General features: G+C 39.8%; 1 protein-coding gene across 3 annotated transcripts; it reads right to left on the bottom strand.

Annotated features, from left to right (window-relative positions):
* Positions 1–24,073: 24,073 nt before the first annotated feature.
* SLC15A2 (solute carrier family 15 member 2) lies at positions 24,074–110,442 on the bottom strand (the record flags this gene model as incomplete). 3 transcript variants are annotated; one of them, XM_083349856.1, is made up of 22 exons in its annotated part: positions 24,074–24,271; positions 35,850–35,954; positions 39,511–39,657; positions 43,061–43,157; positions 45,377–45,487; positions 52,094–52,140; positions 56,230–56,394; positions 57,916–58,041; positions 58,319–58,400; positions 59,522–59,610; positions 61,528–61,560; positions 62,926–62,970; positions 66,792–66,881; positions 70,145–70,231; positions 74,455–74,537; positions 79,119–79,196; positions 82,576–82,666; positions 101,044–101,143; positions 102,222–102,314; positions 102,675–102,816; positions 104,930–105,017; positions 110,338–110,442. In XM_083349856.1, the coding sequence occupies 22 exons, from the start codon at positions 110,440–110,442 to the stop codon at positions 24,095–24,097; spliced, it is 2,181 nt and encodes a 726-aa protein (XP_083205982.1). In that variant the 3' UTR covers positions 24,074–24,094. The 3 variants fall into 3 exon arrangements, 2 of the variants coding, with proteins under 2 accessions (XP_083205982.1, XP_083205983.1); XM_083349857.1 differs by lacking the exon at positions 104,930–105,017 and having other exon boundaries at positions 110,338–110,437; XR_014490877.1 differs by lacking the exons at positions 24,074–24,271; positions 35,850–35,954 and adding an exon at positions 40,499–40,617 and having other exon boundaries at positions 39,520–39,657.
* Between the last annotated feature and the right edge of the window lie 30,728 nt (positions 110,443–141,170).

Below are 141,170 nucleotides of genomic sequence, written 5' to 3'. Positions count from 1 at the left end.
GCTCTTAAATATGGGTGCCTGCTTGCTTCAACTGGAGAACTGGGATGTCTTTCATATCTGAGATTATATACTCATTTATCCTGCACAAGAAAACACAGCACCTACACCCACAGTGAGGTAACATAACAAGACTTGGTGTCAGGGTCTAAAAGAGTAGGAGAGATTAAAAAAAATTATAACTGAATCTTGAAGCCACACCTACAGAGGAATAAACATTTCATAAGAAGAGGAGTAGGGAAGATGGGACTTCTCTGAGAAAAGCAGCTACAAGGTGGGAAATTCCTTGGGGTGCAGGTTGCAGAAGCACAAGAACAGGTTCCTTTTAAATTATGCCCATCAGTTTCAGGGCTTAATTGTTAAGAAATTGTTGTGCAGAGGGCTCCTTGTGCTACCAAGGAGTTGAACAGACAAGGAAGGGTACTGAGAGCAGTAAGAGTCACACAGTAACCACAAGAGTACACTGAGTTGTGAAAGCAAAAAGTACTTTACTTTTGAGGTGGTGTAAAGAACAAAAATGCACGGTCAAAAATAAACAATCCAGGTCATACACAAAAATAACAGTCCAAGGAGTAATCCAAAATACAAAGTCTTCTTACCAGTTCAGAGGTCAATACACAGTTGTACAGGTTTATCACAGTAGTAAACCAACAGTACAGCAAAACAGAGCAAAAACAGTAATAGTAGAGAGCAGTGAATTCAGAGAGAGAGAGAAGCTACGTTCCAAGCTCCCTTTTATGGCCATGAGAACACTTACACACCCATTGAACAATGAACATCTTAAAGTCACAACATCATGGTTAATATATTTTCAACCCAACATTGTAGGCTATCACCATATGCCTAACATTAATGGACTTTAGATTGACCAAGCAACTTACCCATTTAAAAGGGGGGGAATGTAACTGGCTGCAGTGTCTGAGATTCTGGTTTTCCCCACAGTCTGAATAGGATTGCAAAGCTGGTGCTGAGCCAGGGATCCTGAAGCATGGGTGCAGTCTCTCTTTCCCATGTGCCATGATTATTTATTCCATTTTCCTCCCCCCAAAAAACACTTATGCCAGGGCTCTTGTGCTGGCTTTAACCTGCCTCAGCAATGACATGGAAAGTCCATCCTGGGGGGCAGAGAGGTCAAACAGTTAAAGTGATAGCCTCAGGCACATAATCAGACCCCTATCATTTTTTACAGTGTCATAACTTGACTTCTTTTACACACATGCACAGAAAGAGAGGGAGGGAGGGAGGGAGGGAGAGAGAGAGAGAGAGAGAGAGAAAGAGAGAGAGAGAGAGAGAGAGAGAGAGAGAGAGAGGGAGAGAGAGAGAGAGAGAGAGAGAGAGAATATATATTTGTGTGAGGACATGTCCTCAGCAAATGGAAAGTAAGATGTCTCCATGATGTAGTAAGCAAACAATGTGGGTGAGCCTTTCCTGGCCAATTCAAAGTGCTTTTAGACTGCCTTCTTAAATAAGAGAAGATTCATACTTTTATTTCTGAGAAGAAAATTAAGAGAAAAAGGAACTAGCTTTGTTTCAAGTAAAGCCTTGTTGTCTTTGTATTATCTGGCATTAAATTTTACCTCCTCAATTCTAATTCAATTAGATCTTGACAGCTAGCAGATGATACAATTTCTATTTAATTAGCACTACACCTCACAAGGTCCAGCGTTCATCAATATTTCTCTCACACAGATGCAACATCTTTCAATGTTCCTTGATTATTCTTTCTATACTTGGATGTACAAAACATCTTGCTAATGCCACATCTATTCATCAGTGAGGAAAACAAACACGAATGAATTAGGCTAGCGGAGCTGAAATGAAATGAAACATACTGCCATACTGTAATGCAAAACAAAAACACTGCTGGTATAGGGCAGGGAAAAGACTAAAACTGAAGATTGAATAGGTCAGGAAAAAAGGTTAAAATGCAGCTGTGAGGTCAATCCTCACAGCTGCCAGTGTATATCATCCTTCTGTTCTACTGCCCTTTGTGAAGCTGTTGGATCAGCTCCCTAGATATATCATACAGTCTTTCATACAACCTCACTGGCCACTGTGTGCTAGGTTGAGATCAATGTTCTGGAACACTGCTGGGATTTTGTTGATACTTGGAACAAGAGACTGTTGCTGCCTGTATCATTTGGGTTCACAATATAACCATGGGCCACATAGATTCTATGGTGGGAGAAGATCACTTGTAAATCATACAAATATTATATTTTAGGCTTAGACTGATGCTGCTTTTAAAAAATCCATTGTAAAAACTCAAGACTGGAAGATATGGAGAGACCTAGCCCATAGAATTGCCAAGAGTCAGGCATGACTGAATGGATAACATCATCATCATCATCATCATCATCAATCATTATCTCATCTGCAATTTTGAAGGAAACCAGGATATTCTATTTATTTTTCATGTGTACCTTAGTCCACTTATTTTCCCCCATGTCACTTGGTCTGAATTAAAGCTTATCTTAACTCTTCATTCTTCCAAGATGTAATGCCTATCTCTACCTTAATCTTTAAATGATGCTCACTCTGGTACATGAGATACCCAGGATGAACAGTTGACTGTTTACTCTCTCCATAAACAAAGACACAGGAAGGGCAATCAAGGCAGTATCACCAGAGTCTTGAGAGATCCTTTACCTTCAGAGCAGATGCCTCTACTCTGCTCATGTCTCCTGTCTCTTATTAAGCAGATATATCTTCCCAACTGAAAGTTTCCTACAAGAATGGAACAAATATAATTTTATGGACCTCAGGATTTGCAATAGTCAAAAAGCATTTGGAGAGGGACAGCATAAGAGGAAATAGTGACAGAAGGACAGGATAGGGTTTTGTATCATGTGAATCACAAGTAATGAAGACATGACATCATTGACTTAAAATGCAAGTGGTCTCAGGCAGATATGTGACTTATAGTGGAAGACCTATTGGGGACTCAGAGAGTTACCTAGCTCAAAGGCCTGGTTTTCAGTCTGTTGAAAATGGAGAGAGTAAGACATATGGGTTTTATAATGGAGCCTCTGGGGCTGGTGAGAGGGAGAAAGTGTGGACAGTTGACTTGGGATTGCCCAAATGAGAGGATGGTCGGTAACAAGTCCTGCCTGGTTGGGGTGGCTGTTGCCTTCTTCATAGAAGATAGTCTTCTATTTGAAGAGATGTGAAAGGATTGTTCTCCCTTGAAAGCTGCCTTCTTTGAAGGGCTGTCCAGTCCAAAAAGATTTAAAAGTTAAAGCATGAGATGAAGAGACAGCACTGAAAAGCCTTGAACTTGTCCACCATCAATTTACAGTGGACAGGCATGCAGGCCCTAGTCTTCCCTAAATATTGCTGCTATTTAATTTGCAATACAGTATGAATACAGAGATATTGAAAGAAACAGAAATGTGTCTCACTGCTAACTCTGAAAACTACAACTTTGGTTGATTGTGATTAAACAGGGAGGGGAAATGGTTTGGAGTAGAAGCCAAGGGCAGAAATTATTTTTTAGTTAATATACATTGATAGATGTAGGAGAAGAGCAAACTGAGCTATAAGGCAGGGTTAAATGTGTCACCGGCTTGGAGTCATTTCATTGCCAGAAGAAACCTAAATCAAAAAGACCCCCAAATTCCACTGACTGTTATCTAGCATCAAATTAGCTTCGACCATTACTTGACTAGAATCTTGTAGTACAGGTAGCAATAATAATTTCTTTTTTCTGTGCTTTGAACTTGATGAAATGTTCCCAGATGTTGTACCTGACAACAGAAGAGTTATGCTTCTTGCCTTCCTGACCACTGGCTCAAAAACCAGATGTGAAACAAGTGGTCTTTTTGGTGAGATCATGCCTTGTTGGCAACTTCAGACATAACTTACTAGCAATTATGCCAATAATCCTGCTTCCATTTTGAAATAACCAGAAAAGTTCCCAGCCAAGTTTTTTATTCTTGCTCGGCAAATATCTGCAGTGGTTGTATGCTCCATGTGTGGCTTCTTGCAAGTGTAAAGCTGTGCTTCTAGTTGCACCAAGCTCTTCTCAATAAAACCAGTGAGGCTGCAACAATTACAAGCATCCATGAAGTATGCCAGTGTCCTTTGGCCTGGAGCTAGAGATTGGCTGCCCTTACACCAGTTCTTCTTAACAAATGGAGCATGCTGTCAATTTTGTAATTGAAGATTGACCTCTAGAGACGTGGGAGGATGCAGCTATTCCCCTTTCCTCAAACTAGGAGTAGCCCGGGCTGATCAAAGGGAGGGCAGGTGGCTCCCTTCCCTTATGCTCTCAAATGACATCTTGCACAAGCACCGTTTGTAGCCTAGTCATTAAAATTCATTGGACTTCAAAAATCAATTACACTGGGACATTTCATAGATTATAAACATGAATGATGATATCTTCATAATTAATGATTATAACTGAGCAGCTTTCGTTGTTTCCTGTCTTGTGGTCAGCCTGTTCTTAATCTACATTGGTTGCTGATCAGAAACACAAAACAGGGTAGCCATTCTTCCTGCATCTGCCTAGAAATTGCCATTTGAAATTCCTGTCAAAATTTATTTGCCTCACTTTACATCGGTCTCCGGCCACAGGTGGCAAAATGCATCTGCCAAAGAATACCAAAAAGGAACAGTGAACAGGGGAATTCAGTGCATGCTGGTATTTCCAAACTTTCTGGTTGACCTCTGGTTGACCTCTAGCAGTAAGGTTTGCAGGGCGATGGAAAGCAATGAAACATAGATTTATGGTACCTTCCTGCAAAAGCACATTTTGTAGGAAAAAGAGGTGCACATTTTGAGAAGGGGAGGCAAGAGCACAGTGAGGAGAGGCATGGTGCAACATGAGAAGAGATTCATCAAACACATGGACTTGCTCAAATTTTCTGGAGGGTCCCCATTCTGGAAGAATTAAAAATGTACATAACCTCTGTGTCAGACTGGCCCCAACTTGCTCCCCAGGAAAGGATGACCCTGGACTCCATAGGTGTTAAAGAAAAGGTACTTTTACTAGAGATGTTGAGTGCAGCATGAGCAAGGCAAGCTCTGAAGAAAAGCCACACGAAAATCATATATTGAAAGCAATCCCCAGTGTCCAAAACCCTCCCCCCTGGGAGAGGAGTCCAATCAGGTCCTGTTCCATTGTATTGGCAATGTGGTGCCTCTGGTGCCATAGCAATTTCCTTTCCCAGGGCCGGTGTCCTTGAAAAGGAGGAAGATGACTCAGTTTAGCACCTCTGATTCTTGTCAGGGTCCATACTCCCCAATTTCCCACAAGATTCCTTCACACCTCTGGCACTCTTCCTCTCCCAAGTGCCCCTCCCCTCTGGTTATGGCAGTTGCTAGCCAGCTTCAAAGAAGTTGAAGATAGGCAGTTGACACTCAGTTAAGCCAATGTTAGGGTCTATGTTGCAGTTTTTTTATATATATTTCCAGCTTCAACGTGGCAGAAAATTATACCAATGTATTGGGGTGGGGCCCCCAAAGCTCCTAAAGCCCCAGGCTTCCCACTCTGAGAATAGTGGGGGGCTGCTGAAAAAACAACAACAGAAGAGGCAAAAGGTGGAGACCAAGTGTATAATCACTGGTATGTAATGGTCATAACCAGCAAAATCTGTCCTTTGTGTTACAATAAAAAGGTCAAACTATCGAACAGTATGAGTTATGGCACAGTGCTTTGCTGGTGTTCTACATTTATCTCTGTGCTTTGGTTGCTATTCATTTTCAGAACTGTCCTTCCTTCTATGCAATCAATAGGCTACATTTTTATTCTTAGCAGGACTGGAAAAACAGGAAGCTGGCATGTTGAATGCCACCTAGAAAAGTTGGATTCGTTTTTTTCAAAGGGGGAAAGGAGTGGAAAATACACACAGTCATACCCAGGAGATCTTAGTGACCATGATATGAGTAGTCCTTGACTTATGATCACAATTCAGCCCAACATTTCCATTGCTAAATGAGACAGTTGTTAAATGACTTTTGTCCCCATTTTATGATCTTTCCTGCCACAGTTCTTAAGTGAATCACTGCAGTTGTTCAGTTAGTAACATAGTTGTTAAGTGAATCTGGCTTCCCCATTGACTTTGCTTGCCAGAAGGTCGCAAAAGGGGATCACATGACCCCGGGACACCACAATTGTTATAAATACAGGCCAGTTGATAAGTGTCCATATTCTGACCATGGGGCTGCTGCAGCAGATGTAAGTGTGAAAAAGGGTCATAAGGCACTTTTTTCAGCGTCATTGTAACTTCTCATGGTCACTAAATGAATGGATGTAAGTCGAAGGCTATTTGTTGTTCTCAGTACCAGGCCAAACAAAGAAAAGACTAGCTCATTGCATAATGAAGAGGTCAGCTTGAATCCAGGGGTATCACTATTTAAAAGGATCGAGTACCACTTAATGAGAATGATCTCTGCCAGTCAGAAGATACTGTTGACCCAAATGGATACATAATCTGATATAATAGAAAACAAGTCTGAGCCAAGCAGATCTTTCTTACTATCTCTAATAGGTTTGTGTATTTGGATTAGATTATGAATTTGTTACTATATTTTTATCCTTTCAGTATAGTAAATTATAGTCCAAATTAAGCAAGGGACCCTGATCTGATTTGGGGGCTGAATCTATCTCCCATCCCCAGCCTTGATAATCTGATTGACCAAGCGATTAAAGGACAGGGTGCAAACCCACTCAGGTCAAAGTCATCCCCATTTCCTGACATCATGTGTTTCTATTACAAGAAAAGGGGGAGACAGTCTCTGTCTATGGTAGGCAAAATGAAGGGGCTGATCCTGTCCTCAACCAGCATTGTCAAATCAGTGCTTTTTATAAGAAAAAATATGGACTTTGCTTTCCATATTGCCTAGAATTCTGTGATTACAATTGCCTTGCCCTAATGGACAAATGCAAAGTTTGCAAGACAATGCTGTGATTTGGAGGGGTTCCCCAATGGTTATTGGGGTGGGGGGACCGAGAGTGCATTTTCCAAGCAAATAAGTAAGAAACACTAACACATTCTGGTTTTCTTTTTGTGTTATTTTTTTTCCTATTCAGAACCCATTGAGAATTATTTGAGAATAAATGAATGCTTGGATTATATTTACTATGCCCTGGAAGAAAGAGAGAGATGCTTGATAAAGGGTGAACTAAGGGAACAATTGCACTTGTGAAAGTAATGCTACTTTTGCTTACTGTGTAGAGAAGAGTGAGTGTCATCCAGCTGAACTAAAAATACGGTAGTGCATTTTCTTGTTTGTCTCCATCTATGAAATTGGGTGCTGAAGTTGAAGAAGACTCTCCTAGGTGAAAATTTCCACCCCTGGCCGCAAGATCCCATCACATCCAAACAATCTCTTTGTTATGTGGCCATTTTTGGAATTTCATTTTTATTCAAAGAAGAAATAGGAGTATCTCTGGCTTTTCCTGAAGGCTGTCTAAGGCTATGCATATCAATATATCCTCTACCAAACCATTTATATATCAACTGTTTTGTGAAGTTGATGCTGACTGATTCAAGTCATCCAGTGTGTATCCAGGGTGGAATTATTCAACAGCTTAACCATTACACTAAATTGAAGTTTGCTGGTGCCTTCCTTGTTTCCCAATATTATTATTCTAATACTGTATGTTGTATATAATATAAAGCTGGCAAATGCCACAGCCCAACCAAACCAAACAACACACACACACATATGGATACATGCAAAACACAACCACAGAAAGACAATTTGGTAATAGTCAAATAAAAGAATTTTACTCAAGTCATTATGGGACCAGACTAAGTTTTTGTACCTGGATTGGAGAAAAACATTGAACCTAAGAAGACTTTAAGTAGGGATGAGTAAAACCCTCCCCAGTCACAGCAGAGACCTTGAATTTAATTTACTTTGTCCAGGGGGCTTATTCCATCTGCGCTTGTGTATATACAAGACATGACTGCCCATGTTCAAATAACTCGTTAAGTGAGATCACTACTAATTGCAGCTCTCGCTGTCAAGAAGATTGAAACTGCAAACCCAGGAAGAAGAAAAGGTGAACCTGTTCATTTGCTTCCTTAAATGTTTTCCAACTGCCACATCAATAATGCACAGAAGAACGAAAACCTGAAGTAGTATGCTCGGCACACAAGGCAAAATGCCACTCGGTTGCTCCTCGGCCTTTGTCAGTGGCACATTCATTATCACAAAGAGGTGAAGGGAAAGGAAGAAACATCTCAGATGGAAGACAAAATAAATCCATGTTCAGATAAACCATGCTGTACCAAATGCTGGGATTAAAATGCAGGGGAGATGTTCTCTAAAAGCAAAGGATAAAACAGAGCCTTGTCATAGTCCTTGCATGGCCCATCCCACCTCCCTTGCTGCTTAATCCTGTGCTAATGGAACTTTGTCTTCATAAACAAAGGGCAATTGACCATGTTTAAACCCTTAATCTGATGGTCCCAGACAGGGAAATGCCACTGTGTCCTGATCCTGTTCTGCTACCAGGCATAATTTGTGCCCTAAGAAATCCCATGCATAGTCAAGATGTCAGTTCCTATTAGGCTATTATTAACTCCTGCCTGGAGGTAATCAAGACTGTCATAGGAGAAATGGCTAGTCCTCTCTCCCTGAATGGTATTCACCATTATTAACGTAAATGTGAAGTGTAATCATGCATGTAATGAACATTTAGTTTAATTCTAAGATGCCGAAGGGAAACTCTTCTTCAAGTGAGGGGGGAAGAGAAAAAAAAATAAAAATCAGGAAAAGCAGAAGATACATACGAGTTGCAGCCTGAAAAATTTCTATTACCTTAATTTTAAGCAAATATACTGATCTCTTTGGAATAGTCTAAACATCCTACCTTTGTCCAAACTGGCTCATCGAATCAATCTATCAGGGGAGCCTAATTTAATCTGTCTGTTTGATTAAAAGGGTGTCTACACAAGGAAGTGTGGCTGTACAGATGTACTCAGCTTATTCTGCTTAAAGCACCATGAACTCAGGGGAGCCATATTGGGAAACCATGATGGAAAAGATGGACATGACAGCTGTTGACAGCTTTATCTAGGAGAGTGCAAGAAGAAAACAGAACAATAGACAAGAGAGAAATTATGAGGTAAATTTGGGGCAAATGTTACCACTCAAGCGAGACAAATCTTGAACGCTAACTTATATTCTGCATGAATAATCAGCCAGCCAGAGCATGACTTTAAATAATCTGGGTAGTAAGGATCTACCCAAGCTGTAGGGAACTGACAACATAGTACATTTAACAGCACCACATTAGAAAGATTCTTGCTGGCTATAATAATCATACAGTAAGAAAGAACAATCTGGAAAAATTGAGATATTAGAGATGGCATATACATAATATTAGAACATAATACGAATGTGCTCAAAGGCAGCATGAGAATTTCCTGCAGTTTGCATTTTTATCTGAATTAAATTATCCACACTTTCTGGACAATTAGACTCTAATGCAGTAGTCCTTCGGGTTTTTTTATTTGTTCAGGTTTTGCAGTGGAACCTGGCTCAGAAATATACTTCATATTATACATTATTATATTTTTATATGCCTATTTGGGCCATTGGGAGAGTAAGATAATAATATGTACTCTTAAAAATCACAAAATGATTCAAAAATAGATGGAACAAATGTATGAAAAAAAACATACATTGAATAGTTACCATCTGGAAATAAATTATTTCTCTATCCATATTTCTGACAAATACTTTTTTTTCAGAGAAATTATTTTTATATGAAAGTAGCCAAGGGGAGTTTATAGATCTACAGATAACAATTCAATTCAATTCAATTTATTAAATTTTTATACTGCCCTTCTCCCAAAGGACTCAGGGCGGTGTACAGGGCAATAAATATCGAAATACAAAATACAAAAGTTAAAAAAGAATTAAATAATTATGCCCAATATAATACAATAATTAAAACTATGCTAAAACCCAAACCCAAATCCCAAACCCATCAGACCAGGCCGGATTGTTCAAATAAATAGGTTTTTAGATCGCGTCAGAAGGAGCGAAGGTCGGGGCCATCCGGGGCTCAACTGGCAAGCGGTTCCATAGGTCTGGCGCGCCCACAGAGAATGCCCTGTGTGCTGGTCTGTGTGCCTCCATCTCGCTCTCTCTCTTTCTGTCCATGTGTGTGTGTGTGTGTGCGTGTGTGTCTGTGTGTGTGCGTGTGTGTCTGTGTGTATTAAATGTAGTGCTCATAGTCCATAAAAAAAGAAGGAGGACCGATTTGCTGTCATACTCAGCCCTTTTAGTCTTATAGGGGTCTCTAGGCATTCTGATGCATGAAGTGTTTCATTCTGAAAAGTTCCCAATTCATCTAAAGACAGAGGGAATGCTGCTATGCTACATGGCAACGGGGAGTGAATAGGAGTGAATAAACGCCAGATCTTTAGAAACTGGAAACAATCAACTCCCAGATGAAATTAAAACCAGTACTTTGACTTGCTATAATAAGGATACACAGAGAGTGCAAATTTACCCAGCCAGTGCAGATCTGGGTTATGGGGAGTGGTGGGTGGGGGAACCACAGCTGTCAAATATTTCAGTACTAGACAACTTAAAAAGATCCAAGAGTCACTTTGAGGTCAAGAAATGCTCTGGCTTTCCTTCTTATCTATCAAAAGGGAGGCAAGGAGAACTTTAATTGCATGATGTGACTTGACACTTTCCAGCGAGGTTCCTGTGAATTAGAGAAAGATGTACTCTAATGTACCGGTATCTAGAAAAAAAAATACAGTGCAGTTGATTATGGGAAGCTATAGCAGGTCCTGTTGCTTGTCCAAATAGCCAAGAATTGCGTACTTGTCATTAATGATCATGATCTCAAGAAAAGAGCTATTGTCTGAGATTCTTCTTTTTTTTCTTGCTGGAAAGAACAAGGGATTAGCCCAGGACTTCCTCCATGCAGAAAGTGTGCTCCACCACTGAAGTATTTTATATCACGAGAAAAAAAATATCGAGGTAGATATAAATCTACGGAACAGGAAGACATGTTGATCTAATATTAAGATGGTGCAGATATAAATTTATAGAGTGGTTCAGGGGCCAGAGGTAGCTACAATAGTCTAGTGCTAATGACTTGGATTTGGATTGTAAGTGGAAATTGTTTCCTGGTTGCTTCTGTTTTGGAATGCATCTTTTGTCAAAGCATGTTTTGGAATTCCATGGATGGCACACTCTGCACATTTTTTAATGTGCTAAAGCACACTCATATTTTCTCTTAATTAATATGCCATGGTGAATTTGACATTTGGCACGTATTTACGGGAGCGGGGGGGAGGCAGGGAGTGTCAGTCTAATCCTACAATAGTCAAAGCATTCTTAGTATTTTTCAGGTTTTTGGTTTTGCATCTAAAAGTTGAGCTGTTTCATTTATATATAAGCAGCAAGAACTGCAGCCAGGATAACAGTTATCTGTTTTGTTTTGTTTTGTTTTGTTTTTTTAAAAAAGCTAATTCTGTACCTTTAGATGACATCATCTAGGAAAGGCTCCTCATTTTCTGTGTATGTAAAGAGGTGAAATACTTCATAAAATAAAAAGGGTGCTGTCCATCTTGACCTAGCAAATCTGGGAGGTGGTAAACCCTTTCAGTGTAAAATGCTGTCACCTCTGTTATTGATGATCGCAGTAAATCTGTACTATATCCACTCATGTAAGAAAAATTCTTTTGGCATTAAAAAAGTGGAGTCCAAGGACAATGTAACTGTCCTTGGACTCTGCTTTTTAAATGCCAAAAGACCTTTTTTGCATGAGTGGATATTGTAGCTGACATGAGTTGCAACTTATTAGTGAAAGGCAGGGTGGCTGAAGAGGACCTGCTCTCTGAAACATTCCCTTCTACCACCCCATTTCCTCACCAAGAAGGGCCTCGAAATCAGGCATTGGAAGTAAGATGGTTGTAGATGAAATGTGCGGTGGAGGTACAAGGTGATCTGCTACCACTTTATCCATAAAGGATGTGACTGAAAACTTCTCAAAGGAAAGTAACGGATTCTGGCATATCTCTGCTGGCCTCTTAGAATGAGGACTGAAATGAAGGTACTTCTAGATAGTAGTCCCTTTCCAAACCAGAAGGATCGTCATTTTGAGGACTATCTCAGTGAGGCTTTTGGTGGAAAGAGAAGGGGTGACAGTCAAATGAGATGGACAGTCACATAGTAGGAAGCAGGGGCAAAACTCTTATTTCAGGCTTCCCAAACCTGATCCCCATCAGAAGTATTGGTCACAACTTCCAAAATCACCACTAAGCTGATTGTAAGGACATTTCTACATCCCTTCCATCTACATTTCCGATCTCTTCCATCTTCTAGTCCTTTTTCCTAGAACAAGCATGTCAAACTCCCGGCCTGCGGGCTGGATGCGTCATGCCAAAACCGTGCCCACCCCATTGCCGGCAATGGGGAAAAGGTCACGATACATTGCGTGACATCATGTGACATCGTGAGTTCAACATGCCTGTCCTAGAAGAAAAAGAAGCACAATTTGTAATTGAAAGAGTCTGGGAAAACCACCATGACTTGGGTTCATATAGTATGCTAAGCTCAAACTAAACAAATTACATGATGGCTTAGCATGATATGTGAATCCTATCAATCTGTGGTTTTACAAAATTTCTAATCTTATCTATTATAATTTAAAAGCCATGGTGGCACAGTGGTTACAATGTAGTACCACACGCTAATTCACTGCCCACCCCAGGAGTCAATTTTGAACGGATCAAGGTTGACTCAGCTTTCCATCCTTCTGAAGTCAGTAAAATGAGGACCCAGATTGTTGGAGGCAATATGCTGTCTCTGTAAACTGCTTAGAGAGGGCTGTAAAGCACTGTGAAGCGGTATATAAGTCTAAGTGCTATTGCTAATGGTAGTACCGTACTATTGATGTCTCAGACACATTATAGAAACCTTGACTTTTAAACAGGAAGTATTTTGTAATGTTTGAATCTGGCCAGAATCTGATTTTTGGTTCTTATTTTTATAGGTCTGTTACTAATTCCTCTTCTATGACAGGGTACAAAAATTGAGGCAAAGGATATCTGGCAATGTGAACTGAAAATAAAGACTCATGTCACTCATGGTTTTTTTTATGATCTTGGAACAAGATTCCTTTAATTAAAGCTCTGAATGAATGACAATCTGTGCTAACCTTATTATTTATATTTTTTGGCTTTGATTATTATGTATATGTTTTGTGTGCATAGGCAAAGAAATTGTATTTGGAAAATACAGTCTGTGGTTTTAAATAATATCTCATTGTTCCAGAAACATTGCTGTCTGTGGATAAAGTTGTTAAATCCTTGGCAATTTCATTGCTAAATAAAACTTCCCAATCATTTTTATCCACTTGATGCCATATATGTGTCAGTGCCAAGTATCCGAATTGAAGGCTTATAAAAATTTAAAATTACAGTAATTTAAAATCATGACTGCTAGTGCTTACCCATGCTGGAATTCATCTGTTTCTTTAGGCAGAGAAGTTTGGAAGAGTAAGAGGCCTAATTGTCTATTTGTGGTTCAATTTCAAAACAGCTCAGAAATCAGCAGATGCCTGCAATTCAGCTGTGACAGAACTAATTTGTATTTATCATAAAGCAGAATGTAGGAGAAACAAATCTATTCCTTGGAGAATGTGCCTGATACTTAATGGCTATCATGTGCATTAAAAATTGAAAGGGACAACAATTCTGTCTTTTTAGACTAACTTATACAGGCCGTGCTCAGGATAGTAATGAAATAGAATCCAAGGAACCAAATATCCAACCTTATTTGAATGTCCTCTTTCAGACTTTTGCCCACATGACTTAGACTCACTCAAAACACAGGATAGTTATAATTCATTAGAGTATTATAGTTATCAACAATTAAGATTGTTATCATGTATCTTGCTTTTTTTATACGCAATCATCCCTATGGCAGAATGCTTCTATCGGCTACAGCAGCGTTTCTGAACCTGGGCCACTTTAAGACATGTGGACTTCAACTCCCAGAATCCCCCAGCCAGCTATTGAAGTCCATACATCTTACAGTGGTCCAGGTTAAGAAACACTGTGCTACAAGATCATTCTGTTTTGCATGCCCAGAGAAAAACCAGCTGATAATTTTTATCCTAGTACTCATGGTTCAAACCAAAACTTTGCACTTTCTACTGTGAACAGAACTTTCCTTAACGTGTCTCAATAGCATTAGACATTTGATTAAGGGCTTGACTGAATGGCTGGATTCATGTATGACCCTAAGTCAAGCCTTGGCTTTATTGTTCTATCTATTTCTATTTCTATTTTTGGGACTTATATGCCGCCCTATCTCCCGAAGGACTCAGGGCTGCTAACAACAATAAAAATACAATAATACAAAAGTTAAAAAAGTATTAAATTAGCAGCCCCAATAATAAGTTAAAAACATTTTAAAAATCCCTGTCAGTCCAGGTCAGCCTGATGGAAAAGGAATGTTTTAAGGCCGCAGTGAAAGGACCGGAGATCCGGGACCATACGGAGCTCAAGGGGAAGTTGGTTCCACAGGGCTGGCGCTCCCACAGAGAAGGCCCTCCCCCTGGGGGTCGCCAGCCGACATTGTCTAGCCGACGGCACCCTGAGGAGGCCCTCCCTGTGTGAGCGCACTGGGCGATGGGAAGTCGTTCCCGGCAGTAGACGGTACTGCAAATATCCCGGGCCTAGGCCATGTAGGGCTTTAAAGGTAAGTACCAACACCTTAAATCTCACCCAGAGGGCAACCGGTAACCAATGCAGCTCATGCAGGAGGGGTGTAATATGGGAGTATCGGGATGCTCCCATCACTACCCGCGCAGCTGCATTCTGCACCAGCTGGAGCCTCCGGGTGGTCTTCAAGGGCAGCCCCATGTAGAGAGCATTGCAGTAATCTATACGGGAGGTAACGAGTGTGTGAGTGACCGTACATAGGGCATCTCGGTCCAGATAGGGGTGCAACTGGCGTACCAGGTGAACCTGGGCAAATGCCCCCCTGGCCACAACTCCTATATGATCTTCAAAACTGAGTCGTGTATCCAGGAGGACGCCTAAGTTGCGCGCCCTATCAACGGGAGGTAACACCTCTCCTCCCATAACCAAAGATGGAACCTCTTGGACTAAGCGAGATGCCAGTACGTAAAGCCACTCAGTCTTGGCCGGGTTTATTTATTTATTTATTTATTGCATTTATATACCACCCTTTCCCTGAAGACTCAGGGCGGTTTACAGGGAGTTAAAAATCAACCATACAAAAGTTAAAACCCAATTTAAAAAATATTAAATCAACCCTGTACTATTAAAAACCCTAATTAAAATGAATGTCTCCTCAGCCTGGGCCCGAGAGCTCAAAGAGCCAGGTCTTCAGGCCCCGGCGGAATGATCGGAGGTCGGGAGCAGTCCTCAGCTCCACCGGCAGCTGGTTCCAGAGGGCAGGTGCCCCCACTGAGAAGGCCCTATCCCTGGGTGTCACCCGCCAGCAATCTCTTACCGGCGGGACCCTGAGCAGACCCTCCCTGTGGGAGTGCAATGGGCGAAGGGCGTTTGATGCCGGCAGCAGGTGTTCCCTCAAATACCCCGGACCCAGGCCATGTAGGGCTTTATAGGTGATAACCAGCACCTTGAATTTCACCCGGAGGGCAACCGGAAGCCAATGCAGCTCGCGGAGTAGAGGTGTTACATGGGAGTATCGGGAGACCCCCATTACAACTCGCGCGGCCGCATTCTGCACCAGTTGAAGCCTCCGAGTGGTCTTCAAGGGCAGCCCCATGTAGAGAGCATTACAGTAGTCCAAACGGGAGGTCACAAGCGCATGAGTAACTGTGCGTAGGGCGTCTCGGTCCAGATAGGGACGCAACTGGCGCACCAGGCGAACCTGTGCAAAAGCCCCCCTGGTCACGGCTCCTATGTGATCTTCAAAATTGATCTGTGAATCCAGGAGGACGCCCAAGTTGCGAGCCCTATCAACGGGGGGTAACACCTCACCCCCCATTGTTAGGGGTGGAATAACTTGGTTAACCCGAGATGCTGATATGCACAGCCACTCAGTCTTGGCGGGATTGAGACGAAGCCTGTTTCTCCCCATCCAGACCTGAACCGCCTCCAGGCACCGGGACATCACGGAGAGGGCATCACTGGGTTGGTTCAGGGTGGAAAGAAAAAGTTGGGTATCATCAGCGTACTGGTGATACCCCACCCCGAAGCCACGAATGATCTCGCCCAGCGGCTTCATATAGATGTTGAACAGGAGAGGCGAGAGAACCGACCCCTGAGGGACTCCACAAATGAGAGGCCTCGGGGCGGATCTCTGCCCTCCCGTCAACACCGACTGCGAGCGGCCCTGGAGGTAGGAGGAGAACCACCATAGAACGGTGCCTCCCACTCCCAACCCCCTGAGACGCCGCAGCAAGATACCATGGTCGATGGTATCGAAAGCCGCTGAGAGATCTAATAGGACCAGGACAGAGGAGCAACCCCTGTCCCTTGCCCTCCAGAGATCATTCACCAGCGCGACCAATGCCGTCTCCGTGCTGTGTCCGGGCCTGAAACCCGATTGGTACGGGTCCAGATAATCAGTTTCCTCCAGGAACAGAGGGAGCTGATGCGCCACCACACTCTCAACAACCTTCGCCAAAAAGCGAAGGTTGGAGACTGGACGGTAGTTGTCTAAAGCAGCCGGGTCCAAAGCAGGCTTCTTGAGAAGGGGTCTCACCACCGCCTCCTTCAAGGCGGCAGGGAAGACACCCTCCTTCAAAGAAGCAGTTATTACTGCATGGAACCAGCCTCGTGTTCCCTCCCGAGCCGCATAAGCTAGCCAGGAGGGGCACGGATCCAACAAACAGGTGGTGGTGCTCAGTCTCCCCATGATCCTGTCCACATCATCAGGGGAAACAGGGTCGAACTCAATCCAGATAACGTGCTCAAGACCGCCTGATTCCTCCACATCAGACTCTGCCCAGGGTTGAGCTGGAGCCTGTTCTTCCCCATCCAGATCCATACCGCTTCCAGGCAATGGGACATTATGTCGAGGACATCGCTGGGTTGGTTCGGGGTAGAGATGAAAAGCTGGGTATCATCAGCATAATGATGGTACCTCACCCCGAAACCACGGATGATCTCACCCAGTGGCTTCATGTAGATGTTGAACAGGAGGGGCGAGAGGACCGACCCCTGAGGCACCCCACAACTAAGGGACCTCGGGGTTGACCTCTGCCCTCCTGCCAACACCGTCTGCAAATGGCCCGAGAGGTAGGAGGAGAACCACCATAAAACGGTGCCTCCCACTCCCAACTCCTCAAGACGTCGCAGCAAGATACCATGGTCAATGGTATCAAAAGCTGCTGAGAGATCTAATAGGACCAAGACAGAGGAATAACCCCTATCTTGGGCCCGCCAGAGATCATCCACCAGTGCGACCAATGCCGTCTCCGTGCTGTGTCCGGGCCTGAAACCTGATTGGTACGGGTCCAGATTCTCAGTTTCCTCCAGGTCCAAAGGGAGCTGCCGAGCCACCACACTCTCAACAACCTTCACAAGAAAGCGAAGGTTGGAGACAGGATGAAAATTATTTAAAATAGCTGGATCCAAGGCAGGTTTCTTGAGGAGGGGCCTCACCACCGCCTCCTTCAAGGCACCAGGGAAGCACCCCTCACTCAAGGAAGCATTAATAATTGCCAGGAGCCGGCCTCGTGTAACCTCCCGAGCCGCATAAACCAGCCAGGAGGGACATGGGTCCAACAAACACGTGGCGGCACTTAATTTCTCCATGATCCTTTCCACTTCATCCGGAGTCACAGGATCAAAGTCCTCCCAAATGTTATCGGCCAAACCCATCGTCAGACACTGCCCAATCGGAGTCCAGACCAGCCCGAATCTGAGCAATTTTATCCACCAGATACTGACTAAACTCCTTGGCCCGCAAGGGGTCCTCCCCCATCCCCTGTTAATTGTTCAGACAGAAAAAACTTCCTACACATTAAAATAGAATTAATCCAACTAAAGTTGCATTTTCATTTTCCAGCATTCTATGATAATAAACTTGGCAGCTGATGGGAACTGAATAATTTCCTTCTGTTGTCTCCGTTAATATGCTGTTAGCATATGCTCAGTTTATATTCATAGCAAAATTTTGTTGGATGATTCGTTAATTTTCTCAAAACCTCCATTAAAATAGATGAATAACTGGACATTGCCATTGAAATTTGTAACTTGTACAAATTTTTGTATAAACCCATCTAGGGAACCTAATAATGTTGCAATTTATACAATATACCTTTAACTAAATATAATGGTTGGTGGGGTGGGTTTTTTCCCCCTGCATTTGATTTTGAATCCTGGCAACTGCTTGGACAAGATTTCAAAAGTGGCTTGCCCTTACCTGCTTCTGAAGCTGAGGGGGGGGGAGGGAGGGAGAGAGAATGACCCAAAGTCACCCAGCTGCTTTGTGCCTAAGGTGGGACTGGAAATAGCAATAGCTTTTGGCTTATATATCACTTCACAGTGCTTTACAGCCCTCTCTAAGCGAATTACAGAGTCGGCATATTTTACCAACCTTGTTTTACCGACCTCGGAAGGATGGAAAGCTGGTCAGGATAGAACTCCAGGCTGTGGGCAGAGTTTTGCCTACAATATTGCATTTTCACCACCGCACCACCAGGGCTTCTGTTCTCCAGCCTGGTGCCTTAAACCATTCCCCCCACATTGGCTCACTGTGTTGTATTCATGATCAATTGTGGAGGACCTATGCCACAAGAGGCAGGGAATAGGAGAGGAATAGAAAGGCTAGGGGCATAGGGTGTCTAATGATGCCAAATGATAAAATGCATGGCTTCCAGTTGTCTTCCGGGTGAGATTCAAGGTGTTGGTAATGACCTACAAAGCCCTACATGGCATGGGTCCGGAATACCTTGGGGAGCACCTGCGGCCGGCGTCAACTTCCCTCCGCCCAGTACGCTCCCACAGAGAGGGCCTCCTCAGGGTGCCACCAGTCAAAGAATGCCGACTGGTGGCCCCCAGGGGGAGGGCGTTCTCTGTGGGCGCGCCGGATTTATGGAACCATCTTCCGGTCGAGCTCCGTATGGCGCCCGACCTCTGCTCCTTCCGGCGCGATCTCAAAACCTACCTTTTCGAACAAGCTGGCCTGGCCTGATGGGATGGGGTTGGGTTTTATTAATGTGTTTTAACCTACTTTTAATGTGTTTTAACTTATTCGTGTGCATTTTGTTTAATCGTTTTTAATTTTTGTATCTTGTTTTTGATATGTATTGCCCTGTTCACCGCCTTGAGTCCTTCGGGAGAAGGGCGGTATACAAATTATAATAAATAAATAAATAAATAAATAAATAAATAAATAAATGGAAAACTCTGTCTTATTGTACTAGCATTGTAATATTGTTATGCACATTTTATCACTCCCCCCATGTCTGCCTTTATAGACACCTATGGTCAGGAACCAAAAATTATTTCCAATGTTTTAAAACTATGGTTTTGAAATTGTAGATATTACTAATGTTAAAAAGACTTAGTATTGACCCAATGACTAGCGAGGTCTGTGCTAACTCCGTCTGTAATCTCAGAACATTCTTTAAAACCCTAATGGAAAAAAAATCAACTGACATGGTCAAAAGACATCAGAATAATAGTTTAATCCTCCATCATGCTTCAGTTGCTATTTTACGATTTGCTTAATCTGAGAGTCTTTTCATAGTTAAACATAAATGAAGATACTTCTCATTTTCTCCATATCCTTTAAATATTCAAAATATACTTCCAATAGTTTTTACATAAGCTTCTTTGAATTCCTGTAGAGAAGTAACACTTCAGAGACTTTATGATGAAGAAGGCTGGCACTAAAAACTTGAAGACCAAGTTCTTTTAAACAAAACATTTTCTGGCCTTGTCATCTGTTTAGCACTTTGTGTCATGGTCTGACTTTTCCACTCATTTCAATTTTTAAATAAACTGTGTTATTGTAAATACCCCTGTTTTGCCCATCCATTCTCCCTTTAAATCCACAGCAGAAATACAGAGCCTGTTACGTTTACTGGTTAAGGCAACAGGCTAGAAGCCAGGAGACTGTGAATTCTGGTTCTTTAGGCAGGAAAGCCAGCTGGGTGTCCTCGGGCCGGTCACTCTGTCTCAGCAAAACTCACCTCAGAGGTTGTTGTCATGGGGAAAATAGGAGGAGGAAGGAGTGTTAGGTATGTTCACTGTCTTGAGTTATTTACAAAAATAAAATAATAAAATAATAAACCCTAAACTAAATAAATAAAATACTTGGGGCAGGGAGATCATATAAGAAGCACTTCATCTACCACAGGGCTAGAATTTTGTACCTTTCCAGATAGTGGAAAACTACAACTCCCAGAAGCCCCAACCACATTAAGAATTCCCCTTCAGGGACATTTAGAGGATTTCAGGTTTTTTCAGCTTTGATCTAGATTCTACTTTGGAGGTCAAACTATTCAGAATGAACTAATGCAGAATACAGTTCCCACTCGTTGATTTTCCACAAGCCCTGTTCTCTTCTGTCTTGTTCTCTACCTCATTTTCATGAGATTTCTCATTAGACAATCAGTCATTCCTGATGTAGACCAAGGCAAGTATATTTAAACCACAAAGATGCAAAAAAAAGGCCTTTTACTCATCAATGATATATATTATAGTTGAAGTGATAACTACAGGATTACCATTGTACACGCAGAAAACTTTGGCAATTATACCGAAGCACCACTAAAAGCTGTACTTGTAAGTTTTGCACGGACAAAGATATATTCCTAATTAACTCTAAGAGCAAAAAGAATCCATTTATACTCTTATCTGCTCTCTTCTCAGCCTGAAGAATTGAAAATCTTTTGAACTCTTATGCACCAACTCATAACATTGCCCTGGTTGAACAAAAATTTATAGATCTGGTTAAAATGTATTCAGTTGAAAGACGGTGAGCTTTAATAGGAAGGCTTCAATATTAATCCTGAGGGAGTTGGAGCTGAAAACCCTGAAGCAAGGACCTCAAATAATGACTTGTGAACTGTAGAAAGAGTGTTGTTTTAATGAGGCTTATTAAATTACTCAGTTAAAAAAAATCAGGAAGAAAATTGGCTAATAAAGTTCCTCACTTTTACTGTCTGTATGCTAATGTTCAGAGGATGGGAAATAAACTAAATGAATTTGAACTTGATATAGGATGAAAAGTATGACACATAGATACAGATATGACAGAAATTTAGTGAATATCTTCCAACATACTACATCTGAAGGAGACAGTTTTTGTGTTGAAAAGGAACACAAGCAAAAGAGAAAAAATATATGTTATGTCAGAAGTATCTGCACCTCCTTAGAAAACCAACTGAACGAAGTTGGCAGAGAACATGTGGTTAAAATAGTTAGAGATTTGAGGGAAGTTTTTTGAGCCTGGGAATCTGGAGGGACATTTGCCAAACAGTGTAGGACCAGAAGAGATGGACAACCCACTTGTAAGCCAGCAGTAGCCCCTCCTCAAATTAAAAGAGTGAGAAAGACGACCAAAGGCATCAAGGATAGCTAGGCTTTATGTACTTGCTGGTAAAAGCAAGGCTTAAATATCCACGCATCTTCTTTCCAAGAGTACTGATGGCATCATAACAGAGCAAATGTAAAAGCAAATACAGGTAGTCTTCAACTTACAACAGTTCATTTAGTGACCATTCAAAGTTACAACAGCACCAAAAAGTGATTTGCAGCATCACCATGGTCACATGATCAAAATTTGGATGCTTGGCCACTGACTCATAGGCATGATGGTTGCAGTGTCCCAGAGTCATGTGATCACCTTTTACGACCATCTGACAGGCAATGTCATTGCGGAAGCCAGATTCACTTAACAACCGCATTACTAACTTAACAACTGCTATGATTCACTTAACAACCACATCAAGAAAGGTCGCAAAGTGTTCCAAAAATCACTTAACAACTGCTTCATTTAGCAACAGAAATTTTGGGCTCAGTTGTGATTATAAGATGAGGACTACCCGAATTTCACTTTTTCACATGGGCTGTCAGGTGAAGCCCGAAATATCCAGTGTTGTTACTGCCTAGTTACTACAGTTCTTTCCTTTTCCTACAGTGTCACAGGATCGTGTTTCCTTAGATTTTGTTCAAGGGTTGACTACTATTTTGGTTGTTATGCATCTTTTGGTGAAAATGGCTAACTTTCCTACCACTGCATTGTTTTAGCATATGCTTTCCAGTATAGCGTAGGTGTGCACCTTCAAGTCACTGTTAACTGGTTTTGGGGGTTCCTTCCCTGTAGCTGCTGACATTAGCCTGGTAGCTTTTCATATAAAACTGCCATCCTCAATGAAAATCTTTCCAATGTTTCACCGGTCTGTGTCCATTGTGCTCCATAAACTCTCCCAATTTGAAGGGAACATGTTTGGATGCTAGACATAGAAGGGGAAGACAAATTCCCTGGAAAGTCTACCTTGACAAGCCTTAGGAAGCTGCTACTGATATTCATGCAATTGATATCTATGGAATTAGAGACTGCTGAGGGGAGAGAGAACTTAGTCCCTTTGATACCTAGATCCTTATTGTACTCCCATGACATAAGATTAGAAGGGACCCCATTTTCTACAATCCTTCCCCTCCTGGCTATGAGGAATGGGGAGCTGATTTAGATTGCCTGACTCCTTATTCTGGGATGGGACCTCTGTGGTTATGGAGGAAGAGGAGGAGGAGGAGGAGGGCAGAGAGGGAATAGGGAGTAATTTCCTGAATCCCGGAATGAGAAAGAACCTTTGCAAACAATGCAAAACAATAATAGACAGATATTCTGTTCACACAGTATGTAATAAACATCTAGGCAGCCCTCATTCAATCAAAAGAGAAAGAAAGAGGATTAAAGGCATCAGGAAAATGGAATAAGTGATAGATCCCCAGGGAATTGTACATTTAGTAGCCTAGAGAGGATGTTAGAAAAGTTAAAGCTTAAAATGATTTGTAAGTGGCAAAGGATGCTAAGAACAGCAAAAAGGACTCCATGTTCAAAATAAAAGAATGAGAAATGGGGAAGCTGACAAAAAGAAGAAATGTTGAATATGCATCACTGTCCAAATGGATGGCCTGTATTCTTATATGAAAGCCATCTATATTATTGGTATTTAACTTTCACATGGGTTCTGCTATCATAGAACTGTGTTTAAAGATCTCTCCAACCATCTAATTTTATTCTACTTTTGTTCTGTTTAATTCCTATCCTTTCTGATATAGAAGTACCGGTACTCTGTTTCAGGGACTGAATGAATCTCATCCAACAATCTCTGTGACAGCAAGTTTGATATGAGGTGACATAGATGAACATCAATTATCTCACATGAAGTTAGCATGATATTTCATATTTCTGTATAGGAAATCTATCATACTTTAAGGATTTACACATTTATGTTACAATAAAAATACAAAATCAAAGCATTATTTCAAGTGAGTAATGAAAATATTTTAAAGTGGATTAACGTTTATAAAGATTGTCCCAACTTACAATTTTACACTGGATTTAAAGGGATTTACAATGTAGTAATATACACATTTAATTGTAAATAAGTTTTATTTATTTTGAAGAATCACTTGTGGGATAGATAGATAGATAGATAGATAGATAGATAGATAGATAGATAGATAGATAGATAGATGATAGATAGATAGATAGATAGATAGATAGATAGATAGATAGATAGATAATAGGTAGGTAGGTAGATAGATAGAAAGATGATAGGTAGGTAGGTATATAGATAGTTAGGTAGATAGATAGATAGATAGATAGATAGATAGATAGATAGATAGATAGATAGATAATAGTATGATAAACAGAGAGCCAGACATAATCGTGCTTTAAAAAGAAAACTTATAAAATTATTTTTAGTGCCTGATGGAGGCAAACTAGCTAAAACTACTTTATAATTACTTTTTAATAAGGCACCATTCCAGGAATTTGCATACATATATTCAGCTGACATACAAGAGGAACAATAACTTAGTTTGCTTATTCCCTCTGAGCATATCTGATGAGATCATAGCATGAGAAAGAAATCTGTCAAATCACTATCTTATTAAAAAAAAGCCTCTCCGATTTTGCAGTCCCTTTATAGCTCTGTTTTCCTGGTAACAAGGCCAATCATGTTTTTATTGCTTGATGTTTCATGTTCATTCTCTTTATCAGCAAGTTCTTCTGGGTCTGTGCTAATGTAGAAATATCCCATGATGGAGAAAATAACAAAGACGATAAAAAGGAGCATGGCAAAAAGGATAAATTCAGCCCACTGGAGAAAGAAAAGATTAAACAAAACATTACTTCTGTTATTTATTTGCTTGCAACATTTCTGTCCTGCATTTATTCTGATAATACAGTGCAAACATATTTCACTTCTGACACATTTGCCTGAACATGTAAGTTGTATACAAGGGGGAAGCCTGCCTACAAATTACCTGGGAGATTTAATTAGCCTCTGGGTTGTGGGGAAACATACATGTATCTCCGGAATGATTACTAAAATTCTGAACATATAGAGCAATACCTGTAGTATATTGTCAGTAAATGATACTGTAATGTTAAATTTTGCACCGTAAAACAGTCAAAGGTAATTTATCTGGGGTTGCTGGTCAGAGTCCTCCTTTAACTTCAGACACTTTATATAGCCAGGCCTGTTTAGCTTCAGAATTATAACTCCATTGTGGGTTTTCACTGTCTCTCATCCCAACTTTTCTCACAGGGTTGTTATTGTGGGGAAAATAAGAAGAGGAAGGTATGTTGGATATGTCTGCCTCCTTCAGTTTTTTTTTAATCCCATTTATATCCCGCCCTTCTCCGAAGACTCAGGGCGGCTTACAATCTAAAGCACAAATCAATGTGCTTAGCAATAGCCTTCATTCTATGTATATGCCTGCTTATTAGGGCTTTCGCCCCCCCCCCCAGCGGCATTATTACAAAGTCAGCTTATTGCCCCCAACAATCTGGGTCCTCATTTTACCTACCTCGGAAGGATGGAAGGCTGAGTCAACCTTGAGCCTGGTGGGACTCGAACCTGCACTAATTGCAGGCAGCTGGTGTTACTTAAGGAGGCATTAGCCCACTGCTCCACCAAGGCTTATTTGTAAAAATAATAAAGGCAGGCTACAAACAAATAAACCAACTAAGTAAATAATACAGATTATTTTCTGGATCAAAAGAATACTAAGAATATCCTTTGATGCAGAACATTTAATGTAATGAAATGTCTTGGCAGGATAATCTATTGAGCAAATTCCCTTTTCCTTATACTGTAAAACAACAGCTTATTAACTGGTTTAGTTTTAGTAAACACTTTGTAGAACAAGTTGATGTGGTGAGGATATGTTTATTTGACTCTGGTGATACTAGAGTTATGAGATAATTCATTAACGTGGAGCATAGCAGCATGGAAAATCTGACCAGAAGAACATTTCTAAGTGAGCACCTGTCCAGCCTAGACGAGTTCAAATCACCAGGACCAGATGGATTACACCCCAAGGTTCTCAAGGAACTGGCAGACGTGATCTCAGAACCACTGAACTATATTTTTCAATGATCCTGGAGCACTGGGGAACTACCAGAGAACTGGAAGAGAGCTGATGTAGTTCCCATATTCAAAAAAAGGGGAAACAATAGATCCAGGAAACTACAGACTTATCAGCCTGACCTCAATACCTGGGAAGATTCTGGAAAAGATAATCAAACAACAAATCAGCAAACACCTTGATGTGAACAAAGTTATCACTAAAAGCCAACATGGGTTTGTCAAAAACAGATCATGCCAGACAAACCTTATTGCATTCTTTGACCAAGTGACAAAACTAGTGGACCAGAGGAATGCTGTAGATATAATTTACTTGGACTTCAGTAAGGCATTTGATAAAGTAGATCACAACCTACTACTTGATAAGATAGAAAAATGTGGGTTAGATAGCATCACCACCAGATGGATTCATAGCTGGCTGACAGGCCGTACTCAGCGTGTGGTCCTCAATGGAACTGCATCTACATGGAAGGAAGTGTGTAGTGGGGTACCCCAGGGCTCTGTTCTGGGCCCAGTGCTCTTCAACATCTTCATCAACGATTTGGATGAGGGGATAGATGGGGAACTAATCAAATTTGCAGACGACACCAAGCTGGCAGGAGTAGCCAATACTCCAGAAGATAGGCTTAAGATACAGGAGGATCTGGACAGACTCGAACACTGGGCACTATCTAACAAAATGAAATTCAATTGTGAAAAAAGTAAACTTCTACATTTAGGCAGGAAAAATCAAATGCACAGGTATAGTATAGGTGGTACCTTGCTCGATAGTAGTAACTGTGAAAGAGATCTTGGAGTCCTAGTGGACAATCACCTAAATATGAGCCAGCAGTGTGGTGCAGCTGCCAAAAAAGCCAACACAGTGCTAGGCTGCATTAACAGAGGGATAGAATCAAGATCACGTGAATTACTAATACCACTTTACAATGCCTTGGTAAGGCCACACCTGGAATACTGTATCCAGTTTTGGTCACCACGATGTAAAAAAGATGTCGAGACTCTAGAAATAGTACATAGAAGAGCAACAAAGATGATTGGGGGACTGGAGGCTAAAACATATAGGGAACAGTTGCTGGAATTGGGTATGTGTAGTTTAATGAAGAGATGACATGATTGGGGTGACATGATAGCAGTGTTCCAATATCTCAGGGGCTGCCACAAAGAAGAGGGAGCCAAGCTATTCTCCAAAGCACCTGAAAGCAGGACAAGAAGCAATGCATGGAAACTAGTCAAGGAGAGAAGCAACCTAGAACTAAGGAGAAATTTCCTGACAGTTAGAACAATTAACCAGTGGAACAACCTGCCTCCAGAGGTGGTGAATGCTCCAACACTGGAAGTTTTTAAGAAGAGACTGGACAGCCATTTGTCTGAAATGGTATAGGGTTTCCTGCCTTAGCAGGGGGTTGGACTAGATGACCTCCAAGGTCCCTTCCAACTTATTATTATTATTATTATTATTATTATTATTATTATTATTATTATTATTATTATTATTATCATCATCATCATCATCATCATCATCATCATCATCATCATCTGTAGGCTGGTGCTAAAAGCAGAGGATGCACATATATAAACATATGTGTCTATATGCTAGCCTATATTTTGAAAGACTACCTCCTAAGTACCACAATTCCAATAGCTGTGCTAGAAACTCTTATTTTACATCTTGCTCATTTTCATCTGATGCATTTCAGCTATAAAGACTATTCCTGAAAGCAATCAAGGACCACTTAAGCTAAGAAATTGCCTCAGGAGAAACACTGAGATAAATTACTTCACTCCTCTTTAGACAATAACTGACCCAACATGGATGAACTGTGGCTCAGAGAACATCAAGTGGCCATCAACCATCTTTTTAGGACTAACCTTAGTCCCCTCTGATCACAGTTATTAAAAACTGAAAGGGGTCTTATTTACTGTACATGCAAACAAGAGTTCGGCCACATATACACATTTCCTTCTCCAATTTTTCTTTCTTGCAGCCTTCCTTTTCTGCACCATCCATTTCAGCCTTCTATCCTTCCTTCTCTGCCCTCCTTTTAGGTCATTTAGATGGGAGACTTAAAAAGGAAGAGAAAGGCCCACCATTTTATCAGTGGATGGGTTAAAAAAAGGAAGGGAGGGAGGGAGGGAGGGAGGGAGGAAGAACTGTTTAACCAATACACTGATTAAAGAATAATTCACCATTACTGTAGTCCAGCAACAAAATGGGTGAAGAGGGCAGTGAGCCCTCAACAAACTATCAAGGCATTGCCTGCAACAAATAAAGCATAGCAAATAGGTTGTAGAGCAGGGGTCTTCAAACTTGGCCCTTTTATGACTTGTGGACTTCAACTCCCAGAATTCCTCAGCCAGCGTACCTGGCTGAGGAATTCTGGGAGTTGAAGTCCACAAGTCATAAAAGGGCCAAGTTTAAAGATCCCTGTTGTAGAGTATTGCTTGTGCTGGTAGAGATTGGAAAACACTATTTTGATATGGAACATGAAAAGATTGGAATATTAAGAGTGACATTGTTTATTCCTGCCTTACAAACTAATTTTAAAAAACCCCTCTCATGTTGGGACAAGAAAGAGATTAGGATAAGCCTCAAGTATAAGATATTTTGCTGAGTTTCAAGTTTGCCATATTCTGGAATACCTTAGCAAAATTGGCTGGAGGAATAGGAAGCAATGTTTTTAACATATAACCAACCATGTTTAATTGTTGACCTTATTAATAAAACTCATTATGGGTTTGTTTAAATCATTATTCATTAAATAAGTGTACAATTGGCTGGATTCTCAGAACACACTAAACTATTGCAATGGCTAGATTCACACAACACTTTGTATGAAAACCAAACAAACCATATTATGCTTTAAAATCCTGGATGAACAAGGTAATTGATTTGAACAATACAAATACCATTATCTCATAATATGTAATGGCCATTGGAGCTGGCAAATTTAGGGGAAAAAGTTTACTTGGTATTCTGGAATGATCTTTATGGCTAGAAGGATGATGTAATAGAACCTCAAGAGCCTGCCAAAGCTTCTCCAGCTCAACTTATATCTAGTGTAGTTTTGTGTTTTTTGCTAAAACCAAGGAATATTTTACGTCATGGTTTTGCTCTTTCCTCTGTTCCCCAGGTGTGTTAAACTTTCATCACATGACATTGCTTAGGATATGCTATTAAATAGGAGAAACAATTTCAGATGGGCAATAATAGTTTATTTCACATTAAATCACATGAAACAATGTCAAAGATACTTTGGGGTTAATTTAGGGCTGTTATATTTAGGCAACAAACATTCAGATGATCACTAGATGGCAGCAAATAGATATTTTAGCATTAGCTTTCCTGCTCTCTTGTGGTTTTCTTGATTTTTGCATCCAGTTAATGACAGCCATAAATACAAATACAAACTAGTTTAGCAATTCTCATCAGACAACAGAATTTGGTGCTGGGATGGCTGTCCCTTTGAAGGATCACAGAAATTTCTGCAGTATATTCAGAAACGGACAAAAGTCTAGTGTGCATGGAATGTTTATACTGCAAAACAGCATTCACAGGCTGGAAAATGATTGCATATGAATCTGATTCTGCAATTTAGGAGAAATTTGGTGGCTTTGACACAGATGTAAATTGTGTGTCTAGACGTCTAGAACAATTAGTTCTCTTGTTTTTAGTTTCATTTATGTGAAGTGTTTTGGGTTTTTTTGTCAATAAACCCCCATTATTACCGGTACTAACTGAAAGAGATGGATGGGTGTGGATGATGCACCCTGGCCCTAAGTTTTTTTTGTGAGAGTAGATACAACTGGAAGTGGCACTACAAGCTTTCTATTGTAACATCTGCTTTGCTGCTTAATTAGTTAATTGCTCATTTGTTCAATGGCCTTTCTCATCTATGCAGGTTAATCAGCCACTATTGAGATGCCTTTCTTCCTCTTAGTTTAAGTTACTTATAAAGTTATTTCTGCATTTATGACAAGTATCTTTAGAAGTGAAGTGTCTTAATTATGCTTTTTAGTGTAGACAATCAGTGTCTCTCTGCATGGCGATTTTAATTTGGTTATTCTTGTAAGAATTTGATTTCTATTGTGTGCACTTCTATTATCTGCCTATGTTCTAGAATACTGATTTGTCAGATACGCGGATGTGTGCACACACTATATCAGAACTAACTCTGTTCTCACCAACTCAATGGCCCAGTTTTATGCTAGTCCTGTGACAAACATGGATAGGGCCCTACAAAAGGCACAACACATTAATCTGTGATTAATTTAGTTATGGCTCATTCAATTGATCCATATGCTTAAGTTTACACAACATATTAAACAGTTAATCTCATGAGTTGGTTTTATGTAACATGTTCATCTAAAATACGGTTGGCTAATTTGCAACTCAGTGTTTTATGTGAATCCTGGTAGAATAGCCAAAGTGTTTGCTTCTGTATTTTAACATTCAGTGAAGGAAGAGACGTTTGGGCAAGGGAATCTTTTACATTTCTTGCAACACAATCACAAAGAAAGGAACTTCTGGTTGATATGTTGGCCATCTCTCGGAATAATCAAGCTAGTGAGTATAAACATATATCAGTTTGTAAGTGTAATGTATTGGGCTTGCTTGTTAACACCACGTGGTAACGGCTGTAGGTTGCTAGAGCAGGGAGCTAGCTAATGGCTCCCAGCATCTCAGACAACCCGTCTCCAGTGCTGCTATTGGTTGCCCCTAGGTGGCAATAGGTTGCTTCAAACCTATTGGCTGCCGCCTAGGGGCCAAGGTATATATTGCTGCATCTGCAGCCCTGTTCTCTAGTTCAGATCCTAAGCAATAAAACATGATCTTTGCTGAACTCACTCGCCTCGTCTTCATTCCTGTGCAATGAATCCAGTACATAACACTGGCGACAAAGGTGGGATCCTGCTTCTCCGTCAAAGCTGAAGGTCACTAGGGGAGAGGCAGTGCACACCTGGCGTGAAAAGCAAATTCCCCCCCCCTACGGTCGGCTAGCTAAGCCACACTAGTGACCACGCAGTCAGTAGACCAGTCCCTGGGCAACAGAGAGGCAGGAGTTGAAGACGCTGAGATCCAGCCGTGAAGACCAGCAGAATGCCCAAGGTTGGAAGGCTGCTAGAATTCGACATCAAGCAACCAGAAGGATGGCCCTCGTACCTGTCCCAACTACCTTCAGGTGAACCAGGTCGCAGAGTATGGACTGAAGGCCACCACACTGCTTTGTGTGTGTGGCCCAGCAATGTTCTATCTGGCCGAAAACTTGTTTGCACCCATGCCATTGGAATCCATCTCCTATGACAAACTGAGGAAGAAGCTCGGAGAACACTTCCAACCAAAGATGTCGGTGATTGCATGGCGCTACGCCTTCGAACAATGAATTCAGCTGCCAGGAGAGATTGCATCCGAATACATTGCGGCCTTGAGGCAGGCCGCACACCTGTGTCAATTTTCAGACGTCAAAGAGCGACTTTGAGACCGGCTCATCTGCGGCCTCCGCAACAGAGAGCTGCAGCAGAAACTTTTTGCAAGAGAAGTCCTGTCGTTCGCCGATGCCCAGAACAAAGTCATGGTGGACGAAGCTGCCGGGGGAGCCGTCCAAACGATCTGGTTCACCAGAATGACACAACGCAAAAAAGCCATCCACCACGAGGATGCAAAACTCACCGAGGACTCCGAAGAAGATGCCAAAGTCAACAAGTTGCACAGACAACCCGAATAACAGCTCTGCAGCAGCAAGCAGCAAGAGACTAATTACAAGGCAGATCTCTTGCCTAGATGTCCAGGTTGTGGCGGCCGCCACCAACGCTCAGACTGCAGGTTCCAGACAGCCATGTGCTGGGCCTGCAGAAAAACCAGCCACATCGCATCCATTTGCAGAGGTCGCCAGAGGGACCGGCCATCGAATCGCCAGTCAGAAGATCTGACCAGGAGAGGTACCAGGGCCCTGGGGCCATTCAGTGTGGGGTTTTGCTCAAGCTGTAGAAGTGTCTGCCATACCGGAGCCCGATGCCCCCTTAAACCCAAGTACAGACTTCAGGTGGAGCTGCAAGGGGTCCCCTGTAAGATGGAGCTGGACACAGGCTCCACCGTTTCCATTACGTCTCTGGACACATTTAATTTCATGTGCAGTTGCAGTAGGAGATGGGCCAAGCTGAGGCCCTCTGATATACTTTTAACAGATTTTCAGAACGCAAAAGTCGTAGTCAAGGGTGAAGCTACCTTGGCCGTTAAATTTAAGGGGTTTTCAGGGCACCTGGATGTTGTTGTAGTAGGGGGTCAAAGAATGAGCCTAATTGGGCTTGATTGGTTTGATGCACTAGGCATCCAAGTAACCAATATCAACTGGACACAAGTCACGAGTCTAGCGTCAGTTTGCGAGGACTTTGCAGACGTATTTGATTCAGCTTTAGGAACTTACACGGGCCCGCCTATAGCATTCAAACTAGATCCAAACATGGTTCCCATCATGATTAAGCCTTGCAGGGTCCCCTTTGCCCTCAAGCACAAAATAGATGCAGAAATAGACAAGCTTGTGGAACAGGGCATTTTGAAATCAGTAGATGGTGGGCAGTGGGAAACTCCTATTGTAACACACTTAAAGCCAACGGGGAAGTCAGAATATGCGCAGACTACAAATGCACAATTAACCAGGCCCTTAAACAGCACGCATACCCAGTCCCACTGGTGAGCCACATCCTGGCATCTTTGCAGGGTGGCTCCACTTTTGCGAAATTAGATTTGGCACAAGCCTATCAGCAACTACCTGTTGATGAGGCCACGGCCACAGCACAGACAATTGTGACCCACAGTTGGGCTTTCAGAGTAGAGCCTTGGTGGAGCAGTGGGCTGATGCCTCCTTAAGTAACACCAGCTGCCTGCAATTAGTGCAGGTTCGCATCCCACCAGGCTCAAGGTTGACTCAGCCTTCCATCCTTCCGAGGTAGGTAAAATGAGGACCCAGATTGTTGGGGGCAATTAAGCTGACTTTGTAATAATGCCGCTTGGGGGGTGTATGAAAGCCCTAATAAGCAGGCATATACATAGAATGAAGGCTACTGCTAAGCTTGTAAGCCGCCCTGAGTCTTCGGAGAAGGGCGGGATATAAATGTAATAAAAATAAATAAAATAAATAAAAAATAAAGCGCTTGCAATTTGGAGTCAATGTAGCCCCGGGCATTTTTCAGGGAATCATGGAACGCACACTCAAAGGCATTCCAGGGGTTTGCCCCTATTTTGATGACGTGCTTATTGCTGGAGAATCCACAGAAGTGCTAGCAAGAAGGCTTAGAGATGTTCTGCAGAGGCTGCATGAAGCAGGCCTCAAACTAAAAAAGAGCAAATGCAGTATTGGGGTTCCCTCAACTGAGTTTTTGGGGTTTTGCATTGATGCTAATGGCATCCACCCAGCTGAGTCCAAAGTGAAGGCCATTCAGATGGCACCTCCCCCCAAAACAAAAGGAGAGGTGCAAGCATTCTTGGACCTCCTCAACTTCTACCACGCCTTCCTTCCTAACAAGGCTGCAGTGGCAGAGCCACTTCACAGGCTCTTAGATAAAAAAGCTTCTTGGAAGTGGACCAGCATTCATGAAAAAGGTTTTCAGGACCTAAAAGCCCTTTTGTCGGTCAGTTCCACTATCATTCATTTCAGGGAGTCTAAACCAGTCTGTTTAGCATGTGACGCATCCCCATATGGGGTGGACGCAGTCTTGAGTCACTTAGAGAAAGATGAAACCCAGGTTCCCATTGCATTTTATTCAAGGACACTGTCATCTGCTGAGCGTAACTACGCTCAAATTGAAAAAGAGGCATTGGCCATGGTAGTTGGAGTTAAAAAATTCCATGATTACTTGTATGGCAGGGACTTCATGTTCTTCACAGACCACAAACCACTACTGGGGTTATTCACCACAAATATACAGACACCCCATATATTATCCCATAGAATGCTGAGATGGTCTATTTTTTTATCAGCATACACGTTTAAGCTGATTCACAAACCCGGCAAAGAAATGGGCCATGCAGGCAGCCTGAGTAGGCTTCCACTGCCACAAATTGAACCAGATCCGGCCCCAGTGGCCTGCATATTGTCCATTCAGGATTTGCCAGAGTTTCCCCTCCACGCTGAGGACATAGCTGCAGAAACAACAGCTGATAAAACACTAAGTAGAGTGTTTTCTTGGGTGCACACAGGGTGGCTAGATAAGAGCCCAGGCCCTGAATTTCAGAGTTATTTTACTAGAAGACATGAGCTATCAGCTCACAAGGGTTATATCCTATGGGGGAACAGGGTCATAGAACCCACCTCACTAAGAGGCAGGGTCTTACATTCACTGCATGAAGGTCATTCGGGTATTGTCCGTATGAAAGCTTTAGCTAGAAGCTACTTATGGTGACCAGGTTTAGACAAGCCCAGGTGCATGGATATTACACATGCCAGCAATCAAGGCCTGAAATACCACATGCTCCAGTTCACAGGTGGGAGGAGACTCACACTCCCTGGTCTAGAATTCATATAGACTTTGCTAGGCCCTTTCAGGGACAGCTCTTCCTTATAGTGGTCGACAGCCACTGTAAATGGCTTAAAGTAATTCCAGTTGCTAATATGACTACTGTTAGGACCATCCAGGTGCTTAGGAAACTCTTTGCCACACATGGGCTGCCAGACGTCATAGTATCGGACAATGGAGCCCCATTTACAGTGGCAGAATTTCAGGCATTCCTGAGAGCTAACCTCATCAGGCATGCAACGTCGGCCCCATTTCACCCTTCTTCTAATGGTCAAGCATGGTCAGGACCACAAAAGAGTCACTGAAGTGTATAGTGACTGGGGACTGGCATCACAGATTGGCAGCTTTTTTACTTTGCCAGCATTCCACGCCTTGCACAGCTACAGGGAAAAGCCCAGCAGAGCTGCACTGGGGGAGGTGACTGATCACGAAACTGGACAGGTTGCATCCAGATAGGGTGGCAGCAGAAGCTTCACGCCCAAAACCCCTGAGGGGGCTGCAAGTGGGTGATGGGGTGTGGGCCAGGAATTATGGGCATGGGAATCTGTGGGTGCCTGGAAAAATTACTAAAACCTCAGGCCCCCTCTCTTATGAAGTGGGGCTGGAGGGCGGGCGAGTTGTCCGACACCACATCGATCAGCTTAGGAAGCGTTCCCCTGAATGGCCACAAAGCGAGAACTTCATCACAAGTCCTTACCAAGGTCCATAAACCGGCAGCCAAGCCAGTCCATGCATAGACTCTGATGGCTCACACAGCCCAAGCAATGAGGAGTTGGCTGTAGAGGAGGAGAGCCCGGATGTGCAACATGGGTCCCCTGATGGAGAAAGCCAACCTGATGGCTACAGCCGCTGTGCTAACTCTGCTGAACAAACTGACTCTGAGGTGGGCCAACCTGGAAAGGCCAGCCAGAGAGCACCGAGCCACTCTGAATCACTTGAACTAAGAGACACTGGTCTACCCAGCCCGGTGGGCAAGCTTACCAGATGTGGTAAGATGTGCCTGGGTCCCCCAGGCATTCCACAAGGTCACGCAGACCTCCTGCTTATCTGAAAGATTTTGTTCTGTAATAATAAAGCTATAATGTTGTATGTACAGTTGTTGTATTTAATGCTGACCTACAAGATTGTATTGGACAATGGAGCTATAATGTTGTAAGTACTTTATTGTACTGCTAAGTGGAACCCATTCACACCAGTGTTAAGTCTTTGTAAAGTGTATTGCTGTAATTACTTTCTATTGTTACTATAGTGTTGTTCGTTCTAAGGGGTGTAATGTATTGGGCTTGCTTGTTAACACCACATGGTAACGGCTGGTAGGTTGCTAGAGCAGGGAGCTAGCTAACGGCTCCCAGCATCTCAGACAACCCGTCTCCAGTGCTGCTATTGGTTGCCCCTAGGTGGCAATAGGTTGCTTCAAACCTATTGGCCGCCGCCTAGGGGCCAAGGTATCAATTGCTGCATCTGCAGTCCTGTTCTCTAGTTCAGATCCTGCAAGCAATAAAACATGATCTTTGCTGAACTCACTCACCTCGTCTTCATTCCTATGCAACGAACCCAGTATACAACAGTAAGAAAAGTAGGAAGAGTCTGAACACTGATAAAATGCATTGTTCAACAACAATGAAGTGCATCAATCTAACTGGATCAGAGGGAAACGTCTTTGTTCAGTCATGAAACTCACTAAGTGATCTTGAGTCAACTTCTTGGCGTACTCATATTTTCTTGTTGCAAGGGAGAAAATGTGATAAATTTATTTCTATATTTCAAGGAATTGAATAATATATGCTAGCCATACCTGTACCAGAGGTGCAGACTGGGCAACAATGAGCACAATAACATTTCCAAAGGCCACAGTTAACAACCAGCCAGCTTGCAGCACAGATTTCATACTAACAGGAGCCTGAAAAGGAGAAGGCATAAAATATTCTCAAATTTTTGGAAAATTGGTATTCAATATTCCCATTTGGTACTACCCTGGGACTATCCCACCCGCTTTGTCAAAGAGGAACACATTGTGGTTCTAACCCTGTCACCACTTCAGCATTCAATAATTCCTGCAATCAAATATATCAATGGATTCAATGGGAAAAAATACCATTCTGGAACATTGTTAAGTGATCTGTTCATACTAACCATGAGAATGATGGCTTAATTATATTTCCTTGAACATCACTGATGCTACAGTTATTGGGGGATGAAGATATGTGAGTTAATTCATTTCAAACCATGATCAGACTATGGCAACCTGAGAAGAGAAGGATTCTGGGACTCAGCACATTGCTTTTCTCCTCTCTGACAATGTTCACCTAGGTATTCCCCTACCTATGGTATGTTCAATAAGGAATCTCTTTATAATCTCATAGGATCTGCAACAAAAGTCTTTGGAAATATGTAAAATTGGGGGGGGAAATCCTAGAATTGGAGAAATCTCGCATAGCTTCTGAATCAATCTATCCTTCATTTTGCTTTTTCATTGTCCTAGGGTAGAACTGGATGTCTAAGATAAGTTGTTTTAATGTTTCATAGCTACTTTACTTTATTTATTGTTGGCATCCAGATTGCTAAATTGTTATGTAAATAAGCTGATTTAGGCTTGTCAGAGAATTGCAAAGTGTACATGTTTCCAATGATCAAGTACATCAAGACAGGTTCATTTTGGGGCCTAGCTATCCCAGTGCTGTTCAAACTAGCAGCAGCTTCCTGGAGTCTCAGACAGAGTTCACTTGTTTCTCCCATCTTCTGATTTTGATCCTTTTTAAAAAGGTTGCAGATACCTGGATCAAATGTGGGTCAGGTACAGCATTTGCTCTGCCCGCCTCTTTGCCTCTGCCCTGTGCACGAACTGATCCACAATTATGTCAGCACAACAAAACATTGGGATTAAGAGAGAGACCACATGGCCCAACAAAAAACTGCTTCCAATTATCTTTCCTGCCATGTGGTTATAAGCCTTGCGTATTACTAAATTTTTAAAGTTGAAAGGATTATTTAAGATTACTTAGCATATCACAGATTAGTTTTTCCAATTGGGTAATAAATTGTAAGTCACCTATTGTGACAGTTGCTAATATTTCTCCTGATTCCTGGAATATACAAGGTTATCCCAGGAGGCTATTGTTCCTACTGGACTTGTAATTTCTATCTATTTAGCCTCATTTATACTTCAAAACATAGTTTGCCATTTTTGAATCAGATCTTGATTTTTTTAAATTCAAAGTATTCATCATTTATGATCCATAGAAAGAATATCTCCTCCTCCTCCTCCTCTTCCTCCTCCTCCTCCTCCTCCTCCTCCTCCTCCTCCTCCTCCTCCTCCTCCTCCTCCTCCTCCTCCTCTTCTTCTTCTTCTTCTTCTTCTTCTTCTTCTTCTTCTTCTTCTTCTTCTTCTTCTTCTTCTTCTTCTTCTTCTTCTTCTTCTTCTTCTTCTTCTTCTCCTTCTCCTTCTCCTTCTCCTTCTCCTTCTCCTTCTCCTTCTCCTTCTCCTTCTAAAAAAATACCTTATTTGGACATCAAAACTGAACATCAGCAAATTACCATGTTTACACACAATCAATACTGCTATATAAAGCCACTCCTCGTTAGTAAGCTTATCATTCAGAAAAATGGTGCCTAAGCAATCCACATGACTGAGAGAGATGCTGCAAAGATCACATCATCTCATTCAGATAAAATTTTCTTGTGCAGTCATGCCAACATTACTTTTACTCCAGCATGCATTTTTGTCAGTCACAAAAATTGGGCCTTAAGTGCATTTACACACATTTGTGTGCAGAAAATTAGTCAGAAAATTATTTTTTTTACTACTGTTTTATTACCATTTATTACTCTTGTATTTGCAAGCAGTCGCTAACTGAGGTATTACTAAATGAGGAGTGGCTGTATTGTGCTTAGGGGCAAGATAAATTGAAAGTAGAGTAGAAAATAACTAAGAGGGCTAGAAAAAAAAAGATAAAATGAATATTGGGCAGAGGTCCAGGTGAAAGAAAAGGAAGGACTGAACTATAACATCTAAGAAAAAATCTACTCTGTTAAAAAGGAGCACAGATACATACTTGTAAATGTGGGCAAGGAAGGTAATCAAGCCTTCCTTGAGTCATTTAAATGAAGTGGATCAATGGATGCCATATGGAAGATGAGAGCATTCACAGAGCATTTATACTTTCTCTGTGGAACACCTCTCATCCAGCAGTGTCCCTCACATGCGTTCCACAGAGTAAGTCCATCCTGCCCAGGTCTGATGATGCAACAAAGTCCAGGTACCTGCTTATTTCTGTGTATCGGCAGCATACTGTGGCAGAATATTTGGTATTTTAATGTATTCATTTGTTTTGTTCTTTTAACAAGAAAAAAATGTAAATCCACAGGGCTGGTAACACCAGAACTGGAAAAAAATGTCTCACCCTTGTCCCTTTTTAAAATCTCCTTTTTCACCAGCTTTCTGGTCTTGAGTCAGAGGATGAGAAATAAAAAAGAATCAAAAATAGGATGCCTAGAAAAGTCCCAATTTTCCAGGGCATCTCTGAACATTCATCTCAAAACTAAAAGAGAGTTAATTTTCTAGAAAGTAATTCATATTATCTGTTTCAAAAGGTGCAAATTATTTTAACCACAAATAGTCGTTCAGTTGTTTTAGACTAAAATAAATTGCTGGTAGGATTAGAATGATGTTTCCACAATACATTTAACTTGGCTAAGTGTATTGAACAAAGAGGACCAATTTTCAACCTCAGGGTCACAACTATGCTTTATGAAATGTTTTTCTAACACACAATTAACTTCAAATCGTTTTTTTGTTTTTAGAACTATGAAATCAAATATGACTTTTAGCATTACATTTGTGGGAGGTGTTCTTAGAGCATGTAACATGCCATATTAGTTATAACTAAGCATTTCCAGTTGCTTTGATGAAGATATCATCAAAAAGCAGTACTTAGGTTGATCGGCAGAGACTGCTTCCCCCAACCCATAAGAGGCTGGCAGTGCCACCGGATGGCTGGCCCAGGGATTCTCTGCCCCAACTTTCAATAAAGAGAGATCACCTGAGGAGGGCAGTCTTGCTCTCAGAAAGAAATATTGGACAGAGACATGAGCATTATGATTTCTAAGCCAGCATTTCTCAATCTTGGCAACTATAAGATGTCTGGACTTCAACTCCCAGAATTCTCCAGCCAGCAAAGGTGGTTGGGGAGTTCTGGGAGTTGAAGTCCAGTCAGCTTCAAGTTGCTAAGGTTGAGAAACACTGCCGTAGGCCATAATCTCAGGCGTACTTTTTCACCCATCACCAAGATTAAATGGGGCATGGACTGAGGCGCAAACTGCACTGACCTTGCCATTTAATCTCTTTGGATATGTTTTTTGGCAGATAACCTTTTGTAACGTTTTGCCTTGGTCTCTTATTTACCAAGGACTTTAGATTCAGAATGTCTTCCTTGTATGAAGTTCTAAGAACTAAGTACCTGGGAGTAAGAAAAGGCAAGGCCTGTAATGGAGAACATCACTTCCCCAGCAGATATTAACAGATACTGTGGAATCTGCCATGAAATATGGACATTGTTAGCTGGAATATCTTCTATCTTCCATGCTTGGAGTGCCTCTGTAGAAGTCTGGTTGGGAGGAAAAGAAGACATACTGATGATGGAGTAGCCAATCCAAGTTAATGCAGAAGTTATAATGCAGTGGGGAAAAGCTTTCATTCTTAAAAACTATAGCAGGGCTCTCCTCTTGGGCTCACTGAAGAATTATGCTGGTTGGACTGAAATAAAATCATTTTAAAAGCATTAGCAAATTCAATTTTTACTGGCAAGGTGTATCATTGTTTATGAAATATTCTTAATAACCAACGAGGGAGAGACAACAAGGTTTCTCTTAAAATCTAAAAAGGGTGAGTAGTAATTACATTACTCATTAGGCTGTGGGAAAATGTCAGAAATCCTTTCCAAAGAAATTTGGAATTGACAAAAAGATCGGTCATTGGTAGTAAGTTACACTCCTAATCATTTATATTCTATGGGTCATCCAAACTGCTACACCACGTGCATCATTCTGCTTGTTTGTGCACACCTCATAAAGTACAATAGATCTACAAGCAGAGTGCAATTAATTACAGCAGGCAGTTTTGGATAAAATCAGTAATTTGATAAATGATAAGAACAGATATATAATGAAATGAAATATTGCGAGGAGAAAATTAAAAATGGGCCAAATCAGAAATGGCATCAGTGGCAGCATTTTACATTCCTGAGATATGCTAATGAACTCTTGGTTAATCACAGTCTTGTAATCTAGATTCCCCTTTCCTCTGAGTATAATGCACATAACTTTATAAAAATTAAAATGCAATTACTTAAAAGTTTTCAAATTTTTGCCCAGAATATGATTATTTGCAGGCAAATGTTGTTTCAATATCCAACGCAGATAGTTAATATGAATGAATAATGAACGCACCAGAATGGGATAGGTTTTCTTTTAGATGTTGTCCCATTATCCTTGATCATTGATAGAAGTTAGAATCCAACAACCTTTTATTGGTCACATGTGTATAATATGTGTTCACACTGCAGCTTCTGTAAAGTATTAGAAAGCTAATGCCCAACAAGGGAACAATTTCTGTATGAAATATCTAATTTTTGTATTTTGAGAGATCTATTTCTCTATATGAAAGACAAAGCTTTTAGAGCTTCAGAGCTTAAGGGAAATAAAAGTGAATGATTTGAGTGTATTGGAGAAGGCATTGTGTATAGAAAGTGTATCGAGAAATATTTCTCCCTCTTGTATAATACTAGCTTTTAGAAACCTGAATTGAAATTGATTGACAGGAGAATCCAACCAGTAAAAAAAATATGTCTTCATTCAATTGATGCCCCAAGGCTGCATTGATCATCATTTTAGCTTAGGTTTCTTTAGTTGATTCAATATTGTTTCCTTGATGCTCTTGTTAGATACAAAATTCCACTGCAACCCAAGGTCATTTTTCAAAATAAGGATAGTCTTCGTGTCAAGACTTTTCTTGAATCCATATTTTAAGACTTTCAAAATTTCAATTAATTTCAATAGGACTAACCCTAATCAATGGATTTACTTAGGAATCCAACAATAGGCTATCAACAATCAGCTGCAGGACTTGGTCCCAAGAGTACTTGGAAAATATAAATCCTGACATATTAAAAGAAAAAGTCATTGTGCTTCAAACCTGGATCTACAGTCTTCATATAGAACAGACATGTCAAACACAAGGCCCGGGGGCCAGATCCGGCCCGCGAAGTGGTTTCATGCGGCCCGCGAAGCCATCCTGGAAACAGTGAGGGACCGGCCCCCACTGCCTTGGCCCTGGCCCAGAGACCCTCCTTCTGCCAGAGACCCTCAGATCTGTCCCACTCCTGCCCAGGCCCCCATAGGCACCCTTGATGCGAACGATGTGGAGCTGGCCACGCCCACCCAGTAGGCCATACGCACTCTAGCCATGCCCACCCAGTAGGCCATGCCCACCCTGGCCACACCCACCCGGCCCCCTGAGGGCAACCACAATGCTGATGCGGCCCTCAATGAAATTGAGTTTGACACCCCTGATATAGAATGTCAGATTGCCTAGTCTTATACTGTACATGGTTTTGGTGGTTTCCTCCGTTGTCTTGGCAAACATTTATTGAAATAAAAGGCTCTGTTTGCCAGATCTAAACAGTAAATTCTATCAGTAATGAATAAGTGCTCAAATAAAGCACAGGGGCTGATTTTCAACCAGAAGATGACATTGGCCAGCCTCGAATACTCTTCTGAGAAGTTGGAAGCAGTTTAGAAGGCTTTAGATGACAAATAATAAAGCATCAAATATTTAGAAAAAAAGAGACAAATGACAATCTTTGTTAGACCCCCAAGATTTCTAGGAGGAAATTTAATTTTTGCCAGGTAGCCTTTGCTCATCTTTCCCTCTTTTTTTATATTCATCTGTTTGAAGACCAGAACTGAATTTTCCTATTAGAAGAAGGAGACTCTATTATATCTAGCTATCCATCTGTTTATCCATTCATCCCTTCATCAAGCTGTTTATTTTTCCATAAACATATAAGTTTGTAACTCAATCCAGTGCATATTTTATCCAGAAAATAATCCTCCTGTGCTATGCCCAGTGGGTTTTGCTCCTAGCTAGATAAAGGATCATAGACCCAATATGCCATTCTTTTTTTTCTAGTCCACATATTTCAATTCAATCAACAAAACAACCAAATGAATAAAAACTAATGCCTTCCCTATTAATGGCAGAGCAAGTTTAGGCATAATGCAAATAAATGGATATGTTTCATAGTTGCGACCAAGTTTGAAAAGGCCCTGGTCAAACTGTCATCCAGGCCTTCCCAATGCTTGCTGTGGGGCCCACCCATTTGATCTTACAATGACGCAGCACAAGAGACAGAAATTGTCAGAAGGCCAATGCTGAAAATAAAATAATGAAGGCAAAGCAATGCAGTAATGAATGTCATCTGAATTTTCTCAGAATATTCTGAACATGATAGTGGGGTGACCATTGTGATTTCTCGTGAAAGTGTTGCGCCATAAAATGATATATTTAAAACAATGAGGCTGGAGCCAATGAATCTATGCATTTGCTCATGATCATCCTTGACCTGCATTTGATGCATTCTCAAGTAAATGTGCTAAGAATTTCATCCAAACTTTTACCAATGACAGCAAGAGAATTTTATTTACACACACACACACACACACACACACACAGAGAGAGAGAGAGAGAGAGAGAGAGAGAGAGAGAGAGAGAGACTTTTTCATTCTGATTTACATGGGACTTAGAAGTTCCTAACTTTTGGTATATCAATTGTTGTGTCTGCGTAAAAATCTTTGGATAATGCTTATACTATGAAGGTCTCATTTGTTTGCAGCCTAATCTTATACCTATGTTTTTTTGGAGAAAGCGAAATAGATTATTTCAGTAGCTGACTGAATACAAGAGTTTATACTGAAATAGAAAAGGCATATATATATTAAAAAAAACTTTACTTGTGTTAGGACAACTGTGTATGAAGCTCCAAAATCTAGAAGGCCAAGCTTCAGGGCAGATACTTCTGCTCTCATTTGGAATTTTGCATTGTTGTACCTTAATATAGAAAGAAAAAAAAACAATAGTTCCTGGTTAGCTTCTCCTAGGCAGAGCCATTAAAAAATATCTTTAAGCTGACTGGGAACAATGAATAATTGGGGACACATTTTCAGTCTATAGTAAGTAGGTGTAATGTTTCTTAGGAACCAGGTTATCCACCAAAATTTATTTTACACTGTACCCTGTAAATTGCCATTATTGTTTAATTATTTGTTTCCCAGTATCCTGGTGACATAAAATCCTATATTTTCTAGTGTTATTCCAGCCCACTGGCCAGTGTACATGCTGTCTGGGACTGATGGGAATTTTAATTCAACTTTGGAAGTGTAACAGGTGCTCTATCGATGTAGTAGAATATTTAGTAGCTAGGTAGGTAGATCAGACACATTTCTCTCAGAAAGAGGAAGATAATATAGTTCAGTGCTTTGCAGGCAAGTGGTCATAGGTTCAGTTAGGAGCATCTCTGTTTAGTAGACTTAAATGGAGAGCAACATTGATAAATGATATTGGGCAACAGTTTTGAAGGACAATTGTAACCTCCACTGATATACTTTAACAAAACATCTGTTCATCTTTTTTAATGTTTGTCCCAGCACAATCTCTCTTGTTTTCCCTTTTCAGATACAAAAGGATTATAATGACAAACACAATAAGCTAGAAACTTTAGCTCTTTAGCTTTCTGCAAAGAATCCAATACCCAATATCCTTTCCTCTACAGCCTATCGTTTCTTTTGGTAAGGTAAATAAAAACAGTGAATTGTTAGCATAAAGTCTCTCCCCAGTCTTCATAATTTTCTTTATCACTTGTGACTGAAAGGGTCCCTATCACATGCCAGGATTATGATGCAAGACACCAGGTAAAAGTATCCTTTTGGAATATAGATGATAACTATTGATCTTCAATAGTAACTACCAAGCACTTATACCAAGCAGGAAAGAGGGGTCCAGATGTATAAAACCAAGAGGACTTTTGGGAAATGATGTTTGAGACCTAGAGATGTTTGTATCTAGAGATTCAAAGGTTGCAATGGGAATCTACTAATAAAAACTTACAATGGACCACTGTAAACAAGATTTTGCAAGGGCACATTCTTTTTGTCTTAACTGTTTGATTCATCTGAAAATTGATTTTTCCCAGACTAGCATGAATAGGCAACTTTTGGCTTCATGCAGGCCTTGGGTGAATTTAAAATCTTTCTGCAAGGAATTAGACTTGTAGTAAGAACTATCTGTCTCTTTCCTACAGCCTGATGTTTGGAATATAGAGACAAAGAAAGAAGGATATCAGAAATTGTCAGCTCTTTCTCAAGAAACCAAAACTATGAGTACCAATACTCCCTTTATTGACGGTTACAGTATAGCAGGGGTGTCCAAAAGGTCGCTCACAGGCTGGATGAGTCACACACAGGTTATGCCTACCCCGGCTCCACAAAGGCAAAAAAGGCACAATATATCACGATACGTCACGTGACGTGATTGAGTTTGACAACCGTGCATATAGTAACAGATTCTTGCAAGTCTGAAAGGACCTCTCCTCTCCTGAGCCTTTACCTTCTAGGCAACTAAATAATGTTTCTTCAGAGATACTATCTTCACCTCCATCCCTCCTTTGGATTCATTTCCTCTGGATTTCATTTCTCAGATTGATATCTAGACTGTGGGTCTTCCTCCAGTCCCCAAGGTTATTCGCACAGCCCATTACAAACATGGAATGATTATTCTCACAAAGTTTGGCTTTGCTTCAAATGTGCTTCTAAGAAATTATCTCTGAGTGAATGAAGCTCTTAAAGAGAAATCATGTGTCTCCATTTCTGTTGTTTTTATTCATCAAAGTCCAAGATACAATACCAGTCAGAAAATAGAACTTGGGAAACATTCATAGGAATTTTCATGGAATCACGCTATCAAGTCCCATTTTACAGGGCATAAACAAGGAAGCAAAAAATACACAGACTTGAATAAGGAGTTTTAATACAAGAAGTAAGGATAAGGGTAATCTTGGAACATGAAGTACAAATCCTCAGCTGACTCTTCGACAGTTCACTAAGGCACACCCTCAGAACATTTTGAATCTCTTCTTTCCAGACTTTTTGTAGCCTGGACTGAGATGCTGTTTATGATGTAATTCCATTAATAAACTCTTCTCCCTTTCAATGGTTTCAACGTCTTTAATTTATCCTATTTATTTCTTCTCTCTCAGAATTTCTCACACTCACCTTGCCCGTGGCAGAATCCTGTAATCTGAAACACCATAACTTTTGTTAACAGTGGTGAACTCCTCATCACCAAGCGTGATGCTGACATCCCATTCCAAGGTATTAATGAACCTGTAAATAAATTTGATTTCATCATGACAGAAAAGAAATAAATCAAAAGAAAGCATCCAATAATTGACTGGGAGCATACGGTTAAAGAGGGCTTCATCTACATCTCAGGTTTTGAATTAAGATTGCCAACCAAAAGTCCACAAACTGACAAATGTTTCCCTATCCTTATAGAGGTATTATATACCCTTAAGATAATGCAGCTTATGCCCTTCTTTGGGAGAAAGTGAAAATTGCTTGTAGTCTCATCTCAGGTAATCCAGGATATTCCATCTTTGGTTATGGGGGGAGAGGTGTTACCCCCCATTGAAAAGGCGCGCAACTTAGGCGTCCTCCTGGATGCACGACTCAGTTTAGAAGATCATATGGGGGGCATTTGCCCAGGTTCACCTGGTGCTCCAGTTGCACCCCTATCTGGACCGAGATGCCCTACGTACAGTCACTCATGCACTCGTTACCTCCCGTATAGACTACTGCAATGCTCTCTACATGGGACTGCCCTTGAAGACCACCCGAAGGCTTCAACTGGTGCAAAATGCGGCTGTGCAGGTTGTGATGGGAGCATCCCAACACTCCCATATTACACCCCTCCTGCGTGAGCTGCATTGGTTACCAGTTGTCCTATGGATGAGATTTAAGGTGCTGGTTCTTACCTATAAAGCCCTACATGGCTTAGGTCTGGGATATTTGCAGGACCGTCTGCTGCCAGGAATGACTGCCCATCACCCTGTGCGCTCACACAGGGAGGGCCTCCTCAGGGTGCTGTCGGCCAGACAATGTCAACTGGCGACCCCCAGGGGGAGGGCCTTCTCTGTGGGGGCAGCTGCCCTTTGGAATCAACTCCCCTTGGAGCTCCGGATGGCCCCGGATCTCCGTTCCTTTCGTTGCGACCTTAAAACATGGTTTTTTCAACAGGCCGACCTGGACTGATGGAAGGGAGGTTTTCTTAATTTTGTTTTATTGTGTTTTTAATTGGACTATTTATGGGATAATTTGATTTAATACCTTTTAATGTTTGTATTTTGTGTTTTTATCGTTGTTAGCCGCCCTGAGTCCTTTGGGAGATAGGGTGGCATACAAATCCCATAAATAAATAAATAAATAAATAAAAACATTCAGAAGAACAATAAGTAAGGAAAAAAACCTATAGGTAGGAGAAGAGACATAGAGGGAGAGAGGAGGAGAGGGAGAGGGGAAGACAAAGAGACAGAGAAGACTAAACAAGATTCTCTTTTATGACTCTTCTCTAATCATTATGTATTTATTCTTCCCTAATCATTAAGTGAACATTCACTCTGTTAGAAAGGAGTTCCATTCTCCTGGTTTTAAGAGTTACACTCAACACCAGAAGACTCAACTGCAATAAAAACCCAAGATTCCTTTTTTTTTTTTGGAGGGTATGAATGAAAGCTTAATCTATACATTAAGAACTCATAACTACTCAACCACTTGACAGAATTGACGGATTTTGCTGAAATGGATAAATTCACTTCTTAAATTAGAGAAAAGACATCATCTATATTTATTGGTGACCAGAAACACTTGTGGACTTTTTGTGCAAAAATGAAAAAAAATTGACCTTGTGATTTATGGTTTTATTTTATTTTTTATTTTTTTATTTTAATCCCATTTATATCCCGCCCTTCTCCGAAGACTCAGGGCGGCTTACAATCTAAGCACAAATCAAATGTGCTTAGCAATAGCCTTCATTCTATGTATATGACTGCTTATTAGGGCTTTTGCCCCCCCCAAGCGGCATTATTACAAAGTCAGCTTATTGCCCCCAACAATCTGGGTCCTCATTTTACCTACCTCAGAAGGATGGAAGGCTGAGTCAACCTTGAGCCTGGTGGGACTCGAACCTGCACTAATTGCAGGCAGCTGGTGTTACTTAAGGACGCATTAGCCCACTGCTCCACCAAGGTTTTGAGGATTAGACATGTTTATAGAAAGATTATAGAAAGAAGACTAATATAATGTAACTTTGGAAAGAGAGGTCAAAAGATATTTGTATATTGCCATGAAGAAGAAGCTACTCCTTTATTTCTCTTTCTTTCCTGTTTTTCCTCAACATTTTTTCTATTCCTGCACTTTTTGCTTTTCTTTCTTTCTTTTTATTTTTTCCTCCCTTACTATTAGTTTGTGTTAGCTTTTATATTTTTGTTGAAAAGTTTTAATAAAAATTATACACACACACACACACACACATACATACATATAAATATACATATACATACATATATGAAGAAATTTGAAAAATCTAGCTAATTGAGAAAAGTCAGTGGAAAAAAAGAGAGCTCCTGGGTAATATGCTGATATCGAAAAAGTAAACAGCATGCATACCAGCAAATATCCAATCAGGAGAAAGAATGTCTGTGTGCATACAATGTGTCTGTGAACACACACGTGTAAAATGGTGATGTTCTCTAAGGAACATTTGGTGTGAAGTACTTTCCTTACTGAGGGTGGGTAGGGAAGATCATCTGAAACCTGGATTTGGACATGACTAGGAATCTTTCTTCTTTGGCAGCTCATCCTATGCCAGCTCAAATCTCTAAAAAGATGGTGTCTGGCCAGTTGAACAGTACACGGACAACAGAGAAAGAACAGGCAATGCCAGGTTGTATTTAATTTTCTGATGTACGTCCTTCATTAAGTCTGAGAATCTACCCAAATAACTTCTTATACTGGAAGTCTAGAAGCTTAATTATAAATTAAACAAAAATAAATAATGAATGTAGATCTCTAAGCCCTAAGAGGCTGATCCCTTTAAGTTTAGTTTATCAGGGGAGGGTCCTATTAGTTTTGGCTTATATTTTGCAGTAATACCCACACTTGATAAAGTAACTTTCCCCCAAAGTATTGTCCTCCAGACAACATGCATTTGGGCTTCACATTCTGTAATTCCCCATCCGGCATAGCCAATGGATTATCAAACCTGAAACCCAACATACTGAGACAACACAGCATGGGCGAGGCATGGCAGAGATGCAATTAAATGATTTTGTTGCACTGACAGGCCATCCAAGTGCTCTGCTGTAGTGCTCGGTCAATTCCTATGATCTCTGAGCAGAGAAAGGCTGCCTGAAAATTCTGCTTATGTCAGATTTCCTCTCCAGTTCATAGGCTCTATTCCTTTTGCCAATTAAAGGATTATATATATATATATATATATATATATATATATATATATATATATATATATATATATGTGTGTGTGTGTGTGTGTGTGTGTGTGTGTGTGTGTGTGTGTGTGTGTGTGTAAGTAAATTTTTTGGCTTGCTAACAAAGAATAAAGGGAGACCAATATGATCATTTCAAACTTATTTGTTCTCATCAGTCAGCCATACCCTTCTGAGATTCAAACCTGGGCCGACTGCGTCTTAAGCAGTTGTTTTGACCCGTAGGCCACAGGCTCTCTCTCTCTCTTTGTTAGCTGAGAAACATTTAACACACACACACACATATATATACTCTGTGTGTGTGTGTATATAGATAGATAGATAGATAGATAGATAGATAGATAGATAGATAGATAGATAGATAGATAGATAGATATAGTTGGTCAGTGTACATTATAATGGAGTGATGAGTCACTTGCTGGCAGAATTTAATGAGATTTCTCATCGCCTTCTCTTATGGATTCCAAATCTCCAAAATGGGGTTAAGTACGAAGGCCTCAACCTAGTTGTTGAACCTTGTGTAAAATGGAATTCTTACCCACCCCGCCCCTCCTTCTCTTTCTCCTTTCTCCTACAAGAAGAATGGCCTTATCTTCTTTTCCCTTATGACTGAACAAGCATCAGCAAATGGGTAATGATTACAAACTGTTGCTCTGTTCCTGTAAAAGGTATGGTTCTTCCTTTTGCAATTAAAACGAACAAAAAGAAAAGAAATGTAACAGTTTAATGGCTGCTAATTGGAACTGTCCATTTGTAAAGATCAGAGATTGTTTTATTTGTAGCACAGTGGAATCTTTGATAATCCAGAAGTGGATTTGTGATTTTAGAATACTGATGGCAAGACTCAGTGGAAATAAAATAGCAATAGCACCTAGACTTATATACCACTTCACAGTTCTTTACAGCTCTCTCTAAGCCGTTTACAGAGTCAGCCTATTGTCCCCAACAGTCTGCTCTGGGGAGAGCAATTTTGGCTTTGAGATAGATAGCTAAACTTCAAGATCAGATTTCCAAAAATCCAAAAATTGCTGCGTGTCTTTCACAATAAGAAAGGAAGGGGATAGAATTATCCTCTCTTTCTCTTTCCCCTCTTCCAATTCCTGTTTGATCATATGTTATTTCCAGTTATTGTCTTCTCAATAATGTTAGAACAAAATGAATTATGCAGAGAAACTCTGAATCTTTGACATAGGAATTGCTTCTGGGAAATCTTTTGTTATCATTGGTTGGGGAATAACCTCTGTTGATAATATTCTGTTACTGGAGAAAAACAAAGTCTAGATCAGGGGTGTCCAACCTTGGCAACTTTAAGATGTGTGGATTTCAACTACCCAGAATTCTGGGAATTGAAGTCCACAGGTCTTAAAGTTGCCAAGGTTAGACACCGCTGATCTAGATCTTTATAAAACCTTATGGCAAAGGTCTGTGAAGTTGAGTCTTGTTCTTTGAGAATTGTCCTCTAGGATATTCTAGGAAGGATATTAGTGCAACAGCTAAAGATAAATTTACAATACATTGATTTGAGTTGTTACCATTATTTAAAACCTCAAAGGTATCTTCTTTCCTTCATTAATTCCTTCCATACCTAAGTTGCCTGCCACTAAAGCTGACCTGGTTAATCAGTTTAACAGCAAGGCAGATGGTAGAGACATATGAATTAATAAATTTATCAGCAATATGGCAAACTTGTTTCTCTTTCTTTAGGACTAATTGGTATGTAAAGTATATTATTTTGATGGGATAAAGGTAAAGGTAAAGATAAAGGTTCCCCCGCACATGCGTGCTAGTCATTTCCGACTCTAGGGGCCGGTGCTCATCTCCGTTTCAAAGCCGAAGAGCCAGCGCTTGTCCGAGGACGTCTCCGTGGTCATGTGGCCGGCATGACTAGACGCCAAAGGTGCACGGAACGCTGTTACCTTCCCACCGTCGTGGTCCCTATTTTTCTACTTGCATTTTTACGTGCTTTCAAACTGCTAGGTTGGCAGAAGCTGGGATGAGTAAAGTGGCCTTCTAAATTCTTACATTATCTGTTAAGTGGCAAAATCAGGGCTGGAAGTGGTGCAGTAAACTAGATATCCTTTGAAAGGGAGGGAGTGTCAGTTTTTCAACAGTCCCCCCCCCGAATGTTCAGTAACACATTTTATTGTTTATTTATATTAGTGAATGAAAGAAACAAGAGGCTAAGAGAGGAAGCATGGAAACTAACTTCAGGTCCATAGCTTCCTTCAAAATATAAAACCAAATTCAACCTAAGAAGACCATAACTCTATACCCAAATTATATCTATAATAAAGATGTGAGGCCAGTTTATTGAATATCTTCTCCAGAAGGCCTGAAATTCTTCCAGAACTTTAGGGGGAGGGTTTTTAAAAAAAAAATAACGAAGTAAAACAAATCAAAACTTTGACAAAAAACACTATTTTGGAGCTCATCCTTATACCTTATAGTCATGTATGTCTAGAGATAGAAATAGATACATGGAGACAGATATATTCCAGAAATATAGATAGTATAAAAGCAGTCCACGTCTCTAAGCACTTAGGAGAAGGCATTTCTAATGTTCTGGTCTAAACTAGATTTTAGTTGGAAAGTTGGTGGGATCATCTGCACTATTGTCTGGATAAGACAGTATTCCTCAATTTGCTTTCTCCCAGAAACCTTTAGGTGGTGAATGCTTTTGCTGCAGCTCAGTTGGCTTAGAATTTCCCACCAGACCCCAACAAATACATTTATTTATACCACTTAATTATTGAATCAACATCTAAGGTACAGGGTACAAATATAGAAGCTGGTATGATTTTATTGACATGCTGCATGGATATTTGGCAGATTATTACCCTGAATTGTTCAGTGCATATTGCTACCTTGTCTACAATGGATACTCCAGGCAGTAACACCTCTACTCAGAGCTGTTTCAAGCCATTCCCTGCAATTATTACAACCTTGTATTTACTGCTCTTGAAATGTGTGGCCTTGAAATATTATACTACAGTGCTTAAAAATTCTCACCACACTGGCTATGCTGCTAAGATCTGCAGCCTAGCAAGTTATAGATGGACATTGGTCCCTTCTTTGACCATTGTCTAAGTAACCATAGAAGGCCATTTGAAAAGGGGTATTCAGTTAAGACATTGAATCCAATCCTATTCAACATAAGAATCAGATTAACTATTCCTAGCAGATGATGGATGACCTAGCCTGTATTTGAACAACATAAAAATATTCTTTCCTTACTGTGCCAACTTGTTATGTGTTATGCCAATCAATATAGCCTTGGCAAACACATAACTACCACCTGATTACATTTTTCTCTCTCTTAAAATGCACTGAGGAAGCCCAACCTCTGGCTGAGAGAAGCTAATCATTTCTGCTAAGCTAAGGAATTATATCTAAAATCCCCTCCCCAATATTCAAAGCCAGTCCACACCTCACAGCTGCCATTCCTTCTGATGGCTTTTTCTGCATGTCTTCAATCTAAAACCAAAGAGAGAGAAAATCAATATACAATTTCTGCCTACATGAAAGCTTCCTAACTACCAAAGAATCCATAATGAAAAACACGAGTCCGGAATGTGAACCTAATAAATGGAGGGGGGTGTTTTTAAGAAGCTTTATATCAAATTGTAAGTGGCTTGAAACTCCATTGGAAAATATCCCTAAGAGATATTAAAGGCTGTCAGGCTCCTTAGTGCATGTTGGAAGTGAGATACTTTCCCCATGTGCCCCAAATCCTCTACTTTCTCACCTGCAATGGGAAACTTGTTCTGCCAATATGTGTTACTCTGTTTTGAGTTAGTCCTATTTATTGACAAAAGCAGATGGCCTTATGAAACATGGGTTGAGTTTCCACACCACTCTATACAAGGTAATCCTCTAAAACAGGCATGTAAAACTCATGACGTCACATGACATCACGCAACATATCATGACTTTTTCCCCATTGCTGGCAATGAGCTGGGTGCAGTTTCAGTATGATGCATCCGGCCCATGGGCCGGCAATTTGTCATGCCTGCTCTAAAATGATTCAGTACCAGATGATCCTTGTTTAACAACCATATGTCAGTGACTATTTGAAATTACAACACATTGATGAATGAGTGACACTTATTATAAGCAGCATCCTGCAGTCACACATTCCCCATTTGCAACCTTCTTTGCTGTCTTCCTGCAAGCAAAGTCAATGGGGAAGGCGACCAGGTGACGTCCTTGCTTAATGACTCATGGTGATTCACTTAATGATTGCAACCAGAAGTGCCAGAATTTCAAAGCAACGTATCATATGACGTTATGTTTTATGACTGTGTTGCTTACTGATGGAAATCATGGTCCCAATTGTCATAGTTAACTGGAGATTAACTGAATTTGTATACCTCCCTGCCTCCAATGAATAAAATTAATGATTTAATTGGGGTTACAGTTGGGCAAGAGATAAATATATAATTTACCCTTAACAATTAAAACTTTATTGCTAAGATTCTCAAACTATGAAGTATGACTACTGCCTACTCTGTGGTTCCATGGGCTTTCTGGCTCCATGGGCAAAACAAGAAGCAAAGTCCATAGCCAGTTTTTTCTCTGTCCACATAAGCCTGATCAGTTTTTTTAAAAAATAATTATGATCCTCTTCTCAGTTGCTCGTTTCCCCTAACATCCTAATCTACAAGCTGAGAACCTCTATAACAATAGATTTTGTCAAAAAAGATATATGCTTTGTGAACCATGTCAAAGTTTTAGCAAAATATGTATTCTCAACTTAGACAACAAACCAGGCTAAAAACAATCTATGGCTTACCATAGATTTTGGAGAGAAAGAAGAACTGAAAAAGAATAAGTAGAGAGAATTGGGGGGGCATGAATGGAATAATGTATGTAAAAAAATTTATATTGCACTTTTTTCCAGCACATGTGTTGTTATCAAGTCCAGTTCCTTGTATGATTCAGATATAAGGTGTAAAAAGAGAAGGGATATTTGGCAAATATCCTGTTGAAAGTCAGGAGGAAAAGATGTAGGAGATAAAAGCTGATATAGAAATAGAAAGCTGATCTCAGGCTGGAAAATATTTTCATTTTTGGCATCAAAGAACCTGGAAAAGGTTTATCATTCTGAACCTCATGTTACTCAAAAGGAATCTGCATAAGTCTATTTAGTTGCAAATGTTTAAGTTTTCCTAGTGACGGTGAACACTTTAAAAACTTTCTTTATAATTCAGGAGGCATGTACAGCATAAACAATATAAAGACACACAAACAAAATAAGTGAAAGGGCTATAAGGGTGATAGATAATGAAGTCCGTAATATAAGATGGCAGATTGCAATACTAATCACCGTGCTTTTTAGATTATAGTTATCCAGAGCAAGAAAATTGAAAAACGCTTTTAAGTTTCACAGTACTAGATATCGGTATGCAGATAATGTGTAATAAAACAAAAGTAAATAAACAATTACTAATGAACAAGTAGTTTGTAAAGATTTAGTAACAACATTCCCATGATCATGAATTCAGGTTGATTAGCATCTCACTAGTGAATCCATCCAAACTAACTTATCAATGCTTTCCAACAAAGATACTTTTTTTAATCAATAACTCTGTTACCATGAAATACACGGAAAAATTGCAGAACTCATTCTCTTTTTAAATCCCCTACAAAATCAGTTGCCCTGAAACAGAAAATAGATGATGTATTAACTTCTATTATGATGTACTAGTGAACAAGGAAGGTAAAGTAAGAGAAACATCAAGTCTGATAATGTAGTATTTATGCAAGATCCCTCATATGAAGATCCTGAGGACAAATATTTGCTTCAAAAGTTTATGTGAAATGGAAGGAAGGAAGGAAGGAAGGAAGGAAGGAAGGAAGGAAGGAAGGAAGGAAGGAAGGAAGGGAGGGAGGGAGGGAGGGAGGGAGGTAGGGAGGGAGGGAGGGAGGGAGGGATGGGACAAAGGATCCCTGGTTCAGCAGAATGAAATCTGAAATAATGAAGAGGGTAAATAAAATTATCAGGGAAGGAACATTCCTTAAATTCTTTTAAACATCTTATTAAAGATGTTTTAGAGTCTAAATGTAAACTTGATGAAAATATTTAACCTTGTGATGTTGATGAGCAAATTATAATAAGAGTAAGGTAAGAAAAACTAAATTTTGGTTCTGCAGATTCTATTGTGCAAAATAACAGTAAGCAGTAGAAAAGATGCCGTCATGATTTTGGCTCTGTTTTGCTGCTTACATATTAAAAGCAAAAGGTTTTCTTAATCATCTGATCTATTCTGTCAACATAAAGTTCATACATAAACAGTCTTAATTAAACTGGGATGTGAACAGAAGTGTTTAATTTGCTGAAATGACGATTGGCTTTAATACAAGGAATATGGTTTGTTGTGAAAGAGACGATTTATTTATAAAACTAGAACTATGCTTTGCATTAATGTTTTGCTATTCCCAGTTGTCAAAGATAAGTCTAGTTATCTTGACAGCTTTGATATGATATTTTTGGAAACTTCCAGTAAGAATATTAATAAATACCGGTAAGCATATCACTACATTGTTTTATTGCTTTAGAACTTAAAAGAATTTTTTGCAATCTTGAGAAGTTCTTTTGGAGAAAACATTCTGATTTAGTACTATTTTTCTAGGGTTTCCCATCCAACTGGCTTTATTCTGATTTCCCAATGTCATATTTGACCGTTTAAATTAAGTCTAGAAGCTCAGAAGTGAGAGAGGATGCAGTTAATCAATCAGAATATTGCTGGAAGGGACCTTGGAGGTCCTCTAGTCCAAGCATCTGCTCAAGCAGGTGACCCTATACCATTTCAGACAAGTAAATATCCAGTCTCTTCTTAAAAACCTCCAGTGATGAAGCACCCGCAACTTCTGATGGCAAGCTATTCCACTAGTTAATTGACCTCACTGTTAGGCAGTTTTAAGACTGTTTATAAAGGCAAAAATAGTACTCATATATCCATCCTGACTACTACCTAGTGATAGTATTGTGGTACTTCTGCAAAAGATTCTGTACTTAAATGCCTGATCATAGTAGTGCTAGCTTCCTCTAAAATATCTCAGGCAATCCTCCATCTTTGTTTAGGAATACTGTGGATTCTATGACACTGGAAATGCTTTTATTATTTATTTATTTCATAAACTGTATACTGTACAGCCATCCATCTCACAAATGTGACTTGGGGAGGCATACAACAAACAAAGAGCCAAAAATAAACATAAACAACTATTAAAAACAATTAGACATAAATAAAAAAACAAGATTGTAAGAAAGTGGACAATATTCTAAACACAACTCAACCATCTCATAGGCTCTCTGTTCCCATAAGGATCCTCAAGGTTGCTGGGAAAAACATGTTTTAAGGGTTTCCTAGAAGGCTAAAATTATGTAGTAGATAAACCAAACTTAAACTATAATAGTTCTGAAACTGAATTAACATAGCTAAATGTTACCCAACAAGATTGGGTGGGTTTTGCTATGAATAGGTAGATAATCTTCACAGAGAATACATTTGCCTCTCTTCTCAAATATTTGACTTTGGCCCCATTTGATTTTTGACTTACTATATTGGTTGTTAGGTTTCCTCCTCTCTTATAGATAATTAAGCTGTTTAGCGACTTTTCATGGATCAAATGACTAAACATGGATGATAATCCTTGGTGCTGTATCTTAAAATGAAGAAGTTGTTGATCACTATTGAGAATTAACCTGGAGTATTCAGCAGGGTCCTGAGCAAAAAAAAAAAGTTTTAATCTGCATGCAGTAAAGTTTTTCTCATTTAGGTGGGGTGGGGTGGGGTTCACTCACACAGGATTGACTGTCTTACAAGTGCATCATGCGCTCATGACCTCTCGGATAGACTACTGCAATGGGGCTGCCCTTGAGGACCACTCGGAGGCTTCAACTGGTGCAAAATGCAGCCGCGCGAGTTGTGATGGGGGTTTCCCGATACTCTCATGTAACACCTCTTCTCTGTGAGCTGCATTGGCTTCCAGTTGCCCTCCAGGTGAGATTCAAGGTGCTGGTGATGACCTATAAAGCCCTAAATGGCATGGCTCCAGATTACTTACGGGAGCACCTGCTGCCAGCGTCAATTCCCCTTCAACCTGTGCGCTCCCACAGAGAGGGCCTCCTCAGGGTGCCGTCGGTCAGGGACTGCTGGCTGGCGGCCCCCAGGGGGAGAGCATTCTCTGTGGGTGTGCCAGCCCTTTGGAATCAATTGCCTGTTGAGCTCCGGATGGCTCCCGACCTTCGCTCTTTCCGCCGTGATCTGAAGACCTGGTTGTTTGAACAGGCTGGCCTGGACTAAGGGTTTGGGTTTATTTTTAACTATTGTTTAGGGCTAAATTAATTTAATTTTACTTTTAAATTTTGTACGCTGTATTTTATTGCCCTGTACACCGCCCTGAGTCCTTTGGGAGAAGGGTGGTATAGAAATTCAATAAATAGTAATAATAATAATAATCTTATAGAAAAGAAGATAAATCCCTAAAAAGAGAAGCACATTGCAGAATATTGTAAGGCAACAATTTGTCAGCAATGTCAATGGATTCTCAGGGGGGGAAAAGAGAGAGTTGAACTGACAAGGAACCTCAACATCACATGACGTGTTGCAATGTATTTCCATTGCTGGCAATAGGTTGGGCACAGTTTTGGCATGATGCGTCCGGCCTGTGGGCCAGCACTTTGATACCCCTGATCTAGAACAAGGGTCCCCAAACTCTTCAGTTCATCAACCCCTCCATGAAGTTTCAGATTGTTCATCGACTCACAAATATTTCTTGTATTAAAATATTTAATAAATAATACTTTAATAATACTACAAACAACAACAGTAACAATAATATTGGCAGCTGACCATCCAATCCTAGGTAAATTATCTTGCTGCTAGCCACCTCAACTTCATTGGCATGGAGCTCCACAAAATCCCAAAAGATTGACCCCAATTGACCTATTATTTGTCAACCACTTATTTATTGACCACCCCGGTCATTTACTGACCATTTTTGACTCCCCATCCATTTAATTACGGCTTAGATAATCCCAATAACACTTGCAGGTCAATATTGACCACTTTAGGGAACTTGAACTACGGCTTCAAATACTAAACTGTGATAATCCCAATAAAACCAGGATTGAACTACCTCTGAGTATGATTGAATGGCTTTGTCTTTTGAAATAAACAAAAAATATTTGTACTGGATGTTGCTGGGATAAAGAGAAAATAAACATATAATGCCCCAGATCACCTGAAAAGGTTTAATTGGCTGCCGGAACAAGTCATATTCCCCAATAGTCACTTCAACATCACTGTCTGCCAAATTCAGGACCTGAATGTAGCTTTCTTTGGGAACTGGGGTAGGCATAGCATTTTCCTGATTAAGAGAAAAGAGTGTGTCAACAGCAAAATAGATTTGAACTCATGTGAGTTCAAATTGTTACTGATTAAGTTTTCAGTGAGTTGATTAGAGTCCACAGAGATGCAAGTTCTTTACCTTCAGCCTCAATTCCAAATAAAGAACCCACTGTCTTTTTAGCACATTGATGAGCAATTAATAACACAGTGCAAAGCAGAAAAATGGCCAATGGTATATGACTGTAGGAAAAATTGCATCTCTACTCCTGTGCCTATTGGCCCTACTTAGCACTTACCTCTATCTTGAGTTCCACAACAGCTGCAGCTGCAAATGCCAGACTGGCCAGGATCATGCCAGTGGCCATCTTTTTAATGGGCCTGAAAGTAAATAAATATAACTTAATTAGAATAATGTACAGCATCCCTTCAATTCTGAGATCACTGCATTTAATCCAGAGGAATTTGATCCAGCTGAATCCAGCAATCCTTGAATGTTTCCATAATATAAAGTATATGGAACACATTCAAGGTCTGTCCCAATGGATTTGCTATTTTTAAAAAACGCTCCCTGCTTGCAAGATTCCCATTAAGTTGCTCTTAGCTCTTTGAGGAAGGAACTGAGTTGGCATTTAGTTAATGTGTGAAGTGGAGGAAAGCAAAACTGATGATCTATGTCCAGCTCACTTCTGAGAAGTGAGACAGAAAAAATGTGTGGGGTTATTGAGCTGAAAGGACATTAGAAATAAAATGCACATTTCCAAATAGTTCTATCACGGTGAAAAGAGTCAAATTTGCAGATGAATATCTCAGAATTGGGGAAAGACATATTAAAAGGAAAGTTTAATTAATGAAAACGTCCTGCCCTTGAGGGAAAATATCCTGGCCTGTTCTGCAGACCACTAAAATAAATTGGGGTCACTGGACATGCTCGCATTCAGTGTTGGAAAAGAATAACTAGGTTTATAGAAGCCATGATTCCTGTAATCTTGCTATTTGTTGACTAAGCCACAATTGATTAGATTCATAGAGCTTACAGAAACCATCCACTGTGGTTTACAAAGCATAATCTAATGCTTTTGCAAAGTAAGTAAATCTTCTTCTCTTGGCAGGTTGTGTGAATCTGTGACTTAAAACCAGCAAAATAGCCTGCCTGATTATTATTTTTTAATTGCAGAGAAGCCAAAAGAGAATATACCTAAACATAAACCTTGCAGAAGTTAAAATATGTTCTCTTGCTGTTACTTATCTTTCTTATACATTCTTATTCGATAGTTAATAAGTTTAGATATTCACAGTGTACAAGTATGCATGAATTTGCTCTCTATGTTTGAAGGAAGGAGACACTACTCCACTCTCCCCAGTCTGGAAGGTAGATTAGATGAGATTTCTTCAACACTAATGAATTGCTTCCACACTTTTGCTGGTGATGATAGGACCTGCAATCCAACATGCTTAGAGGGCATTGGCTGAATCAAAGAGTTTTCTTCTTAGGTACTTACGTGAAATTAAGTCTGCACAGGTTTAACAAGGGATATAGTCCAAAGTCAAAGACAGGGATGAAGACAAGGATCAGGAGAGGATTTAAGAACTGAAATATCAAAGATTGCAGGCAGTTATTAATTAGTTATTTGTAAAGATACAATCCTAAAGGAATTTAGTAGGGAATAAAAGTAACTGGCAACAGGTATTAGGTAACCTTGATGTGTGTAAAAAAAGGAAGGGGGGGTTGAACTGCAATGCCAACTTGCAAATTGTGTTACCCTCCCTGCAGATTGTGATGCTTATGGGGCTCAGGAGGAATTATTTTGAGGAAACAATTTACACATATGCAGTGCTTTTTTCGTAAAAGAAAAAGGTGCTGGAACTCACACGTGTCATACAACCCGTCTTGCCTACCCTACAAGGTTCCATCCAAAAAAGGTGCCGGAACTCTGTTCTGAGCGTTCTATGAGAAAAAAAAGCCCTGCACATATAGATACACAATCGCAATGTGTGGCAATCCACAACTGAAGAGGCACAGGTGATTCCAAATGCATGCAGGCACTCACAGAGCAGCTAGGAGCACCTACACTGATTTCAAATAACATGTTCCTCCTCAAATCCAGTTTGCTAAAATAGATAGGGGTAGATAATTGGCTATCAAGTCCCTTTCAACTCTTGCAATATTCTGAATGAGGACTTGTCCCCAGTTGGGTTCTGGGTCCTTAATCACTACACCAAACTTGCTCTCTTGAACAATACTTAGCTAAGGCTAAAAAAAAACTAATTTAAGATTAATCAGAATTCCATAATTTGTAGACCTTTGTCAAGAACCCCTTTGATCCATGCTTACTTTTGTGTAGCCATATCTCAATATCATAATCAACATAAATTAGTGATTTTCTGACACAAATAGGAAAAATATAGGCAAGCTGTTTAAACTCATGTTTACAACTCTTAATTTAAACTTTTTTTCTCCTGCTTTAGAGTAAACCAATGAGAAACGTCCTACAAGCTGGAGGAACAGGTCAGTGAAACAAGCTACCATGCAACGTGGTAAGTTCTCCTTCACTAGAGATCCTCAAACAGATGCTAGCTGATCATCTGTCAGAATTTTGTAGTTGCCATTGTTTTCACAGAATCCCATGGACTATGTACCTGTGATATCTGGGGATAGCATTGACAAAACAATAACTGCCCTTTTGGGTGGACCCTGCCATTTTCTCCTATCGTATGCTAGAATCACCATCGCTAAAAAATAGAGATGGATCAGGATGAAAAAGGAAAACCAAAGTGAACATTAAGCAAGGAAAAGGAATGTAACAGAGTGACAGAATAAACAATAAAACGATTTAGAATAGTGCTTCTGGACCCCGTCCCACTTTTTAAAATTATGGAATACCCCAAAACAGCCGTTTTATATTTATCAGTATTTATCATATTAAACTCGGCTTTAAACTCATTTTTTCCCTCTGTATTTAATCTTTTGTAATCTTAATTGGTTTTTATATTTATAATGATTTTTATATGTCTGTTTTTTATTACAATGTAAGCCACCTAGAATCACCCCAGACAGCAACATGGGTGGTATATAAATTTAATAAATTTTTTTTAAAAAAATTAAAATTGAGACATTTGCTCTTACTAATGCTTTTCAGAATTGTTTGATGGGATTTCAATATTGTACTATTTTCACAGACCCTTGAGAATCTTGGGGATCCCCAGAAGTGCTAGGGCCACATTTTAAGAAACATTGGTTTAGAAGGATGACAAAGTAAAAAACAAACAAACAGTAACGTATTCATTAAGGAAAATGAGTGGGATAATACAATTTTGAAAACATGTTTTCCTACCCCCTAATTTATGATTATCTACAGTTATCATACCATTCCCAGTGACCGGTGACTAAATTCCAGGATATAGTTTGTAAGGGTGCACTCCCCCCCCCACCCCCATAATTTTTCCCCATGAAATCATTGCAGTGTTATCAGAGTATTTAGGGGGAGAACGGACAGCTTCAGCGTACCTGCATTTGGTCAGGTTGAAGAACAAGTCCTTCCTAAAAGACAGCAACATTGAAAAAGAGTTAATAAAAGCAACAATGGCAGAACTGGCATTGTTGATGCAGGTTACTAACATATGGGATGGGAGGTGGAGGACTTAAGTGACTTCTCTATAGCTAAAGATTTATTTTTATGGTTGAGTTCACCTTCTCCTTGACCTGAAAGGACCAATGCTTTTGAAGCAAATCGCTGGCAGGACGTGATGGAGATCTCATGGCAGAACATATTATTTATTTAGTAATTATATCACTAAGCAGTCTTGTTGTTGTTGATCACAGAGAAACAATGCTTGTTTTTGAAACAGGTCTGCATTCAGTTCTGAATGGCATGGTGCATAATGAGCACTGATGTGATGCTTCAATATTGTTACATGGGGACATTGACCTTAATCTCGCTCTAATACCCTGAGTTGTGTTGCCTTTGAAATCTGGATGTGATGTAGTGGATGACTTTGGGACAGGGTACTTAATATTCATGATTCTTCCAAAGCCCAATTCAAGTCTTTCTTATACGTTATGGTTTGTCAAGTATTCCATATCTCTTTTAGTCCAGAAGCAATCAACTAGTTCTTACACTAAGATCATAGCTGATCACATATATACACAGAAAAGAGAAATCATTCACGCACATGCAGGTGTCCCCAGCAATTTACATGTTTATCCTTCTAACTTTGTTCCTCTAAAAATGTTAAGAACACTTCTCAATTTAACTGATCACATCAGAATGTTATAGATATAACTAATTTAAAATTCCATGAAGAAATGAATATAAATCTGAAGACATAAATATTTTTAATACTAAATCCATACAATGATCCATTTTTATCCAATCTAATATATTCTAGATGTAAGGGATTCTACATCCCAAATCTCCAATCCAATGCTGGCCAGAAGCACTAAGGGAAAGTTAGGCTAGTGTGACTCAATAATAGCTTACTAATAGTTCCATTAATTGACACCTTTTTCTTAGCAGGAACTGCTAAGTGTATCTTGAAATATATGTATGGAAAGTAACTTATTGTTATTGGGCTACAGGTTTTGCTCAAACTGAATTTAATGTATTGCTAATAGTGATAATAACAGTAACTTCAAAGATATTGATGATGATTATGATGATGCAACTCTAACATCCAAAATTGTGTTTTAAGAAATATTGAAATCTAAATAAGCCAAGACATATTACAAGTCTTGAGATATTCTATGTTCCACTCCTGTTCCATATTATATTGCTTTACTTTATGGAATTATTTTATCTGGTCAATAGGGCTATAATTAAAAATGTACATTTTTAAAATCAATAAAGGTTTAATCTTTATTACACACCTATTTGCTTAAAGGTTTAAAGCAAGAAATATCACTTACAAAGTCAGTATTCATTTTAGTTGCTTGTAGGGTCCACCTAGAACCCTATGGAGGGGAAAGAGAAATAAATGCTGTAGAAGATTTCTAGTCTACAAACTCCCATAACTCATAATTACTGGTGGTGGCCAATATGAACACTATCTCAAATATCTATTCTATACATGAGACACCATGAATTGTAAGAGACCTACCTGAGATTATATATACCAGTAGCTGCTTATATGGCTAGAAAGAATAAATAGTAATAACATAAATAGATTTCTGTATTTCTGTCTGAAATAACATCTGTGAAAACAATGCACTTTCAGTGTGTTTATTTTCCATTCTTTAAATTTTAAGTGCAGTTTTATTGAATAAATGAGTAAGATTAGGAAGTATTTGCTATATCTTCTTCTACATCTTCTATTTCTCTTTTTGCTGTGATAAAAGTTATATAAACAGAATTAGTTTGTGTGCGTGTGTATGTATGTGCATGCATGAGCACAAATCAAACCACTGTAAGGCTGAAGGCTTCTTAATTAAAGGCTGTGGACTTCCATGCCAGTCCAATGAGTATTGTATAAGGATATTTCAATATATATTTTTTTCTTCCATCTGCCATACATTTTAAATATATCTAACATTTTTAAAAATGCTAAGCTGATAAATTCAATTAAAATACCTTTAAAAGGATAGTTTTTCTATAATGTTAACGTAAGTATATATATATATGATAAAGTTACTGCAATCAGATAAAATATTATACACTCTCTGTTTATTGTTTATAAGACAAACATTTACACAATAGATAAAGGAACAACCTTAAATTGGAATCAAATACAATATCTCTCACATATTGCTCAATTCTGGATATAGAAGTGATAATTAGGAATTATTCAGCCAGGCAAATTGCTTTCTTGTCTCAGTAGTCTAGGTTGCTTTTTTGACAATATATTTTCTTTTTTTACTTTTTGGCATGGGCCCATTTTGATTATCAGCGTTCACATGTTCATGCATCTTTCATAGAAGTACCATGCACATAATTTTCTAAATAAAAGCATTCTCAGTTTGAAAATGAAACCAATTTTATTCTGCCATCAGGGGGAAAGTTAACAATATGGGACCAACAATATTTATCCTTAAATGCAATTCTCTTTCTGAATCAATCTGATAAATATATTGAATATAAAGGATATATTTACACTATTTTATATTTCTCCGTTTATTTATTTTTATCCTGCTTTTAATATTTTTACAAATAACTCAAGCAGGTAAACATATCCAGCACACTTTCCTCCTTATATTTTCTCCACAACAAGCCTGCGAAGTGCGTTGGACTGAGAGAGAATAAAGGGCCCAAAGTCACTTAGCTGGCTTTCATGTCTATCATTAGGATTAGTGTGGACATTTACACTATTTGACTTAAATGACCACCTCCATTGCATCTGTCCTTCAAAATTAAAATAAAAGTTTCGATCAAATAAAGAATCTCAATGTTATTGATAAAATATAAGAGCCTTGGTGGAGCAGTGGGCTAATGCCTCCTTAAGTAACACCAGCTGCCTGCAATTAGTGCAGGTTCGAGTCCCACCAGGCTCAAGGTTGACTCAGCCTCCCATCCTTCCGAGGTAGGTAAAATGAGGACCCAGATTGTTGGGGGCAATAAGCTGACTTTGTAATAATGCCGCTTGGGGGGGGGCAAAAGCCCTAATAAGCAGTCATATACATAGAATGAAGGCTATTGCTAAGCACATTTGATTTGTGCTTAGATTGTAAGCCGCCCTGAGTCTTCGGAGAAGGGCGGGATATAAATGGGATTAAAATAAAAAAAATAAAAAATAAAATAAAACCATAAATCACAAGGTCAATTTTTTTTCATTTTTGCACAAAAAGTCCACAAGTGTTTCTGGTCACCAATAAATATAGATGATGTCTTTTCTCTAATTTAAGAAGTGAATTTATCCATTTCAGCAAAATCCGTCAATTCTGTCAAGTGGTTGAGTAGTTATGAGTTCTTAATGTATAGATTAAGCTTTCATTCATACCCTCCAAAAAAAAAAAAAGGAATCTTGGGTTTTTATTGCAGTTGAGTCTTCTGGTGTTGAGTGTAACTCTTAAAACCAGGAGAATGGAACTCCTTTCTAACAGAGTGAATGTTCACTTAATGATTAGGGAAGAATAAATACATAATGATTAGAGAAGAGTCATAAAAGAGAATCTTGTTTAGTCTTCTCTGTCTTTTTGTCTTCCCCTCTCCCTCTCCTCCTCTCTCCCTCTATGTCTCTTCTCCTACCTATAGGTTTTTTTCCTTACTTATTGTTCTTCTGAATGTTTTTATTTATTTATTTATGGGATTTGTATGCCACCCTATCTCCCAAAGGACTCAGGGCGGCTAACAACGATAAAAACACAAAATACAAACATTAAAAGGTATTAAATCAAATTATCCCATCTTTCATAGAAGTACCATGCACATAATTTTCTAAATAAAAGCATTCTCAGTTTGAAAATGAAACCAATTTTATTCTGCCATCAGGGGGAAAGTTAACAATATGGGACCAACAATATTTATCCTTAAATGCAATTCTCTTTCTGAATCAATCTGATAAATATATTGAATATAAAGGATATATTTACACTATTTTATATTTCTCCGTTTATTTATTTTTATCCTGCTTTTAATATTTTTACAAATAACTCAAGCAGGTAAACATATCCAGCACACTTTCCTCCTTATATTTTCTCCACAACAAGCCTGCGAAGTGCGTTGGACTGAGAGAGAATAAAGGGCCCAAAGTCACTTAGCTGGCTTTCATGTCTATCATTAGGATTAGTGTGGACATTTACACTATTTGACTTAAATGACCACCTCCATTGCATCTGTCCTTCAAAATTAAAATAAAAGTTTCGATCAAATAAAGAATCTCAATGTTATTGATAAAATATAAGAGCCTTGGTGGAGCAGTGGGCTAATGCCTCCTTAAGTAACACCAGCTGCCTGCAATTAGTGCAGGTTCGCATCCCACCAGGCTCAAGGTTGACTCAGCCTTCCATCCTTCCGAGGTAGGTAAAATGAGGACCCAGATTGTTGGGGGCAATTAAGCTGACTTTGTAATAATGCCGCTTAGGGGGGGGCAAAAGCCCTAATAAGCAGGCATATACATAGAATGAAGGCTACTGCTAAGCTTGTAAGCCGCCCTGAGTCTTCGGAGAAGGGCGGGATATAAATGGAATTAAAATAAAATAAATAAAAATAAATAAAATAAAATGTGTTTTTAATGGAAGTCAGCCATGATAGTAGTATACTAACTAATTGGATTCAGATAACTCTGAAAACTTAAAGCTGAATTTAAAAACACAGTTGCTGGGCTTGCATAACATGCTATGCATAAAAAAATCAATAAATAGCCCCCTGAATGGCTTAAAACAGAGCTCCCCAACCTTTCCAGGTTGGTGGCCCAGACGGAAAGGGAGGAGCAGGGAAATGGGTGCCCACATGCAAACGGGCACACACATGGTGGTGGCGCTAGCACCCGTGCACCTGTGCAAACGAGCTGCTAGCACCCATGTGATGCTGGCAGCGGCGCTCCCACACATGTGCAAATGGGGCCACTAGCGCCTGCACAGTGACGCTAGTGTGAGTGGGGGTGTGCACATATGCGTGCACCTGCCAGCAATTCCCGCAGCCCGGTGGCCTAGAGGCTGTGGCCCAGTAGCAGAATGTGGACCACTGGCTTAAAATGACCAATACATACAGTACACTAAGATAGTCAGATTCTCACAACACATTGAAGTATGAAGAACATAACCCTATTTTAGTGTACTTCCCCAGCTTTGAGTCCCCAAAGCAGAGCTGGTGGGTATAGGGAAACACTGCTTAGTATTACCTGTTGATCAAAGAGTGCCCAGAACATTGGTAAGGGGACAAAGAGGAAAAGGACCCGTGTCACCATTTTAACTTCAGTGATCAATTGATTCTATGGAAGGAAACACAAATACATCTTATAAAAATGTAGCTCAGTGTCCAAAACTGGTTTGGATGTTGAGTCACAAGACCTAGAAGAATGACAGAAAGAGAGGACGGTATCAGCACATGCAAAACAATGGTGAGTAACTGTATCTGCCTAACAGCATAATCGTCTTATCTGGGAGCAATTCTAGTATAAGCAACGTAAATATGCAATAAGAAATAGGAATTAAAACACTTCCAAGGAATACCTGGGGCAGCCTGGGGCAGCCAAGACATCACACACTTATTCTGGAATTAACTAATATTTAATGAATCACAACTCCAAAAGACATTTTAAAAAGGGAGACATGCAAAATAAGAGAGAAAGACTTTTTGGTCTTTGGGGAATAAATCAGCCAACGGTTTTTCACTTTCTTTGGCCTTCCTTCTCTACCTGACCTTGCCTCTGAGGGACTGGAAAACAATACAAGGGTGAAACGTCTGGAAGCTATTTTCCTGTGGCATGGTGTTTTTATTGCTGTGATTGTTTTGTTTTTCCTTTTCCTACCTAGGTTGATGTTATAATTCTTTTATAAGCCACCCAGCATGGCTTGAGAAATGAACAGCCTTAGAAATCAAATAAATGAATAAATAAAATCGGAAGAAAGGAAGCCCTTTCACCTTGGAGGCTTTGTTAGAAATATTTTCCCAGGTCCTGTTTCTTTCTCTCCTTTCTCTTGCCTGGGATTAGAATGCTAAAAGTTGTCATCACTTACTAAACTTTAGATCCTCAATTTGTAACCACCTCTAAAGTAACTGAAAAGGGAAACTTGATTTGACCATGAATCTCATAAAAGAATTTAAGGAGGTGTAATATGGTTGTATAAGGGACGCGGTGGCTCAGTGGCTTAGGACGCTGAGCTTGTCGATCAGAAGGTCGGCAGTTTGGCGGGTCAAATCCCGAGTGCCACGTAACAGAGTGAGCGCCTGTTACTTGTCCCAGCTTCTGCCAACCTAGCAGTTCGAAAGAACGTAAAAATGCAAGTAGAAAAATAGGGACCACTACAGTGGGAAGGTAACAGAGTTCTGTGCGCCTTTGGCATCTAGTCAAGCCAGCCACATGACCACGGAGACGTCCTGGGACAAGCGCTGGCTCTTCGGCTTTGAAACGGAGATGAGCACCGGCCCCTAGAGTTGGAAACGACTAGCATGCATGTGCGGGGGAACCTTTACCTTTACCTTTAATATGGTTGTGTGTGTGGCAATGCTATGCTAGAGATGGAATTGCGTGGGGGGTGTGGGTGTGCACACGCACGCACTCATTTGTGTAGATGTGAGTAAGAAGCTATGATAGTGAATAGGAAACTGGTAGGAAACTGGTCTCCAGTCACTGGACAGAAGATTATCTATCCACTGCTGTCATTTAATGATGTTAAAGATTGGAAAGTACGAGACTATGAATGAAGATAATTTACTAGTAAGAGAACAACATTTCTCATGGCAGCCATATGGAAGCAGCTTGCCATTATCTTCTCCTAGGATTAAAAAAAACCACACTTTTGTGTCATCTACTGCCCTTGGTTTTCGAGCATTCCCACTCAGATATTATTGTATTTCTCCCAGATTATGTTCCTTTCTCTAGCTAAAGAAAGAAGAGAAAGTTAATATATTATAGTTTCCAAAGGGATCTAACACTTGAATGGTACTTAGGATGAGTACCATTCTTCTGTCAGAACTTTTTTTTAAAGATATTTTATTATTTTTTTTATAATCATGAATCTTTAGTGCTTAGTAAACAATATGTTATCTGGGTCCACATATTTAACTTAATAATAATACATCTTCCATTCCCACTCTCTACTCCATTTTTCTAGCCATTTGTAAAAAGTATCCCATGTTTGAAAGTATTCTGTATCTTCTTTCCCTTTCATTTTCAATGTAAGCCTGTCCATTTCCGCACAGTCCAAAATTTTCTTAATTATGTCTTCTTCAGCTGGTGTTTCTTCATTTTTCCAATGCTGTGCAAATGTAATTCTCACTGTTGTTAATACATGTAGTATTAAATATACACTTTCTTTATCATCGTTTTCTGAAGCTATACCTAAAAGTAATAGTTCCAGCTTAAAATCTACATGTTTTCTTAACATTTTCTCTAACCACATACTTTGACCAGAATCTTTTTCCTTTAGGGCATGTCCACCAAAGATGGTAGTATGTGCCTGGCTTTTGCTTAGATTTCCAACAATTGCTAGACATATTTTTAAACATTTTTGCTAACTTTGCCATATATAAAACATTGTATATAAATTTTCTTTATAGGTAACTGCCCTTGTTATTTATAGTTTCCTTCCCACAAATTTTGCCATTTTTCTAACTGTACATTGTGCCCAAAGTTTTTTGCCCATGTTATCATTGTTTCTGTTATGTACTGGGCTTTTGGAATATCACTATGTGCGTTGCTGGAGGACTAATGGTTCTCCAGCAACTCAGACAGGACGTCTCCGGTCCTACAATTGGTCAACTTTGGGTGGCAAACATGGCTTCAATCCGATTGGTTAATACCATAGGGCCTGGCTATATATTGAAGCAGAGTGACTCCAATCTCTCAGTACAGTTTCTGCTTAAATAAAGTATGAGTTTTTCTGTACTCATCTGCGTGTCCTCGTTCCTGCTCATCAGAGCCCATGACATAATAGTTTCTTTGACTTGTTTCTTTGACTTCCATCTTTAAATTTAAGAAAAATTTATACAATTTCTTAATCAATTTTTCATCTGATGACAGTAGTATCTGGTCAAACATTATCTGGTCTTTATAAAAACCATATGTTAAATTTAGCATCTCTCTCGTATCTCGTTTGTATTGCAAGTGCATCCACCATGATAATTCAATGCCCTGTTCTTCCAGCTCTTGTTCAGTTTATAATTTCTCTTCAGTATGCAAAATATTCCTATAAGTCACAAGTTTCTCATAGTTAATTAAATTTGGGTGAACAAACACTTCCATTGTCGAGATCCATCCTGGTATTTTCATATAAATTTTCGTTTTTATCTTTGCCCATACTAGAAGCAAAGTGTTTCTTACATAGTGATTTTGAAAATATTTATGGATTTTGTTCTTCTCATACCATAGAAAGGCAGGCCATTTCAGTTATAAGTCATGCCCTTCTTTCTTCTGTCAGATCTTAATGTTAAATCAGGAGGAGCCATCACTGATAGTGTTATTCGTTTAATTTTTAATAAGAAACCTATAACTCATATATAAAATGTATTCAAATACAAATGTTTACTTACTGAATATTTTTCTGATGCCCAGTCAAGCCAATGCTCTCTTTTGGGTATCTCTGGGGAACGATTTCTGATCCGGTTTCTCAAAGCAAACTGAACAGGAATACAAACAATGAAAGGAGCTCTGTCACTTAGAGTTTATCCAATATAAGCATTGTTTCTACTACCCTGATGGTAAAGTCTGTTGCACTGATTTGTATTTCATCTTATTCCTGGTTTTATAAATATGTCTTAAATGAAGTTCTACCCTTCCTGCTGTTTTATTGGCCATCTTTCAGAAGACGTTATTTGAGGGACAATTATATATAAATCCTGGATTCAACATCCATCATAGCACCCAAACAAATCCAAATTATATGGTTTTGCTTTAAATTTATTTCCTGGGAGGTGCCCAGAGGTGACAACCCACCCTCAAAAAAGGCAGCATAGCTTCTCCTGGACCTATTTTTACAGAGTGAATGGACTAATATAAGGCCTTACCATAGAGGTATCCTTTAAAAAAATATGAATCAGGAAATCGGAATTATAAACAAAAGGATTCCATCCTGAACAAGTAAGCATATGCCATAAATACTAAATTCATACAAGATTCATAATGCAACTTTTTGTTAGTAATGAAGCAAATATTCATGAAAAGCATATGATTATGCTTCTTTCTCATATCTAAACTAGATTTTCCCAACCTGATCCTGTTTAGACATGTTGAACTGCCAATTCCATAATCTTCCATTGTTCCTGTTGTGACGATTAAGGTACTGCATATCTAACAAGTCTCTATGATTTAAATGACTTTGGCACCTCTATAGGTAGATAAGAACAGCAACCTAAATGACCCATCTACTATTATTTATTTATTTATTTATTTATTTATTTATTTATTTATTTATTTATTTTAATTCCATTTATATCCCGCCCTTCTCCAAAGACTCAGGGTGGCTTACAAGCTTAGCAGTAGCCTTCATTCTATGTATATGCCTGCTTATTATTAAGGCTTTCACACACACCCCAAGCGGCATTATTACAAAGTCAGCTTAATTGCCCCCAACAATCTGGGTCCTCATTTTACCTACCTGGGAAGGATGGAAGGCTGAGTCAACCTTGAGCCTGGTGGGACTCGAACCTGCACTAATTGCAGGCAGCTGGTGTTACTTAAGGAGGCATTAGCCCACTGCGCCACCAAGGCTCTTTATTAAGATATCAATTTATTAAAATATAACTATCTTAAGTTAATAGTATCCCTGCATCACATTAACTTCATATAATAATCATCCATTAGCTATTGTATGAGAAAATACTTCCTTTTGTCTATAATGAATATAGAAGCAATCAATTTCACCGAATGACTTTGAGTTCTATTATGCTCTACAAATAGGAATGGAGGGGAGACATTTTTTCATCCTCTGCAGTATTGGTTGATGAAATCATATCCTTGAGTAATCTTTTTTTCTCCTAACTCTAAAAAGCCCCAAGTGCTTTGCAGTGCAAATTGTTATTATGACTTCAGTGCCACAGTACAGTAATACTAAAGAGGATGAAGGATGTGAAGGAACCAATATACCAAATATGATAACCCAAAATCTCTGGTGTAGCTCCAATACATAGAAAGCAATGCACCAAAATTGTCACATGAAGAAATGTAATGGATGAATAACTACTGGGATTATGTCTCACACCTAGATGAAATTGGGTACAGACCTTGGAGTTTTAATATAAAAACCCCATGCAAGTGACTATAATGAAGCCATTAAAAACCTTTGCAGATGACTACAATAAAGGAATAATCAAAGTATGTGAATGAGTTCATATGTGTCAGTCATGGTCCTGACCTCCATGTGTTGACCTGTAAATAATTTCAGTATATGTATCACTTGGGAAAAAACTATTTAACTTCTTCTTTGAGTGTACTAATTAACTCCTTATTATAAAGGTGGAGTTCAAACTCCAGCTTTAAGAGAGTTCCCTCTGTTACTTCCTCAAGGCCTTTTCCTCTAATGAAAGACCATGAAAGCATTATCAGGCATTGGTGACAGGCAAAACTGCCATTTCAATTTCCTACCATATCTCAGCGGTATGCAAAATTAGGAGCTTGCTGAGAAATTCAAGTGGCAGATTAACTATAGTTCAATGCTTTCTCAAAAATGTCTCCTGCAATTTTTTTCTTGGCCTTCTAAATTGATCTGATGAAAGAGAAATTGATGGTTTCATTGTATGCAGGACAAGGTAGGGGCATTCTCATTGTATCTCATTGGTGTATCATGTGGTATTCTTGCATTGTCCAAGAGAACTACTACAATCTACTATAATTTTAATGAAAAGAAGGACAAGGGGTGACATGATAGCAGTGTTCCAATATCTCAGGGGTTGCCACAAAGAAGAGGGAGTCAAGCTATTCTCCAAAGCACCTGAGGGCAGGACAGGAAGCAATGGATGGAAATTAATCTAGTAGAGAAAGCAACCTAGAAATAAGAATAAATTTTCTGAGCATTAGAACAATTAATCAGTGGAACAACTTGCTCCAACACTGGAAGTTTTAAGGAAGAGATAGGACAACCATATATCTGAAATGGTATAGGGCAGTGGTGGCGAACCTATGATGCGCATGCCAGAGAGGGCACTCAGAACCCGCTCTGTGGGCATGCATGCTGTCGCCCCAGCCCCTTTTCCCCCCATGGCCCCCTCGTCACCAGCAGTCCACCTGGAGGAGAGTCAGCCCCTGGCATGGCCCACGCAAAGCCGCACAGCCAAGGACATGGCAGCCAGGCAGCCGGGACAAGACTCTGCCCTCATGCCCCATTGTGTGCAAGTGATGCTGCGGGACACGGGCAGAGAACATGGCTGCCATGGTGCTGCTGGCCTGCCTGGGTGATCTGCTGCAGTGGGCTGTGGAGGCGGTGGGTGGCCCTGAGAGCGGGTGGGGTGGAGGCAGGCTGGGGGCAGGTGGAGGGTGGGGGCGATGGGTGGGGGTGGGTGGTTTGGGGGCACTTGGTCTCTAAAAGGTTCACCATCACTGGTATAGGGTCTCCTGCCTGATCAAGTGGTTGGACTAGAACAGCGGGTGTCAAACTGCTGGCCCACAGGCTGAATGTGTCATGCCGAAACTGCACCCGCCCTATGGCCGGCAGTGGGAAAAAAGTCACGATATGTCACGACCTGTCACGTGACGTTGCGAGTTTGACACCCCTGGTCTAGAAGATCTCCAAGGTATTCTATTCTATTCTATTCTATTCTATTCTATTCTATTCTATTCTATTCTATTCTATTCTATTCTATTCTATTCTATTCTATTCTATTCTATTCTATTCTTCATGATCTGAAAGCTCCCTGGCTTTCCATTCTACAAGTGAATTCCAAGGGAAGAGGCTAGCCTTTTATAAAAAGGGCAGACAGCCAGTATTATTACATACATGCATGCTACTAGGTATAATAATAATTATATTAATCAGTTTTAAAATCTTTTAATAAACTACAAAGATCTCCACTTTGATAGCATACTTTTTCACCAATTGGTAATAAAGCCTAATATGGTGAAGTCTGTCCCAGTTGAGGATGCTGAAAATTGTAATCCTAGATAATTGGGAAAGCAGACTGAAAAGAAGACACTGTAAGCCATTTGGGGTACCTCAGATCAGGAAACAGACTCCATAGGAAGACTAGAATGGAACTTTGTTGAGATAAGCTATCATAACAGCTTTTCTAAGCCTTTTTTCTGCCTTCCCTTCTTCTTTATATCCCAGTAAATTAGGGAGGAGCCTGCCTTTTTCTAAACATTATCTTGTTCCTCAGGATTTGAGGAATAATGTAACCTTCTTGATTCTTATGTAATGCTTCTTTCCTGAACCTTCTTGGTTCTTACAAAATGCTTCTTTCCTGTTTCCCTCAAGGTCACCTCTCTGATTCTCTGCCAATACACCTATCATTTTAAATAAATACTAAATACTGTAAATGATAACAAATGAACTTTGAAACAAATGCAACAAAACTCTTAAGATATACCCACAAACTCTTTCTTATCAATTAGAATGGAATATAACTCATAAGGCATACTAGAACATTTGCAGTTAACAAAGGAATACAGTTGCTTCTGGGTTCAAAAATTGTTTTAATTCTTGTATAAAGCCATAATCAGCAAATCATTTCACTTCGTTCTCAGAACCCTAATCCCATACCTAATTTTCTAGAGTATGCCCAGTTGACTTTAGCAGGCATTGTAAAGGCAATAAGTATTTTTTCCCAATATGCTTCTGTTTTTAATCCTAAAATATGTGATCATGCAAAAGAAAGTAAATTTTTACATTTTGTACATAAAGCATACTTACTACAATGCACTTGCAAACTTTCAGCAAGATATTTCCTTGTGGTGGAGTCTTTTTGTAAAGTCTGTTTCCAGTGATGAACACAACTAGGAAAAAAAATGCAATTTCAGTATAGAAATAGAAGTATATAATTTATAACAATAACTTACTGGTAGCAATTAAGAAAATTCTTCCACAAGGTGAGGCACTGATTTTCACTAATCTTCTTGCTATCCTCTTTGACTTCCTGCCTCAAAAACCTACATTTTTTCCTGTTCTAAATACAGTATTTCTTTCCCTTGGTAAGTATTTAATGCAACATTAGAAAGTACTAATATGATCTAGCCTTGAAAGGCATGTTCAGGTTTAAACTGAGTGATTCGAAATCCTAGAGTGTATACCCACTCCATTACCACTGAAAGATTGCCTTATTTACCAATTTATTTATCTATTTATTTATGTGCTTGCTTGATGGGGCTTATTTACCACCCCGATCTAATAAAAACTATTTCACTAATTGGTAGACTTTAAAAAGAAATGACAGCATTTGCTAGCAAAGTTTCCCTTGACTATTTCTACGTTCCACTCATCAGATGACATCCAATTAAAAATAATACTACGCACAAAGCAGATGTCTTATTAAATAGGGAGCTTGGGGGCATTTGAAAGATGGGGAAGGGAGAGAAACGGCAATAACATTTCTGTAACATCAGCTACTTTCCACTGCCAAAACTACACCATCTATCAGCTGGCAAAACCCTTTTCCTAGTACAAACCATATAGCTCAATAGAAATGTGGAGATGCTGAAAACTGCTCAGATTAATCACCGGCCATTCTAACTTAGAACTTTCTACACTAGTTTTCTCCAAAGTGGTTAGAATCATTCCTCAGAGGTATATGGGACTATTCAAGAAGTAAATGTTATTTTTGTTACTATCAGTACTATTAGTTAAAGTAGTATTAATTAAATTATTTTCATATGATAAATATTTTTGGGGGAATGTCAATGAACAGTCTGAAACTTCACAAAGAGGTTGATGAGCTGAAGAGTTTGGGAAGCCTGCTCTACACCAACTGGTTCTTCAGAAATTCAAAATAATACCTTTCTTAATTCAATATGGAAGGTTAGAAAACAGGCCTAAGGCCTTATGAATAAAAAGAATAAACTTGAGAACTTCATGTCAACTCCAACAAAAAAGGGCTTGAGGTGTTTTTCCATTTGAGAAGGACTTCATGGTGATCCCTTTCCAGAAGCCCCAATGTCATAACTTTAGTTGCTGTTTTTTTAAAATAGGAAAATATACAGAGGACACTCAGTGACTAACAACCACGATAGAGAAGAGAAACTTGAAATCCTGAGATAACACAGGTAGTATAGCTACCACAACTGGAACCAGCAGCGTTGTTGTTAAATGAAATGGTTGCAAAATAAAGCTGTGACTTTACATATGAAGTTACTTCATCTTTCCTGTCTTAAACTGACTTATTTATTAAGAAAAATTTATATGGCTGCCCAACTCAAGGTGACTCCAGGTGGGTTATAGAAATAAGGTTATAACTTATGAAGGTCATAAATGCGAGGATTGGTCGTAAAGCTACTTTTTCATCACCATTGTAACTGTGAACTGTTGCTCAACAAGAGCGACTTGTACATCTCTGAAAACAATCAGCATGGTTTATAATTTCCCTTGGTGGACAAATAACAGGAGGCAGGGATGGCTGTTGCCTGTATGTCTTTTTTTAAAAGGCTGATCACTGTTCCAGGCCAGCTCGGCCATTAGGCAGCTTCGGACAATGAATACACCTCCTAGGCAGTTGTGAATACTATGCATGTTGTTGGAATGAATTCTTAAACAGAATAACAATTTGCACTGAAAATGAGACAGCCGCAGTAGAAGAAGATAGCAGGCTGCTTTCAGCAGCAGTTTCATTTTCACCTTTCTCAGCTGTCCCTTGACTCACTCTGAGCTTATTTACTTATGTGATTCAACTTTATCTTGCTGACCACAGGCCTCACTCCTGTGTGGAGGAAAAGAAACACAAATAGCAGCTTAACTAAGTGTCGGCAGAAAAGGGGGAAATTCTCTCCCAGGCTAGTTCACGCTCTTCTTAGCTTCCTCTGTGAAGCTGAGCAACATGACAACAAACTTTACTCAAGGACAATTAAGCACAGGTAATCCTCGACTTACAGCAGTTTCTTTAGTGACTATTTGAAGTTACGACATCCCTGGGAAAAGTGACTTATGGCCATTTTTCACTTACGACCATTCCAGCATCTCCATGGTCACATGGTCAAAATTCGGATGCTTGGCAACTGACTCATATTTATGATGGTTGCAGTGTCCCGGGGTCATGTGATCACCTTTTGCAACCTTCTGACAGGCAAAGTCAAGGGGGAAGCCAGATTCATTTAACAACCAGGTTACTAATTTAACAAGTGTGCAGCTGTGACAATAAAGGGGGTAAAATGGGGCAAAAATCACTTAGCAACAGAAATTTTGTGCTCAGTTGTGGTCGTAAGTTGAGGCCTACCCGTATTAGCAGAGGTAGAGGATGGGGAATCTAACGGCTCCCTCTCCCAGCTAATGCCTGATAAGAAGCACTGATTCAGTTTCCATATAGATTAAGGCTCTGGAGTGCATAGCGCCTTAAGTGGCATGAAAATAAGGGACAGATCACAAGATTTGTGATCAAGCCTTGACCTAGTGCAGGGGTAGGCAACCTCAGCTCTTTTATGACTCATGGCTGACTCAAGAATTCTGGGCGTTGAAGTCCATGAGTCATAAAAGAGCTGACCTGGTGCATCCTCGGTGAAAGGATCCCCATTCTAGAACTTGCCACTCGCCATTTACTAGACAGCAGGTAGAGTCTGACACCAAATAGAGTTCACTGCCTGATACTGCTTACTAAATGATGCAACTTCACTCCCATTGTGCTAGGATTGGCCCTAGCCAGTGTACCTATGTAGACTCAGATCTCCCCTGCCAAGACATAATGTATCTCAGGTTTGTCATTAGCAACAAGAGGAATTTCCTGCTAGGACAATTGAAGTTCAAGAGCTGGCAGGGGGGAAAAAACGAAGCATCCCCAAGCTCCAGCATACCGAGCTGAAAACCACCTTCGGAGCAGTTTTTCCTGCACTGTAGTTCAGCAGAAAGTAAATCGGCTCAGCTTTCCAAGAGAAACATTGGCATGGGGTCACAGGTGTGTGGAGCTGAGCCAGGAGTGGTGCAGACTTCTTGAAAAGAAGGGCTGCACGTGAGCTAATGCATGGGAGAAAAATGAGTTCTTTAAATGAGACAAGGGCTGGATGTTTTTTTTAAAAAAAATAATAAAAAATAAACTGAACTGAAACCCCCCCTGTGAGAAACTGTTTTCAAGCCACGTAAGCCAGGGATCAGCCTTTTATTTCCCTATGGGATTTTTGTTTTGCTTTGTCTTTGGCCTCAAAAAGCTGGCTTAGAAGGCTGCAAGGATGATCTGGAGATGCATGGTAAAGATTAGTGACGCAATAATTCTCACAATGGAAGAACGGATGGTAAAGGCGATGCAGTTGGCAGAGATGACAAAACTGACTGTTTCCATTAAAGAGAAGAACCTGTTAGTTTTGTTTCTACTTGGAAACCACTTCTGGACAGTTTGCTGAAAACTGAAAGATGAAACTTTGATTTTAGGTTTTGAGGATTAGAATGATTTTGTTGTTATTGAGATGCTTGAAATGTTTAGAAATGTAAAGCTAAAAGTTGAGGATACAGCTTTTGTGTATTCTATTGCACTGAAAAAAGTTGGAAAACAGTACTCTTTCTTCTTTCCTTCCTTTTTTCTTTCTTTCCTTCCTTCCTTCTTTCCTTCCCTCTTCCCTCTCTCTCTCCCTCCCTCCCTCCCTCCCTCTTTCTTTCTTTCTTTCTTTCTTTCTTTCTTTCTTTCTTTCTTTCTTTCTTTTCTCTTCTCTCTCTCTCTCTCTCTCTCTCTCTCTCTCTCTCTCTCTCTTTCTTTCTTTCTGCACACCTCTTCCTTCTTCTTTTACCTTTCTAACTTTTCCTACTTTTTATATTTTTATCTTATAAAAAACTTTACTAAGATACTCTAAAATAAAAAGATACACCATAAAGACTAGAGACAAAATGTTAGCCTTTATTTGTGAAAGCACCCAGGGGTACATTTTCACTGAAATAGGTTCCTAAAATCATGCTGAAGTCTTATTGATGAATTTCAGTGACATGAAAAAATGTAACCAGGAAGCTGTATGTGGCCAGCAACCCATATGTTGCCCCTCTTTGGACAATGCAGAACAAGATGGAAAAATAGTTTTTATTTTATAAAATAAACTGCTAACCCAGATCTATTTTGAAGCTGCCAATAAAAGCAGCCCCCTTGAGGTGTATAAAAAAAATGTTTTCCTTGTGGGAAATGAAGATGTCACAGATTGGTAGAAGGGCCTCTTCAGAATGGAAAGGATTGGACATCTATTGAACTCCCCTGCTGTTTAAAGACAAAGAGCTTCATTTCTGCCTTGCAATTCCAGTAGAGGAGAACCTGGGGAGCTTGGGGTTGGGGGGATGTCACATAGATTTCCTTACTTGGTGCACAGAAGAAAGATCATCTCTTTTAAGTTGTTTGAAGAACCTGTGATTGCCCTCCCTTTTATTGTCTCTTTCAATCTCTCTCTTTTATACCTGCTACTTACCAAGAGCTACAATCATTAAAGCAGCAGGAACCCCAAAAGCCAGAGCGTAGCAGTCCCCTCCAAAGCATTGCACGCTCCCTAAGAAAATGAGAAACAAGTTATTATGTTCACAAGTTAAAACTTTCCACCCTTTCCCTCCACTGCTATATTGTACAAAGAGGGAAGTTTCTGGAGATCAGAATGTACTACACACAGTTCTTCACACTTTGGCACTCTACTACCAATCCACCTGTTGTGTAGCTGGTTCTTCGCAGGCATTGAGCGAGACGGAAGGTTCAAAACAGCAACATTGAAAGTCAGAACAAAACAGAAGCAACAAGGGAGCTGCTGCACAGCTATTTATACAGTTGGCCAATAGGTGGCGACCAATAGGTTTGAAGCATAGGTTTCCCACCCAAAGACCTACTTAGCTGGCTGGAGACAACCAGTCTGGACCGGCTATCAACCATTACAACATACACCTGAACTAGCACTTAGCAACTGAATGCAAGCAATTAGCAAGCAGTGCAACAAGAGCAAACACTTACAATATATATACAAAAGGCCAATACATTACACCACCCCTATGCAACTTGAACTGATTTCAGCTTTGACCACACAAATTGGCATCCTGAGTATAACTTCTTTGACTTTTATGGAACCTGTTGTAAATATTAGTGATTTAACGATTCTGTTGTTGAGCCTGCAATGAAGTAGTTTCAAAATTCCATCACTGCATACTATGGATGATTGATGATGATGATGATGATTCTTATGAACTATACACAGATTTCTCTAGCAATAGCACTGAGACTTATATACCACTTCACATTGCTTTACAGCTCTCTCTAAGTGGTCACAATATTATCCCCACTAATCTGGGTCCTCATTTTACTGATTTCAGAAGGATGGAAGGCGGAGTCAACCTTGAGCTCCATCAAGATATAACTCCTGGAAGTGAGCAGTGAGTTAGCCTGCAGTCCTGCATTCTAACCACTGCCCCATCACAGCTCTTCCCATGTTCTCAGCAAATCAGTTTCTTGCATTATAGGAGGCCCTGACAAAACATGTAATTAAGTAAAATCTGAGAACAGAAAAGAGTTTCTCAGACAAAGGAGCCAGACCAGGATCAGGAGAATTGGAACCCTGTTCTTTTGCCACCTGACAATAGGTTACAAATCCAGTCTGAATACTTATAGCAAGGGTGTCAAACTGCCAGCCTAGGGGCCGGATGCGTCACAACAAAACCACGCCCAACCCATTGCCGGCAATGGAAAAAAAGTCATTGCGACACGTCATGTGGCATTGCGAGTTTGACACCCCTGATTTATAGTGATAACACTGGACCCAGGAGAGATAAAGTGCTTCTTTTTGACATCTAATCTATCTGCATCTTCCTGCTGATGGATCTCCATTTTGAGAATCCTGATATCTCATATCAAGTAAGACTTTGGCCACTAACTTTTATTTATTTATTTATTTATTTTAATTCCATTTATATCCCGCCCTTCTCCGAAGACTCAGGGCGGCTTACAAGCTTAGCAGTAGCCTTCATTCTATGTATATGCCTGCTTGTTAGGGCTTTCACACACACACCCCAAGCGGCATTATTACAAAGTCAGCTTATTGCCCCCAACAATCTGGGTCCTCATTTTACCTACCTGGGAAGGATGGAAGGCTGAGTCAACCTTGAGCCTGGTGGGACGCGAACCTGCACTAATTGCAGGCAGCTGGTGTTACTTAAGGAGGCATTAGCCCACTGCTCCACCAAGGTATTTTTGAAAATACAATCCAATTCTGCAAGTATTGGAACATGGGGCAGGAAAGAAGTCAAGAAAGTAATTATGCTGATGGAAAATGACATCCAAATTTGGGCCAACACTAAGACTGCTTGATCTGAATACTACACAATTTTGTTATAGGAAGGCTTACCTAATAGCAACGCTGGGTGCATGGATATATTTTGCTAGAGAGGTTTGTGAGGTGGAATAGGGGGAAGAACAACTAATTAGGCTTTGAAATTGGAGCCTGTTTTGCAAGCTACAACAGAGGAAATGGCCTAAAATAATCTCACATGCTGATCTTTGCCTCTGCTGTATGGTGCAATACATGCACGTGTGTGTACACACACCAGACTGAATTGAGGCATATTCTTCAGAAAGCTTGGATTTTACCACCTCCATTAAATATTCTGCACAACATAAAATAGGAGAAATGAAAACAAAATCCTGACGCAGCTGCACAACCAACAGGGTAGAATATTGCTAATAAAATATTGATCACAATTATGCACTGTGTAGCATCTCTGTCTGAAGTTCACTTTTCTGCCTGATATGAGCTTATTTATTTTTCTTTCCGGAAGATAAGCCAAAATTTTACAGTCAAAGCAGGAAGTGTTCTGCTCTGCAAACAGATTACTTCTGATCCACAGCAGGAGATATTTGAAGTTGCTCAGTGCTGAAACCTGAAAGGTCACATACCACTGCCAAATTTCTGAGAAAATGAGGGTCATTTTGGTTTGATTTTCTTTTAAAAAGACTTTTTAAAATCTCATGCCTTCATTCTACTCCAAAATATGCCACTGTTTTTATTTTTCCTAACTATGATCTATGTAGATGTAAGAAGCTTGTGCTTTTCCCCTCATAACGTGTGGAGCAAAAGTCAATCCATATTAGCCCAGCTGAATGGCTTTGTTTTTTCTCGTGTATACTAGAACAAATACAGAAGACTAGCAGTTCCTCAGATTCCATCCCGCTGTTAAAGAGGTTCACAGGGAAAATAATAAAAAATATTTATACATGTGTTGTTGAACTGCTCTGTGAAGTATGAAGGCAAGATCTAGTCTGCTTTTATTTTTGGGATTTTAGAGCATGGCCCATATGCTGCCACCACATTCCTCTGGATTTGGTCATGGCTTAGAGGAGAGGAAGACAAATATAACAATCAAAATACCGAAGGGCCAGTGGCAATCTTTCCCTTTTAAAATGATGGAAGAAGTATGTTGATGTTATATTCTTGAATATACTGCAAAATTTTGTTGTTGTTGTTGTTAGCTGCGAAGTCGTGTCCGACTCATCGCGACCCTATGGACAACGTTCCTCCAGGCCTTCCTGTCTTCCACCATCTTCTGGAGTCCATTTAAGCTCACGCCTACTGCTTCAGTGACTCCATCCAACCACCTCATTCTCTGCAAAATTACAATTTTCTAAAAAAAATATTGTAATAATTGCTGTTTTTCGGAAACAGTGCAGGATAATGGCGATGGTCTAGTGAAGTTATTCCAAAGGACCATTTAATTTCTTTACTCAGAAGAGAAATTAGAAGAAGTTATAAGCCAATGGGCATTGTGTGGGGGGGTGCATCTCATCATTATGAGCTCAAACATTTGTGAACACATCTGTGGCACTTTAGTTGATCTTGTTTCCCAAGGGTGAATTTTAAATTCCGTTACCCATGGTCATTGTAAACAAACACTGACCTCTTAGCACAGGAGTAAGAAAAGTGGAGATCAAGCTTCCTGCGTTAATGGCAAGATAGAAAACGGAGAAGAACTTGTTTCTTTCCTGGACCTAAAACAAAACAAGATCACATCGGTTTGATATTATAGCACATCTTAAAAGATGAGCATGGGTTTCTTAAAAAAGGGATTCCAGTAGTCCCACTGAATTATGGTAACAATATGAAACACTGACATAACATCTATCTTAAAAATTGACATATTTTTTTAAAAATTAACATGAGATTATATTTTTAAAAGCTGGGTTAAAAGAGACATGGGTTCATACATATGTATGTTTGTGTATGTGTATGTATGTATGTATATGTATATTATATATACACACACACACAGAGAGAGAGAGAGAGAGAGAGAGAGAGAGAGAGAATTAACTAGGAGAAATGCAGCATAGTGAATGGATTTGCAAGGAGAGCAATAGCCACTCATTCAGTGCATGCTTTTAATTGAATCAGTCTAACCTGTCAGTCCTTGAGAACTCATTATATCTTCATACATTAAAAAAATCAACCGCTACTGGGAAACTATAATTGATAAGACATTATCAACCACAGCTGTAATCTCTGAATAGTGGACTGGCTATTTTGAATCAATAACATCTCATTCATAAATCCATTTGCATGGAATTCTCAGTTCACTTATTTTAGTGGAACTTACAAAAACAAACATTATTTTAGCCAGATGCATTCAAGGGATTACGGTAATTTGTTTTTAGTTATACTATCAGGAGGAAGAAGAACTATTGTGATGTGTTAATTAACAGTTGGGGTCTGCAGCATCAAAACTATTGCACCGTATCTGTCCTGTTGGGTGCAGTTGTATTTTATTCAATTTCTATTATATTTTATTATACTGTGTGTGGTCATTTTAATTGCCATGTGCCCTTTTATTTTATTTTATTATTTTATTTTATTCAATGTATATGTGTTTGAACCGGTTACTCAGTACACTGACTGGCAATGTTCTCTTTAAGAATACCAAATTCCATACCCTTTCAGTTCTGATTTTTTTTCCATTTTTGTATCCCGTTTGTGACATTTAAAGCATTTTTGTACAATTGCTGGCATCATCCACAAACCTTCTGGCATTTTTGTACTACCATCAATACTGCTGCTTTTCAATGCTCAGATTTCTGCATGAACTGACAGTGTCCCCACTAGCTGACCAAGGGGTATGTAGAAAAATCATCTGCCAGTCAGTTCTCTGCCTTCCAGTTTTGTTGTTATCTCATTGAAGATGTTTTCATGCAGAAGAGAGAGAGAAAAATATCCCTCTTCACTGTGAGCAGAAGCGGCAAAGCCATACCTTTCCATAAGTGAACAAGAAAGAGAAAATCTGCAGACCGAGGCTGCTGGATTTCTTAATAAGAGTCTGTCTTGGATCATGTGACCAGGATAGAGGCGCAAGGCAGACTTAGAATGGAATTGTCTGCATTATTCCAAGCCACTGCCCAATTCCTTTCCCATAATATGCAGTTTTCCCCCAGGAATGTTTCTCTCTTCATCTGTTCGTGGAGATTCTCAATCATCCAGGTTATTGTTGTCTCAAAGATGCTTTTTTTCTTTTCTTCTTCAAAAGGCAACTGGACTGTTTTTTTCCTTAAGGAAGAAGACGAAAATGTTTTGCTTCTCATCCAAGAAGCTTCATCAGTTCTGATCATGGGAATGGTAGAATAATAGGTACTGAGAGTTGAGACTGAATGGTGGGGGGATGGAAGGATAGGTTCAGATAGGAGGGGGGGGATGGAAGTCATCTGGTTGTTATCACTCTTCATCTTTTTTCTTATCATCTCTTCATCATTTTTGAACCTGATAGTCTTTTGACATGTGTGTGTGTGTGTGTGTGTGTGTAGGTAGGTAGGTAGGTAGGTAGGTAGGTAGATAGATAGATAGATAGATAGATAGATAGATAGATAGATAGATAGATACAGATACAGATACAGATACAGATACAGATATAATAAAATATCCATGAAACAAGTCTGATGCACTATAGCTCCATGACTTCAACAGGGAAAGGAAGAAAGATAAGGATCTGGTAAAGATCCTTGGTGGTATGGTTTTGCTTTGGAAGATGAAGGAAATACTACAAGCATTTTCCTTTAAAATGTTTGAGTTGAAAATACTGTAATCCTTTGAAGCTTTCTAATTTCATCTTTTTATATATGTGTGATGCTATTTTAGCTACATACATTTTTATATTCAAAGGAGAGTTTGTTCTAAATGTGAAGGAATATACAGACAGCAGCCCTTTCATTTGTTTCCTTTTTGTCATTTTTAAGATGGAATATGTGAACTGTAAAATGAAAATACCGTAGATGAAAAAAATGAGTGCATTTGAGCAAGTTGCAATAAAAAATGAATAAGATATTGATTTTGCACCAATAGAATAAGTGATGATGAAAATAGCCAGGTTTTTATGAGATCTCAGCTTATTATAGGGACTGATCAGAACAATTAGCTAGTTTTTTTTTTTAATAGCACAGACGTTTGCTTGATATTTGAGGATACCTTCAGGTATTCCAAAATAAGTTTGAAAAGCCACATAAAGTATTAGGGCTGCTTTTTTTGATTACTCAAAGCATAATTCAAAGTTAGCTGTGAAATCAAGACTGATTATGTTCTATACACCCAGTTTAGGATATTAGAATCAAATTTATCTACATAAGAGTATAAAGATTCAGATTTCACGATTACTTATTCAACTGTGAGTGACAAAGCAGAGCAAGGAATTGCTGAGGTAATAAAAGAATTCAAGACTCAACCTGATCTTGAAAGCTTTTGCCAGATCACAATTATCCCATTATATTTTTGTGTTGATTAACAAAAAATGATAGACTAAACCAGGTTTGCTTCTACTTTCACATACAATAATTGTATGAGAAGGAAGGTGGGAAGGAAAGCAATATACATTGAGAAAATAATGTTGCAAGTTCTCCAAGAATTATTTAATGTTAACTGAGTTGACTGTGAATTATCTTTTTATGTGCAAGACTATATTTGGCATCAAGGACCGTGGAGTTCCAACTATGGACTGTGTTAATAGGCAAGAGTGGAAGGCATTGGAAGAAGTGAATGGCAAAGATAATGAAACATTTGAACCACACATTTTCTTAGGCTGTGGTGCAATTATTCTCAGTACAACCTTGAAGTCACAAATACCCTTTTTGGAGTCCATTTTGCCTAATAGGATCTTCTCTATACATCTGCCAAAATGCAGCAGCACAGTTGAGGAAGGACACTCCCAGTGATTTATCTAATAAATTCACAGGGAATCGGAAAGCAAGGCAAAATGGCTTATTCTTGTTCTTCCACATGGAGTATATTCCTTATCTGTATGAAGATGAATAGAATTGCCTAATTATTTAAATAGCATAAAGGGATTAAACACTCATTGTGGTTGATCACACTAGAAACCCATTGACATTGTAAAATAGTTTGAATTATATTAATGCACACTGGTTTCTAATACACAGAAGAGATCTGATTACTAGGCAATGTGTAAGTTGATTGCTTTATATGCTCTGCTCATTCCTGAAAAGAAAATGTGGTTTTCATACCACTCACATTTCCTGATCTCCTTGGAAATAGGGGGAAATAAAAGAAATTGTTATGCTAATCCATGCATGCAAAAAATGGGGAGGAACAGAAGAAATGGAGAGTTAAGAAAACTATTTATTTAATATTTTCATTACAGGTCAGTGACAAATTTGGGGTGGAGGCATTCCTTCAGACTAAGGCCTACCAATAGGTAAATATATAATCCTTGAACAGGATCCACATACATTTAATCTTAATAGTGAAACCATGCAGAATGAAATGAAAATGCCATGCCTATAAACTAACAGGGGGGGGACCTTGTTTATGCCCTGCCTTGAGAATGTGAGAGGATTATGAGAGTTAGTTTTCCCACAGTCACTGAAAAACAAGGTAACAAATCTGATTATTGGGAAAACAAGATAGAAATGGAAACTGACCCTTTTGTGCAACAGAGGGCCCCAATAGGTTACATGGGAAGATAGGAAGAAGAAAGAGGTGCAAAATAATTTGAAGACTGAGCACAGATCAAGGTCAAGAACAGAGGAATAACTGGAATTTTTTTTATTATGGCTTCCTAACCTTCCCTCCCCCATCATGGATTACTGCCTTGTCGTGGCGAAGAGGCTGGCGTAATTCAATGAAGCTATGAGATATGCCGTGCAGGGCCACCCAAGACGGAAAGGTCATAGCAGAGAGTTCTGACAAAACGTGATCCACTGGAGAAGGAAATGGCAACCCACTCCAGTATCTTTGCCATGAAAACCCTATGGACAGTACCAAAAGGCAAAACGATATGACGCTGGAAGATGAGCCCCTCAGGTCGGAAGGCGTCCAATATGCTACTGGGGAAGAGCAGAGGGCTAGTACTAGTAGCGCCAGAAAGAATGAAGCAACTGGGCCAAAGCCGAAAGGACGCTCAGCTGTGGATGTGTCTGGTGGTGAAAGGAAAACCTGGAATGTAAGATCTATGAATCAAGGCAAGCTGGATGTGTTCAAACAAGAGATGACAAGACTGAACATCGACATCTTAGGTATCAGCGAACTAAAATGGACAGGAATGGGTGAATTTAATTCAGATGACCATCAGGTATACTACTGCGGGCAAGAATCCCTCAGGAGAAATGGAGTAGCCTTCATAGTCAATAAAAGAGTAGGAAAAGCAATACTGGGATACAATCCTCAAAATGACAGAATGATCTCAGTTCGAATCCAAAGCAAATAATTCAATATCACAGTAGTCCAAGTCTATGCCCCAACCACCGGTGCTGAAGAGGATGAAATTAACCGGTTCTATGAAGCCCTACAGCACCTTATAGAACTAACACCAAAAAATGATGTCCTTATCATCATGGGGGATTGGAATGCTAAAGTAGGAAGCCAAAAGATAACCGGAATAACAGGCAAGTTTGGCCTTGGAGTGCAAAATGAAGCAGGGCACAGGCTGATAGAATTTTGTCAAGAGAATATGATGGTCATAGCAAACACTCTTTTCCAACAACCCAAGAGATGGCTCTACACATGGACATCACTAGATGGTCAACACAGAAATCAGATTGACTATATGCTCTGCAGCCAAAGATGGAGAAGCTCTATACAGTCAGTAAAAACAAGACCAGAAGCTGACTGTGGCTCAGACCATGAGCTTCTCGCTGCAAAATTTAGGCTTAAACTGAAGAAAGTAGGGAAAAGCACTAGGCCACTCAGGTATGAATTAAATCATATCCCTGTTGAATATACAGTAGAGGTGACAAATAGATTTAAGGAATTAGATCTGATAGATAGAGTGCCTGAAGAACTATGGATGGAGGTTCGCAACATTGTACAAGAGGTAGCAACTAAAACCATCCCAAAGAAAAAGAAATGCAAGAAAGCAAAATGGCTGTCTGAGGAAGCTTTGCAAATAGCTGAGGAAAGGAGGGAAGCAAAAGGCAAGGGAGAAAAAAAAAGATACGCCCAATTGAATGCAGAATTCCAGAGAATAGCTAGAAGAGATAAGAATGCCTTCTTAAATGAACAGTGCAAAGAAATAAAAGAAAACAATAGAATAGGGAGGACCAGAGATCTCTTCAAGAAAATTGGAGAGATGAAGGGAATGTTTAATGCAAAAATGGGCATGATAAAGGATCAAAATGGCAGGGACCTAACAGAGGCAGAAGAGATTAAGAAGAGGTGGCAAAATTACACAGAAGAACTATACAAGAATGAGCTTAACGTCCCTGATAATCACAATGAGGTGGTCACTGACCTCGAGCCAGACATCCTAGAATGTGAAGTGAAGTGGGCCTTAGAAAAGCTGAGCAACAACAAAGCTAGTGGAGGTGACAGTATTCCAGCTGAGCTATTCAAAATCTTAAAAGACGATGCAGTAAAAGTGCTACACTCAATTTGCCAGCAAATTTGGAAAACTGAACAGTGGCCACAGGATTGGAAAAGATTGGTTTACATTCCAATTCCAAAGAAAGGCAGTGCCAAAGAATGTTCAAACTATTGTAGCATTGCACTCATTTCTCATGCTAGTAAAGTTATGCTTAAAATCCTACAAGCTAGACTCCAGCAGTATGTGAATCGAGAACTACCAGAAGTACAGGCAGGATTTCAAAGAGGCAGAGGAACTAGAGATCAAATTGCTAACATACGCTGGATCATGGAGAAAGCTAGAGAGTTCCAGAAAAACATCTACTTCTGCTTCATTGACTATGCTAAATCCTTTGATTGTGTGGATCATAACAAACTGTGGCAAGTTCTTAAAGAGATGGGTGTACCAGACCATCTTATTTGTCTCTTGAGAAACCTATATGTGGGCCAAGAAGCAACAGTGAGAACTGGACACAGAACCACTGATTGGTTCAAAATTGAGAAAGGAGTCCGGCAAGGCTGTATACTGTCGCCCTGCCTATTTAACTTATATGGAGAGCACATCATGAGAAAGGCCGGGCTAGATGAATCAAAAGTTGGAATTAAAATTGCTGGAAGAAATATCAACAACCTAAGATATGCAGATGATACCACTCTAATGGCAGAAAGTGAAGAAGAACTAAAGAGTGAAGAAGGAGAGTGCAAAACTTGGGTTGAAACTTAACATTAAAAGAACCAAGATCATGGCATCCGGCCCTCTCAATTCCTGGCAAATAGATGGGGAAGAAATGGAGGTAGTGACAGATTTTATTTTCCTGGGCTCCAAGATCACTGCAGATGGGGACTGTAGCCAAGAAATTAAAAGACACTTGGTCCTGTGGAGGAAAGCCATGGCAAATCTAGACAGCACACTAAAAAGCAGAGACATCACCTTGTCAACAAAAGTGTGTATAGTCAAGGCTATGCTCTTCCCAGTTGCAATGTATGGCAGTGAAAGTTGGACCATAAGAAAGGCTGAGTGCCAAAGAATTGAGGCCTTTGAACTGTGGTGCTGGAGAAGACTCCTGTGAGTCCCTTGGACTGCAAGGCGATCAAACCGGTCAGTCCTAGAGGAGATCAACCCTGACTGCTCTTTAGAAGGCCAGATCCTGAAGTTGAAACTCAAATACTTTGGCCACCTAATCAGAAGGAGAAGAGCCTAATGGTGGGAAAGATTGAGGGCAATAGAAGAAGGGGACGACAGAGAAAGAGGTGGCTGGATGGAGTCACTGAAGCAGTAGGCGTGAGCTCAAATGGACTCCAGAAGATGGTAGAGGACAGGAAGGCCTGGAGGAACGTTGTCCATAGGGTCGTGATGGGTCGGACACGATTTCGCAGCTAACAACAACAAAACCTTCCCTCAAAAATGAATTACTATGCTATCAGCAGTTCTGAATTCTTGTAAACTTATCTATTTGGATAGAGTCCTGCCTGCTGGGTGACATCTGACAAGGATAACAATCCCATGAAAGCCACATGCGACCAATGCTAACAACTGAAAATAAAAATTTGATTATTTAAAAAGAAACGTCTCTTTAGGATCCTTCTAACTGTGCAAATATCTTTGAAAATCAGCATTGTGAGATTGAATTGCATGTGTAGTAGGGCAGTCATCCTGACATCAACTGGGTCATAGTAATGAAAGATGCAGAAAAAACAAAAAAACCCTATGCTGTTAGTACTCTGCAAACTGGAGTTAAGGCAGAAAAAACAAAACAAAAACCCAACAACATCCTAATGTTGCAAAACTCAAATCAGGATTTTATGTCCCTTATTCCCAGAAACCACTGAAATCTTGCAGGTTGCTTCATGTACTAAATACAATTCCATCGTTTAGTTACTAAGCTTTAGTTACTAAGCTTCTTTTTTAGTATTTCAGGGGTACTATCAGTAGAACTAATCAGCAAAATGTTGAAGAAGTAGCTGCTTTCATGTGACATAAACTGACTTAATGATTTCTTTCTTACTCAAATTCTCTTCTCTTCCTGCTCCAACCTCTACATAGATACAAGGGTATTAATCACCAGATGACGGCCTCTAGAATCCCTTTCTGTTGTTCCTTTGGCAAGTCCCTTCACTGAATTATTTTAGAAAGAAACCAAAGGGTTGTTGTTAAAAGGGGTTTGTTTCTACTTTTACTGAAGAGCTATTTTTTACATTATGACATTAACAGACTGCTTTCATTGCAATCACTGTCTTCAATGTCAAACTTGGGGGGGGGAGTGCTACAAGACTGGAACCAAAACGGGGTCATTAGGTAACAAGTGTAAGCTATTTGCTTGCACAGAGGAGTGCTGGCATCGGCAAAAAGCAATTATTTCTTTAAGACCGGGTGGAAAAAAGCCATTAAAATGTAGAGTAAGCATATTCAGCAGCTATGAATGCCATTCTGACAATAAGCAATGAGAAACTGGAGGGGACGGGGTGGAACGCTCTCCCGGTCCCTTGCTGGAAAATGTGCTTGACTTGATCGCAAAAACCTCGAGCAAGAGGCTGTCATTTTACTGCTACTCTCACTTGTTCATCTAAAACTCCAATCAATACTTCTGCGGTCTGCAGAAACATTATTGGCTATACAGCCTGTCTTTGTACAAAAGAGATAAACCAGCTAGGAATGGAGATCCCCCCCATTAAACTAATTTCCTTTCGGAGGAACAAAATAAGTTTGAGAACTAAGTGTGGCGTGACAGTATTTTTCTGCTAAAAGTTCAACCCTGTCCTCTCGCTCAAATATAGGGGGGAAAAAATAGAGCTGTCAGAGGTACAAACCATAATTAATGCATACCGAAACTTTAGGGCCTAACTAAATATAGCAAATATAATTTGGTTTTATTTAGTTTGGGGTTTACTAATTATACGTACGTGAAGGAATAGACAAGGGAAATGAAAACAAACTGAAGTACTCTAAAGACTGTTTGTCTCATTATGATTCTCTAATGTTAGGAAGCAAATGCTATTGCTGATATTTTTTTTTCCAGAACCTGGAACATTTTACCCACAGTTTACCTATGCATTAGCCCTTAACTAGGTGCATGATGCCCCAAAAGGCATCACTGATAGAGTAACACATAGGTCAACCCCAAAGTCAGGATTCTAATTCCCTTGTGAGTATTCAGCTAGTGGTTCCTTACATTCATACTCATGTCTGAGTGAAAACTGTTTGCAGTTGTTATTTTTCAGCAGCTGCCTTATGGTGGTTGAGACTAAGCTGACTGATGGCAATTCACAGGATTTAATACTTGCTTTCGGTTATCTCCTGATACTTTAATTATATACTTTGCTTGCTTACCTGTTTCTAAGGCTGACTCAAAGGATTATCAAATCTCTCCAGATTCTTAGAACATAGCTTGCTTGAAGATGCTTATATTTGAGGTCCACAAAACAAGAAGGAGCCTGTAACTTCAAACAGTATCGACAATATCTACTGAACTTTTGAAAGTGTAATTCTTGCTGTATTGTCTTGTTGGCTTGCTAGGCATCTCATTAGGCTTCAAAATGAGTGGAGACATTAGAAATTTCCAGGAACTCCAGTATGTATTTCTAAGTAGATGTAATTACACTGGAGTCACTTCCAGTTTGCCCTAGTGCCAGCCTTCAAATGCTATCCATATATGTGTGAATTTGTTTTGGCTGTAGGAGTTGGGTTATAAATATCTGATACATTTTGTCTTGGGACAAAAATAGGGCATCTTGAACCTGACATCAGAAGAAATGTTCACTGGATTTTTGTAGTTGTTTGCCTAACTGTCTTTGCATAGAATAGGGGAAGTCATAGATTTATATTTACATTATCTGTATTTGGACTGAGGCTATATTGCACCATAGAATAGAATAGAATGGAATGGAATAGAATAGAATAGAATAGAATAGAATAGAATAGAATAGAATAGAATAGAATAGAATAGAATAGAATAGAATAGAATAGAATAGAATAGAATAGAATAGAATAGAATAGAATAGAACAGAACAGAACAGAACAGAACAGAACAGAACAGAACAGAATAGAATAGAATAGAATAGAATAGAATAGAATAGAATAGAGCTGGAAGGGTCCTTGGAGGTCTTCTAGTCCAGCCCCCTGCTCAAGCAGGAGACCCTACACCATCTCAGACAAGTGACTGTCTAGCCCAGGGGTCGGCAACCGGAAAAAGGAAAAGAGCCACTCAGAACCGGTTCCATCACACAAACAAAAAAGTGGGAGCCGCAAAAAGTGCGTGCGCGTGCGTCCACTCATGCGCAAAATGGGAGGCACCTGCGCAGCGACGGGTCTCCCCTTTGGAGAGGTGCACGCTGTCCCGTCCGTAGACCTGCCGCGTTCGTCAAACATGGACGAACGCGGCAGCTGTGCAAACGGGATGGCGGCGGTTTGGAGAGTGCGCGCGCACCTCTGCCAAGCCGCCGCTGTCCGGAGACCTGCCGCATTCATCAAACATGGACGAACGCACCAGCTGTGCAAATGGGATGGCGGTGGTTTGGAGAGTGTGCGTGCACCTCTCCCAAGCCGCCGCCGTCCGGAGACCTGCCACGTTCGTCAAACATGGATGAACAAGGCAGGTCTCCGGACGGGATGGCGGCGGTTTGGCAAGTGCGCGCGCACCTCTCCCAAGCTGCCGCCGTCCGTCGGCAGGTCTCCGGACAGCGGCGGCTTGGGAGAGGTGCGCGCGCACTCGCCAAACCTCCGCCATCCCGTTTGCACAGCTGCCATGTTCGTCAATCTTTGACGAACGCAGCAGGTCTCCGGACGGGATGGCGGCGGTTTGGCGAGTGCGTGCGCACCTCTCCCAAGCCGCCGCCGTCTGTCGGCAGGTCTCTGGACGGTGGCGGCTTGGGAGAGGTGCACTCTCCAAATCGCCGCCATCCCGTTTGCACAGCTGCCACATTTGTCCATGTTTGACGAACGCGGCAGGTCTCCGGACGGGACAGCGGCGGCTTGGAGAGGTGCGCGCGCACCTCCGCCCTTCGGAAAGGTGCACGCGCACCTCTTGGAATGGGCGGTGCCCCTCTCCATTTGGAGAGGTGCGCGCGCACCACTGCCCGTTCGAAGAGGTGCGCGCGCACCGGGCGGCTGGGAGCTCCGGAGCCGCGGGTTGCCGACCCATGGTCTAGCCTCTTTTTAAAAATCTCCAGTGATGAAGTGCCCACAATTTCTAGGGGCAAGCAATTTCACAGATTAATTGTCCTCACTGTCAGGAAGTTTCTCCTTAATTCTAGGTTGCTTCTCTCTTTGATCAGTTTCCAACCATTGTTTCTTTTCCTGCCCTCTGGGGCTTTGGTGAATAACGTGACCCCCTCTTCTTTGTGGCAGCCCCTCAAATACTGGAATACTGCTATTATGTCTCCCTATTTCTTCTCTTCTTTAGACTAGTCAAACCCAAGTCCTGCAGCCGTTCCTCATATGTTTTGGTCTCCAGGACTTTGATCATCTTAGTTGCTCTCAATATCTTTTTTGTGATAGGGTGACCAAAATTGACTGCAGTATTCCAGGTGTGGTCTTAGTAGGGTTTTATAAAGTGGTACTAATACCTCGCATGATCTTGATTCTATGCCTCTGTTTATACAACCCAGGATTGTATTAGCTTTTGTGCATGCAAGAATGTAATGTGATATTCCCATGGTTCAGTGAGTGGTTTGGATTTAATAATTTGCATAAAACATTTATATTTAAATTATCTGATCTAGACTGAAGTGAGCAGAAACAACTGCACAGAATTTTCACCTAACTCTCTATATTGAATAACTGGAAGAATGATTTATTTCAGTTTTCATTTCTTTATTTCCACTTTTTCTTTTCTGGGTATATTCTTAGTCTTTTGGCTGATTTCCATATTACCTCAGACTGCATTATATGGGTTGGGAGAACTGAAATACAGTACATCTTGAAGGCACCAGCCAAGGCCAGGTATTGGATTATGGAAGACTGTTATAGATCACTAGCCTTCTTCTGCATTAACAGACTTTTGTAATTAGGTTGTCTCTAGATGTCATGTAACTCTTAGAACTTTTTCCCAATGGCTGTGCCTTTCAGATACAGTATATTGTTTTCCCATTCTTGCAATCTATAACAGAAGATTGGAGAAATATGACCTACGCATAGGGAATGCATTCATTTTAGCTCAGCTTGTCTCAAGAACCAAGTCCAGGAAGGATACTTTGTAATCCATTCTAATCTTACTTTATTTGTAAACACTGGATGAGTGACAAATATCCCCTCTCCTCCATGTAGAGTCTTCATATTTCTCAAGTGTACAGTACTTACATTTCTTGACCTGAAGAGAATTAGAATGAGTCTGGTAGTATATTTTCTGACTAATAAATTGAATTAACAATATTGCATTTTAGTATCATAGTAAGAAAGGGTACTACCAGATTCCTTTTGATTTTTTTCCCAACATGAAAATATTAACTTTGGTACATCTTAGTTAAGAATAGTTGGTACAGGCAGGGACCATATGATATTGATATGCCAAAAAGGGAACTGTTTGTTTACTCAGAGTTTGGGAATTTGATTGGGAACATTCAAAGGTCTATCAGGCTGCTTAAGCATTAGCTTTTAGCAATCAATTAGCAAACTGTGTAGTCAGTCAAAAAAAGGTAATATTTAACCACTCAGAGATTATCAGCGATTAACATGGAGGAAATTTGTGAAGCATTTAAAAAACAAGTGCTGTGTATTCTTGTTATTATAATCACATCCAATTATGTATTAATTAGAGGATGATTGCAAAATGTAATTAATTATTATTGTTCATAAATGTTGCACTTATGGGAATGATTCAGCCCTCAGGTGTTGTTACCATGCTATAATTAATACAAGATTCCCAATTTGTCTAACATGATTTCTTCCTTTTTAACACTTTTTTATAACTTTCATGTTCAGAGATAGCTAAAACAGTGTCATATGGACGATGATCAGATCTATTTTTGTACTGCCACTGAAACTAGGGCTAGGAAATTAGGACTAGAAAAATGTGTGTGTATATAGGCAAGAGGCAAGAGGTGCACAACAGTGGAGTTTGTGAGTTCTCCACTTCTAGAGGTTTTTTAAAAAGACACTAAAGAGTTACTCTTAGGGGTAATCATCTGGTTTTCTTGCACATCTTAGAAGTTTGTGCTAGAGTAATCCCAGCATTCTAGTGGTTAAGGGACTAGGTTACAAACCAGGAGACCAGGAGTTCTAGTCCTACCTTAAGCAGCTGGGAGACTTTGGGCCAGTCAGCCAACCCAGCTCACAGGGTTGATATAGGAGGAGGAGGAAAGTATTTGACATCTTCTCTGCCTTGAGTTATTTATAAACATGATAAAGGTGAAATAAAAATAAGTGAATTCTAGAATGCCTGGTTTGTCACTGATCTTCGATACAGCTTGTTCAAACAGGTATTCTGAAATTAATTTTAAGGTTGTATATGAGATGTAATAGTAACTCAGCTGCTGTTTCTGACTGAATTGCTCCTTGATTTTCTGAGATCTGGATTTTTCCAGGTTTCGAGTCTCTTTGTGTTTTTTTACCCTATCATTGTACACTCCGTAAGATATTTGGGACTTTGGCACATATAAACATGCACATGCACATACATATGTATATACATACACATATATACACATGGACATATATGTATACACGTTTGTGTGTGTATAGTTGAGATGGGTGGTGATACAAATTGTTTACAAGTTTCCTTGTGCAGGAATACACAGAAAAAGAGAAAGAGAAGGGCGAGGCTATCTAGAAGTCTTTTCCTATGCGATCTACTACTAGAGTGATGGAAGCTTTCTGAAAAGCTATTGCTATCCAGTAGATACGTGCCAAGAAAAAGTAGAGCTTAAAAGCTTAGGAAGCTGCTCCTTCGTTTAATTTTCAAGTCCAGGTTTCTGCCTGCATAGGCGTTTCTTGGTTTCTTTACATCTGATATAAATTTAAACAGGGACATTCACATAGTCCTGGGGGCAATTTGGTGCCATGCCCTAAAGAGTTTGACAGATTAATACTAGCACTTAGAATTGCATCAAAAAGCCAATGTAGGTGAAACATGTCCATGCTGGCAACTGCCAGAGTGTATATAGGCTGTTGCCATTTGAGCCATCTGAAACCTCCAAGTGGTCTTTAAAAGTGCCTGCATGAAGGGGGCTCGCCAACTATTGTCCCCCTATCATGGTCTGATCATTATCTTCTGCGGTTGGTCTTCCACTATGCTGCCCCTTGCCGCTGGGCTGCAGAGCCGATCAGGTGGTTCTGCCCAGGCGCCTAATGGATCCTGAATGGTTCCAGACGGTGCTAGGATCTATACCTATCTCCCTCATTCACAGCCTGGCCGATATCTTGGTGGATGCCTGGGAAAGGGCGGCCACCGAGGCACTCAACCGTGTTGTACCCTTGCGACCCCTGACCCAGCGCAGATCACAGTGGGCTCCATGGTTTTCTGCAGAGCTCCGGGAGATGAAGCGTCAGAGACGGGGCCTAGAGAGCTGTTGGAGATCCAGCCGATCTGAATCTGACTGATTGCGGTTAAGAACCTCTACGAGGTCTTATCTCGCGGCGATGGTGGCAGTGAAGTCTAACTACTTCGCTGCCCTCATCGTGTCCGCAGATAATCGCCCAGCCACCCTGTTCAGGGTGACTCACTCCCTCCTTAATCAGGAGGTGAGGGAGGAGCCCTTGCAGGGGCGGGCCAAGGAGTTTAGCCAGCATCTGATGGATAAAATCGCTCAGATTCGGGCCGGTTTGGATTCTGACTGGGCAGAGACTGATGGGGGGGGAGTCAAGCGGTCTTGGGAATGTTATCTGGAATGAATTTGATCCTGTGACCCCGGAAGAGGTGGACATGTGTTTATTGGACCCGTGCCCCTCCTGGCTTGTGTATGCAGCTCGGGAGGGGACACGAGGCTGGTTCCAGGCAGTAATAACTGCTTCTTTGAGGGAGGGTACCTTCCCTGTCGCCTTGAAGGAGGCAGTGGTGAGGCCCCTCCTCAAGAAGCCTGCCCTGGACCTGGCTATTTTGAACAACTATCCTCCGGTCTCCAACCTTTGCTTTCTTGCGTAGGCTGTTTAGAGCGTGGTGGCGCATCAGCTCCCTCTGTTCCTGGAGGAAGCTGATTATCTGGACCCATACCAATCAGGCTTTAGGCCCAGGTACAGCACGGAGACGGCATTGGTCGCGCTGGTGAATGATCTCTGGAGGGCTCGGGACAAGGGTTGTTCCTCTGTCCTAGTCCTATTAGACCTCTCAGCGGCTTTTGATACCATCGACTATGGTATCCTACTGCAGCATCTCAGGGGGTTGGGAGTGGGTGGCACTGTTCTACAGTGGTTCTCCTCCTACCTCCTGGGCCGCTCGCAGTCAGTGTTGACGGGTGGGCAGAGGTCTGCCCCAAGGCCTCTCGTTTGTGGAGTCCCTAAGGGGTCGGTCCTCTCTCCCGTCTTGTTCAACATCTATATGAAGCCGCTGGGTGAGCTCATTCGTGGTTTCGGGGTGGGGTATAATCAGTACACTGATGATACCCAGCTTTTTCTTTCCATCCCGAACCAACCCAGCAATGCCCTCGACATAATGTCCCATTGCCTGGAGGTGGTCCGGGTTTGGATGGGGAGAAACAGGCTTCGACTCAATCCCGCCAAGACTGAGTGGCTGTGCATCTCGGATCAACCAGTCTATTCCATTGCTAACTATGGGGGGTGAGGTGTTACCCCCCATAGATAGGACCCGCAACTTGGGCATCCTCCTGGACTCACGGCTCAGTTTGGAAGATCATATAGGAGCCGTGGCCAGGGGGGATTTTGCACAGGTTCGCCTGGTGTGCCAGTTGCGGCCCTATCTGGACCGAGATGCCCTATGCACAGTCACTCATGCACTTGTGACCTCTCGGATAGACTACTGCAATGCTCTCTACATGGGGCTGCCCTTGAGGACCACTCGGAGAGTTCAGCTGGTGCAGAATGCAGCTGCGCGAGTTGTGATGGGAGTCTCCCGATACTCCCATGTAACACCTCTTCTCCGCGAGCTGCATTGGCTTCCGGTTGCCCTCCGGGTGAGATTCAAGGTGCTGGTGATGACCTATAAAGCCCTAAATGGCATGGGTCCGGATTATCTTAGGGAGCACCTGCTGCCAGCATCAACTTCCCATCGTCCTGTGCGCTCCCACAGGGAGGGCCTCCTCAGGGTCCCGCCGGTCAGGGAGTGCTGGCGGGTGATCCCCAGGGGGAGAGCGTTCTCGGTGGGCGCGCCTGCCCTATGGAATCAACTGCCTGTGGAACTCCGGATCACCCCCAACCTTCGCTCGTTTCACCGGGACCTAAAAACCTGGCTATTTGAGTTAGCCGGCCTGGACTGAGGGGTTTTAAGGTTTTAAATTTTAAATTTTAAACTCTTTCGGGGCTATTAATTTTATTTTATTTTAATTTGTACATTGCACTGTTTTAATTTGCCCTGTAAACTGCCCTGAGTCCCTCGGGAAAAGGGCAGTATATAAATCGAAACAAATAAATAAATAAATAAATGAAGAGTGCACACACTATTCTAGATGTCAGCTCCACAAAGTAGGCACATCCATTAAATCAATTCCATACAAAGGGTTAAAATTATTTTTACTAAGGTTACAATAGCAAAATCTGGCAAGTCTGGTTGTGCTGTACTTCCTCCTCCTTATAGTTCAGTGAATTAGATTTAGAATCTGAGTAGCTTCTGAATATTGTTTTGGCTCCTTTGCTCTAGAAAACTGCTTCTGTATGTCTTCATCAAGGTAATCTTTCTTACTGTCTATATCAGGGGTCTCCAAACTTGGCCCTTTTATGACTTGTGGACTTCAACTTCCATAATTCCTCAGCCAGCCTTGTCAACTTTGGAATCCCCTGATCTACACTAAAATAATTAATGCCAGGGCATGAATCCCCGTAATTAGCTCCTCTCAGTTCATATACAGCTGGTATACCAGCCAAAGCAAGGCAAAGGCTTCCTGGATCATCCTTTCTACCTTCTGTTTCATGTTACTTCATGGGTATTGTTTCCCAAGTAGTGAAATCATTGGTGCTAGCCAAGGCCAATTTTTTGCATGACTTTGATCTGAAATATGAATACTGCCCTTAAATGGTGACCACTGACAGAAATATGACCAAAACATTATGACTGAGCAACAAGAGAAATGTATTAGTATGCTTGGGATAACTTCAAGGTTATTACTCTAATAATTTAAAAAAATAAGCTGTGGAGGCTAACCCTTCATAAAGTCTAATGGAGAAGTAAGCTACCTCATTCGTCATGATACCTTGAGACAAGATAGTAAAGACAAATCCAGAGGATTAGCTTCATCTCCTCATAGGAGACCACAACACCTACATACTGGCTTAGGTATCATCATATGAGTCTATGACACATGCTATGTAAGAAACAGCCAGGAGTGAAGATACTGTTTTAAGCTTTCCTTCAATAATGGTGCTAAGGAGCAATGCTTAAAGGAAAGGCTAGCCAAAAAAAGAAAAATTGAGAGAAAAGGCCCTCTGTTGAAGAGCCAAGCATACAGATTTTTGGAATGTAATGTAAACATTTGGATTGCCAAGTTATTTGGCAACTGAAGTTCTAGAGGGAGAAGTTTAATGAATCCTGATGCTATAATGATGACTTTTTAGGTGAGGGCTTGCTCAAAATGTTCTCCTCTCTAATGGAAAGGATGTAATACTTTTCCTCTCCCATTTTAAGTAGAAGAACTGACTGACTGGTGGTTCAATTGTTGAAGATGCCTCCGTCCATCTCCAACTAGTTTCGTTCCTTCCCCTTTGTCTTCCTTTCTCTTTTTGCTCTTTCCAATGGGAATTGCTCCTTAACCTTACCCCCATCTCCAGTCTGCCTTTTTAGATACTTATGTTTTCCTATTTTTCTTAGAAGACTGAGCACCCTTGTGGGTTTCTATGTATAAGAGAAAGAATGGTTGTAATACAAAGGTGGGGAAATGATTTCATTATATAATTAGGTACCTTATTTTATTCATGTATTTATTTATGTTGCCCTGCCCTTGTTTGGAATATATATTCTGGCACGTACATTTGCACATACATATATGTACACCTAACAGTATCAAGCAAATACACTTTTTGGTGAATCCCCAAGACTGATTTCTGCTGGAGTTGGCAACCTAAATTCACAAGATGAGAAAAGTTGGAATTGCACAGGAATTTTTGTCTGTATTTATATAATCTTTCGGTCTACTCTTCCTTGTTTTAAATTCAGCCATCTTCCCTTCTCTTAAAGAGGTAGCTACCTGGAGTATTGGTAGAATTGGGCTAGATAGGAATGTAAGGTATTTGTTTATCTCTCTATTATCTACATTTGCTTTTGTAACTTTGAACATACAAAAGGAGGATGAGAAAATGTTTCTAAAAGAACATTCCATACTACCCTTGATGTGGGAACTCTAGTCCATTGATCATTTCATTGCAAAAAAAAATATGTAAAATACATATAATGTCACGTAAAGATAAAGAAACCACATGGAAGAAAAGAAACACAATTCTTACATGCTTGTCTTCAAACTGGTCTCCACCAAACGCTGCCACACATGGCTTGATTCCTCCAGTTCCAAGAGCAATCAGAGACAGGCCCGTCATTGACAAAATCCTTCAAAGAGGGATGAAAATCTCAGCACCATAAAAAGACTTGGGGGTAGAACAGGAGAAGTCTTTGGGGGGGGGGGGTTAGAGCTGCTAACTCCATAACAGAGTCTTTTGAATCAAGTTAGTGAGGGCTGTTAAGCAGTATGCTGCGGCAAGCCCAAATCCTGCAATAGGAATCATGTAAGAAGGTTATCCTTTCCCATTTCTATCCAATGGACTTTTAGCCAGGAAAATGAGAAAAAATTCAAAAAAATTGAATTTATAGGATTCTAAGGTGACGGTGGCTCAGTGGGTTAGGACACTGAGCTTGTCGATCAGATGGTCGGCAGTTTGGCGGGTCAAATCCCGAGTGCTGCATAACTGAGTGAGCGCCTGTTACTCGTCCCAGCTTCTGCCAACCTAGCAGTTCGAAAGCACGTAAAAATGCAAGTAGAAAAATAGGGACCACTATGGTGGGAAGGTAACAGCGTTCCGTGCGCCTTTGGCGTCTAGTCATGCTGGCTACATGACCACGGAGACGTCCTCAGACAAGCACTGGCTCTTCGGCTTTGAAATGGAGATGAGCACCGGCCCCTAGAGTTGGAAACGACTAGCACACATGTGCGGGGATACCTTTACCTTTAAGGTGACTGCACACACTCTTCATTTCTGAGAAATGAACACACTTGAAAACACTTTATATTTGTATGTGTTTCCTCTGCAATAGTAAACAAAATTCCCCTTATCATGCTGAATAGGGATGTTCAAGGGCCCCTCAGTCATATAAAGGGACTAATCAGCAGCTGAGTGGTGAACTCCAAGCAGTGCTCTTACCACTGAAACACATGAAGGTTAGTCTGGAACAAATCTTTCACCCTAAGAATCAAGACTGTCAGATCTTCAAAAGGTAGGCACTGGCAGCTGTCAAGGCTATGATATCCAGACATGACAGGGATAAAACCCATTGTGCCCAGATAACAAAAAGGTCCATCAGAGTCACATAATGCTCACAACAAGGTGCATTTGAATGCATTGCTCATTAATACAAGCTAATTAATAGTAACATTATCAAAACACAGCAGGCCCATTTCCTCATTACTTACACATGAGCAATCTGGTTTCCCACATTTGGCATTGCCCCAACTGATTTGATCACGTGCCCAATAACATAAACAATGGAGAGATAAATGATTGTTCTGTGGAGGAAAAGAAGAAGTGGGTAAACCTTATCAGCCAAAGACAGGTGCATTTATAATCAGAAAGCCAAATACATGTCTGTGGTTCCTGATAGGGAAAAGACAAGCATTTTTTTGCTGCTGGGATATCTACCAAAATTACAACTCTTCTTTCTTTGTTGCTCTTCTAAGTGTTGGGGGAAAGATGCTATTGCTGAACTGAAGGGTAAGGTAAAGCATTCTGGTTCCTCTTAAGATCCACAGTTTCTCTTCCCTGCTGATGGATCCCTCATTCCTCTGAATTGTTCCTGACAATACAAATGGGTTAACCTATAAGAAATGTAAAGTCTATATGCAGTAGACAGCATATTTCATTCTTACTTGTATTTTCCCAGCCAGGAATCAGCAATGAAGGCACCAATGACTGGTGTGAAGTAACACAAACTTGAAAAAGCATGGTATACAGATGTGGAAGTTGTTTCATCCCAGTGCAGGAAGTAGAGAAAATACAAAGTCAAGACAGCTGTGGGAAGAAACACAACAACAATAAAAATACAGGATAATGGATATCACAAATATTTATTGAGATATTTTATGCAACGGACCATCTTGCTGAAGTGACTCTGTGAGGCCAAGCATACATAAAAATATAATACAAAGTAAACATAAATAAATAACATTATAAAAGGCCTCTAATGGCAGCTAAGGACGAGACTCAATCAGTAATAAGGTAAGATCTCATTGGGGTTGAGCAACTGCTCGACCTTCAAGCCAGAAACACATCCAAATATTTAGAGCTTTCTGAAAAGCTGGTTAAAGTCAGAGTCAATCTAAAGGGTATGGATTCCAAATTTCTGCCACAGTGTTATGTTTATGATTCTCTATCTATTGCCACTTGATAATGGCTTTGTGCCTTTAACAGTAACAGAAGAAACAAAGTTTATCAGTGGCAGAAATGGTCTACTTTCTGGATCCCGCTAGATGACTTTCTTTATCTGGAACTCAAATCAAAATTCACTGATTTAGTACAACAAACAAAACTTGGCCCCATGACATGAAAAGCATGATAGATGACAGCTAGCACCTTGATTTGCACTTGAAACCACACTGAAGTCAGTTCATCTCATAGAACAGAGATGCAACAGGGGCATATAGAGGTCCATCCATAATTGCGGATGCCAATGCATTCTAGACCAGTTGCAGCTTCTGGATGTTCTTCAAGGATAGCGCCCACATAGAGCACATTGTATAGTCTACTTGGAAATTCCCAGTCTTAAGCCAGAGGAACTCCACCACCTATCTGGTCACATTCAAGGAGTTCAGGCAGGAGTACTGCAGTTTAGCAAGGAGACAAGTACAGCAGCGAAAGTCCTAAGTGTTCCTGAGAGCCCAAGTTCATAAACAAGGTGCCACATCCAGTTTTCTATGAAGCAGTGCTTCTTAATGTCATCAAAGTATTCTGAATGACCATAGCTTCTCCACATCTCTGCCCTGGGCTCTTAACTGATACTACACATAAAACACAGGGAGGCATATTTCCGAAAGTGGATTTTCCCTTTCTATATCCATCCAGGCCTCTGAAATGTATGATAGTATTTAGGTCCAGTTTATAATACTGTAGTAGGCTGTTGGTAGTATTATGTTATCCCTTTCAGGAACACATCAGCAAACAGATGCTACAAGAAACAATAGAACTCTATTGATATAAGCAATAGTAAAAGAATCTTGAAAATCTGACATCATTGTCCCTCCATTCATCTTACATCAAAAGGAGTTACATCAGACGCTATTCAAGTATGTTTCTGAGATTTTCTTTCTTAACTGCACTGAAATCATGTTTTTCTAACTGCCACAGTCTTTCTCCAGGGTTATGTCTATGATTCTCTATCTATTGCCACTTGATAATAACTTTGGGCCTTTAACAGTAACAGAAGAAACAAAGTTTATCAGTGGCAGAAAAATAGAACGATGAACAAAATGGCCTTTCTGAATGCTGACCATCATCCCAGAGATAAACTCATAGATAAACTACCACAGGAGAAAAGTTGGAGAAATTAGTTATTAAGATGGGTTTATCAGTCCAGGCATCCTTCCAGATGTGTGATGGGTCATCCATTATTGGACTCTGGACAATCACTAGATGAGAGCAAACAAATATAGAAATTTCTAATGCCTTTTAACCATCTGGTAGTCATCTGCATTTTTGCAATCTAGATCTGGTAGCACTAGATAAGTGGATTTTCATGCCCAGGATTCTGAGCAATAATATGATGGCTGAAGACTTCTGGGAATTGAATACCCTACATCTGGAAAATGTCACGGTTGAGAAAGTCTGGCTAGGCCAACAGTTTCTTCCTCAGACTTCAGTTCTGTTCCCATCTTCTGCAGAACATTCTTTAAAACAACCTTTATTTTGCTGCCAGCATTCTATATTTATGATCCTTCTGTCTATCACATTAGCATTTGCATTTAGCACAGACCATTAAGATTTATAAATCTGACTAAGATCTTGGGAGAGAAATCAAGCAAAATGCTTTTTCCCCAATTCCAGCCATTAATTTCTCCCTGCCTTTCTTCCACCTAAATAAATGGAAAAGGCATCTGACTTTTCCTGAGAAAAGGCTGTAAAAACCTACCTTTCATTCCATAGTAGGAGAAGCGCTCACAAAATTCATTCACTACAATGAAAGCGATGCTGAGAGGATAGTGGGTGCTACATATTCTCTAAAGAAGACGAGCAGAAAGAGGTTGGGTTATGTATTGTATACACGTCACTTGATCATTTGCACAGCTGATTACAATGGTGCTCACAGAAAGCAGGTTTTGAAACCGAAACATCTATTTGTACAACAAAATGAAAAAGAAAGGTATGTCTGTGAAGAAACAAGGAAGTGTTCAAGGAAACACTTAAAAGGTCAGTAAAGTCACGCTTCGAATAGTGAAGTTCAACACATTAAGTGAAGGTCAAATAGAATTTAAGAATCTTGAAAATAGTATATAAATATTACATACAGTATGTTTGTTTGTGTGTGTATATGTAGCTGTACACACACACACACACACATATATACAAATAGTATTGAATAGAATTTTAAAAGCATGTATAAAAAGCAAATATATAAAGGCAAAACATTTTTTGGGGGGGTGACTTGGATGAACTGAGTGAATGTCCACAGGTTTCTATAAAATGTCTGTGACTAATCTGGGCTCTTGGTGTAATCAAGAAACAAATCCCCACAGAGGTGTTATTTTTCTTCCTCCAGCATGTGCAGAGTAATTGTGCCAGCAGAGAAAATATGGGAAACAGGAACCTAACAATTTCAGTGTCAGGAGGATCCGAGAATCACACACCAAAGTACATGCTTAAGTACATAATGGTCACGTTATTATTTTCACAGTCCAGCCTTCATTTTTGTCCTCTGATTTGTAAGGCTTCACTGCCCTGTAAGAAAACAAAGCAGACTGGCACTTTCCCTAGCCCATTTCCACAACATTTTTGCAGTGCTATCCCATGACATGCAGGGGCATTAAATACTGCAAAGAGAGAGAAACCCATTTGACATGGGAAAATCTTCACTCTTCCAGTGCCAATAAGGGATGAGTCTGCCATGGAGGGGTTATTTAAATGGGAGTCAGAAACACATTTACAAATTGTGATTTCTTAAGTTCAGGCTTGAACGTTAAGAAAAAGCTCCTGAAGCAATACAGGTAGGCCTGTTACAGTCTCTCAAGGACACTTCCTTGAAGGAACAAGGAAATAGAGCAGTTGGGGAAGGTGATTTATAGTATCAAAGCTGTGTTTCAACCTACATGGATTTGATTGTACATACAGAAAGCCAAAATATACAATGTACATGCCCATCTGATTCTTTCTGCGCATTCCGGAAAACTGGTTGGCAAGTGAGGGGAGGATTAGAGATCCTGAACGTACACAAAAGGACTCCTACACACGCTGATACAAGCGCTCCATTAGGGATTGATGAATCTGTCCATTTCAAGTTGTTTTTTTCCCTTTCTCATCTTAGGCTCTTTTTACCCTGTTTCCACACACACACGTGCGTGCGCACACACACACACACACACACAAGCATGTGTATTATGCATTTCTCATACATGCCATTTGTATACAAATTTTTCCAGTATAAATATTTCAGGAACTAATTTCCAACCAGGTAGTGTACTATCATATATTCTGTTCAATAAAGTGTGCACATTTTTTCTTCACGTTTTATGGCTGGAGTACTGTATTGCATATCCTATCAAAATATAATTGAGTTTTGCTTCATAGGTTAATTTGGGGGATGTGAATTGAGCGAGTCTGCAGTGAAATGGAAATGAAAGATATTTCCTACCCATTCCTATTTTCCATATCAGCGGCATACAAGTTAAATGATGAAGATTCAAAGGCTGAAATTGGATGCTACTAAGTCATTCTCTTCTACACACATTCATTAGAGCATCTATAAAGACTATTTGTGTTACAGGTTGCATACTATTGTGCTATCAAAACTGGATGAATCCAGTGTTAAGATTGTTTCATACCACAGCTAGCTGCTGAACCCTAACTCCCATTTTGTATCCTATTAGGGCTCATTTCATCTTTTAAAAAATTGACTGAATAATAATATTATTATTTCAACCTGAAAATCCTCACAGCTTTGCTTACACATAAGTACACTGACATATAAGAAGACAATACACCTTTTACAGTCACTGAAGTTTTTTTATGGGTATCCATACCTTGCCTTCAATAAAAGTAGAAGGAAGATATAACAACATCCCAACAACATAGTCACACGTGTGTTATTGTGCTGTCTTTTCTACATGGACTGGCTTTCAGTCATTAATGTCCCAATGCTACCATGCTCTTCTGGCAGGTGAGATGTAGACAAAGTATTATTCTATTTGATAGTCAAGAGCATCCTTTATAGCTAAGATCTGAATCATTGTTATCATCATATGAAGAATAACACCTTTAGTTCGTCAACTTCCCGCCCCCAAAACAAATATGTAGATGCTCCTCCTGCACCATGGAAAAGCTTGAATTGTTTAGCATTTATTTCCAATTTTTGTATCGTTTATTGTCCATCCATTTTAGCTTTGGCTTACAAGACGTATTAACTATAACGCATGAACCACGAGGTTCAGGATGACGTTGGGATTTTACAGAGCATGAAAAATAGAACTGAAAATAAAAACTGGATTGATGAGTCGAATGGATTTTTCCTAATCAAGCAGAGCATTCATACCTCAGATGAGGATACAGCTCCATAAAGCCATTATGTTTCAAAGTCCAATTACAAGTTTTTCACGTAAAGAAAAATTATGGGTTGGTAAAGAAGCTGTAGGAAGGGTGCTTTATATATCCTTCAGCCACTTTTTTCTACTTAGTGCCTTTTCGGGCATTGCTTTCTCTTAGCTCAGATTATGGTTACAGATTAAATACAAAAGACACACTTCTAATAACTGAGGAAAAAACCCTAATAATCCAGAACATTATTGTATTTATTATTTTTATTTATTTTAATTCCATTTATATCCCGCCCTTCTCCGAAGACTCAGGGCGGCTTTACAAACTTAGCAGTAGCCTTCATTCTATGTATATGCCTGCTTATTAGGGCTTTCACACACACCCCAAGCGGCATTATTACAAAGTCAGCTTATTGCCCCCAACAATCTGGGTCCTCATTTTACCTACCTCGGAAGGATGGAAGGCTGAGTCAACCTTGAGCCTGGTGGGACTCGAACCTGCACTAATTGCAGGCAGCTGGTGTTACTTAAGGAGGCATTAGCCCACTGCTCCACCAAGGCTCTGTTTGTTTGGTTCAAAATTACTTTTGCTTTATTAATTTGCTTGCAACCCTGGAAGACTGCAGCTTCTTAGCTTGCCCATTTTATATTTCCACTAGTTCCTCTGGCATACCTGTTTTATGGAATAATCACACCGGGCATGGTTTTCAAGTACAACATAGAAGTAAAAAAAAAAGCAGTACATTTTTTTTGTTTCAGCATTTCATAAGTGCCCAAAATTGATAAGAAATCTCACATGCCATTCAACCATTACAAATTTTGGGCCTTTATTCACAAATGTTCTTACATGCATGTATGGATGTGCTTAAAGTTACAGTCCCTCATTCATTTAAGAGAATTAGAGGGAAAACTTGAATGTGAGAAAAACAGCAGTTAAATATTGTTTCTGTAATGCAATTAATTCTTAGCTTATGGCCTCTTTCAACAGACCATGGATAAATGTCAGGACCCACCCCAAACCACATCTTAGGAAGACAAAATTCTTGGAGTCAAGTCTATTCCAAAAAGAATCTTTACTGAGACATGCTTGGTTGTAGGAAATGAGACAGGACTTAATATTATTCCACGAAGTAAACCTTTATAAAGAGTTCCCGGTTTAACCCCCCTTAACCCCATTTGGTCAGTCCCCCATCCTTTATCTCGTATCATCCCTCTCGTGGGAAAAAGGAACTTAGGACCCTTCATGTTTATTGCTCTCTTCCATGACAAAAGCCAGATGCTAGCCCCCCCCCTTTTGTTTCCCCAGTTCAAAAGGCTTCTCCTTTCCTTTGAAATGCCTAATACCGGTTCAATACACATCTATTCTCTTCTCTTCGGGAGATGGCAGAATCCATGGAATAATGTTTGAAACATTCCATTTATGAATATGATATAAATGGATTCTGACAATATTGCTCTTAAGAAAAGCAGTACAAACACTTGATTATCTATTCTTTGAGATAATTCCAGCATTGATCCATATGATCGATTTAATGCTTCCCTCCATAATCCATAAATGTGCAACTAACAAACTACACGGAAAGAAAAGGCTTGATCTGATTAAGTTTTAAATTAAAGGGCTTTTCAAAATATTCATTTGTATATGCAATGAATAGGTAAAATTACTCATTTATTACAAAGGACCGGTTTCTTCCAGGAAGCACTCATTTAGGAGTTATTTGCATTTCTTAGAACAATTAAAAACTCCTTGGCATGAGAATGCTTCTATGCCTACCATTTTCCCCCCTTTAAAATATTAAAATTTTTAAATGTTATTAATGTTTTTAATTGAAAAGCAGAATGGTTCCCTGCTATACTACTTCAGCCTATAAACTTTCACTGAGAACTGCATCCCATTTTAATTAAGCTTGAAATCAACCAGGTTATTCCTTCTTCTCTATCTGAAACAATACCCTATCTCTTTTCAATCTTTTTGCCTTTTACATTTTGTTTCTTTAAAGGTTATAGGTATTTCCTTCTCTATTGTTTGAGAAGGAAATCTCCTTTATATAGTTATCTTATTTTACTGGGGAATCATCATTCCATAACTGCAGTTCTGCTCTCTTTCTCCTTCTTGCAGCTGTTTATAAATTAGTCTTCTCCATCTTCATATCCTCCAAATGTTCAGGTTAGAAGAAGCTTCCATAAATTGCTCTTTCACTACCCGAGGGCACAATATCAAATTACTGGTGCTGGATCGAGACTAATATAAATATACCCTTAAGAATAAATCCATTCAGTTTTCATAATCAGGGTCTAGAAAAGTCTGAAAATTCAACCTCAAAAACCAAACACCATTACAGACAGCAGCAAAAGTATGAACATAGCACTAACTTAAAATACCATTGTGGTGCAGCTGTTTGGGGCTGAAATTTCCACTGTTGAAATACACTGCATGATGACTTAGGATCTCGTCAACTTCCCCTCTAGATCTATTTTATACTTCAAAAAATGAAAATTCTTGGAATGAATTTTCCAACTGAAAATGTCTACAATGCAAATTCCTAGAGTGCAATTTTTGGCAGCAGAGCGATTATTCCAAAGAAGCCACCAGTTCTATTTCCCCACCTTCACTTTTAAAAAAAACACGACTTTCTTTTTAATAGATTAATCGAGGAAATATTTCATGCCAAATTTTTAAAGCTAATATCAATTCTAGGCAATTTTGAGACCAGGACACAGCAGCAACAGAAATAACAGAAGCTTTCATGAAGTTAAAAAAAAATAATGAAAACAAAGCTCTGCAGATACATACCGGAGATATTTTCTCAGGAGGGCTAACACTTTTTGGAGGATCAGATCCTGCAGAAACAGAAGGGAATAAAGCCTTTTTAGGGTCTCCTTTCTCCGAGAAGTCCATCCTGTTATTGTTTTCTTTTTTTAAAAAATCTGTCTCATATAACTCCTTGCTGTCACTGTGAGTTGGCTGGGAAGACTTCCAACTATGTGGTTTGGAGTTTAGTTCAGTTTTATGTTAACCCTGATTGTGCACCTTTCTGTCATGCTGAGGCAGGCAGATGATGTTACTTTGAAGGATCAGAGCAAAATTGATTTGAATGGAGCAAACGGTCCTTAAATCGGCAAAATCACAGGGCTATTCCCCCAACAGCCCTGGGCACAGTGGTGTACTTGCTCTTGCTCTATGCCAGTGGTGGCAAACCTATGGCACGTGTGCCAGAGGTGGCACGCAGAGCCCTCTCTGTGGGCACGCGCACTGTCACCCTAGCCCCACCTACCCACGCGGCCCTCTCTTCACCAGCAGCCCCCTTGGAGGAGAGTGGCCCCAGGTGTGGCCCACGTGGATCAGCACAGCCAAGGACATGGCAGCTGGGCAGCAGGGACAAGACTCTTCCCTCACACCCCATCGCACACAGATGATGCTGCGGGGCATGGACAGAAGGCGTGTCCACCCTGGTGCTGCAGAGCCACTGGGGCAATCAGCGGTGGGCTATGGAGGCAGTAGGTGGTTCTGCTGGGGGGGGTGGAGGGGGGGCGGTTTTGGGTCTCTTGGTGTCTACAAGGTTCGCCATCACTGCTCTATGCAGTTTACCTTGTTATAACATGCTTCAAGCAATCTTGTATGTTCACATCATGTCAATCAAACTGCATACTCCATGATAATTTGCACCACTCAAGTTATAAGTAGGTGTGAAACATGTGTCTTTAGGTCATTTTGTGCTAATGGTAGGATTGTTGATAGGGAACAAAGACTTCTCTGTCTATTTAAAAGCTGGTTGAACCAAACCAACCCCTCCCCCCAAAACCCCTCATTAAGATCTCGAAGCAAAGATGCACTGTGAGGTGTTCTCTTCATTTGCTACATATGTGCATGTCTCCAGGCTTTCACCAACTCTATACAAAATTTACAATAGAAAATATGAAGAGCTTCTTGTATTCTTCTCTAAATCCCTTTTAATTAATAGCTTCTTATCATTACAAGCACCTATGCCACAACTAGTGTAGGAAATGACTCTCCTCACAGAGCCCTCGGCAGATAAAAACCATAGTTACATTCTTTATGTTTTGTGGGATGCCTCTCACAAGACAATGCGCTGTGCTGCATGGGAAGCAAATATATTCTGCCTAAAAGGTAATTATGTCTCAATTGGCTATAATCTGAGTAAAGAAAACCTGGCTACAGTATTTCAGAGAAAATTCCAGAAACTGGTAGTGCTTTTTTTTTTTTACTTTTTATTATATTGTAAGTCGCCTGGAGTCACTGTGTCAGTGACATGGGGTGCATAAAAATTAATAAATATAAATAAATAACTAAGTAACAAGTAACTTGGAAAAGAACATCATACCACTAAAGCTATTGTTAAGTCTTGTGTCTTATTGACTATACCAGAACAATTAGTTGTAGGCATTTCTAGTTAAATATTACATCCTTGACACCGTCACTGCCAGAGGTGCCCCAGGTTGGGTATTGCAATGCAGGAATGGTATAGGATAGTGTCTGAGCACGCAAGGAGTTGGCCAATTATTTTAGCCTTAAATTTAACATAGGGCTTTAGATGGCCCTATATTTCAGGGGGGGGGAATGAAGTGTGTTTTGAATTATCTAAAAACAGTCTTCCTCAACTCAACATTCTCAATAAATATAATTTATTGTAATTCCAGCATTACAAAACAAGTGCGGTGTAGATTTTCTTCTTTTCAAATCCAGTCTGATTTTATTAGAATCCTGGGATTCAACAACCATACTGCATAGATGATATGCTAAGACCACATGTTCAGCTGAAGAATTTATGATCATATGGTACCTAAACTCAGGACTTTTGATTAAAAAAATACTATTACATGATTTCTCCCTACTATTCTTCTTCAGCAGTCTAAATGCACTTGTTTCATTCTTAATATTTGGGTCTAAAAACCCTTTCTGTGGTTCTGGAATTTTGTCTGGGATGGAACTCAGCGGCTGTGTAGGCTAGTGCTGATTTCCTGGAAAACTCTGTATATTACCGTTTTTGACCCCTGGTCTTTGAAAGCAGATTAGGCACAGCCAAAATTCTCTTATTTTCTACCAACACAGAAATCCAGAGAAGTACGAACAAAACATCACTGTCCTGTCTTGTGCAATGACCAGTCTTTTTAGCAACAGAAATTCCCCCATAGAAGTTTCTATTCTATATTCAAGAAAATCAAACTAAAGTCATGCCTACAAAAGTGGCAGAGCTCGGCCCAGCGTTTGTCATTCTGATGAAAGCAACAACCTCCTGCACACACTGCTGATTCGGCAGGCATCAAGTGAGCAGGCAAAGTAATGATAGACAACTGTAGCAATGTCATGGTTCCAACAGACGAAACTCTTCAAAAGAACTTCGAGGCATTGTTTACCTTAAAGGATCTTTTATTCGAGTAGCATAATATTGGCACTTACATAATCAAAGCCAAAAAGTGAATTCCCCTCCCCTGGGTACATAGTATCAAAGCACAATTCCCTCCTCCAATTAACAGTTATAAATCACATTCCTCAATTAGCTTGAAGCGCGGGCTTTCTCTCCAGCTCTCAGCCTGCCAATTCTTTATCAGCTCTGGCTCAATAACCTTGATTCTCACACTAAGTTTTAGTGTTGTTATGTCTAGCTGGACTCTCATTCACATCCCCCCCTCCCTGCATCATCTAACTCTAAAAGCGAAAGGGGAAAAACTACATTTCCATCTACTGTCAACGCAAAAACATCCGATGTTAGCAGCGTTGACAAGTAATATGTACATCATATAACTTTTCCATTTAATCCTACTCAGGCAATTGTGAAATGTCAAGCTTGTCTGCTGCATGCTCAGGTAGCATGTAGAATGAGCTCGAGATTTATTTTTGTAGTATTCATATCCCATGATTATTAGAGTTATATTTGGGTAGTTATGAAAATTACACCCTCGAGGGCTGGAAAAGGAAATTTCAGAAATTTAGATCTTCTCCAGCTCCATTCCACAATAATGACAGATTTTTGCCCAGGCTTTTGACCAATGCCAAACTTTAATACTCTTTAATATAAATAGGAGATACACTTCTAGTCTATGTATGTGGTGGATTCGGACTGCACATTTATCCTGGGTGAGCGTCTTGATTGGCATCTAGGTACCATTGCTTAAAAAGATTTTGAGATATTGTCTTCCATCCACCCCACAAACTGTAAATAGGCCATATGAATTGGTATGCATCTGCCTTAACAGCATTTCTGACCTATATCAGTCAATAAAAGATGCTAATGATTCAATTTTACACAAAGGAGAGACAAGATGTACTGGCATAATACAGACCCAAAACTAATTACAGCATAATTGTACATCCCTACTGCACATTTTTACATTGAGTAGATAATGAATGTATTTCAGCAAGTGAACAAACAGTTGGGAGAGGGACAGAATGAGCAGGTTGCCAGCTAGACATCATCTCATTAAAAGAGATATTTCTTTTAATAAGGATAGTATTAGGATTCCCATTGCAGTGTTTGTTAATTTCAAAAGAGCATTCATTATGATCCTCATATTCTGGAAGAAACCTGAATTAGCTTCCATTGACCGGTCCCATATTGTTGGTGATTCATAGGTTCCATGAAACCATTTCACTTAAGAGTCACTCCCATCGACAGGGCATCTTTTAGATTCATTCCATATGGCTAATGAAGGAGTACCTGCCATAAAGAAGAGGGGGGGGGGGTCAACCTATTTTCCAAAGCACCTGAGGGCAGGACAAGAAGCAATGGATGGAAACTGATCAAGGAGAGAACCAACCTAGAACTAAGGAGAAATTTCCTGACAGAACAATTAATCAGTGGAACAACCTGCCTCCAGAAATTGTGAGTGCTCCAACACTGGCGATTTTTAAGAAGAGACTGGACAGCCACTTGTCTGGAAGGGTATAGGGTTTCCTGCTTTAACAAGTGTCCCATTTAGCAACAGAAATGTTGGGCTCATTTGTGGTAAGTCAAGAACTACCTGCACAGCTTTGTTTGTGCCATCTACCTTTCCAGCACCACAATGCTGGAATAATATAAATTTTACAGTGTGTGTGTGTGTGTGTGTGTGTGTGTGTGTGTGTGTGTGACTTTAAATCAGTCTAGTTTCCTGGTGACTGCCTAGTCCAGGGGCAGGCAGGCATGGCTGGCTCAGGAATTCTGGGAGTTGAAGTCAACAAGTCATAAAAGAGCCAAGGTTGCCTAGCCCTGGCCTAGTCCCTCTCCTTTTCTTAGCAAGGTTTTTCAGAAGTGGTTTGCCATTGCCTGTTTTCTAGGGCTCAGAGGGAGTGACTGGCCCAAGATCAGCCCTTTGGCTTTGTACCTATGGCCAGAAAACTCCCACTCTCCTGGCTTCTAGCCTGCTGCCTTAACCACTACACCAAAGTGGCTCTTGGCTTTTATACTAGCTAACTTTTATGCTATTAAACTGATGACATAGAAATGTTCTTCTGTGCTGTTTAATAAATATATATGTGGGATGTTTATCACACCCCTCCTAAGGAATTTTTCTGGCCCAGAGTTTGAATTCTATATTTCATATCTCCTACTAAATTAAAAATTGGGCATTTCTAGTAGCAGCATAGATTTGTGCCATTGCTTGATTTATACATTGTCTATTGCTTAGCACAATTAAGGCACTCAACCTTTGGTAGAGATTTCTGCCCCCTTTTGTATTTCATAATACAGGGCTTTTCAACCTTTTCACCCATTGTACCACTTTTAGGATATGGCAATATCTGAGTACCACCAGTCACCTAGCAAGGTGTCAAAAACTTAATGACCAAAAAAAAGGGAAAAAGTGATGAAGTATGGGTAGTCCTCGACTTACAACAGTTCACTTAGTGACTGTTTGAAGTTACAATGTCACTGAAAAAAGTGCCCCCCAAGCCACAGCCAACCAAGACACCTGCCTGCCTGCCTGGGGGTGAGGTGGGGGGTGTTTGGTTTTTATTCCCCCCATCTGCTGGGTGGTTGCAGCAGGTTCTGGTCACTTCACATGACCCTGGGACACTGTGACCATCATAAATATGAATCAGTTGCCAAGCATTGAATGTAAATCACAGGACCCTGGAGATGCTGCAATATTCCAGCTGATCGGCAATTCTTCTGGACTCAGAAGTGCCAGGATCAGCGCCGAGCTCCAGCTGGAGACTGGCGCTGATCCTGGCGCTTCTACTGAGCCCTGACAACCTTGCAGCTCCAGCCATCTCTCGCTCAGGCTTGTGTGGTGCTGCCACTGGTTCAGCTCATTCCCCTCCCCCACTACCACTTTTCTAGGATGGTCACGTACCACCTGCCAGGTGCCAATGTACCACAGGTAGTATTATGTGTTTTTTCAGATTTATAATATTTGTATGCCAATCTTTTTAATGTTAGCAATAAACATTCCAGCTATCTATAATTATCTATAATGTGAAGTGAAGTGGGCCTTAGGAAAGCTGAACAACAACAAAGCTAGTGGGGTGACAGTATTCCAGCTGAGCTATTCAAAATCTTAAAAGACAATGCAGTAAAAGTGCTACACTCAATTTGCCAGCAAATTTGGAAAACTCAACAGTGGCCACAGGATTGGAAAAGATCAGTTTACATTCCAATTCCAAAGAAAGGCAGTGCCAAAGAATGCTCAAACTATCGCACCATTGCACTCATTTCACATGCTAGTAAAGTTATGCTTAAAATCCTACAAGCTAGACTCCAGCAGTATGTGGATCGAGAACTACCAGAAGTACAGGCAGGATTTCAAAGAGGCAGAGGAACTAGTGATCAAATTGCCAACATACGCTGGATCATGGAGAAAGCTAGGGAATTCCAGAAAAACATCTACTTCTGCTTCATTGACTATGCCAAAACCTTTGATTGTGTGGATCACAACAAACTGTGGCAAGTTCTTAAAGAGTACCAGACCATCTTATTTGTCTGTTGAGAAACCTATATGCGGGTCAAGAAGCAACAGTGAGAACTGGACACAGAACCACTGATTGGTTCAAAATTGGGAAAGGAGTCCGGCAAGGCTGTATACTGTCGCCTTGCCTATTTAATTTATATGCAGAGCACATCAAGAGAAAGGCAGGGCTAGATGAATCAAAAGTTGGAATTAAGATTGCCGGGAGAAATATTAACAACCTAAGATATGCAGATGATACCACTCTAATGGCAGAAAGTGAAAAAGAACTAAAGAGCCTCTTGTTGCGGGTGAAGAAAGAGAGTGCAAAAGTTGGCTTGAAACTTAACATTAAGAAAACCAAGATCATGGCATCTGGCCCTCTCAATTCCTGGCAAATAGATGCGGAAGAAATGGAGGTAGTGACAGATTTTATTTTCCTGGGCTCCAAGATCACTGCAGATGGAGACTGTAGCCAAGAAATTAAAAGACGCTTGGTCCTGTGGAGGAAAGCCATGGCAAATCTAGACAGCACACTAAAAAGCAGAGACATCGGACTTCCGGTGGCTCCGCCGGCGCCGGAGACAGCCTTCCCGGGCTGCCCGCGGCTCAGCTGTGTGATTTTCGTCCGAAACAGCGCCGATCAGCTGTTCGGGCGAATTTGAAGCCCCCTCCTCGGGAGAAGAGGAGGGGGTGAGCTCCCAGGTAGGGGTAGAGTTCTCCAGGGCTGCCTGAGCTTTGAGCTTGGGCGGCTGAAGGATTGAACTCCCCCGTAGCCTGGGCTGCTCCCAGCTGGCCAGCGTCTCTGCTCTGGATTTTATGGAGCAGAGCCAGGCGTCTGTGACCATCCCTGCCTGAAGGAAAGACTATGAAAGGAAAAGAGCAGGCAGAGCGGTACAAGAGGGAAAGATGAAGAGGATTATTTTATTCTACTCTCGAGCTTGATGGACTTTTTCTAAAACTTAAAGTGAAAGTGCGTCACAACTGTAAGTAAAAGATGGCGGCTAAACCTCCTCCTAAAACTTTCCGGAGTGCAGGAAATTCTCCAGTGCAACAACATTCATTATTGCAGGCGCTGCACTCTTCTGATGTATTGACATTGAAGGATCTTGAAAAGCATACCCAGTTAATTTTGGAATCAATGGGTGTTAAATTTCTACAGATGGAGGAGAAATTGCAGAAATTGGAGGAGAGAATGGAAGAGAGGATGGAACAGAAATTTAGAGAGATGAAGGTAGACATTTTGACTTCAGTGCATAAAGTAGCTGTATGTGTGGAAGATCTGGAGGAAAAAGTGGAAGATTTGACTCAAAAGAATGCTATATTAGAAGCAAAAGTATTGGAAATTGAAGAGTTAAAAGACAAAATGGATAGCGAACTGAGTCTGGCTCAATTTTACCAGATGCAGTTTGCTGTTAGAATTAGAGGTTTAAAAGAGAATATTAAGGAAGACCTAAAGCAGCTGGTCTCAGAGGCTTTTGAGGTGGTATTGAATCAGCCAGCATCTGAAATAAAACAAGGCATGGACAAAGTGTTTCGTGTGAACTCGTGGATTGCTAAACAGAGAAAGCTGCCTAGAGATGTGGTGGTTTATTTTTTAAAAAGGGAAATTAGAGATGAAGTTATACAAGCTGCCTATGATACTAAAGTTGTGATTGCTGATCAAGAAGTTCTGGTTTTAAAAGAAATTCCTCCAAAGATTTTAAAGAGAAGGAAGGACTTTATATTTCTTGTGCAAGAGCTTAAACAACGAGATATAAGGTTCAGATGGGAGATTCCACTTGGCTTGAGCTTGACGTATGAAGGTAAAAGGTATTGTTTGGTTACTGTGAAGCAAGCGCGTGATTTTTACAACAATGTTTTAAAAGTAATCCCATCAATACTTTCGGAAGATGCAGAGGGATCTGGAGAAGGAGAATATCAAGAGGATGAAGATGGACAAACAGATGAGAAGGGTGTAGGAGGAGATCAAGCCATAAATCTTTTGGATGACCCTAGAGAACAGAAAGTGACGCGTGCTGCTTTAAAACGTTCAAAGAAGATAAAAAAATAAGACTTGCAGAAATCTATGGAACTTCTATAATGTACTTACAGCTAAGCAGTGGACAATGGACTAAATTTGCTACATACTTACAGTTAAGCAGTGGAACTAATGGATTAAATTTACTACAGAGGAAATGGAAGAAAGTTTTATGGGCTAATGTGGGTTAATTTGTGTAAGAATTATCTATTATAGACTATTTTGGTTAGAGAGTGATTAGGATAATAGGGATAGGTGTTTGTGGTGTGTAAATGACAATTTGTTTAGAAAATAGATAATTGTGGAAGAATGTAGACAGTGGAGACATGAATGACGCTAGTTTTTTTTTTTATCTTAGTTTCTTATATATATTTAATATTATTAAGGATTGGTTTATTTTATATAAGCTAGAGAGTGATGGATTTTAGAGTTTATAGTTGTTAGTATATGATTGTTTATGATTGTTTTTTTTTTTAGATATATACCTTGTATTTAGCTCTGGGAAGTCAGGGGGGGGTAGGGGGGAGGGGGGGAAGTAGGGGGGAAGGAGGGGGGGAGGGGGGGAGTTAGGGGGGGAGGGAGAGGGGGAGGGGGGAGGTAGGGGGGGAGGAGGGTAGGGGAAGGGGGGTTTTTTAAAGGAAAACTGTATTTTAAAACTTTTCAATAAAAAAAAAAAAAAGCAGAGACATCACCCTGTCAACAAAAGTGCCTATAGTCAAGGCTATGGTCTTCCCAGTTGCAATGTATGGCAGTGAAAGTTGGACCATAGGAAAGGCTGAGCGCCAAAGAATTGAGGCCTTTGAACTATGGTGCTGGAGAAGACTCCTGCGAGTCCCTTGGACTGCAAGGTGATCAAACCATTCAGTCCTAGAGGAGATCAACCCTGACTGCTCTTTAGAAGGTCAGATCCTGAAGCTAAAACTCAAATACTTTGGCCACCTAATGAGAAGGAAGGACTCACTGGAGAAGAGCCTACTGCTGGGAAAGGTTGAGGGCAATAGAAGAAGGGGACGACAGAGAATGAGGTGGCTGGATGGAGTCACTGAAGCAGTAGGCGTGAGCTTAAATGGACTCCAGAAGATGGTAGAGGACAGGAAGGCCTGGAGGAACGTGGTCCATGGGGTCGCGATGGGTTGGACATGACTTCGCAGCTAACAACAACAAATAATTATCTTAGAATGCTTTATTGTAGATACTATATGTCAAGGGTTCCCAACCCCCGGTCTGTGGACTAGTACCGGGCGGCGGCATGACAGCAAGTGGGCTGCACAAACAAGCAAAGCCCCATCCACAAGATGCAGGCAGCACACAAAACCAGGCACCCTCCGCTCCATGGAAAAACCTCTCTCCACGGAACCTGTCTCTCATTCCGAAAAGGTTGGGGACCTCTGCTATATGTCATAGTGTGGCACATTTTGTTTTTGTTTTAAAAATGTGAGGTCACTTTCTATGCTTTATATTCTAATCTACTACAACTGACTCCAGTAATGTGTGTGCAATGGTAAATTAGCTTGCACAAAGGAAGCCACAATTTTAAAAACGAACTTGCAAATTGTTTCCACGTAGTAGATTATTAGCATATATTAGACTTCAGTATAGAACTAGATCATTTTGGGGGGGGGTTATTGAAAGGTTAAAAAGGACAATTATACTGGCTTTAAAATTGAAAAGTTTCAGTGAAACCTTCTGGTGCCTAGAATTATACTTATGCAAGATGTTGTATTGATGTTAGAATACAAAACTAAGTATTTTAATAAGTAGTGTGGAAGAGGTGTTTCAGTAGTTACAGTTTGTAGGCAAGTTACATTGCTGAAATCCTTCTACTGTATATATTGAATGCAGATCTGTGGCAAATGTATATTTCATCTTATCTGCTCTGCTGTACCCAAAAAACAGCTTTCAGCAATTTTTCCCCATCTTTTCACATTTCCTAATAATTATAGCTATCAATAAGAATAGTTACTTTCTTAGAGGTTTCCTGGAAAGGGATCATCCAGGAGAAAGGTAATGGCTGGGCTTCTCTCTCTTGCTATTGTTAGCTGCTAAAATTCTTACAATTTTAAAAATTCTTTTTATGTTTATTGTATTAACTCTTGGTCTTTTATTGTGTTTGGGTTTGCACTGTAAATAAATTCTGATTGATCAATTAGATTGATTACTCAATGACATTATTGGGTTATCTGTTTCTCACCATGAACATCAAAGAAGGCTCTAAAAATTTAGGCGGGGACAAAGAGCGTTACACAATTTCTTTAAATTTCATATTGTACCATTATGGATGATCTCCTGGATTCCTGCAACAACTGTGTACCTGTTGTTAAAATAGTCAGATTGGTTTTGCCAAGTTAAGGCTGGCATATTCTGTAATAGAGTGGCAATAAGAAATGTTATTAAAATCCAAATGCCTATATATGAAGAATGGTTATAGATACAGACAAACAGGGAAGGAGCATATAGGAAGGGCCTTGTTTCCAGTAGAAGGTTTGAGACAGAGCAAAGTGCATAATATCCACTTTATATTTAAAGGTAAAGGTTTCCCCGCACATGCGTGCTAGTCGTTTCCAACTCTAGGGGCCAGTGCTCATCTCTGTTTCAAAGCCGAAGAGCCAGCACTTGTCCGAGGATGTCTCCGTGGTCATGTGGCCGGCATGACTAGATGCCAAAGGCACAAGGAACGCTGTTACCTTCCCACCGTAGTGGTCCCTATTTTTCTACTTGCATTTTTACGTGCTTTCAAACTGCTAGGTTGGCAGAAGCTGGGACAAGTAACAGGCGCTCACTCTGTTACGCGGCACTCGGGATTCGACCCGCCAAACTGCCAACCTTCTGATCAACAAGCTCAGCATCCTAACCCACTGAGCCACCATGTCCCTACTTTATATTTACATTCCTATAAATAAAACACACATTATGGAGTGTTAATAAGCTATCAGTTATCTCATTCCAAAGGAAATGAAACCTGGGTAAATAATATACCTTTAAAATGGCCCATCAGCAGAAGAATCAAAGGACATACAATATTGATCTAACTTTTCCCTTTTTTAATTACACCTTTTTTAGAAAAAAAATGTATTGCTAGCATTTTTGTATGGAAACGTTACTGAACAGCAGTTCATTTTGAGCGGATGGAAACAAATTTCATAATTAGCCCCTCTCTTGGGAGTTAACCCCATTAAACTTAATGGGAATAAAATATTTAATTGGAGTACAAAATTAAATAGAATTTTAAAACAACCTTAGGAATACAGGACTCAGCTAAATTGTCACATCTAGCCAACAGATTACATCAAAAATCGTTATGACATTTAAAATCCAAACAAGGTGACTGATCCAGCGTTCTTTTTTTCTGTTGATCCAAAGCAATGTGTTTTATATTTCCATTGTTTTCTGCTTATAACATAATTCAGTATTTCATGGTGGATGTAAGAGTTTGGCTGTTTGACCATAGTCATATGCACAAAATTTAATTTTCAGTGGTGAAAGTCAGTTCCATAGATAAAGAATGTGTATTGTATGCAGCCCTTTTAGCGTATAGGAAATGAGTACTCTTATTTGGCAGGGGACAGCCATTTGTATATAGGCACCCATGCATTAACTCAAAGAGGATACAGATTAACATAAACTTTGTACATATTAATTTATATCACAGAACTAAACATATGAAATAGTTATGTAACTTTTCCTGCCAGCTACCTATTTTATTTTATTTTATTTTATTGAAAAGTTTTACAATACATTTTATCTTTAACAATCCCCCCTCCCTCCACCCACCCCTACTTAACCCTCCCTATTCCTCCCCCCCATTCCCCCCTCCCCTCCCCCCGACTTCCCAGAGCTAAGTACAAGGTATAAAAACAAAGAACAATCATAAACATCCATATGCTAACAACAATAAACTATTAAGTCTATCGCACTCTAGCTCATATGAGATGACTACAAGTAATACTAATATTACATATAAAAGGAAAAAGAAAAAAAGAGAGAAAAACTTATTCAAATGCTAAGTGAAACTTTTTAGTCCCATATTTGTTCTGGATATAATCAATCCACTTTTTCCACTCCACAGTATAACGTTCTTGCGAATGATCTTTCAAGTAAGCCGAAATCTTTGCCATTTCCGCCAGGTCAGAAACTTTTAGAGTCCATTCTTCTATAGTCGGCAGTTCCTCCTTTTTCCAATATTGACCTATTAAGAGTCTTGCTGCTGTGATTAAGTTCAACATCAACTTAATGTCCACAACAGTAGCATCTGTAATTATACCCAACAAAAACAATTGCGGACAAAACTTTATCCTTTGCTTGAAGATCTTCTGCATATTCCACCAAATTTTTATCCAAAAAGCCTTAACCTTTTTGCAGTTCCACCATATATGAAAATACGTTGCATCTTCGCCACCACACCTCCAACATTTAGGTTGATAGTTCGGATACATACTTGCAAGCTTTTTAGGATCTAAATGCCATCTATAAAACATTTTATAAAAGTTCTCTCTTAGGTTTTGGGCTTGCGTAAATTTTACATTCCTCACCCAGATCTTTTCCCACGTGTCCATTGTGATAACTTCTTGAATATTCTGAGCCCATTTTATCATACAGTCTTTAACAAGTTCTGTTTCTGAGTCAATATCTATCAATGCAAGATAAATCCGTTTGATATGTGCTGGACCCTGGTTTCTAATTTGCTTTACCAAATTTTCATCAGTCATTGAGAAACCAATTTTATGAGTAAGAATAATGGGACCTTGATTTCACAATAGTAGGAAGGGACTTTTGGGCTCCCCAAATAAAACACGTTGCTCTGGCTTCTTTAAAAAATGTTGAGAGAAAGCAAGCAAGACAAGGGGGTGTGAAGCACAAACATTAGGATTTATTTAACAAGCAAAGAGTGAAGGAACTTTAAAAAAATAAGGAACTGTCAAATGGAAATAATTTAAATACTAAAATGTGGCTGGGCATTGGATGGCTGTGAGGCAGAGATAGGCAGCCAAAATCCCCCCAGACATTAGATGCAGTCCTCAGAGACTTTCAAATTTAGTTTACCATGTTGTCATGTTTAATGGGATAAGAAGGAGCATATTATTCAATGTTATAAGAGAATAATCGTATGTTAATTTTATTTAAGGGTAATTAGGCACAAGGTATAAATATAATGAAATCAAATATAGTTTTAGTCCGAGACCCACTAACTAGTTTTGGACGTCTGGCTCTCAGTATAATCCAAAGCCAATGTCACCTCAACACAGAAAAAGTTGTGTAGTCCAGTGTGCAATGCTTAATGTACCCTCAGCTAGTGCCAGTAAACTATCAGATGGTGGAAAGAAAGTTGCAGTGACTGCTGCCAATATCCTTTCCTTCTTTACTCACATTGTAGGTCAGTCCAGACACATTTTTGTCTGTTTCTATACCTCCTTTAAAGTTTTTTTCTCAGTCTCCTGAAAAATTCTTCTCGGCCATTTTCTCATCCATATGGCAGCTTTACACACACACACACAGAGGGGGCTGTGTTCTAAGCCACTACACTTACCATAGTTGTAATTTAAATAGAACGTGTGTGTGTGTGTGTGTGTGTGTGTGTGTGTGTGTGTGTGTGTGTGTTTTTTAAAGGGGCCCTTGAATAGACCATATGCCAGGCAAGAACTCACAGTTCCTCAAATACAGTCCTTTGTTTAAAAAAAAGGCTCACATCAGATTACAGATAAAACAGACAGTGGTGGGGATAATTGATCCAAATTACTGACCTCTTTCTTCTCCTTTCCTTTCTGTTGCTCTGCTTTCCTTCTGAGGCATTTCTATAACTTCCCTTGCACCCTGCAAATCTAGCTGTGGGGGCTGCCAAAGCAGGATTTTCTCTTAGATATCCTGACTGTCTCTGTTCCAAGACTTGTTAATATTTTACGTCTAGTGACCCAAAAGAAAAACATGCAACCTCTGGATGCATGTGTGATCATTCCTTTCAACTGTCCTTTCCTCAGCTAGAGTGTTTAACTATATACGATTAACTGAAGTTATTTATTCTTAGCTTCTCTAGCAATTTCTGAAAAAGCCTGGAGAGTTAACATTTAGATTTAAGAGTAGTCTATTGATAAAAGCTTTTTTAAATGCTGCTTCTAAGAAAGGCACTTTGAAAATGTATTAGTTACTGTTCTTGTACTGTCTAAATAGGACTGCGTTTATGTCTGGGTGGCTTAATTAGGCCTAGCTCACTGCTTGGTTTAAATTGTCCAAATTGCTTCAACCTGAATGAATGAATCACCCACTGGGAAGCAGATATTTAGTAAGTCCATAGTGACAGAAAAAGAAACTTCTTTCAGTCCAAATGTACCATCTCCTATTCCTGTTTCTAAATAAGACACTATCTACTATTATTTCCAAACATTATCAGCTATTCACGTTTGAGAAATCTTGTCCAGAATAAGAGATAAACATGTTTTATAATATTTGTAGTCTTATAGGTTGCTCATGATTGTCCACGAGGGGGGGAGGACAGGACAACATCATGATGTCATAGGACAAATGACACAAATTTTATTTGCAAGATAATATCATGAGGTTGCTAATCTAATTACATCATTTGCATAATTTGCATGATGAGGTCATGATATAAGTGGGAGGTCATCTTGGCTTCAACTCAACACCTATGAAATTATTATTTCTAAGGTTACTACTTATCATCCATTCTCCTTCAGAGGAAGGGCTGACACAGTGGCCAAGATCATACAATGTTAAACGGTGGCTTGTTTAAGAAACATAATTTATTGGGTAAACGCATGATATAAAGCTGGATGTTTACACATTGTACTAAGTCATAAAACCATGATTTACAATCTGCAGTAGCTAGAGTCATATAACATAATAAATTTTTTAAAAAGCAAACCATATTATGACATAGTACAAAGTAAAACCTAATGGGGAGTAGAAAAATGGTGGCACCATAGGGAAGCAGAGCAGAAAGGAATTATCTTATTGTAGCACAATTGGGGATATAACAGACGCAAATCATAAAAATGACATCACTTGTGCAATAATGTCTTGATGCACATGATGCCACGTGCCCTCTGGATAGACACTATTAGAACACCATTTCAAAATTTGAGGTGGTAGTTAGGAAAATGTTTCAGGAGTGTCAGGGAGAGATATAAATATGAATAATACAGTATAGTGAAATATAACACAAAATTGATGCCTGATGGATCACAGATGATACTGTTAAACAGCAGCATATTTCAAACATTTTATTTTTAATAGCTTTCAGTAACTGTTACAAGTAATTCCAAAGCACTGTTTGAGTTGTTATCTCTGCCAATTTTTCTCTACTTTGAAATTTTTCTACTTCATCTAAAGCCACTCAGCTCAACATTCTCTTTTTGTTTCACATTCAGTACTAGGGAGAAAAAAAATCCAAAAAGAATGATTAAAAGAAATAAGCAAAGAGAGCTTCTTGAATTTAGTCCTTAACAATTGCATTGGCTTATTTATTTGCAATAGGTAGTCCATCTCTACATTGCTTTAAAATTTTGCAAACATCATCAATATATGCTTAATAGAAAATGGTTGGATTCCCATATTTGGTTCTACATTTGACCTATTGCAATATGGTGTTTCAGTTGAAGAATATTGTCTGGCTTCACATAGATATGTACCTAGAAAAAGGAGTATTTTGACAGATCATTCTGGATATTCTTCTTTGATAATATACCAAAACTCAACTAGTGGCAGTTTCTTAAAGGTTACTTGCTATGTAGAATCTGACTTATCAATGAATTTTTCATATTTGGTTACATTAAAACTAATTGTCTGTCTTATACTTTGAATGGATCTTTTATCCATGCATGATTTTGTAATATCTTGCTTTGTTTATCTGGGAAATATTAGTTCATAGAATTCTGTAGATCTTCCAAATGTGGTAGGCCCCACTCCAACAAAACAATAAAAAACTCATGATACTCTTACCAGTCCAGAGCCTCCCTTCAGACCACCAGCCACCATGATCAAATCAAAACAGTCCATCCAAGTCCTCAGTCCCACAAAGAGGGAAGAAGAAGCTACCAAGATGGCTGCTGGACCATGAGGCTGCTCAGGTGGCAGCCACAGAACACAGGTCAGTTCTCCTGCATCACTACCACCTACTGCTGATCCCAGAGCCACCATTCACATGAGCACCTGATTCCTCCAGCCATCCAGAATTCTACTGTCAGGATGAAAGCCACAGTCACCTCACCGCAAACAGCTGGCCCAACCAACTGCTGTTCTATTCTCACAGTCGGCCACAAAATGAAGGATGGAAACCAGGCTGTGGTCCACTTGACTTTCACATTGCCACACCACTGGTCCTAGGTGTTTTTATCCACTTAGTGAATGGCTGTTGTTGTTTGATGGTAATGTCAAAGGTTGTAAGCGGTTCCAAGTAAAGCTGCCTTATGCAATTGACTGATGGTGATTTAGTCTGTCTGATAGTGTTCAAATGATGCTCAGATGTTTGGGATTGCACTTAAGGCATCTATTAGCAGTAGTACTACCCTTGGTTTCTTTTGCCACAGTTGTTGTATTTCCATTTGTCTTGTATTTTGTGATTTTTTTTCTCCAGTTATTTCTCTTCTCTTCTTGTCTCCAGGTACTGGCATGCCCACCCTTCAGGCTTTTTTTGTTTTGTTTATTGACAAATGTTAAGTCTGGGGTGTCCTTATTATTAAATTGGGCTCTCTCAGAGTTATTCTGTTGCAAAATTATATGTAACAAAAGGAAATTCGCTAAGAAAGCGGCTCCCAACCTTTTGGGCACCAGGGACCAGTTCTGTGGAGAGAGGTTTGTAATAGTTTGTTCGTGGTTTCTGAGGTGTGTTTGGTGTATGGCAGTGTTATCCTTCTCACAGCCTGTGTTGGTTGTGCTATATTGGTTTGAGTGATCAGGCCCTTTTTGATGAAGTTTGATGAAATTACATCAAATGAGAAAATTATCCAGGTCACTAAGGATTGAAGAAAATTCACCCAATGCTATGTTGATCCAAAAATTCCTATAGCTGAAAACAAGCAGTTTACTCAACGTTAAAATATACTGCTCAAAAAAATAAAGGGAACACTTAAACAACACAATGTACTGTATTTAATAGTAGGGTGTCTTATCTTGTGTTCCCTTTATTTTTTTGAGCAGTATATATTTACTCTACATAATAAAGTTTTAATAACATACCTGCATTAATATTTATTTACTCCATATAATAAAATGTAATAACATCAGAAGGGCAAGTTTCTTACACTTTCCATGCTAGAAGGGGGAAAAAAGAAACCAAGAACAAACAAAATATCCCTAACCTGTTTGTGACAGGTAAAAGCAAATGTACAGCTTCATTTGGAATGTGAATTTTGTCCATCTAATAATTTCCTGCTCAACCAATCACTTACTAAGCCAGATAGGATTATTAATTACAGTATGTAATAAGGCCTTTGAAGAGTGATGTCTTAATAACCACAGAATGAATAAGCAAGTCATTAAAGGTAGCAGCATTCCGTGCGCCTTTGGTGTCTAGTCATGCCGGCCACATGACCACGGAGACGTCCTTGGACAAATGCTGGCTCTTTGGCTTTGAAACGGAGATGAGCACCGGCCTCTAGAGTTGGAAACGACTAGCACGCATGTGCGGGGGAACCTTTACCTTTACCTTAAAGATAAACTACCTCTAAACTACAAAAGAAACTAGAACTAACAGTCCCAAAATTTGCTTTTCACAAGTAATGTAGCATAATACAATGCAAGAAGAAGAATCTTGGAATAATCACATTTGCTTAAAATTAAGGAGATAAACTATAATTAAAACTATTCACTCAACAGTGATGTCAGGTAGATGACATATCTACTTTGAAATAATGCCTATATTATGAAAGAAGTGGAATATTAGTATATTCCTCAAAAATGCCTCAAAATTGCTGTGTAACTCTCATGAGATTGACTAGCACTAGGATCTTGGTATTCTTTTAAGATTCTTTTTTCTTCATTTCCCTCTTTCCTTCTCCTACTGATAGTACAATAGAACTTAGATAAGGACAGTTAACCTCCACCGTAAGGTACAAAGTGAAGCTAACTCTGTATTCTTCAATAGTATGAAATTTCAAGAATTGCCTCTTTTCCTGAGGATTTTGTGTGTGTGAAAGATAGAGCATAGTGTAGTCCAGATGTAGTACATTATACATTTATTGTATTTATTTTTAAATATTCAACATAATTATTTATAAATATGCAGTGCAACACAGTTCATGCAGAGAGAATCCTAAAGCAGACAGCATAAAGTTTAAGCCTGAAAAATATCTCTGAATCCATTATAATTCTAACTAAAAATTCTGTTATTAGTATCTGATCTAACTCATTCTGCAATCTTTCTCCTCTACCCACCTTTCTTATTTCTGCCTGCTACTAAATTATACCAGTTTGGTGTAGTGGTTAAGGTACCAGGCTAGAACTGAGGTACAATAGTTCTAGTCCTAAGTCATACACAAAGCTATTTGAGCGTCCTTCACCATCAGCCCTAGGAAGCAGGTAATGGCAAACCACTTCTGAAAAACTTTAATGAGAAAATTGGAGGGAGTCAACAATGAGCCAAAGGCATGCATAAACAAACAAACAAACAAATGTAATAGAGACTGAAACCAAAAGTAAGGAATGCTAGAAGGGGTATTTTAGAGATTTTTATATAAAAAACAATGATACGTTAAAGAGTGCAATTGAAATGAATTCTATAAGCAATAGCAATTAATAATAATAATAATAAAGTTGGAAGTGACCTTGGAGATCATCTAGTCCAACCCCCTGTTCAGGCAGGAAACCCTATATCATTCAGACAAATGGCTGTCCAGTCTCTTCTTAAAAACTTCCAGTGTTGGAGCATTCACAGCGTCTGGAGGCAGGTTGTTCCACTAAATAATTGTTTTAACTGTCAGGAAATTTCTCCTTAGTTCTAGGTTGCTTCTCTCTTTGATTAGTATCCAAGGAAAAATGTATGATGTCAATGCTGTCAATTACTGAATAATAGTAAACTTGCAGATATTGTTCGTGTAAATAGAGAAATGTTAAAATATGGATTTGATGGGGTATTTTTTTTAACCTATATGAAGACTGCACCAATAGTTCCCAACTGAAAGAATGCTACTGTTATTGCCCTATATAAGGGCAAAGATATTAAGAGGCAAAGCAAAAAGAAAAGGGGAATTTGTTATGTGTGTCTGCGACAACACTTGTTAGAATCCTGATTGAAAGAATATGAGAGATGACAATGAGGACAATTTGGGAAGCCTACTCTGGTTTCATATCAGATATGGATTGTGCAAATCACATTTTTTGCTCTTCAACACGTCTTTGAGAAATGTACAAATTGTGAAAAAGTTATGTTATTTTACTCTCTTTTTTTGATTCAGAGAAAATCCTTAGTAAGCTTGAAGAAACAGGGAGTTGAAAGTTTGGAGTGGAATGTATTAAGAACAGTATATGATGAAATAATATTGAGCTGTGGTGGCATACACTGGTTAGACTGCAGTATTGCAGGCTAACTCTGCCCACAGACCAGGAGTTCGATCCTGACCGACTCAAGGTTTTTTTGTTTTTGTTTTAATCCCATTTATATCCCACCCTTCTCCAAAGACTCAGGGCGGCTTACAATCTAAGAAGCACAAATCAATGTGCTTAGCAATAGCCTTCATTCTATGTATATGCCTGCTTATTAGGGCTTTCGGGGGGGGCAAGCGGCATTTTTACAAAGTCAGCTTATTGCCCCCAACAATCTGGGTCCTCATTTTACCTACCTCGGAAGGATGGAAGGCTGAGTCAACCTTGAGCCTGGTGGGACTCGAACCTGCACTAATTGCAGGCAGCTGGTGTTACTTAAGGAGGCATTAGCCCACTGCTCCACCAAGGCTCTCAGCTTTCTGTAATGTATTGACTCAGCTTTCTGTAATGTATTGGGTTTTTCTTGTGTGCAAAGTTCACATGTTTGTGAGTGCTGCTAACGGTTGCCTGTGTAACAGCTTGGGGGTTTTAGCCAGACTTAGTCTCCTGCTCAACCATTGGCTGATTTATGCGGGAACTGTAGTACTTTAAACCTATTGGCTGCCACCTAGTGGCCATCCTGAAAAATAGCAGTGCAGACGCATGCACAGCCCTTCTTCTGTTCCAGCAGCTCAATAAAGCATGTTCCTGTTTTCATCTGCTCATCTCGCCTCGTGCTTCGAACCAACCCAATACATAACACTTTCCATCCTTCCAAGGTCAATAAATTGAGGACCCAGATTGTTGGGGATAATATGTTGACTGTGTAAACTGCTCAGAGAGTCCTGTAAAGCACCATGAAACAATATATAAGTCTAAGTACTATTACTATTGCTATAATATGCACGTGAGAATAAATGGAATGCTTACTACTTAATACGTTCAACACTGAACTCAGAATATGCCATCACATTGATTGTTCCAACATTTAAGGTGTGCTTGTTGGGATTCATGTCAGTATTTTTATATGTCTTGGTACTATTGTTGGCTCAGAACCAGAATGATTTGCAGGAAACATTTGATTGAATAAAAAATATGGCTCTGAAATTGAACATATCAAATGTAGTGTTTGACAGAAAAAAATGGAGTGAATAAATACAGATTATACATAAATTGCAAAAAGGTCAAGCAAATAGATGAATTAATTTGGTAAAATATTTACTAAAGATTGGAAAATAGTGGAGCAGTTTTATGATGTGCAAATACTGGCAAAGACATAATGGGTAGTATGTGGTCTATTGTGAGAAATCTGAAAAAAGAAAAGAAAATGGCTATGTACATGAGTGCGCTTTTGCCCATTTTGTGTGTGTGTGTGTGTGTGTGTGTGTGTGTGTGTAATTTTTAAAGATAAAAATGAACAAGTAATATAAAGTAAATAAAGCAAAGGAAAAAGGAAAAGCTGAAAGTGGGGGGGGAAATAGAAATATCTTTCAATTTTGTACAAATACAAAATTACATCTTGCCCTTTAGTTACAAAAAAAACCACTCTTGTTTTTCCCTTATTTGTTTTCTAATCATCAAAACCATAAAGCATAAGTTCATTTTTTTTCTGGCTCATGTAAGGGGTTTCCAGTCAGCAGTAAACATAGAGCAAGGCTGTCAAACTCGCAACGTCATGTGACATGTCGCAACGTATTGTGACTTTTTTTCCATTGCCAGCAATGGGGTAGGTGCTGTTTTGGCATGACACATCCTGTCCACAGGCCGGCAGTTTGACACCACTGACCTAGAGGCTGTTTTTTCACTAATCAAGGAAATCAGTTTAGCCATCTCTGCAAGTACCATCATCTTCATGAACCACTCCTCTATTGTAGATACAGTAGTGTCAAATCTTTCCATTTTTGTGCATATAATTATATAAAAACAAAGTTCCATGACTTTTTCCCCCGCTGATTGTCCATCAATCTCTCCCCCAAACCCTCCAGTTTCAATTGTATGTTAATTGTTACGATTCTCTGAATATTTGTATGCAATGCTTTCTAGCTTTTTTACATAGCCACCAAACACGTTAAAATGTCCCTTCATGTTATTCACGTTTCCAACATAAATTTGAGGTACCTTTACACATTCTCAGATGACATATACCACCGATACATCATTTTATAAAAAATCTCTGTAATGTTATAACATAATGTAAAACTCAATCCTTTCAACCACACATCTTCCATTATTGCATTATTTGTATATTTAACCAACATTTTAGTCCATTTAATCATACATTCTTTTATTTGTTCTTCTATTGCCGGCGTCAACTTCCCTCCGCCCTGTGCGTTCCCACAGAGAGGGACTCTTCAGGGTGCCACCGGTCAGAGAATGTAGATTGGTGGCCCCCAGGGGGAGATCTTTCTCTGTGGGCACCCCGGAGCTATGGAACCAGTTACCGGTTGAGCTCCGGATGGCGCCCGATCTTCGCTCCTTTCGCCGCGATCTGAAAACATACCTGTTCGAACAAGCCGGCCTGGCCTGAGGGGGGATTGGTGGGGGTTTTTATTATTATTTTATTAGGGTTTTTTATTAATGTACCAACTGTTTTTATGGGCATGTATTTAATTACCTTTTAATTTTTGTAACTCTGTGTTTTATTCTTGCCCTGTACACCGCCCTGAGTCCTTCGGGAGAAGGGCGGTATAGAAATGTTAATAAATTAAATTAAATTAAATTATTTCAAATTTCCGTAAAAGTTTATATATTTTGGCAGCAACATTTTCATTTATACATTTCGCTTTCAATGTTATATGGAAGTGAGAATGGTTTGTCAGGAGAAACATAAAGTTGAATGCAGTAGGTGTTAAAACTAGAAGAAATAGAGTCAAGAATGAACAAAAACTGAGGGATCAGTATGGAAAAAATGTTGAGTTTTTGGCATGTATAGAGAAAGTAGGAGGGTCAAATTACAAAGCAAATATATAAATGAAAAGTGTAATGGGTTGAGAGAAAGGGAAGGACTAAGAAAGTTACGGTTCGGTGGAGTTAATGAGATCCTTAAAAAGAAAGAGGTGAGAAGTTTAAGAATAAAAACGTATGAAACAGTGTGTAGATATGGTAGAAATATGGATAGTGTGTAATCAAAATATGGAGAAGTGTAGCGAAATGGTTGCTTGTGTAAACCAGATTTATCTATATTTCCTTTTCTCTTGTCTTATGGCTTTTATTTTGCTCACTCTTCCTTCTTTTTTTTTTAGCATTTTGTTTAACATTGCTTGCCCCAAAGGAAACAATGAATTTCACATCAAAGTTCAAGGCATAATACTGTAATAACTCAGCAAGCAAGACTGCTGACAAGCATTTTTAATCTGGCTTGTTGCATCTCATTTATAATGTTTTTATTTAATCATGTGATGGTGGTATAGACTAGAGCACAAAAGCAGAAATGAGAGACATGCTACAAATTCATGAGACATTTGCATAGCAAAGAATTACTTATTTTATTTTATTTTTATTTATTTTTATTTTAATCCCATTTATATCCCGCCCTTCTCCGAAGACTCAGGGCGTCTTACAATCTAAGCACAAATCAAATGTGCTTAGCAATAGCCTTCATTCTATGTATATGTCTGCTTATTAGGGCTTTCGCCCTCCCCCCCAAGCGGCATTATTATAAAGTCAGCTTATTGCCCCCAGCAATCTGGCTCCTCATTTTATCTACCTCGGAAGGATGGAAGGCTGAGTCAACCTTGAGCCTGGTGGGATGCGAACCTGCAATAATTGCAGGCAGCTGGTGTTACTTAAGGAGGCATTAGCCCACTGCTCCACCAAGGCTCCACTTATCAAACAAAAGCTATTAAATTTACAGTAACTGGCTGACATCTCAAAAAGCCTTTTTTGGATGATCATTGAAAAGACATTGTTGTTCTTACATACTAAGGTAAAGGTAAAGGCTCCCCCGCACATACGTGCTAGTCGTTTCCAACGGTGCTTATCTCTGTTTCAAAGCCAAAGAGCCAGCGCTTATCCAAGGATGTCTCCGTGGTCATGTGGCCGGCATGACTAGACGCCAAAGGCGCATGGAACGCTGTTACCTTCCCACCGTAGTGGTCCCTGTTTTTCTACTTGCATTTTTACGTGCTTTCGAACTGCTAGGTTGGCAGAAGCTGGGATGAGTAACAGGCGCTCACACTGTTACACGGCACTCAGGATGCGACCCGCCAAACTGCCGACCATCTGATCGACAAGCTCAGCATCCTAACCCACTGAGCCACCACGTCCCTTACTCTTACATACTACCGACACATTTATCTTAATACTGATATTGGTAGCTTGGCCAAGTGCCAATGTCTACATCATTTTACCTGATTTTTTTTTAGCAAGGTTTGACCTGATTAGTATTTGAATAGAAAATCCTCTGGAAATAGCAGATTTTTAAATGATTAGAGATAAAAGGAGAAAAGAACCTTCCATGTTATTGCCAAGAAAACTGGATGATATGCCCAATGAGTCAAGCTTATTTGAAATGAGATATTTCACTGATCTTATTGTATTGGTTATTCTGGGCATTGCAATTGACAGCTTAGGAACTTAATTCAGCCTGAAAAACAATGATATCTTATGAAGCACTGCTAATTTTTAGCCAAGATATGATTTGACAAGGCAAAAAAAAAATCCCCAAACTTTTAAAGTGTAGGATATATAGATATTCTGTACTTTAATAATACCTAGCTGAGTTGCAGATAAAATACATTGGTTATGCTATGAGGACAAACACTATACTTCATAATTAGGCTTTCATGGGTGTCTTAAGGGAAGCAATTGATGTCAGGCACCACATCACGTCATTGTGCAAATGACATACTATATATCTTCTACGCTATGACATCATCTATGCCATGCCATCATGAGGGGACTGATGCAATTAACAGACTGTGAGTTATTTAAATGATATAATGCACATGACATCATTGTGGCTTCTACTCGGAGGCTATGTGGCAATGAACATATTCAAATCTCAATAGATCTAGTGGGATACCATCAGGATTTACTATGCCTTTTAACCCATTGTTACACAAATATAATCAATTTTATGATCACCTTATTAGTGGTATCCAAATCAACCAATGTCCAGTGCACTTCAAATATATAACTTGATTCAAGGAATCAAGCTGACTCAAATTTACATTTAAATAAAAGCATGTGCAGGCATGCAGAAGTCCATTCGTTGTTGTTGTTGTTTTATTTGAACACCCCTGACTCAATTTGACTTATCCAATGATTTGGTTCAAAGATTAAATTTGTATTACAGTTGCACTGAAGCTTCAGATAGGCATAGCATGTAAATTCCTGCCTTTCTCCTCTAAAATTTATAAACATGTATTTTGCTTTGGGATACATCAGGAAATTTAAACTGAACAAAAGCATAATAAGTCAAATACATATTTTGATTTTGGAATGTTGATAAAGAGAGACTGAATGCAGAAATCTAGTACAAATTTGGTCTGAATAAATATCTCCAGAGTAGTTCTTGTTTCTCATGCAATAACATACACATATTAGAGAACAGTAAGAATTAAATTAAATCTCCTTTATTGGGAAAAAAAAATACTTCCTTCACTAATCATGTGAACTCTTAGAACTCTCCCTTCTATACTGAAGCCCAGTAATTTAGTATTCTTCATCATCTGGTTGGAATGCAGAAATCTGGAAGTTCCCAACTTGTGAACCACAGAAATCGACCTTGCTCAGTGCTAGCTTGATTGAATCCATCAAATGGTCAACAATTCATAATTAGGAACTGATTCGTTCCAAACTTCCGACCCTGAATGCTTGGAAGATGTCCACTGACCCAAGGCAATTTCATCAGTTTCCTTTGCTGTGTGTTCAAAAGCTGTCTGGCTTCAGAGGTAGAATGAACCTTTTCACCCTGAATTTCAGATGAGGGACAAGGTGTTCTTCTGGGCAGTCTCTTTTTCGCCTGGGAAGGAGCTTCACCTTTTGGGAGGGGTGGTAGTGGGCCTTTCTTTCTACTCACACCTGCAGGTGACTTCTTCCCAACAGGAATCATCTCTATGCGTTCATTAAAGTAGAATCTCCCTTCCAATTCTCTTCTGCTATGCCCATCAGAGATCCTGTGTTTTCCGGCCTGAGGTTTGTTCCTCCTAAAGCTGTAGGATATTTTGGTCCTAGCCTGAGACTTGTTTCTTCTGGCATATAGTTTTCTTGTCTGAGTTTGGAGTTCTTTCCTTTTCAGGGACAGCCTTATGGCATTATAGACAGACACTTGTGCTTCACAAGCCTGTTTGGGATCAAGAGAATATTTTATCTCTTGAACATTTAGTTTGATTCTCTTGTCTGATTCAGACTCTAAGGGAATGCCATCTTTCTGGCCTTCCACTTCCAATTTCTCATCCTTTAGATTTTTCTTTTCAAGGTTCACGGCATGGCTCTTGTTTCCTTCAGACTGTAGCTCCGGTTTCTCAGTGTGGGGTTCACCTGTCTTAGCCTGAGAGTTGCATTCAGAAGTGTGTTTCCTAGGAGTGGAATTGCCCCTGCGGTCTGAATTTTTAGGATTAGGAAACTCCTGGTCTGACTTCTGTAATCCAAAATGCACTTTCCCTGGCATGGCCTGACCATCTTCTGACCTTGGCTTCCCATATTTTGTTCTATGATGTCCCTCATCCTGATTGGCAGGTCCATCCCCTGACTTAGCAGTACCAAAATTCTGCAAAATATCCCCTTCCTCTGGTTTGGGTTGCCTCTTGCTTGACTTAGGACGTCCTTCATCCATCTGAGGATTTTTCTCACCTGGTTTTGGAAAAACAAAGCATCCTGTATCTGGCTTGAAGTGTTCCTCTTCTGACTGAGGCGGTCCTTTATTTGTTTTACTATGGCCTTCTTTTGAATCATATTTCCACTCCCCTGGCATGGGAAATCCCTGAAAGTTTCCTCCTGTCTTAGGACAGTTCTTTTCTGACTTGAGATGTTCTTCACTAGCTTTTGGATGTTCTGGTGCATTTGCCTGGTGATGCCCAGCATTATCCTGATTTTTTGCCTTGTTCCTTCCTTCAGCCCAATCACGGCACTCTTCAGCCCAGCCCCGCCATTTATTTGCCCACTGCCGCCATTCATCAGCCCACTGCCGTCTTTCATATGTCCAAAAACGCCGCCTGTGTGGACGATAGCGTCCTTTGTCAAGCCTGCAATCCGAAGCCAAAGTTCCTACTGATCCATTAAATTCTCTGTCATAAACTGGAATCCCTGCAAGAAGCAGAATTCATTACTCAACCATAGCAATAGGTATATGATCAAGACTCATCCTTACTTCATAGCTCAGTATTTGTGGATAGGAGAATTTTTAAACTTTCTAGTTTAAACTTTCAAGTATTCTAGTCAAGGCTTACTTGATCTAGGTTTTCTGTTGGAAACATCAGGCAAAAGTAATTTGAAAAATCATAAAATGATCCACTGTGTTTGTGTTTTGTTTTGTAATTTGTTCGTCCTGCTTTGAGGAGCAAAAAAATGGCATGCCTGATTTTTTTAATCCTCCCTACAGACTTGTAAGGTAGCCTTGAATAACTGTTGGTGACAAGCCAAGGTCATTTGGAACACTGCTTGCAGAACATATTCGCATTCAAAGAGCCAGTAGTACATGCAACATGGTTGACCCCTTTTTCCCAAAAGGAGAGAATGATCAGATGCTGTGGAAGATACTATCATACTCCAGTATTGAGAAGTTATTCTCAATCAAATTAGCCTCTGTAGATGGTGAGTAAGTAAATCGTTGTCCTGTATTTTGGAAAACCAAGCCAAATATGTTGATCTGATTCTATTATATTCTTTTCTCTTTCACACATGACCAACTGTAAATGTACACACAAAACCCTCTAGAGCAAGTATGCATATTTATAATCAGGGTCCCTTAGGTTAGAATTACATATCTTAAAAGAGTAATTTCTACTTAGTAGAAATTAGTAATTTACTATCCATCAGCATAACTTACTTCTATGTAGGCATAACAGACTGTGTTTTTAACAGCTGGCATATTAATATGCAGCAAAAGCCCCTAGTATGCTAACATCAAAATTTAGTGCATTTTATAAGAATATAGACAACTAGCAGCCGTTCAACCAATCGTTGGTCAATGGTTGTCAAAATACCCGGTAAGCTACCAATATCAGTTGTTGAATTAAACCATACATACAAGAGTGGCAGTAATGCTACTCAGACAAAGATACTGTAATTTCCCCCAAACGCATTGTTGAATTATTCATACTATAGTCTTTATAACCTCTAGAATCTATTCCATATATATGAAATATAGATGTATGTAGCTAAAATTCAGTAAGAGGAAAAGAAAACTCTTAATGGTTAGTTTGGCAAACACTACAGGGTATACCATATTTAACCATCATTTATTTCATAAATTACAATTTGCTAGATTTCCACGATTTACTAAGCCATAATTTATGGTATGCAAGCCACAATAACTGGATTTGTACAATGCTCCAAACCAAAACCTAACAGACAGACCATTAAAAGAGCTGTAGGACAGTTAATTAGGATTAATGCCTTTAACTGAAAATGGTATAGCAATATTTACTTTTGCTTGTATTGCAGAAAGCAGTTTATTTCATTATAAACAGTGCCTTTGATTAACCTTCTTTCTTGATTTCTGCTGTTGCAGACAAATTGGAAATACGGCATAATGCTGCCACAGAACACATTCAGATTATATAAACCAGCACAAATTAGTTCTTTCTTCAGCTCTAGTGTTTTTCCCCCTGGATTTGACTCTCTTTGGGAAGAATTCTGTTCAACTATTTTAGTTATTGGCTGTTTCGATCTCTTTAGGCCTACAATTCAGAAAAAAAGAAAGCTAAATCTCTCCAACTCATCTTGAATTCTGTCGGAAGAGATTGCTGACATTTGTATGTTATCTGCCTGCCTGCCTACCTTTCTGTCCTCCCTGAGTCAGAAATGACTTGGGGGGGGGGAGGGTCACAATTTTTATTAAGGCACAGAAAGTGCTTTCTTGAAAAAGCAGATGCCTTCAAGAAGTTTCATGAACACTGAAAACAATATTTTACACTGGAAAAAAATAAGTTGTCATCTGACCCATTCAAATTTACCATTAACATGGATAGATACCGTCTTCCCATCTTCTTCAACTTCCAAATACTTGCTTTCATTCTCAAGATGCCTGAAAGGAGAGAGATTGGTCAGTTATTTCACTGTTATTCTTATATTATTCTAGGAAAGGCTCTTGTGAATTCTTGCTTAGACTTCAAAAGAACTTAACAGGTCTTGTTTGTTATGCAGTTAGACAGTCTGAATTATTTGCTGTTTACTGAGAATCACTGAACTAACCGATCTTGGCTGATTTTGAGAAGACAGGCAAGGTCACTCTTGGTTAGTATACTTTGATGGGAAGCCAGCAGAGAATATAAGGGTTATAGGAGGAATCCAAAATGTCAACAAAAATTGAATTCAACTCAAAGAAGACTTATTTAAGAATCAATTTAGCCTTCAGAATGTGAACTCCTGATATATCTTTATAGCAATATGAAGATATTGCTGCCTCTCATTTTTCATAAAATTTAACTATATACAAGAATTCTCCTCGGGAAAAATTTGGACATCCGCACTTCAAAAATTTCTTTTAAGTTCAGGTTTATCTGGAAAGAAGATACTGATCCTTCAAAAATTCTCCATTAGAATTTTAATCTTAAAACTTCTCTACATGTAGGTGACATTCCTAAAAATGTGATTCTGATTTTTTTTTTAAAAAAGGTGTTAAACTGTTTGTGCATAAGTGTGTCTGAGAAATGTTACTAACTCATGTTTTGTTGTCCCAGATATATTCAATAATATTCTTGCAATGTTTTAAAGTCTTCAGACTTTAACAAATCTAACTTTTTTGCCCTCACTCTACTAGAAAGAGGGAGAAAGCTAAATGTACAGTGAATTAATATTTTTATTTTTTTTTAATTTTAATTCCATTTATATCCCGCCCTTCTCCGAAGACTCAGGGCGGCTTACAAGCTTAGCAGTAGCCTTCATTCTATGTATATGCCTGCTTATTAAAATGACAAAAGAAAATAAAAGTACGTATTAATATATCATCACCTTTCACATTTTGCAATATGTAAAAGACAAAATCTATTATTTGATTACCATGAAGTCATATATCAGAGAAAAGTTAGTTTTAGGCACAAATTCTTAACCAACGTTTTGGTGGACATTTCTACCAATGTCTCGAAGAGGCTGTGGCATCACAACTGAAAAAATGCCCAGTATGGGGGACTCCGTGAAGTCTTCCCTTGGGCTTCTCCTGAGGCACAGGAAACCGATGGAGCTATCAATAACTGAAAAGATAACTGTACAATAACAGGCAATACTTTCAGCCACATAGTCTTCTCTTGACAAGGCTTGTGTTTTCCTCTAAGAACATGTTTATTGGCTACAAAGTATTGGCAGAAACAAAATTGAAACCAAGACTAAAATTCCCCCCCAAGGAGTAACAATATTACAAGTTAAACTTCCCACCCCCAAACTATTCAATTAATTACTTCTCCAAATAGAATAAGTTGGTGGGCTTTCTAACATTAGGCACAACCCACAGTTTAATGAAGAGAAATGACCTTAGTTCCCATGGGAAAAGAATTTGTTTAGGCTAGCATAAAACTCCCCATTTCCTTCCCCTCAATCCTGTGGCAACCAAAAACAAACAAGATGCGTTCAGCCAGGTTCATTGCAGAGTTGACAATGTTAACATTTCTTCCCAGAGAGATCTACATATCAAGTGAAGGAGTCATAGAAAGGCATCCACTTTGAATCTTACCTTTTGGTTGTGATCTTTTTGCCATTGAGGACGGCAGTCATGATAGAAAAGTGGTGGAATCTTTTGGGAGCACTGAAGAATGATACAGAAAAATCTGAAACAGGGAGGGCATATATGTATGATGAATCACTTCTAAATGCATTTGCTTTTCTCTTTAAACAAATGCTATTACCACCAAGTTCCAAACATCTTCACAAATTATCCATCCTGCAGACTTCTCTATTAGTTTTGTCTATTACCTCCCACCGTTAAATAAATGAAGACTAGAATTATTTTCCATTCTGCTTTCCTTCTGGTGGCCCAGTAAAATAATCTGATTCCCTCCATTTTTATTTATGTTGTCATAGTATCTCATCATACAAGCCTTGAAGACCTCCTGGGGACAGGAGATTAGTGGAACCTGTAAATATACTTTATTGTTGTG

This window comes from Vipera ursinii (assembly GCF_947247035.1).
Source record: "Vipera ursinii genome assembly, chromosome: 1".
In the NCBI taxonomy this organism is placed as follows: domain Eukaryota; kingdom Metazoa; phylum Chordata; class Lepidosauria; order Squamata; family Viperidae; genus Vipera; species Vipera ursinii.
The sequence above is the reverse complement of the archived record's forward strand: the minus strand, read 5'-3'. Positions and strand labels throughout refer to the sequence as shown.